Source organism: Xenopus tropicalis, chromosome 3 (assembly GCF_000004195.4).
Source record: "Xenopus tropicalis strain Nigerian chromosome 3, UCB_Xtro_10.0, whole genome shotgun sequence".
In the NCBI taxonomy this organism is placed as follows: Eukaryota; Metazoa; Chordata; class Amphibia; order Anura; family Pipidae; genus Xenopus; species Xenopus tropicalis.
The window spans coordinates 49,154,547-49,275,975 of record NC_030679.2 but is presented as its reverse complement, the minus strand read 5'-3'; the positions used below and the strand labels follow the sequence as shown (position 1 = coordinate 49,275,975).

The window sequence follows — 121,429 nt, the reverse complement described above, 5'->3', positions numbered from 1 at the left end:
GAGAGGATGTTGGGTGGGGGGCCGTGCGAGGGAGGTTAGGGGGGCCTCTGGGGGGGGCACGGCATGGGCACCTGCAGGAGCCCCGGTGGGCCCTTCACCCCCCAGTCCAAACCCTGGCCATAAGCCTCCTACCTGTGCCTGCACCCAAATGAATGGAATAAGCTCGGGTGCAGGCGTAGCCGAAATACGCATAAAAAGGCATTCAGCTTTAAAAATCACAATCCTGGGTTTGGTGTATGTCTTTTATATGTGCAAAACAAATCTGGTAGTTTATTCCCTGTGTTAACATAGAATGTGCTGTTACTTAAGGGCCACTAGATGTCAGTGTGGAACTTACAGATTTAACAAAGCCTCTCTATACATAATGAAAATGTAAATAAATACTCTTGGGTATATTTTCTGTTTCATTTCCAAATAAATAAATCATATACTCCTTAAAAAGGACCCTCTTATCAGCCTAGCATCTGTGCTGTAGAAAGATAAGGGGAAAAGAGCTTAACTGCCCCCTCCACATTACAAGTATACTAGAGAACTCTTCTCTATCTAGCATTCTTCTCTCTTCTCTATTTAGCATAAGTATATTTAGCATAACAACACCTAAACAAATATTTCCCATGTGGGGAGGATTTCTTTTGGTCTGGAAGTTCTTTTCTGCCTCATACAGCACTTTATCTGGGTTGTAAAAAAGCTTTTAATTCATGAATTAATTTATTTTAACTTGAGGAAGGATTTTATCAAACTGCCTAACCTTTATTTATGACTGTAAGGGGCATATTTATTATTCTGTGTAAAAGACGGCGAGAAAATTCGCCACACATCGCCAGTCTTTGCCGTGTAAAAATGGTGTAAAACCGGCGTAAAATCTGCGTAATTTTTTTACGCATTTTTTCTTCCACCGGAACTTATGGAAAATAACGGCGTAATATCCGGCGTAATATACAGCGTTCAGATGGCGATCTTTTCCATTTATTTTACACAGCTTTTTACTCATTTTTTTCGGCGAATTAGTTTTACACAGCATAATAAATACGCCCCTAAGTGTTGTGTTCTAAAATGAATGCAAGTTATAGCATGTGGTGACAGCCATTCATTACTGGTGCTTGCGCCCAAACATGCACCTTGGACATTATTATTATTATTAACATGTATTTATAAAGAGCCAACATATTCTGCAGCACTGTACAATAAGTGAGTTTCATACATTGGACATCCACATAGCTCCAACTCAGACTTTTCTTATAAGTAATGTGCAAGTGCACAAACTGATGCTCAGAGGCCTGGAATTACTACCATCCTGGCCATGGTGGTAATTCCAGAGTTCCCACAACTTGCTCTGTTTTGTTACTTTCTGTTTTATAGGAACCCTGAAGACTGATTGAGGGAACTCTATCTTTTGTGAGACAGGAGACCCTGCCATCACCAGTTTTTGGGTTGCCACCTTTGTGTGCCATCAGTACTGGTTTTCAGGATGGGGGCGGGCAGTGATGATACTTGGGGGTAAGATGATGATGTAACTGGGCAGGAAATGGATGGGCTAGGCAGGAAAATGGGCAGGATAGGCAGGTCAGAGGCGGGCTTCAAGTTAAAAGGGGGAAGGTTGTCACAGAGAGGGTCTGGAAAGAGGGTTCTATAGTAAGGGTTTCTACCTTCACAAATTTACTGGCAAATATATTGCTGGTAAATTTGTAAAATGAGCACCGGCCCTAGCTGCCGATTTGGTAGCTAGGCTTGTGAAATACTGGCAACCATAACTGGTCTTCATCAACAGATGAACTTTCTGCTGTGGGGTAACAAGGAATTTGAAAACTACACAAATAGATCTGGAAGTGCAGTACAGAGAAAAGATCAGACAGAATCATGGTCAAGGTCAGGACAGAGGTTAGGGTGGATGGCAAAATCAAGCACAAAGTCATGGAACTAGCAAAAAGAATACTATAGCAAGGCTTAGGCAAGAAACTGTAAACACAGAGCCAGTTTGGGCAATGTGCAAATGGCCATCAGGCTATATAAAGGAAAGAAAACCTTTATATATAGATCACCATTGATTTAGTACCCTAAATTTCCCAGATCGCTAGCTTTATTTTCCTAAATACTGCTTAAAAGGAGTAACTTTTGCTTTTCTGAAGTTTGTCTCATCTGCCATCTTAGAAGTGCCTATATCGTAAAGAGCGACCTGGCAGCATTTTAAATTTAAACCAATAAAATTCAATGATGAAATCTGATTGGCTGTTAGTGGCCCAACCCATTTTTCTTATTTTCGAACTGCAGTCCCCCAGTGACCAACTTTGCAAAGTTTGGGGACTCAGGCATAAAAATTGTGGGACTGAGAGCATTTTACATTTCACCATTGAAAGTAAATAGGTGAAATGTGATTGGCTGTTGGTGGCTCTGCCCAATTTTTCTACCTTTGAACTGCAAATACCAGTGACTAACTTTGGAAAGTTTAACAACCCTGGAATTAATACTTAAATAATGGCATAAGTTTAAATATAAATCATTTAAATTTAATGAATGGAAATGGATTGGCTGTTGGTGGTTCCACCCACTTTTTCTAACCAGCCAATGACTGACTGTGCAAAGTTTGGGAACCCTGACATAAATAGTGTGAGAAAGGCAGCATTTTAAATTTAAAGCAAAAAAATTAATAGGTGAAGTCTTATTTGCTGTTGGTGGCTCCACCCACTTTTTAATCCGTAAAAGTGCAGTCCCCTAGTGGCCCTGGTGTTAATACTGTGAGAATGGCAGCAGGCTGAATTTCCCCATTGAAAATCAATAGTTAAAATCTGATTGACTGTTGGTGGCTCCACCAACTTTTTCTAACTCTGAACCACAGTTACCTGGTGACTAGCTCTGCAAAGTTTGGGGACCTTAGTATTAATATTTAAAGAATGGCAGCAGTTTAAATTTAAATGTAGGAAGTCTATAGGTGAAATCTGATTGGCTGTTGGTAGCCCCGCCCGCTTTTCTAAACTTGGAATGTAGTCACCCAGTGACAAACTGTGCAAAGTCTGGGGACCCTGACATTAAACATGTGAGAATGGCAGCAGTTAAAATGTCTGCACTGAAAACAATGAAAGAAATGTGATTGGCTTTTGGCAGCCCCGCCCACTTTTTCTAACCTTGAGTATGAAGTCACCCAGTGACTGACTGTGCAAAGTTTGGGAACTCTGGCATCAAACCAATAAAATTCAATAGGTGAAATCTGATTGGCTGGTGGTGGCTCTGCCCACTTTTCAAAACTAAAACTGCAGTCCCCTAGTGACCAATTGTGAAAAGTTTGGGGACCCTGGTGTTAATACTGTGAGAATGGCAGCAGGTTGAATTTACCCATTGAAAGTCAATAGGTAAAATATGATTGGCTGTTAATGGCTCCGCCCACTTAAAAAAAACTTGAATATGTAGTCACCCAGTGACTGACTGCGCAAAGTTTGGGATCACTGGCATCAAACCAATAAAAGTCAATAGGTGATTGGCTGTTGGTGGCTCTGCCCACTTTTCAAGTGTAAAACTGCAGTCCCCTAGTGACCAACTGTGAAAAGTTTGGGGACCCTGGTGTTAATACTGTGAGAATGGCAGCAGGTTGAATTTCCCTATTGAAAGTCAGTAGGTAAAATCTGATTGGCTGTTGGTGGTTCCACCCACTTTTTCTAACCTTGAACTGCAGTTACCTGGTGCCTAACTCTGCAAAGTTTGGGGACTCTGGTGTTAAAGGAGAAGGAAAGGTAAAGTCACTTGGGGGTGCCAAAATGTTAGGCACCCCCAAGTGACTTTAATCGCTTACCTTCTACCCCGGGCAGGTGCCCCTGTTAGGAGAAAACAGCACCAGCCCGCGGTACCTGTAGCGAGCGCTTCCTCCTTCCGCCTTCGTTTTCCCCAAATGCCAGCGGTCGGCGCATGTGCAGTAGAGCGAAAAGCCGACTTTTCTGTTAAAGTTTGGCTTTTCACTCTACTGCGCTTGCTTGTGCGCAAGAAAGAGGAAGGAGGAAGCGCTCGCTGCTACCCCGGGCTGGTGCTGTTCTCTCCGAACAGGGGCACCAACCCAGGGTACAAGGTAGGTTATTTAAGTCACTTGTGACTTTGCCTTTCCTTCTCCTTTAATATTGTCAGAATGGCAGCAGGTTGGATTTCCAGTCAATAGGTAAAATCTGATTGGCGGTTCACAGCTCCGCCCACTTTTGGGCATCCAACAATCATCATATTTTCATTCAGGCTGACCCCATGACTATGTGATTCAAGTTTGGGGAGTGTGGCCTCAAAGCTGTAAGATTGGCAGCTGTTTGAAAATCTGATTGGCGGTTCACAGCTCCGCCCACTTTTGGGCATCCAACAATCATCATAATTTCATTCAGGCTGACCCCATGACTATGTGATTCAAGTTTGGGGAGTGTGGCCTCAAAGCTGTAAGATTGGCAGCTGTTTGAAAATCTTCCCTGCTAAAGTCAATGGGAAATTGGGGTGTTCGGAGCGGTACCACAAAAAGACGGGGGGCTGGATTGCTTAGAAAAGCACAAGCAACCTGCTCCGCTATAGGGCGAAGAAGTGTCGGGAGTTTGGGTTTTGTACCCCTAAAACTGTAGGAGGAGTAGCGTTTAGAAAATGGGGGGCTAAGAAGAAGAAGAAAAAGCGGAAGAATAAGCTGAAGTCGAAGAACAGTATTTTGGGTTTTTCAACCGAACATAACTATTCTGTTGCTGATTGGTGTCAGGATGGGGCATGGGTATCCATAACAACCACTATTAGCAGTTCTAATTGGTGTAAAAGTATAAAAGATGGGAGGCATAGCTGTGTTAATTCTGCATCTCCAGGAGAAAGCTTGCACCCACGGGGTATCATCTGTGCATGTGCCTAATCCAAAGACTACTTATTGTGCATGCTTTTCAGTCTTGGTCTTGCTGATGCAGTGTTGTATTATGGATATTCTTTTTTTCTAAACTAAGCACTTTTGGGAAAACTAAAGCCTTGGATCTACTAAACGGCTCAGAACTGGAGCAAAATGAAAGCCTTTCCCTTGTCAGATTATTGTATTCAGACTTTCTTTGTCTTTTAAATGGGAAAAGGTGCCCAAAAAGGGTTGGACACATAGAATGACACAAGGTTGTTAAAAGGTGTTGCAAGACCTCAAGCATGTCTCAGAATGTGCGCTATCCATAGCTGGCATCTTACATTACAGTATAAAGTATAAGAATGTCCTTTACAACAAGAATCAGGCATGGTACACAGCAATTCGATGAACCAGAGCGGAGTTTTATTGATCAGCTTTTTGCAGGGAGGTAGGTTACAGGCCAGGGCACTGGTTGCCGGACTCAAAGTCAATTAGTTATTCAGACATCAATACTTCTACTCCAAAGTACTCACTCCTCTTTAGGACAACAGGCTACATTACTGGCTAACCTATCTTTCTTTCACTCCTAGAGTGAGCTCACACCCAACTACTACTCACTTACTAGCCCTGAAGGATACAGTTTCCCACCTGGTCTGGCCACACAGTCTTCAGTCCTGCCTGTTGGATTTTCTTGGGCTATAGAGAAAAAGTGCCTGGCTGCTGCACATCCTAATATAGGCTCATCCTTATATATTCCCCTCCAGGACAACATTAGGGGTTGGTACCACCTGCTGGCTGAACCTATCCAATTATTTACATATATAATAATAAATATTTTACCTCTTTGTGTACTGACATTACAATCATAGCACCTAGTTGTGCGCTACTGGAAGCCTTCAGAGCATGTACACACACACACACACACACAACTGGGGACCAGTGAGAGGTGGGAACTGGTGGCACCCTCCCGATGTTTATAGCTGCTATAGACTTGTGCAAAGTGCAGTGCTATTGCCATTTTTCATGCCCCCACGAGCCTCACTCAAAATATGTTAACTGCAAATTGTACCCGAAAGTGCGAGTGCACTATGGAAGTGCAGTAGTGTTTGTTTAGCCACATTTTGTGAAACTGTGAAACTCAGGATACATGGCCACAATAGTGCTGGTTTTGTGGGGAAAAACACTGCATTGTAGAAATTAGGCTTCACTTAATATCACTCCTATACAACTCTTTCCAGCTGTGAAAATAAATTGTAAACTTAAAATTGTGAAAAGTTAAAAATTACCGATATTTGATAAATTAGCCCCAGTATGCACAGAAGGGTAGTTGGGTCCCAATATGTATGAAAGTACGTGTTTTTAAACTGGCTTCTGCATCATCGTATCTTCAGATAATTTAAAGTTAATTTATATGGCAATCATCTATGAATTAAGATGTTACTAAATTTTGTTTTAGCTTTATGTTGGACAAATCCATAAAAATCTCTGTGACTCGCTCTGGTTTGTTATTAATTAGTTAAACCCCTTTCCACTCCACACATTTTTCTGCTACTGACTCAAGACTGATTTAGTTGCTAAGGGTTTGATACACAAGGACTATAATTGTGCTAAGTTTTCTTTAGTTCGCTTTAGCACATTGTTCCTTTACATGAAAAATGAGTCTTTCTCATTTGATGTCTTTCTAACACATAACAAAGCAAGCCAGACAGATTAATATGTTGTGTTTGAATTGGAGAAAAACTTGAAATATAAGTAACAATACACATGAGTAATATACTATTTGAACTGCTGATTTAGGCATTAAATCATAGTATTTTGCAGAAATTCTTTTATTGTCTTGTTTTTTTTTGGACTTTGTGTGCTTTGTTTGACGCCAGTCGGAAACAATGGATACGTAAGAGCTCATTTACAAGTGTACTATGCAGTGTTTTCCCCCAAAAGTTCAGCTGTGAAGTGGCAATTGCATCTGAACAATTGTGACCAATGCTTTAAAATGCTTAAGTACCTGTAATGGATGCCATTTTTTTGCAAAACAAAATTGACAAGCTTTGTGTGACCACAACTGCATTGAATAAACAAGCCCTGTAATGTTCTAAAAAAGATTACAGTGACTTGGAGCCAGAAATGCAGAAATGCAAATCAATTTGATAAGAAAATCCACAAATGTCATGCAATAGCCATTCTGAGAGGCACTACTATAGTGAATAATGTGAATTTGATATTGTAAATTATAAGGATATTATAAGAGTCACATATAAAAGCAAGACTTCTAAAATCCTCATACAATCCTATTTCCAAAAAAGCTGGGAGTTGGGACATTGTATGAAATATAAAGAAAAACTAAATGGCACCCAGACTCTCTTACTACAGAGCCATATTGCTCAAAAACCTGTAAATATTGTTCAGCATTATCGGTGCCTTTGCAGATATGCATGCTGCCCTGCCATGTGCAATAATGCACCTCCATAGCATACAGATGCTGGCTTTTGAACTGTGCACTGATAGCAATCCGGATAGTCCTTCTTCCTTTTAGCCCTGAGGATGCAGTGTCCATGATTCCCAAACAATTTCAAATTTTGATTAGACAGACCACAGGACAGTTTTCCATTTCATCTCAGTCCATCTTAAAAGAGCTTGGGCCCAGAGAAGGTGCTTTTGGATTATGCTTATATATGGTTTTGTCTTTGCCTGGTAGAGTTTTAACTTGCATTTGTGGCTGCAGCAGCTAAATGTGTTCACAGACAGTGTTTTTTGGAAATGTTCCTTGCAGAACTGGAATATATATATCAGTAAATATTGCCCTTTTACAATTTTCCCTTGAGCCACCATTTATTGATGAGCTGTGTGCTCCCTCAGATATCACATGACCAAAAATAATGCAGCTTTAACTGTAACAGGAAGAAGTGTGGGAGCAAAAGGCAGAACTCTGTCCATTAATTGGCTGATGTGGCCTAGCATGTATGTATTTCCTTGGTTTGTTTGTGTGTACATGAATCGTATGACCCCAGGAGACAGCCATACTTCTTAAAATGGCAGATATAGGATTACCCAGTGGCACATACTACTAAAAAGTATATATTTATGAAAATAGTTTATTTTGATGAAGCAGGGTTTTACATATAAGCTGGTCTATGCCAATGTTCGGGGGTATAGTTTTCCACCCCACTAACAGGATTGTGATGAGAGCTTTATAAGTGTGTTTTATAAGGGGCTTTCCTACTTCCATCTATTCTGTTGTACTAGTAGATTTTTTCTGAAGCGACAGTTAGGGACATAGGGGCATATTTACTAGAAAGTGAGGCCCGGAGACGGGCGCAGCGTAGGGGGAGGGCCTGCATGACAGGGCAGGCTGCGTAAGCGGAGATTGGGGCAGAGCAAGTTAGGGGTCAAAGGGGGGTATAAAAGGAGTGGGCAAGGGGAGGAAGGGCCATTCAGCGCGGGAAGCGGGCGCAAGAGGTCAGGCGGCAGACACAAGAGGACAAGAGGCGGAGGGCCCGACCAGCCACAAGAGGACAGCTCTTACCCAGCATGGAGGCGCTGCTACAGGAAGCAAGCAAGAAGGGAGAAGGATGGCTCCGGCGGATGCTCCAGCAGTCCGAACAGGCAGCGGCAGAGGAACCACCTGCACGGCAGAGGCGCTCCAGACCCCCCAGCCGGCTCAGCCCATCACCGGTCCGGACTAAAGGAAGACGCCGACGCAGCCACAGCCCACCGACAGCAGGCACATCCGGGACGAGCGGACCCGAGCACGGGACGTCGGCTCGCAGAGGGACCCCACCAACCACAGCAGCGGCGACGTCAGGTACCCCAGGGGAGGCGGGGGGCGGGGCCAGGAAGCGGCGCATGGCCGGGCCGCCGCCGGGCAAAAGGCGCACCGGCAGACAGCGGGCCCAAACAGCTATACCACCAACGAAAGGGGGAACTGGGGCGGCCACAAGCAGCAGAGGGGGCGGCAGGCATACAACTCAGTACCTCACAGAAGGTTAATGATCAAATTGAGGAATATTGGCCTAGAACATAATATTTGTAATTGGATAGAAAACTGGCTGAAGGATAGAGTACAAAGAGTGGTGGTAAATGGAACATTTTCTAATTGGGCCAGTGTGGTTAGTGGAGTACCGCAGGGGTCAGTCCTTGGTCCTTTGCTTTTTAACTTGTTTATTAATGACCTGGAGGTGGGCATAGAGAGTACTGTTTCTATTTTTGCTGATGACACTAAATTGTGCAAAACTATAAGTTCCATGCAGGATGCTGCCGCTTTGCAGAGCGATTTGACAAAATTGGAAAACTGGGCAGCAAACTGGAAAATGAGGTTCAATGTTGACAAGGTGGTTTTTCACAGTGAGGGCAGTGAGGCTGTGGAATGCCCTTCCTAGTGATGTGGTAATGGCAGACTCTGTTAATGCCTTTAAGAGGGGCCTGGATGAGTTTTTGAACAAGCAGAATATCCAAGGCTATTGTGATACTAATATCTACAGTTAGTATTACTGGTTGTATATATATAGTTTATGTATGTGAGTGTATAGATTGGTTAGTATAGGTTGTGTGCTGGGTTTACTCGGATGGGTTGAACTTGATGGACAATGGTCTTTTTTCAACCCTATGTAACTATGTAACTATGTAACTATGTAACTCAGGCCCCAACGCCACCGGAGGCAGGAGTCTGGGGGCGGGCACCTGCGGCAGCACCTGCGGCAGCAGCAGCGCAGCGGGGGGGCCAGCAGCCCACGGAACCCTCTAGCAGGCAGACAGGGCATAAGGGGCAGCGGCGCTCCTCCAGGAGCAGCGCAACAGCATCCAGCCAGGCACAGTCTCCCCCCAGGTACCCCTCTGAGGTCAGTGAGCACTCCTCCCTGGAGGAGGAGGAGACAAGCGAGGCACCCACGCCTCAGAGGGTAGGAGGAAGGCAGACTAGTCACCCAGCTAGGGCACAATCCACAGCGGCAACTGACCCACAGGCCAGTGCTGGGAATACACCCCACATACCCCTGGTTTCCCAGGCACCGCGGGACCCAACAGAAGGGAGTGGGCAGCAACCGGAAACAGGAGCAGACGGCACAGGCTACACCCAGACTTCTGGGTACACAGGTATACCATTTTCCTTTGACCCCAGCCAGACACTGTCTACATTACACACACAGTCAGCATCCATACAGCAGGTTCACCCAACACCAGGGCCAGAAGGGTCAGTTGGGCAATTCTTAGCAGGGCTGAGGCAGCTATTGGCACAGTGCGCTGAAAAGCAATTACCAACAACGTCAACTGTGCCGGCAACAGGGACAGGTGGTGCTGGGGTGCAGCAGGGAACAGCACAAGCCCCGCAAGCAGGCACCGCAACGATGGGCGGGGCAACTCAGCCCGGCCAGTCTGAGGGAGGGGGGGGCACAAGGGCAGCCGAGGCGGCGCCGAAGAAAGGGGACAAGCCCGTCCCCGTCTCAGATAGCGCAAAGGGCCATGCCTACATTTGCTTTGAAGGTCCATTGGGGGCTCACTTAAAACCGGAGGTGAGGGAGAAGATATGGAAGCGGGAATACATTGATATCTTTACATTGTTGCCCCTAGAACGCTTTAACATTGAGAGGTGGGAAAAAGGGAAGGAACACAGAAAAGAGGAGGATGAGGACCGCCGGCGTTATCGCCTCATACCTAGAACCTTTGGAAACTGGCTCCAAGCCTTTTCCACGCTGGCAAGCGTGATAGGTGAAAAGTCCCCAGAACACTGCTCAGCGCTGTTCTGTTATCTAGATTCCATTTGGGAGGCACACAAAGTTTATGGGGGTATGGCCTGGCTCAGATACGATGAGCAGTTCAGGCAGCGCATGGCGTTTAAACCAGAGTTACAGTGGGACCACAGGGATATAGGCCTGTGGATGTGGCTCATGAACGGTAAGGGCTACCAAGGGTACGTGGGCACACAACCAGTACAGCCCTTTCCAGGAGGCTCCGGCGGGCAAGCCACTGGCCCAGCCGGAGCACAAAAAAGGGCAGGCGTGTGCTGGCTGTACAACGACAGCCAGTGCAAATGGGGCAACTCATGCCGTTTCCGACACGAGTGCTCCCTATGTGCAGGCTCCCACTCCTACGCTAGGTGTTTCAAGAGACCCAAGGACGGGACCGGAAAGCAAGGAGATGGTACTAAAAAAAGGGGAGACACCGGTGAAACTCGCAGCGATGCTTCCCTGGTTAGATAGATACCCCAACATAGAAAAAGCAGAGCTGCTCAGGGAGGGTTTCAGACATGGTTTTAGGATTCCGGGAAAAATGCTGCCGGGGTGTCAGAGGGTCAATAACTAAAAGTCGGTGAAGGGGAACATCCCTTTGGTCCAGGAAAAGCTCGACAAAGAGATTTGCCTGGGACGAATGGCTGGTCCCTTCAAAGAACCCCCCATGAAGAACATCAGGATTTCCCCATTGGGACTGGTGCCCAAAAAGGAACCTGGAAAATACCGGCTCATCCACCACTTATCATACCCAAGGGGTGAGTCGGTCAATGACGGTATAGATAAGGAATTAGCCAGAGTGTCATACACGTCATTTGACGAGGCAATCCGCCTCGCAATCTCGGCAGGGCCCGGGGCCTTGATGGCCAAGACTGACATAGAGGCCGCATTCAGGCTCCTGCCTGTGCACCCTGATTCGCTACACCTACTGGGCTGTCAGTTTGGGGGCTACTTCTACGTAGATAGGAGTTTACCCATGGGGTGTTCTATATCGTGCTCCTACTTTGAGGCCTTTAGTTCTTTTCTAGAATGGGTGGTGAGAAAGATGGCAGGCGTGGACTCCCTTATACACTACCTTGATGATTTCCTATGTGTAGGCCCCCAAAATTCACCGATCTGCGCACTCCTACTGCAGAGGGTACACGATGTAACAGCCGAATTCGGGGTACCACTAGCTCCAGACAAAACGGAGGGCCCGACCACCTGTATCAAATTTCTAGGGATAGAAATAGATACTATACAGCAAGAATGCAGGTTACCGGCTGATAAGGTTGACAGTCTAAGGGAGGATATACTACGGGCAACGAGATAAAAAAAGGTAACACTGCGACAGCTCCAATCCTTACTCGGCAAACTGACGTTTGCCTGTAGAATCATAAAAATGGGGCGGGTGTTTTCTAGGAGGCTGGCGATGGCAACGGCTGGTCTAAAAAAGCCGCACCATTTTGTCAGGCTTTGGGCAGAACTCAAAGCAGACCTGGAAATTTGGGGCAAGTTCCTAGAATCATACAATGGCAGATCATATTGGCAAAGACAGACCAACACCAACAAGGACCTCCAGCTGTTTACTGACGCTGCAGGATCCTTGGGCTTTGGGGCATTTTTCGGCGGCCGTTGGTGTGCCGAGGGATGGCCCGAGGAATGGGTACAGGGGGGATTGACGCGCAATTTAACCCTCCTTGAGTTATTCCCTATTATAGTGGCCATAGAGCTTTGGGGCCGCCGGTTCACCGACAGAAAAGTGGTTTTCAATACAGACAATATGTCAGTGGTAATGGCCATCAATAACCAGACGTCCTCATCGGGTCCAGTTTTAGCCCTTCTGCGTCACTTAGTTCTCAGGTGTCTGCAATTTAACATATGCTTTCAAGCTCAACACCTACCAGGCATAACCAATGACATTGCTGACTCTTTATCCCGATGATGGCCTGGGTGCGGAGGTCAGTTGCAGCCTCCACGTGGTTGGGTTATAGCTGTACCTGGAACGAGTGGATACAGTTAATGCAGTGGAGTGGCGCAGGGGTTAACGAAGCAGAGAGATTTGACCTTTTGCTGTGGCAGCTGGGCATTTATTTCGAGAATTCCTTATCACCTAGCTCCCTGGGTAAGAAGCTAGCGGCTTTAGCCTTCTTATTTAAGTTAATGGGGTGGAAGGACCATACGAAGGAGTTCATAGTGAAGCAAGCAGTCAAGGGTTTTAAAAAGGGGAAAAGGCCTGAAGACCGCAGGCGGCCGGTTACGTTGGCCATACTGCAAGGCCTTTTCCAACAGCTGGACAGTCTCACCAGCACCGAATTTGAGGGGATACTGTTCAGGCTGGCCTTCTCTTGGGCCTTTTTCGGGGCCTTTCGGATTTCCGAGTTAGTAAGTGGCAACAGGCATTCTCCCGGGCGGGTCCTGTGGGATGACATACAGTTCCATGACGATATGCTCCACATACTGGTCAAGGAGTCTAAAACAGATAAAAAGGGTAAGGGATTCTGGGTTACTCTAGCAGGGGTGGAAGGCTGCCACACTTGCCCTATCCAGTGTTTTCAGGCCTATCGGGCGATCAGACCACAGGTAAAAGGTCCTTGCATGGTTCACGCGGATGTGACTTATTTGTCAAAATTTCAATTTATCGATATTTTCAAAAAGGCCCTCAAGGGCCTAAATTTGTCATACACAGAGTACGGCAGCCACTCGTTTCGGATCGGAGCCGCCACAGAGGCGGCACGATGGGGCTTGGGCGTAGAGGCTGTAAAGCGCATAGGCCGGTGGGAATCACAGCGATTCAGGTCATATGTTCGACCACACAGAACGGAATAAAAAAAAAAAAAAAATATATGCATATATATATCTCTTTTTGTTTACAGGTAGGCCATGTTCAGTTTGGTTAGTCGGCCACTCATATATTCGGTGGGCGGAGCAAAGAGCACAAGTCCGCAGGAACGACTCGCAGCTTGGCTTCAACAAGCGGGAGGTAGTGATTTCATGGATAGGAAAAAGTGGGTTGGTATGGGAGGAGCTAGTTCCACTCATTATAAATCGAGCAAAAGAAACAGGGCCACCAGACATCGTCCTGCTGCATGCAGGAGGCAACAATTTGGGTAAGTCCCCCATGAAGCAGCTCATAAAAAACATACGTACAGACTGCCTTAGATTATGGTCCCTCTTCCCTTGGTTGATCATAGTATGGTCGGACATAGTAAGACGGCAGGTATGGTGGGGGGCCAGATCAATCACAGCAATTAATAAAGCCATGCAGAAAGTAAACAAGGCAGTAGCAAAGTTCGTAAAAAGTAATGGGGGCTTAGCTGTGAGGCACACATTGCTAGAGCCAGCTGAGCAATTCCTGAGAAGGGATGGGGTGCACTTAAACGACCTAGGGCTGGACATATTCAACTCAGCCATACAGGACGCCATTGAGGTGGCTTATAGAGTGTGGAGGCGTATGCGCACTTGAAGGTGTCCAAGGGCGCATAGCATGGCGGGTCCTTTGCCAGTCTGCCGGGCATGGTGTTGGACAGTACTGGACCGTTGGGGCAACCCCTAAGGTGGGTACCCACGGTGAGGTTGGATATGGTCAATTACCCAGGGGCGTGGTCCCTTGTGGATGGTTGGTGTGGATATTACGCTATGCGTACCCACTGAGCTAGGTACAAGCGGCTAGTGGGTATTGCTGGCATCTGGAAGGGCAGACTGGCAGAGGGCCTTAAAAGTTATAAAAAAGTTATAAATTGTTATAAATTGTTATAATGTTACTATACTAATAGTGGTACTAACATACAAGGTATAATGGTAAAATGTTTAATTATGACTGATTGTCAAGTAATAAAGCTGTGGCCATATCATCCAATCAAGGTGTTGTCACGCGTTTTATTTAAGGAAAGGGGGTGGTTGAGAGGGAGCGAGAGATAGGCCGTGCACCTGGTCAAGTGAGGCCCGGAGACGGGCGCAGCATAGGGGGAGGGCCTGCATGACAGGGCAGGCTGCGTAAGCGGAGATTGGGGCAGAGCAAGTTAGGGGTCAAAGGGGGGTATAAAAGGAGTGGGCAAGGGGAGGAAGGGCCACTCAGCGCGGGAAGCGGGCGCAAGAGGTCAGGCGGCAGACACAAGAGGCCCACCCACCCTACCTATGTTAAAATAAGGAGAAGCAAGTATATAGTATAGGACTGGGGGAAAATAAGGGGATCTTATAGGGTAAGCAGTAAGCAAACATCAATTAGCAGTCACAGCGTTGGCGGGTCATTTGCCAGTCTGCCGGGCATGGTGTTGGACAGTACTGGACCGTTGGGGCAACCCCTAAGGTGGGTACCCACGGTGAGGTTGGATATGGTCAATTACCCAGGGGCGTGGTCCCTTGTGGATGGTTGGTGTGGATATTACGCTATGCGTACCCACTGAGCTAGGTACAAGCGGCTAGTGGGTATTGCTGGCATCTGGAAGGGCAGACTGGCAGAGGGCCTTAAAAGTTATAAAAAAGTTATAAATTGTTATAAATTGTTATAATGTTACTATACTAATAGTGGTACTAACATACAAGGTATAATGGTAAAATGTTTAATTATGACTGATTGTCAAGTAATAAAGCTGTGGCCATATCATCCAATCAAGGTGTTGTCACGCGTTTTATTTAAGGAAAGGGGGTGGTTGAGAGGGAGCGAGAGATAGGCCGTGCACCTGGTCAAGCAAATTTTCTGCTCTACTATTTGTGTCATTAAGTGTAAGCATATTAAGCGTAATAAGCATATTTTCATGATTTGTACTTAAAATCACAGTATTATGGACTTAATGTGCTGCCATAATTACTTTGTGTAAATATGCCAGCATTATTTCACCATATAAATATAGCATATCCCTTTACATAAAGGTATGTGGGACATTAGCATGGGGGATATGACATAGCTAATAATAATAATAAGATGGCGGCTGTATATATATATAAAATGGTAGTTGACCAATTTGGCCCTGGTGAAATCACTTTTAGTGAAAAAATGCACTGGCAATCTTCATAAACCATAGTGTTTTTTAAGCTTAGCAGTGTCATAATTGTTTCTGGCACACAACAGAAAGCGAGGTTGGGACCTGTAGTAGGACATGGGCAGAATCACTATTGTAACACGCTCCTCTGCTGTAATGCTTCTCTTGCTGGATCTTGTGAGGTGAATTTGGAGTGACAGAGAAGTGTGGAAGTGAAGTTTATTTGTATGGGGAACATCTGTGGCAGTTAACCATGGACATAAAACAGTACTGCAATAAAGAATATAGTTAAATTGATTGTAAATAACCTCCAGCTTATTCTATACAATGTAAAAACCTACTTTAACAACACAATTCATGTGATGGGAACCCACTGGCCATGGGTGCCCCAGTTACAAGTTTGCTCCCTGAGTTACATGGCAGATCTCTAAGGCCCAGGTGCTTTGCTGTGACATTTGCAGGAAAGTTAGTTTGCATACAATATTCCTATGACTGAAACCTTAGATTAGGTCTAGCATACAGGTATGGGACCTGTTATCCAGAATGCTCAGGACCTAGAGTTTTATAGATTAGGGGTCTTTCCTGCATACTTTAAGTCTACCAAACATTCATTTAAATTTAAATAAACCCAATAGGATTGTTTTACCTCCAGTAAGGATACATTTTTTCTTAGTTATGATTTGGTACAATGTACTGTTTTAATATTAAAGAAAAAAGGAAATATTTTTTAATGTGAAATATTTAAAAAATGGAGTCTATGGGAGATGGCGTTCTCCTAATTTGGAGCTCTCTGGATAACAGTTTTACAGATCATATTGCTACTGCGTTATTGCATACCGTAGGTATTAACCTCTGTCAGGGCTTTACATGCCTTTTAAATTTAAGCTTTCTGCACATGTTCATTTGCTATTGCAAATAAATGGCACAACTAAATTGGTGTTTCTTTTCCATTTTAAACAATTTGCGTAAAATGCATTTACTTTCAAATGTACGCTCATGGTGATAGCAATTTGCCAAAGTCTGGCCGTTTTGGATGTGGTTAAATTGCCCATAGATCTGATGATAGTGATGAGGTCTTATGAGGTTAAATGATCTAGTCATGTTTCTACCAGAGTATTCAAACTGTAATTCATCTTAAACCATCTATAAACAGGGTAACTGGAGAACTAACAACAGAGCTAAAGTTATAAGATAATATAATTGAGAGGCTGAGGTCCTGTTAGGTCACACAGATACTTTCTGCATATTGACTTTGTTTACCAGGAAGAACTATATTTACCTCCCACTGACAAAACTTAATTATTGAATAAGAAGCACTATGCTGTTGAACTAATGTACTGTGCATTTCCTCTAAATGTCATTCTGCAGAGAATATAACATTTAGTATATGCTGCATCACTAAATGTCAACTTAGTAGGGGGAAACAAAGCAAACTATAATTTAAAAATGCTGTATTATATTTGTCACAGTGTGCTAGAATTGCCTGTATGGGGTAGAGGTCAGAAGATTAATATCCAATACAGACTTTTGGAGGTGGCTACTAGTGATGAGCGAAAAATTTGCGAAATAGCAAAAAAATCTGTTGTGCGCGTCTTTTATTTGTACTTTTTTTTTACGCTACCGCAATTTTTTTTTTACGCACAACTAATTTTTTCCGTGGTGGATTTTCACAGAAAAAAATTCAGCAATGGAGAAATGCAGAAATTTGCTGCAAATCCATGCCTGGCGAAAAAATTCGCTCATCACTAGTGGCTAACTTTTTATTCTGACACTTTCAGACTTTTTTTCTCCATAACTCAATACTGTATCTTTTTAACAGAGGTGTTGCTGGGTACCTGTGATAAATTCCCTGTGTGGGTGAGACTCTGCCTTTCCTCACACTGCCCTGACAATCTATTAAGCAGCACTATACTCCTTGTATTCCTGTAGAATTAAAGTGTAGTTATTTTCACATAGTAAGTGAAAATAGCTATGCAGGCACATTTTATGGTTTCTCAAGGTACAGGCTATGAGAAATCCTAGGAAGGCTTTTCTGCTATGGAGAGATCCATTTACAGACTAGCTTGTAACGTGGTGTCCCATGCTCTCTCTGGAATACTTGGTTGAGTACACACACCACAGTCACAGCTTAGTGCACTTGCAGAGCTCAATCTAGATATGAATAAATTGGTGGATTACACAGTACTGTTGAACTCTAGAATGGTTCATTGACAATCACCAGCACAGTTCCAAATTAATACTTGGACAGTTAAGGTTCCCCAGGCTTTAGGCCTTAGACTGATGCCAACTTCCCTGCTTCCCTGCCTTTTTACGGACTTTCATCATCAGGACACTGGTCCTGGACCATCAGGACCCTCTCTCTCCTCATTGGAGCCTCAACTGCTCATCTCTCACTGACCCTTGCCACCTGCACTGATCTACCCTACAGCTGCCTAACATAACTAACCCTACACAGCACTAGATTTCTTTTTCAGGCTTCCAGAGGCCACCCCAATTCTCCGCCCCCCTCAGGATCACATGCATGCGCATCCTTGTAGCTTGTATATGCAACACTGGGGACAGGACATGCTAAAGTTTTCTGCGCATCCCATCCCCAGTGCTCTGTATGTGAGGAAATTCTATGTGCGGCTGGGTGACATGCTGCCCCAAAATTTATCCCACCCTAGGCCTTTATGGCCTCGCCACAAATCTGGGCCTGACCCTACAGGATACCTCTCTGAGGTTGCCTACCACTGGCTCCCCGGCATCATCCCTTTTCATTGACCAAAGTGGAAGTGGTACCCTACCTTCCTGCTTATATAGCCTCTGCTGTTAAACAGAGCCACTTAGTGGCTGAACTAGAAAATAAAATAACTATTTTACTCATTACAAGTTGACCATAAACCCTAATGACATCTGACCAAGATTCTGGGATTCAGGTTCATAGCTTTTCAAGACACTGTTTGGGAGAGATGGCCTTATAGTCTGATAGACAATGGCTGCTTAGATAAAGCTAAAACAGGAAAATGATGCAGTAACATATAGTATTTCCAACAGACAAATGCAAAGGGACAATTAAAAGAAGGGCACATCATACTATATGCAAGTACAATAAATGCAAAATAATAAATAATGTGTTGAAACCAGATGGAAACCAGAACAGGGGCAAAATGTGAAAGAGCAGATGCGAAGAAGAGAACAAGGACATATTTTAGACAGGAACACAAACAAATAATTTGACCTTGTAGAACCTCTGCTGTATTTTAGTGTGCTGATATTTGGCCCCAGACCCTAAGTGAGTTTTGTTAATGATTATTTTATTATGATGATTTCTGTATATTTGAAAATAGCTTTTCACAACTTTATTATGACTTGCACATTATGTGTAATTACATTTATTTTCATTTTTGTGGTTATTTGTACTCACAATATATATTTATAATGCGTCTTTGGCTTTGCTTAATTAAGGTATATTTTATGTTAACTAGTCTGCTAGCCTTGCTATACTTCAGCCTTCCTTACATGTTTTCTCTCTTTCATTTAGGCATTACTATTGGGCAGATTTATTGAAAACTGCAAAACATTCTCAGTTTTTCTCACTTGATCTCACCAGTGGGATTGCCCTATTCTGTTTCTCACATTTTTTTCTCTAGTGTTAATTTCTCACAATCGTTATTCCTCAAGTGTGAAGATGCCCAATACCCCTTGAGAATTCCCAAGTAAAGTAATAGAAATATTTTATTTAAAAACTCATGCTAATACACCCATTAGTTTTAAGGGATCTTGGGACCAATGAGTTCCCTTTTTTTTTTTTTTTTTTGGTTGATTCCAAATTCTCGCCTGTTGATAAATCTGCCCTTATATGTTTATTGTAAGAGAAACCATTTTCCTTTACCCAGACAAGCTCCTAACCCTCATTATCTTATATGGTGAGGATAGCATTGTTATTTAAAGTGTATTCCATCCCCAATTAGGAGTGAGGTGAACTGATGAACCTCCACAATATGAGTGCTTGAAAATATTTGTCTATATTGTGGCCCTCAGAGGGAGAATAAATTTATATATTTTTTAAACATGAATCATTCATAATACAGAAATAAATTTCAATATGGAGGTGGCCAACCAGACCATATTGCAATTCAGTTATCTTGAATTGCTTGCCCCTGTCATGACTATAAACAAAAAAGGAGAAAATAAGTAGAATGAGAAAACCATCTGAAAGACAGCAGACATCAAGTCCAGGTCTGCTTCTTCTAAAGTAGCATTACAGAAATTTCTTATCTTGACAATCACAGACATATAGCTTGTCGAATGATGGGACATTCATTGTTAATCACAGCCAGACACTTGGAGAATAAAATGAAAAATAAGATTTATTTAGTACAGGATATTCTACTGTTTGCATGACCCTTTCACCAACACTGCAAACTTCTCATGCCTGACAAGAGGCCGCAACATTAACACATAAAATACTTACATAACAATATCATGTTCTCCCTGGCTTCTTCTCTTTCAGCAATAAAACAATATGAAAAGCTAAAATAGAACAAATATACTTTTACAATTTCTGTTTTCTTCTACAATGCAAATTATTTCTTCTGGCTGAGCGGAAAAACATTTCTGGCTTTCTGCAGTGACATTCTGCCAGTCTATCGGTACTTTATAAAGAAAACGTCAGGCTTGGCTACAGTAGTGTTGATGCCGATAAATCCATTGTATACACTGGTATGAGTCTACAAAATACATCTCTTTCATTAGGTTATGGTCTTTCTCCTGTTTAGTATTATTTTATCAGCCAACCAACCTTGCCCATCTCCAATATATATATATGTCCCTGATACTTTAATATAAGACACAGAGTCTGTGATGGCAAACACCAAGGCCCTGTAACAGTCACATTAGATGCAATTGTTATTTAGATGCCAGTTTTCACCAATTAATTCACTGTAGCCTTTCTAGCTTGTTGGAAAGGAAGAGTAATCAACTCCAGCTATATTATCGTTACACAAACATTGAGAAAGAGAGATGACCATCCTTACCCATTTTGCACGCACAGTAGAAATGTACCAGATTATATTTTGTGGCAAATTTTGAATGGTATGCAGAAAAATCTTGATATGTGAACCCCTTTCAGGGTGCAGCTGTGTGGACCACATATACTGTGCAAATTTAAATGGATGTTCTGTTATTTAAATGTCAGTCTTCTTGCTTTTTTAACACATTCAGTCCAAGGATCTTCCAGGCCTCAATTGTATCCATGTGTATACAAGTGATAGTAAAAGCCCCTTTTTTTAAATTGTTTATATTGAATTGGTTAAAATTGGGCCTGGTACATAGGTTATGTGCAAGAAAGGTCAATAAGATTAAGGGGAAAAAGCCATTCAAGACCCATTAGTGATTTTTTACATTACATTAACATTTATTTATAAAGCGCCAACATATTCCGCAGCGCTGTACAATAAGTGGGTTACATACATTGGACATACAGAGTAACATATAAAGCAATCAATAACCGATACAAGAGGTGAAGAGGGCCCTGCCCAAAAGAGCTTACAATCTACAAGTGATGAGCGAACATTTTTGCCAGGCATTGATTCGCAGTGAAATTCTGCATTTCGCCATCAGCTAATTTTTTCGCGAAGCGGGCGCAAAATGCCAATGCGGAAAAATCGCAGTCATGTCAAAAGTTGCGGTCGCTTCAGTAAAGTCATGTTCCGAGAATTTTTAACTGTTTGAGAATTTGTCCGAAGTTTTGCAAATTTTCCGGTGAAATGAAAAGAGTTAAAGCATTCTTAAACATTTTATGAATAGGGCCCAAAATTCTCTGCTTTATTCTGGGGAATGTAGTACCTATTTTAGATTTAGTTATATTGTATATAATAATCAGTTTGTACCCGCTGATACTTTTTACATTCAGCTTACTTTTGTTTGGCCATGTCCCAATAAAAACAGCTGCTGGCCCTGCCTTCTGCTGGCTTTGAGTAAGAAGATTATTACACTAAAGCTGGCCATACACAAACCAATATAATTGTACAAAACATAATTTTGTACAATTTTCGGACCGTGTGTGGGCCCAAATTATTGTCCCGATAATTTTCATACCATTGAAATCAGCTGACAATATCCTTTGGGGACCTACAATGTATTCCCAAGAAGTCACTTTCATACGACTAGTACTAACTATTCTGTTTTCAGAACATCCTTCGATTTGTTATTTCTAGGACTTTATCCTACAATTTTAGTTTGAATGTTAAGGTGGCCATACACCTTACAATTACAATCTTTCCTGTTACCATTGATTGCAGGAAAGATCGTTTGTTCCCTCCACTGACGTCCATAGCCGAAATGTCAGATATGAAGGTAGGGGAATAGGGATTCTACCTCCTGACAATTCAGTCCTAAACACAGATTTTGCTCGGCGCCTTTAGTTGATACACCATACGCGCACCAAATATTGTACAAAACTAGGTACAATAATATCAGTGCGGCCACCTTTGGTTTTAGATTTTTGCATTTAAATGTATGATCAATATCTGAATGTTCGTTGGAAGAAGACTAAAATCTGAACGTGTATGGCCAGCTTAATAGATAGCTTCTGATGGAGATAAGAAAAGTTAAGGTTAGAAGCAAAATAACAATGGACATCTTGTAAATGGCACAACTAGAAAATACCTGTACCAATATGATGGCAACATTTTAAAAGAAGGCTTAGTGGATTTTATATTAAAGAACACAGGCACTAGTTTTGGAAGTCCAGATGGATCTAGTTATCCAACCATTTGTCACAGGTTGCTAACTCATGTAGTTATGTCAGCTTTTTCCAAGAACCACTTGTAACCACTTTCTCGGAATATGCTTTAGAAGAAGTTCTGGATACATCTGTAAATGCCTTAATTTCTTTATCAGAGAAGAAAAGCTTTATTGCAATGCTTAATGTAAAAAACATGAATGTTACTATTGTTAGTGTTTTTGTACTGCCTATGATCAGTGGACAATCACATCGAGCTCAGAAATTCAGATTTTGTCTGACAGGACTGATTACCTTCTGATTATCCCATTGGCTTGTATTAAAGATGAGGGAAACTTCCAAAGATTTGGTTTGCTGGACAACTAAAGATTTTGGTTGCTGCAAAATCTTTACTTTGAAACATCCGATTCCAATGTCACTTCTTGTTGATGCAAAATCTTTTTCAGTTTTGGCCAATTTTGGCCATTTATACAGAGAGCAGGAAATTGCATGCAGTATTAATCAGAGGATTAAAAACTAACCAATTGCCTGTATATTCAGTTACTGGCCAAACTAAACAACATTTGCCATTTGGTAATCCACTGCTGAGTAGCACACCTGCATTACTGCCCAAATGGACCCACAAAGTGGCCCAATTTGACAAGGTTGAATCATTGTTGGCCCAATATAAATATATATGGGAATGGATAGAAAACTGTGCACTTCCATTTTCACTGGTTCAGTATTATACATTATCACTATGTATCCTTTTTTCAGCGACCCTGTTTGTTTTATGTTACCAGATATTATAAGTATTAGATACCTCAGGTTTTTTTTAAGTATTTAGGCAGTTCTGTTAGTTCATATGTACAACATGTTCTGTACAGAGCAGCACTCTTAGGAGTCTAGAATCTCTTTCACAAGTCATAAATTCAAAGTAAACCTTTTCTTCTGACAAAATATATGTTAATAACACAGTATAGAGATGTCAAAGAAAAAATACTGGCAAGGAAGGAAACCCTGGCAACTATACAGATGTGCTGAACATATGGAGAAGAACTCGCCTTTCTCATAAAATGTTCCTGACTCATTCTCAAGGGGAATTAGTATGTTGCAGATTTTACACATGTGCAATATCAATTGCTAATTAATAAATGAATGGCACTAAAAAGGCCAAGAACATACACTGGATATCTAATGTTGACCAGATTTCAAGACAAATATTTTTCTAGCCAGATTTACTGAATATGAATAAAATACTATGGTTATTCAGCCTGTCAGAGAATTTCCTGTAGTAATCAATTAGGGAAATTCACCTGTAGCCAGTAACAATATTTCTATTAAAAATAAATACATCTTTGTATTAGAATATGAATTCTCTGTTAATTATGAATGAGCCAACCTTGGGAAATATTTATTCTCTATTTATGAATGAGCCAACCTTGGTAATAGCTATGATATATAAAACTCGAAAACAAAAAGTTAATTGTGACTGTTCCTGTCTCTTTTACAGTTACAGTTACTTCTATAAAGTTTTATAGAAACATGAGTTAAGTTTACCCCACAACTAGGTAGAATAGTATCCAATTAGAAAATAACTTATACTGGTTTATTGCACTGAGGATAATGAAAGTATACATCTCACTGGGTATCTATCAAGGAACACCAGGGTGGTCTACTCTATGGGGCTCTTTTGTCAAAGTACGATAGCTTCTGAAAACAGAAAAATCGTATTTTTTCATTAATTTGCGTGACTTTTTCGTACTTTGCGACAAAAAAGCGCGACAATTTGTAAGACAAAATCGTATTTGTCACACCGACTACGAAAGTTTTGGATTCATTCAAGCTTCGCTATCGTGACTTTCCTTGGGCCAGGTTGGAGCTGCAAAAAAGGCTGCTGAAAGGTTTTTTCGCAGTTTACGATTGTTCGGATACAAAAATTTTGGCTTTTGGATCGCCAATACGATATAATCATGACTAATACTATTTTTTCTAAGCATTTTCATGATATTTGCGATCATCAGAAATTATTGTATCTAATCCAAATTTTACCCATTTAGGGATTCGAATTCTTACTTTGATGAATCAGCCCCCATGACTCCTACAGGATTTGAGGCACACACATAGCAGTGTTACATGCCATTCTGAGCTTTTCAAATAAACTCCAGATTGTCTTTGACAGGTACAGAACCTGATTTTTTTGTGATAAAACCCGCCAATTTGTAAGTGGCAAGCTTTTTTTTTTTTTTTAAATAACACACTTCTGAAAAAAAAATCAATCCATGCTAAATTAAAGTTGTGTTTTTATTTTATATCAAGGTGGCTTGTATGACCTTTCCTTCAGTTCCCAAGAAGATCTTGTTCAGGACTGGAAGAGGACAACCCAGGGCCGCCATCAGGGGGGCACAGCGGGTACAGCTGTCCCGGGCCCAGGCAATTTTTACTTTTAAAGGGGACCCGGCGGTGCTACAGTTTTCTTTGTAGCTCGGGCCCCCTTTAATAAAATCCGGGCCCTGTCATTGGTCAGCTAGATGGTTGCGCCCTGTGTTTACCGGTGACGTCTACGCACGGGGCGCAACCTTATAAAAGGGCCTGTGTGCATTCGCGTTTAGACAGAAGTGTAGAAGCGTCGCGCGTGAAGGATACAAAGCCACCGGAGAAGCCGCCGAAGAGCAGAAGTAAAACTGCTGCTGGGCACCAATGTATTAGGGGGGGCCGCGGGGCACACTGACTTATGAGGGCACTGCTGCTGGGCACCAATGTACTAGGGGGGCACTGCTGCTGGGCACCAATGTACCAGGGGGGCACTGCTGCTGGGCACCAATGTACCAGGGGGGCACTGCTGCTGGGCACCAATGTACTAGGGGGGCACTGCTGCTGGGCACCAATGTACTACGGGGGCACTGCTGCTTGGCACCAATGTACTAGGGGGCACTGCTCTTGGCACCAATGTACTAGGGGGGCACTGCTGCTGGGCACCAACAAATTAGGGGGGCTGCGGGGCACACTGACTTATGGGGGCACTGCTGCTGGGCACCAATGTACTAGGGGGGCACTGCTGCTGGGCACCAATGTACTAGGGGGGCACTGCTCTTGGCACCAATGTACTAGGGAGGCACTGCTACTGGGCACCAATGTACTAGGGGGGCACTGCTGCTGGGCATCAATGTACTAGGGGGGCACTGCTCTTGGCACCAATGTACTAGGGGGGCACTTCTGCTGGGCACCAATGTATTAGGGGGCACTGCTCTTGGCACCAATGTATTAGGGAGGCACTGTTGCTGGGCACCAATGTATTAGGGGGGCCCTGGATACCAATGTTTTAGGGGCACTGGCTACCAATGTTTGTGTGTCCTTTGTACTGATGGGAGGGGCCACTGGGGGAGGGGCCATTAGGGGGCAGAGCGTGGGAGGAAGAGGAGGGCCCTAAAAATTTTGTTGTGAGGGGCCCCGTGATTTCTGATGGCGGCTCTGGGACAACCCAAGGCATGGCCTTGGACTAGTGTTCCCATTGCTTAGCAGTTTTTCTTTGCTGATCAGTCTGCTGGACATATAAAGTTAGCAAATATGTAGTTCATTACTTGTTTTTTCCAACTAAAGTAATTGATTCAACAATGATATCACATCAAGGGCCTTTACAGAACTGCAGCATGGAACAGGATCCATGATTTCCATGCATTCCTTGTCTGACGGGATTTGCTGAATACCTGAACAATCTGAACATAGCTTACAAAAATTCCTTAAAACTGGTTTAACTCCAGGGAGCAGTTTTAATAAAATCTGAGAAACTTTCTGCCTTTTCACTTGATGATGCAAATAAGAAACCTGTAGTGCCCTTTTTAAGTATATTATACCTTTTCCTCAATTTTCTTCTGCGCAAAGACAGCTAAGAAATATTTCTATAGATTTCTGAGTTCTGCTCATTTCTACAAAGGAAAACATTTTGAGCCAATTTTTTCTGCAGTAAAACTTGTTTCTTTGTTTCTAGTAAAATAGTTTGGACTGAAGTCTCAAATCTAAGAGAGTTGTCTGTGGGTAATACTCTATAATTGTGTTCTGCTGGTTACATACCAAAATCTGCTGGTAGATCATGATATACGTTCCCTTTTGGGAGACTGAAGTAACTTAAGGTGGCCATACACGGGCCGACTATAGCTGCCGATATCGGTCCCTTGGACCGATTCGGCAGCTAATCGGCCCGTGTATGGGGAGAGCAGAGTGGCCTGGCCGACCGATATCTGGCCTGAAATTGGCCAGATCTCGATCGGCCAGGTTAGAAAATCTGGTCGGATCGGGGACCGCATCGGCTCGTTGATGCGGTCCCCGATCCGACTGCCCCATTGCCGCCCACATAATCCGATCGTCTGGCCCCAGGGCCAAACGATCGGATTATTATTTTTTTTACCTAAATGGTCCCCGATATCGCCCACCCGTAGGTAGGGATATCGGGGGAAGATCCGCTCGCTTGGCGACATCGCCAAGCGAGCGGATCTGCTCGTGTATGGCCACCTTTAGGTCTTTTTGTTTGTTAGGCACTACAATGAGAAAGATTTAAAACAATGCAAGAATCTCAAATGTATTTGCTCAAAAACTCAAGAAGCTCAGTAGCCAGAAAAATGTAACAGATGGGTTTTTTAACAGGTGTTACGATGTAGATGGTCTTTCTGTGGCATCTGCTCCAGTATTGCTTTTGTCTATCATAAGGCAGGTTACATTTGTATTTTGACGACTGAATAAAAACTGCTTGATGGAAAGGCAGCCAATAAATCCCAATTATGGAATAAGAGTTGGATTTCACACATCTGAGCAGATGTTAACAAGCTGAGGCCAAAAATGCATTGTTAAATGATTAAAAACCTGGTTGTCAGCTAAGACCAGTCAGGACTTTAAACATTTGGAAAGTTTTATTTTGTTTTGTTTTTCACTAGCTGGAGTATTTTCACTTGTGACAAACATATCCAACTGGGTATTCCTAATGTTCTCTCCCATTAGCTTCATGTAGAATTTATCTAGGATTTGAAGACTTGTACCTCGTTTTTTTAAAAAGCAACCGCACTACATCAAAATAAAGGGTGTGTGGCTTGGTAACTGTATGGTTTGGCCACACACATGGCAGATCAAATTGCACTGATATGACTATTAGCCAAACTCACTAAAATGCATCACACACATGTAGGACCAGACCAGCTTTAATATCTGTGTGTGTGTCTGTCTATCTATCTTGCTGTCTATCTATCTGTCTCTATCTATCTATCTATCTATCTAACTAACTCGGTTAGCTTGTCTGTCACTGGTATCTTTTTATTTTCCCTCTGTCTGTCCGTCTGTCTTGTTAGCTTGCCTGAGCAGCATTGACATAATTTTATTGTGTGTGACCCTTTACACTTGTTCCCAGCATTTCTATTGTCTCACCCTTTACCAGTGTTCTGCCCCCAGTGCCCCTCACTACAGTCTTTATGTTAGGGTGGCTGCACCCCTCCTTTCCAGAAGAGCTCATGTGTGACAGTTCCAGCTTACCTGCACAAGTTCTCATACCTGCCTGTGACCTGGTTAGCACATGCCAGTCCTTTAGACATTGTGCTTGACCTTTCACCGGGTTTTCCTGTGCCTGCTCTGTCTGACCTACTTGCTTTTTCTGCTTACTGATTTTTTTAGATTTGATGCTTCAAACTTTTAAAGCACTCCTGCTACTGCTCCTTAAAGTGCTATCCTGGGATCACTTTCAGTGGTTGTGTCTTCCATGCAGGTGTACGAGAGGCTGTACTCTCCAACAACGCTTCAGTCAAGCATATGACAGTAATGTTACCACAGACTACCCTTGTGCTTGGGATATTAAAGTGCATACAGTGTGACTGTAGGGTTTTAGCTTGTCTGTGCTAATGGTGGCGACACACGTGGCGATTTGCGATCTTTCGTGCGACCGATGGTTAAATCTGCCACTAACCTTCAGGGCTGAAATGGCAGATAAGGAGGTAGAAACAATAGCTTTTCTACCTCCTTCTGCTGATTCAGCCCTGACGGCAGATTTTGCTCAGGTGCCTTCTATGGCGCCCGATCACAATCTTTTAACCTGCCCGATCGGTGAGTCAACCGATATCAGCAGCCTCCTGCGATATCGGTCAACTCGCCGGCTTGCCATACACGCACCGAATATCATACGAAACGAGGTTTCATACGATATTATCGGTGTTTGTATGGCCAGCTTAACTCTCTATACACTGTACTGTGCATTAACTCATCCTGCACCATAAAATTATAACCAGCAGTTGAGCCAAGTCACAGATTTGAAACTGATGCCATTTTTCTTTCTTTAATGCAAATTTGAAGTCTGCAAGATTAACCAGGCAGCCCATCTAGATTTGGTTTTCCTGTACTTGAAACCTCAGAGTAGGTTCATGGTTTCCCTTCATGCATTTCATGTGATGTGTGGTGCAAAATCTCCTATAGCAACAAAAAAGCACTGGCACTCAAAGCTGCAAAAATGGGACAAGCCCTTTAAAAATCTTTATTGCGGAGGTGCAACGTTTCGGGGCAAAATAACCCCTTTATCAAGCTTGATAAAGGGGTTATTTTGCCCCGAAACGTTGCACCTCCGCAATAAAGATTTTTAAAGGGCTTGTCCCATTTTTGCAGCTTTAAGTGCCAGTGCTTTTTTGTTGCTATTGGAATTTGGGAGGGTGCCGATCCCTCCGAGCAGTGTGCACCGAGCGCTAATTTCTTGGAGAGCTAAGGGTGTGTGGGTAGGATCTCCTGTTCTTTTCCATAAATCTCCTATGGCATTGTGGGTGACGGTGCCCTGACTGATTTCAGATTGTTGGATACAAATGAATTAGGAGAAAAGAAGGACCCAGAATTCTCTGACAATAATCATGCACACACTAACATACTAATATGCACTAAGTACGTTTTATAAAAGTATAGCTTTAAGGGCTGGTGCCTGGCAGAGCAAACAGACACACATTTAACCTCCAGAGGAGAGAATAATAAATAGACATTTGTACCTGAGAACTGTCTATAAAGATCATTTTTTAACAGATCAGTGGAACACAATTGTGAAATATTTGATAAGAAAAATTTAGAAACAGTTGTAAATAAATGACTAATTCTATTCTTTCAACATTACCAGGAAATGAAAAAAAATCATTAAAGGCATTTAAGGTATATTTTTTTTCTAAAAAGGTATAGGAAAAGTGCAAAAGGAGCAAAAAGGCTCCAATTGGATTGGAAGCAAGAAAAAGGCCAGAATACCTAGCACCAAGATCAGCTTAGGAGAATGCATTACGTGTTATATAATAGCAATTCTCCTTCTAAAAAACAGACTTTTTTTTAAATGGAAAGGGTAAACCTCTCTTTAAGCCAGTTTCACTTACAAGTCTCTGGTTCCAAGTCCCAAAGGTTAAGCTGCAAGAAACATCAAATCCACCTTTTTTAATGACTTTGACCTCAATCATTTTCATTTCACCAAACATTATTTACAAAGCTAATAGTATTCTTACAGCTCTAGAAATAGTGATCAAAATCTAGATAAATGTATGTCACACACAAGTAATAAAATATGAAATCCATTTCTGCATTTCCAGGAGTTAATTCCCTTAACAATGAGGCTACTTTCTCTTCAGTCAAGTAGGGCTGTGCTTTGTCTATTTGTCAATGTCTTAAACTTGGCTTATTCTGAAAGAAAAATATTCTACTCATTGATGGTAGAAATGAAAACGAGCACACATTAGTCACCCTTTGTCAAGTATTTGACATTAAATGCCAGTGAGAAGTATTTCTCTTTCCTCTCAATGGTTGTGGTGCCACCAAGAATTCACCTGAATTCACCAAAACCCCCCAAAGAAATAAAAAGTTTGACAATCCAGTGATTACGAATTAACCTATATGTCTTAGTTGTCACTTGCCTGGACAGATCATAAGGTTGTTAAGATTCCCCTGCATGTAAGGTACATTCTGGACTGGATTTCAGTTGTTGGAAATAATTTAATTTCTCCAGTAATAATTAGCAAATGTGTCCTATTTCCCTTCACCGAAAAGCAAAATGCATTAAAGTCAATAGGCAACTTTTTTCATGCGTGCAATTTTTTTTCTTGCTTCAAATGCATTAAAATCAATGCTTGGTTTTTTTTTACTGCAACTTTTTTGTCTCAGCAATATTTTTGTCTTGGCAACTTTTTTTGTCTCAGCAATTTTTTTCTGCAGCAAATGTTTGCCGCAGTTTCACTAAAACATTAGCCAATGTCGAAATGCACAATTTTGCAGCGAAAAAGATTTGCTCATCACTATTCTTCAGCACACAAACACTGCTTTCAATGCCATTGTTAACGAAGAAGGAAAGTTTAAATGACTGCCGGGTGCCAAATAATATAATAAGCACTTGTTAGCAGAAAACTAAAGCGGCCTAGGGTATTGTATTTCTATTTGTTGGCCCGGCATGCACAGTAGAGTAAAAAGGTGGCTTTTCGCGTTTTTGCTTCCGTGCTAGAAGGAAGAAGCAGGAAAAAGGGGGTGGTGCAATTTTCTGCTAACAGGAGCATTGGCCCAAAGTATCACGTAACTCATTGTAATCCCTGGAGGTGGCTAATGTTTAGCACCCCCTGTAATTTAACCTTTCTTTCTCCTTTAAGGCAGCTGGAGGATATGGCTGAGCTGTGCCTCCTGACACCGCTCTCTGCACTGAGCGCCGGTACTTTTATCCAGTGCTCAGTGCAGACACCAGCAAACCTGGTGGAGCAAGTACTCTGTAAGTAAGCACAAAGGAGCATGCTCTTGTGCCCCTTAGTGCTCCTGCACTTGTGGCCTTGGGGAAGGTAAATAAAATGTGATTCTTAAATGTTATTTCTTTCTATAATATTGATTATTCTGTAAGTAAATTAGATATTTTTATTTTTTGTAATAAAGTAATTCTTTCTTGGAATGGATTCAGTGGCTTACCCATTCACTATATCCTCTCTTACAAATGACTGAAATCTTACAGTTAGAGGACCTTATTATAAACCTATGGGGACATAGGGTTATGCCTATTTTCAATGCTTTTTCATGCATCACTAGCAGGAAGTGCACAGTCTGCCAGCAAAATATAAATGCCAGAAATTAGACAATAACAGGTCTCATTAACATTGGAGCACAACGGCAACCAATCTTTAATTTTTTAACTTCAGAAAAAAAGTAATCGCTAACTGCTTGCTATGGGTTACTGTAACATGCAGTCCAGTCCCAAAGCTAATACCAAAGTTACCAAAGTTAATAAATAAGGCCCATTATATTGAAACATAAGAATCCTGTATTTATTGATGTGGGTTATAATCCTGTTACATTAACATGTTTCATAAATTGTAGAGTATAGTCATATTAGGGCTGCCACCTGTTCAGTTTTGACCCGGACAGCCCAGTTTTCAGAATGGCTGTCCAGGTCAAAGCTGCCTGCCCAGTTGGCCAGATTAGGACTGGACAGGACTCTAATATTGACCACCCACTGTGATTTAACCACCTGCTCCCTGCACAGTAAGGAGCCAGGAAAGGTGGCAACCCTAGGTCACATTATACTTTTGTTTCTTAAGACCACAAAGTCTGCCAGATGTGTGGAGACGTGAGTAGCTTTATATATCACTCACAATGCATTTGACACTATTCAGCGCCCCTTCTAATTGAGTTCTGTTAAACATGAAGTCCTATAAGAAACACTCTCTGGAAAATCAGTCTTTGGTTACTGTGTTATATTAGCACAACCTTAACATTTATCTATCTACGATTAAATTTGCAGCTTCAGTTTCAACCCTGACGTGTATTTCCTATTGAAGTTTTGCATTACTAAAGATCAGCAGGAAACAGACACACACAAACTGCAAGTTATGATTAATCATATTTAGCCCATTTGCTGCCTAAATTTGCAATTATATTTGCCTGGGTTCCGCCATGAGCATTGCATATTAGATTTCTGTAGTTCAAAGTTATGTTCTAGCTATTTGGGAATGAATTCAGAATGAATGGTCCAAGTCAAATAACGCATTTGAGCTTACTCGGGACGTAAAAAAAATACATGGTCTGCAAATGTTGCTTGAAGTTAAAACACATGAGGGGGATTTTGTGCTAAGTGTTAAAATAAGAGATTAAGCAGATGGTTTTAAGGAAAAGTACATGTAAAGACAAGCTGATAATCTGTCTTTAATATTCACCTATAAAAGTTAAAGTTTTTCCCTATGCTGAAACTCCAGATGACTGTGTTTTGTCCCAAAAGAATGTACTAATCTGCTATACATGTCTTTCTGGGCTTTAGTCCATATTTAAAATCCATGATTGTCCCTAAATGTTACATCCATCATCTACAGTATATTACAGCTCCATCTATAGTATGTGCTACTGTAATGGGGAATTGGTATTTGGTAAACCCAAAAAAGGTCGAATTTGATAGGGTGTCATCTACTGTGTAATGATATCTTTCACTATATGTCTATATGTCCTAGACTGTACCCATGAAATGTGTGATTATATAATTCATACAAAATATCTTTTGGCCTTGTGAAAAGTGACCAGTTTCTGAAATATATATGGATAATGCATTGCACTCCTCCAGCAGTTGGGCGTTGGATATGGACTATCATTCATGCTTTTGTCATGTTCATTAAAGCCCATGTATATGATCCTTTTAGTGCAATAAGGTTTAAAGGAACAGTAACACTAAAAAATGAAAGAGCTTTAAAGTAATAAAAATATAATGCACTGTTGCCCTGCACTGGTAAAACTGGTGTGTTTGCTACAGTAACACTACTATAATTAATATAATAAGCTGCTGTGTAGCCACGGGGGCAGCCATTCAAGCTGGATAAAAGGAGAAAAGGCACAGGTTACATAGCAGATAACAGATAAGCTCTGTAGAATACAATAGTGTTTTATCTGTTATCTGCTAAGTGCCTGTGCCTTTTCTCCTTTGAATGGCTGCCTCCATGGCTACATAGCAGCTTATTTATATAAATTATAGTAGACTTTCTGAAGTAATCACACAACTTTTACCAGTGCAGGGCAGCAGCACATTATATTTTAGTTACTTTTATACACTTTCATTTTTTGGTGTTACTGTTCCTTTAAGCAATATGCCATTGACATTAAGCTATTTACATACAGATATGATTGGCAATGACCTAGGCATTATTAAATATGCATTTCATAAGAAACAGCAAAAGCAGTTCAGACTGCATGTGCTTGGGTAAGATTTCTTTCTGTATTCCAAATCCTACTTTTAGTTGTCAGATTTGTGTTCTCCTTTCCCGCTACATTTTATTACCCGTGTAGGGAGACTACACCAGAACTCTTGCATGCCTTGCTCTAATGATCTCTTCTGCTAAGGTTGTTAAGTTCCCCTAAACTCTAGCCAAGTGATGCTTGCCTCTGAGACTGGCTTGAAACCAGACACAAACCTATAAGCCCTTAGAGCTCTGGGGCCACTGAGAATGATCCAAGAAGAGGAAGTAACAGGATTTGCAACAGGAAATGAAAAGAGTGTAGACTTCAATAAAGAGTACTATAGAGTTCAACAACGAGTACTGGCACTATATTTATAGACATTATATGTAGTAGAGGCCAGGAGGTGGAGCCCTAGGTGGCTTAACCAGATTCAAGTGTTAGAAAGTTTTTGAAATAATTTATTAATTGGTTCTATCCTCCAAATCAGATTCCCAGAATGTATCCTGCTATTAATTTGTAATAAAGTTTGGTCAGTAACTTATAATTAGTGATGAGCGATTATTTTGTCTCCAGCGGCTATTATTTTGTCGCTCGCGGCAATTATTTTATCGCCCGCAGCTATTATTTTGTCGCCCGCGGCTTTTATTTTGTCGCACGGCTATTATTTTACAATTTTTGGACGTGCAGGCAAATTTTTCCGCGGCAAATTTTTTCATCCATTTCGCTAAACAATCCGCCAATGGCGAAATGCGGAAATTCACCGCGAATCCATGCCTGGCGAAACATTTCGCCCATCACTACTTATAATAGCTTTTTGGAGCACTTCCAGCACTTCGAAGCAATGGCTATGTTCTTATGGTGATATGAGCCCCCGATATATGTGCACCTTAATATATAATAATAATAATAATACTGTATATGCTAGTTAATACAGAATACGGGGACCGAGCATACACTAGAATACTACATGATAGTGTTTAATTGTGCCATGCCAATGATAACAACATTTTTTGGGTATTCACACCTTCCAGAAGAAGGGATTTGAAGACCCCCCAAATTTACCATTGTAATTGCTAAATAAAACACTGTCACAACAGAATTTTGAGGTATGTTGTGCCTCTTATTCTGTATTAACTAGTAACTTGTGTAGGGACCCATAGGGTTAAGCTCCCTATGGTGTTATCCCTTATCTAATCTTATCTGTACTGTTAAAGGGCAGAGCCCTCTATACTCAGGTTACAGTTGTTTAGCTATTCCCAATAGGTTTAGCCCAGGTTGACCACTCCCTCTGCAGACTATATAGTGTCTTGCAAGGAGGAGTGTCTTCCTCTTTTGGCTGCATGCTGTGTTCTGGACAGAGCTCCAATTGAGCCTGGACCGGACATAGGCCCAGAAGCCATTTTGTGCCCTAGGGGACCTCATACCCTAGTGATAAGTCGGGGACAGGGCCCCGTGAACGAGTTAAAGCCAGCACAGTCAGATTTATATAATAGCACCCTCTAGAAGTGGTGAGTACAGTTAGTCTATTTAGAAAGGGCAGTTAATAGCCCCAACCAGGAGTTGTAAAAGGGTTTAGCCTACCCCGGCTCTGTTGTCGTTCTTTAGGGACCGGTTTTATTAGACGCCAGGTACCAGGTTAGGAGCTCTCCCCTGGACCACAGTCGGCCGGAACACTCCCTTCTGAAAGGTCTATATCTCGAGTATCAGCTAATCCTCTGTGCATCCTCCAAGTGGGATATTCTGTTCCTAAGTGTCATATCTGCTACTATCCATTGTGACCTATTCCTATACTGCTGTGTCTGTGAGTATAATCCCTGCTGCACTATTTAAGTTGTGCCTTGTCCAATAAATCTGTACTATAGTTCATCAGCAAGAACCTTTCTGGCATCCATTATTCTATTTGCACCACACAAGCTCTATCTAGTTGTAGTTCAACTACACCCTCAGCTCCATTAATACCTCCCACTTAGCGGAGGCCCACTCCTGTGTATTAAGGTCGCATGTAACACATGCTCTATAACCATTATTAGCCTGGGTTTGCCATATATTATAGCCAAACAAGTGTTACACTTGTAATGACTGAATCTGGAGTTATTACCAGCATTAATGTTAGTAAGGTCCACAACATAGAGGATAGCTCTTGTTATCTATAGCAGCTATATGCTCGCCATGTGCAAGGTCAGACAGGAAAGTGTTCTGAACTTCAAATTCCTTTCAGTTGACTATTGGAAATATGCCAGAACTGGACAGGTAGAAAAGACTTATAGGAACACCAAAAATGAAATTGTTTTAAAGGGGTTGTTCACCTTAACAGTTAACTTATGTATGATGTAGAGAGTCATATTCTGAGATAATTTGCAATTGGTCTTTTTATTACTTGTAGTTTTTAATTATTTCACTTTTTGTTCAGCAGCTCTCCTTCTTGGAGTTTCAACAGCTATCTGGTTGATAGGGTCCAAATTACCTTAGCAACCATGGAGTGGTTTGAAAGAGAGAGAGGGATATAAATAGAGAAGGGTCTAAATAAAACGATAAGTAATAAAAAGTAACAATAACAATAAAACTGGAGCCTCACAGGGCAATAGTTTTTTGGCTTCCGGGGCAGTGACCACCCATTTGGAAGCTGCGAAGGGTTTGAAGAGGAAGACAAATAATTAAAAACTATAACAAATAAATAATGAAAATCAACTGAAAAGTTGCTTAGAAAAGGCCATTCTATAACATACTAAAAGTTAACTTAAAGGTGAACCACCCCTTTAAGTAATTAAAATATAATGCAATGTTGCTCAGCACGGGAACAAATTGTGTGTTTGCTTCAGAAACCCTACTACAGGTAATATAAACAAAACTGCTGTGTAGCCATGGGGGAAGCTATTCATTGCCATTGCCCTGAATGGTCCAGATTATATAGCAGATTAGTTCTGTAAAACACCATTGTATTCTAAAGAGTTGATTTGTTAGCTGCTATGTAACCTGTGCCTTTTCACATTTTTTAGTTTTGAATAGCTGCCCCTGTTTCTACACAACAGTTTATTTATATATCCTATAGTAGTGTTTCAGAAGCAAACACACCAGTTCTACCAGTGCAGGACTTTAAAACACTTTTTGGTGTTACTGTTCCCTTAACTTATAGAAGAAAGGAAGCATGTATAAAGCGTGCTTAAAAAATGGCCACCACTGGACTGCTATTTAAATTCTGAGCAGAGCCCCTCTTTTCCCCTCTGCGGCAAATTAGACAGGCTTCATATGGGTTTTTTGCCTTCCTCTGGATCAACTAGAAGTTAGGCAGGCATATATAGGCATTAAGGTTGAACGTGATGGACGTATGTCTTTTTTCAACCCAACTTACAATGTTACTATGTTACTTTATGCAGGTCTTCTGTACTTCCGGCAGTGAGTTTCTGTGCGTTCTGGGATCTCTTACTAGTGTATTACTTAGCTATTTTACAATATATAGATAGAACAGCTCTCTAATAGGATTTCCTTATTCAAGTTTTGTAGAGTGGCAGCAGGTGGATGTTAGGTGTTGCAATGGGTGAGGAGATGATGATAGTGCCTATGTTAATGCTGTTATATACAGCATGCCCTGATGTTAGAACATACTGCTTATAAAGATATCATTTAAAATATGAACCACTGAATAAAGTCCCAGCTTGTGGTGGTGGTTAGCTAGTCTTATTTTTAATTCAGGCATTTTATGTATGGCCAATAGGAAAATGCCACTGCTTAAAAGGAACAATAACACCAAAAAATGAAAGTGTTATAGTAAGTAAACTATAATGTAATGTTGCTCTGTGTAGTAAAAGTTCTGTGTTCAGAAACACTAATATAGTTTATATAAATAAAATGCTGTGTAGCCACAGAGACTGCAGAGATGGAAGAAAGAAGAAAAGACACACGTTACAAAGAAACAGATAAGCTCTGTAGAATACAATGATATTTTACAGAGTTTATCCAATAGCTACTATGTTATCTGTGCCATTTAGCTCTACTTTAGTACAAACAGCTGCCCCTGTGACTAAACAGCAGTGTATTTATATAAACCAGTGCAAGGCAACAGTACATAATATTGACATGTTCATTTTTTGGTGTTACTGTTCCTTTAAATGGAAGTCAGAAAGGTGACATCGACATTGCTTATGCTCTGTAACTTTTTTCTCCTGCAAATTAGATTCTGCATCATTAGCTAACAAAGGGTTAATGCCTGGTTAGGCTATTGGCTTTTTTTCTGAATTATTTATCTTGCTTTTCTTTCCCTATCAAGTCTGGCGTCCAAAACTATCTGATTGCTAAGGTCAATAACCCTAGCAAATAAGAGTTTAAAAGCCAAGTTGGAGAAGGGCTCAGAGGAAAGGTAAATAATTCAAAAAGCGTTAACAAAATCATTAAAAAGGACCCACTGCATTGATTACTTCTGTCTCCACTTTTCCTTTAAATGCTATACAGACAGAAGCTCGGTTCATATACAAGCAATTTAGTCACAGCATTGACATCATGGCTTGTCAGCATACTGTCTATCAGCAGCAAAAGAAATGAGACAGATTTCAAGAGGAGAAAAAAAATAAATTCAGCATCTCAGACGCTTATTACTTTTCAAGGAATGCGCACATTTTAGATAAACATGGCGGTGCAGTGCGTCTGCATGAATAAAAGAAGCAGATCATAACATGCCTGTGCCACTTAAAAAAGCCCTTAATTTCACTAAAATATATATATATATTATGCTAAAGTAATCATTTCCTTCATCACAATTTTCTCCTGTGATTTGACACAATTTTTCTTTTTCTTTTTTTTTTTTACAGTGGGTTATGTGGAACAGATTGCATTAATTATCATCAAAGTATTTACGTCATGCGAGCCCCGTAAAGCAAAGCTGTGCCCAGACCAAATTGCAGCTGAAAAGGAAAGCAGCAGGAATTTCAACAGTTTCTTTTTTTTTTTTTTCACTAAAGCCATCAGTAATGTGCATTCTTTTAAGAAAAAATAAATGTGCTTCTGTGTTTCAGTCTCGAAATGCAAAGGTATGATGTTATTTGTTATCCTGCCCAAAAAAGTCCGTATTCAAAAACTTTGCCAGAAGAGGGAGAGAGAGAGAAGGGAACTATTCTCCCAGCTGTTTCCTGTCTACAGTGTCTGTGTAAATGTAGATAAATGTGAGGCTTTTCTGTAAATCCCTCTTCTGTTTGCAAAATCTGACTGTCACTGCTAAAATCAGAGCAGATAGTCTACGCAATGGAACAAAGTCCTCTATATTGAAATGTGACATTGCTCTGAACATCTCCACTGGATTCCTCTTATTATCACAGCTGACAATTCCATTCCCAGTCTCTGCTCCTAAGAAGCCATGGAAAAAAACAACAGTCTTTCAACACAATTATTTAAGTGCTACTTTTGTGATTTCTTAAAGGTAACTCATTTCTTTGATATCTTTTCATTAAGAATTTTAGAATTTAAAAGCTATGATTTTTAATAGTGAAAGTGGATGCTTTTTCTTTAGAGCTGTCAGAGCTTTGCCTTTAAAGACCTAAATTGCTGAATGTGCATTTTTGTTACATTTCTGTGTTTGCATGTGGCATGTGTTTAAAAAAAATGTTAATTTGCAAGAATATTTTTGGATTTAAAGTATGATAAACACATTCAGGCTGTAACTTCTTTAAGTAACATGTGCATTGAGCTTCAGAGATTACATAGGTGAAGAATCATTTCTGCAATTAGATTTCATGCACTAAGGTAATAGGACATGTGTGTAAAGCATTATACCCGTAACCTGGGGTATGTGACATTGTGATATAATGTACAGGACACAAGGACACAAATATATATATATATATATATATATATATATTTGTAATAGGTCCAAAGAAAATGCTCAAATTTGTAAAAAAAAAAAATTGCCTTTATTGCACCTGATATGATTAGTGTGCAGGTTTGGATATACTGTAGGAACCACGTTTAGCATCAGCAAGCATAAACTTTTTTTTTACATGTGATTTTTAACCCTTTGGATCAATCTGATAACTCTAATGCATTGTACTTTCTCATGCACTTTAATAAAATGCCATGTTAGGGTATGATATTTTCTAGATGCCAAAACATTTCTAATACAGGTATGGGATCCCTTATCCGGAAACCCATTATCCAGAAAATTCCCGAATTACGGGAAGACCATCTCCCATAGACTTCATTATAAGCAAATAATTCTAATTTTTAAAAAGGTTTCCTTTTTCTCTGTAATAATAAAACACTACTTTGTACTTGATCCCAACTAAGATATAATTAATCCTTATTGGAGGCAAAACAAGCCTATTGGGTTTATTCAATATTTAAATGATTTTAGCAAACTTAAGTTATGGAGATGCAAATTATGGAAAGATCCTTTATCCAGAAAACCACAGGTCCCGAGCATTCTGGATAATAGGTCCCATAACTGTACCCTGAATGTTAAAAGTCTGTTCTGCATGGAAACCTAGAATGCTCTACCTAATTACAGCCAATTCTCTCAGTCTCACATACAGACTTACAAAAAACACAATATCTGTCATGAGTGGCAGCAATTTACACCATGACTTTAATATTCAAAACTCATTGTGCCATAGAGACATACACCTTCTTGCTAATGTGCACTATTGTGTCACTCTCATCTGATGTCTTTAAGACCGCTGTTACACAGTGTTAGTTAAACTGGTTGGATTGACCTTTCTTGCAGCTTCTGGACAGGTTTCAAGTTTTACTTTCTCAGAAAAGAAAAAAAAATAGATTTTTGAAAAAGAAGCCTTTTTTTTTTTTAAAAAAAATAGTTTGTGTTTTGGATAAGCCTTGGAATGAAAGTATATGCTGTAGGCCATGTTTATTAGTAATAAATTCAGTTTAATCGCAAGGGAAGTTATAAACAGTGTGATGTTTATTATGAAAGAAACGTGTTTTCTGTAGCCTTTGGATGCCAGTTCTTCATATTCTTGTGCTAATCAGAATCACATGGTTGAAAAATCATTTTTAATAGTGTCTGTGCTTTACAGTAGCCTCTCTATGAGCGTACCAACATTGTAAGTGGAAGAGTCCACAGTATAATGCATTATTAATTAGCTCTCAGACAAAGCTTCCATCAGAATATTTCATTGATGTGAAGACCAGAAGTAAATTTGGTGACTTCATGGGCAATTTTAGTGTCAGTAAGTAACAACCATGGGCTGAAGCTACAAAGGATGATCAAGAGGAAGAGGAAGTAAGTGTGGATTACTAAGGAAATGTTACACTTCATTAAGAGCTTTAATTGCTTTACAAGGGGTATATCAGATTATCAAAATAATGACATAAATATACAAAATCTCTGAGGCTTCTGTGCTTCAGTGGACTATGACTGCCAGCCAACAGCTAAAATGCTAATGTGTCTCTCTTGTAGTTCATACATTAGAAATAAATATTAATCTATTGTGTGTGTTTTCATTGGCAGCTGAAGATGCACAAAATGTCCTACATTCATCTGCTCTACCTGGCTTTGTGTTTCCTGACTTTAACCCATTCAGCAGCTGCTGGACCAGAGACCCTCTGTGGAGCCGAACTGGTAGACACTCTTCAGTTTGTATGTGGAGACAGAGGCTTCTATTTTAGTAAGTTCTTTTTTTAAAAAACTTTTTTGCCTCATAATTTACAAGCCTGATGACTAATGTAATGACTGGCATGTGGGATAACTGAATAATGGATTGGGAACTGTTAGCTTGCATTTGTGGTAAAAGTTTTGGATTTCCACTCTCAAAAGCGGTGTTGGCACATCAAGCTCTCAGAGCTCACACAGAGTATGCAGTGCCATAACCTTTAGCAGATAATGGCTAATGGCACTGACTAAGATCTTACATAATTCAAGAAGATGCCTAGAGACTGCTTCAGTTGTAATGAAACTGCTACACAGGAAGATTAGTACTTGCTACCGGCTAAAATAATATGTTACGGTGCTCTCTATGGAACATGTAAGCTATCATGCACTCGTAGGGGACAATGAAACTCAAGAATTAGGCAATGGTGGATACTTTTACCTGATAAGTCTACAGTTTAGAATGGGAATATATGAAAAACTAAGGACAGATTTTTGGCAGATTTGGGTCTTTGTTGATAGGACATGGCTGAAGTTTTTTCTCAGCTACATAGCTACCACAGTTCAATGCCACAATGGCAATTTGGTGCTCTTCAAGATTTGCAAGCATCTGTTTTCTTATAATGCTAAGGATTTAGGCTTTGATATTTTCCACAAATAAACACATGGTCAGTTTTCGCTCATGTCTGAAGAGACTGAAAATTTGGACACTATCACTGCCTGCATCACTTCTGGATACAATACAAAATAACAATTTCTACTCCTGTTCCTCTTCCCTTTGTCCATTTTATAAAATCATCATCTCTAAGGACAATGTAGTATTAGGTAGGAAGGTTGTTTCATTTCATGTAAGCCATAGAAACCAATCAGCAGGTAGCTTTTTCTGGTCTGCTGTTTGAAAGCATACTGTACATTGGATTTGTTTGTGAAGGTTACTACTTTCAGGGCAAACATCCCTCATGGTATTACAATACCCCCATTCATAAACCCTAATTATTTAGAATGTTGTAGACCTAAAATCAGTGTATTAAAAGATGAGCTCTCTAATCTTAGTTTGAATTGTTCAATTACAGTGAAAAATCCTCCTGCACCAAAACTGAATTATATGGCTCTGCTGGTAATAAGATTGGCACAAAGAAACCACAACCGGCTGCAACTTGACTTGATATTTGTTTAGCGTCTTCCCCTCAAAATTTTGTTTTAATTTTTTCCTAATTGCATAAAGATATTATGAGTGCATGGAAGTAAAACTGAGGGCGGTAAGACCTCCTACAGAAACTCCTCTGCTGTGTGTTCTTTCTAATTTAGACTGAATGTTATTTTCACTGTTCTATTCTTCAAGCATGACTACTACAATTTGTCACATACAGTTTGCATGGGTTTCTGAATGTTCTGGGAACAGCTGGTGTTCCACTTCTTCTGTAGGTGACATCATGATCTAAATATCTTGCTACAAAATCCACAGGACATTTCAGATTCTAATGCATTAGTGTCCAGGCTGCTTTTAGTGTTCTACAATAGTCCTGAAATGTTTGCAGAGTCACATTTTAAACAACAAGATATTATGAGATGATTCTGGGACCTTGACATGTTTGTACTGATGGATCTTGGGATTCTGGTAGTACTGATTCTGGTAAAAATGTAGTTTTGACTCATGAGCATCCACAAATAGGGGCAAAGGGGAGCACCCAGAGTTTCTGACATGAAACTAACTGAAGCCTGCAGCTACTGCTCTTTTGGATCTCAGAGTTTAATCCCAGTAAAGCTGAACACCAATTGGACAGGCTAGAGGGATTCAATCTTCAGTCTATATAATCCCTGTGCAGCTGTACTGGGACTTAAACTGAAGGGAAGGTGGGCACAGGCACAGGCCACAGGCTTGGAACAAGGTAACAGTGCTTCAGTTCATGTTAATTTTAATTCAAAAAGCTACCTGTCAATTCAGTGTTTCAGTGACTGACATATTAGCACATTAATGAATGGAACTATTTAAATGAGCAATTTATTATAGAGTAACACCAACCAATTGTTTATATATGAGCTTTCTCAGCAGTGAACTTTGGGAACAAGCATTTGTAGAGTCAATTCACTGTATAGTTCCCTCTATAGTTTGCTGGTGTGCATTATAGTAGCACCTCCACATCCATCGAGTTCATCCCTTTGTCTCAGAAAAACCTATCTAGGCTTTTGGCCTACCTAGGCATGGCCTAAAATGTTTGTATTACATACTTATGTTCATGAGGGGCCCAAGACAAATAACTTAAAAACACTGCATTGTGGATAAAAAAAGCATGGCAATTGTAGTTGAAATTGCACTAAGCCCATTGCATAAATGACCCCCTATTGCCTAGCCCTAGACAAAGGGAGACTATACCAGTGTGTTTGACCTAACTGTCAATCAAACTCTGACACCAACTCCTGCATTGAGAAAGAGAGAGAGAGACTATTTTAGAGTTTTAATTGATAATATTTAAAAAGGTTTCACAAAATGAAGCTCATATAATATGTTTATTTCCCCTTTAAGTTACAGAATATACATGCAACCTGCAGTCATCTAGATGTGGCTGAACTATAATGCTTACCACCACTCCCCCTGAAAGCAAATTCCCTTTGCCTAAGGGTGGGAGGCTGAGAGTGCTAAATGTTAAGGATAGACATGCCCATTAGCGCCTTCAAGTCACAACTGCTGTTGAGGTGTAAATCCCACCTCTGTAGGAAATGATGGTTAGACTTTCAGCCTGATTCTGTCCTTCCTTTTTTTGCTGTGTTGTGGGATCTTGTTATGATTCAGCAGCTTTGCTAAAGAGGATATGATTATGCAGGATTTATCCTACTGCTGCCCTCCCTTTATACAGTAGTTAGGTAAAAAACCACCCAAGGCACTTCCCCCCCAAAAAAACAGAACCAGATGTCCAGTTTTGCTTATTCAAAATTTAGAAGAGTTAAACAGCAAAACACTTTTGTATGTGTATGTATGTTTGCATGTGAATATTGGTGTGTATATATGTGTGTGTGTGTGTGTGTGTGTGTGTGTGTGTGTGTGTGTGTGTGTGTGTGTGTGTGAAAGTGTACGCTTGCAAGTGTGCAGGGGTGTGTGTGCATTTGGATCTGTGTGCATGCAAGTGTGTGCATACTCATATATGGGTATGTCTTGATAGTTATATAATAAAACTGATTTATGCTTAAACAAGTTTTATATATACTACCCATGTACACACATCACATGACATATATAAAATGTACAGTATCTTAATATGTTTATTCATTTTATGAAGAGCCATTAGAATACTGTTTATATGCCAGTCAGCTCAAATCTTATCCTATGTGCTGCATTAGTGCCTCATTGAAAGTCTTCTGTGAGCTAAGCCAGTAAAAACACTTTAGTACAATACATTTTTGGAGAATGGTCATATCGTCAAAACCCTATAGCCCCAAGCTGAAATAATTACATAGCGCAGACCAGTAACAACTTATGTTGCTAATATTGCATTTATAACTTATTTATTCTTTGATATCCCTTACCATATGTATTTGATAAAATCACATGTATTAATAACCAAGCATCTAAACCAGCAATGTGTAACCTAGGGAATGGGACCCAAATACGGAACACCCTGCTCATTAGGGTTGGCTCTCCATGATTCAATTTAATGCAGTAAAATCTCTTCCTAGAACAGCCAATTCAAAGGCCTATAACCAATTCTGAACCAACTTGTGAGTTGCAAAAATCATTGGCCATGAGTTGCTGGGTAGGTTCCATGTTTTGTTTGAGAACTGTATTATAAATCAGTTGCATAGTGCATGACAGAGCAAGCACTGATTTTTTAGAAAGGAACCATAAATCATTTGTGCTGAACACTAATTAGAGAAGGAAGTCAGTAATAATGGCTAGACTGTTTCATATTGAGAGGAAACTGATACAAGTCACATGATTTTTGAGAATTAATCTCCAGAGAAAAGGGCTGTATTTTATTTTTTAGAACAATTTTCTTCATAATATTTAAAGGGAAAATAAAACCCATTATCACATACCAGTAGAGCTGCTAGTGAGTGACAGGCTTTTTAGAGGTGGGACAGCACGTTGAAGGTACACTAATAATCTAATTAATCTAATTATTGCAAGTCAAATCTAATTTCCATGTTTAGTTTAAGAAATAACAAAACCATATTTTTTTGGTGGGCCAAACATATGTTTAGCACAAGCCCTGTTTATGGAACTCATGATGAAAAAGGGCGTATACTGCTCCTTTAATGTGAATTCTGGGCATGTGCAGACATGGTGATGTTATCCTTATTCTTTAACTAGCTGATGCAGGGTACTGGAGAGTAAAATCTGTCAGTCATACAGGACAGGGGGCAACAGATCCTACTGTAGACTGGTGTACAAATGTAAATCAGGTCCAGCCTTCTATCTGACCCCAGCCTAGTGTGATCTACAGATCTGACTTTCACTGCCCTGTTCAAGGTAGTTGGAAAGTTGGAACTTGGGGGTAATGCTGAGCTTGGTGAGGTTGGAGTGTGATTTGTGCAGAAAGAAGCACAGCACTTATTTGCTAGTGATACTGCCATGTTTCCTGTCTCAAACACACCTCCATCAAGGACAGGATTTGGTCAACAAAGATGCTATGTAAATACTTACAAATATTTTATGTATACATTTTTGTAAGTTAACTATTTCTACTGGTAATTATACAGTTGACCAATATATTCTAAGACAAGTGGATCAGGTACATATATTTCTCACCGCTCTGGCTTCAGTATCTTGCCATATAGTCTTAATCCTTAGATTCTTCTGAAATCCATCACAACTTGGACCATTTGAGGAAGCAATTACATAGCCTTAAATCTATTTTTTTTTTTTAATTGCTTCTGATTTTCAAGGAGAAACAAATGTCCAGGATTTATAAAGTGTATGCGGATGTATGGGGCACAGACATTTGGCAGAATCCCTTATTTTGCTGTCATTTTCTGACATGATAAGGCTACGAATGCAAGCACAAATGCAAAATTCTGTGCAAGTTGTGGTGCATGCTATATTGCAGTGCCCACTAATTATATTGTAAGCTCTGTGTGGCAGGGGCCTATTTGCTTGTCACTTTAAAACATACCCCTTATCTTTAATGTAACTGTAACTGATTATTGTATTAACCCCTGTTTGTTGACTGCAAGGGACCCAAGGAAAGAGGGGCACTATTTTGGTATGGTGCTTATATAGATTTAACCTTGGGCAGGTGCAATTTTTCTATGAAGTGGAGGAATTCTCTAGGGAGTGCCCAACAAACTAACAAACTAGCACCCACAGAGTAATAAGCTGTTCTTGGGCTTTAATGAGCAAATAAGAAGTGTAATCAAGACAAAAAAAACTTGGAAAACTAAATAAATAAATTACAATTCCAGGACCAGCAGTGGTTTTTATTCTTCACACATTTGTACAGAAAGACCAACATTTCAGTCACGATTTATACCATTATCAAGGATTGACAATGCAAACTTTACTACTTAAAGGAGAAGGGAAGGTAGAAACTAAGTAAGCTTTATCAGAAAGGTCTATGTAAATACAGCCATAAGCACTTATAGAAACACTGCACTGAGTTCTCTGTCAAAAGATTTGTTGTGTCTGTTTTCCTCTGCCAGAGACACACAGCTCTCTCTACTCTCTGCTCTCTCCTGCTCCCCCCTCCCTCAAGAATGCTAAGAACTCACTCCCCCCCTTAGGAATGTGGATCTGAGCCAATCAGCAGGAAGCTGACTCTGAGGGGCACATTTACAAAAGCACGAACGCTCGAGCGTTCATGCGAACGTTTCGAGCGTATTTTCACCGATTTTTTCGGGCGTCCGCACAACTTTTTTGTACGGCGCACAACTTTTTCGTACGGCGCACAACTTTTTCGGACGTTTGCACGAAAAAATCGGAAAGGTTTTACCGCTGTTTACAATTGTTTGGTACGAAAATTTTGTGACTTTCGGATCGCCAATACGATATTATCGTGGCTAATATGATTTTTTCGTAAGCATTTTCGTGATATTTGTGATCTTCCGAAATTTTCGTTTCCAATACGATTTTTTTACATTCGTGATTCGGATTCGTGGATTAGTAAATGTGCCCCATAGTCTTACTAACTGAGCATGGACACTGGTCTTGCTTTTGGTGCAGGAGTGAGGCATTATGGGAACTTTCTTTACACAACTCAGCGTTTTTTCTTCCTGTTTGGCTTCTGATCATCTGAACGGGAGAAATATGGGGAGACTTAAGGGCACTATTGAATCCAAATCCCGAATGGGAAAAAAACTGATTGGAAACGAAAATTTTGCGATTTTTTTCGTCGCAGCTGCGATTGTTTCGTATTTGTCGCGACTTTTTCGGCGCCATCGCGACTTTATCGTATTTTGCGTGATTTTTTCGTCGGTGCCGCAATTTTTTTGTATTGCGCTGTAGTAAACGGCAGAAAAACCAATCGAGACGGCGACGAAAAAGTCGCAAAAATTCGCGAATAAGTCCTGACGACGGCGAAAAAGTCGCGACAATTCGCGAAGAAGTCGCGACGGCAATGAAAAAATCGCAAAAATACCGATCATTGCGAAAAAACTAATTCGGATGCTTTCGGACGTTTGTGGATTTGTAAATGTGCCCCTATGTGTGCAGCTGTGTGCTCTGTTAGTTGCATCATGCAACATTTTCTGGTGCAGGTATGGGATCTGTTATCTAGAATACTGGGGACCTGGATAAGGGATCTGCCCTTAATTTGATTATCTACACCTTGTCTACTCAAAACATTTGAAGCATTTAGTAGACCCAATAGGATTGACTCTGCCACCAATATGGGTTCAAACAGCTTAGTTGGGATCAAGTACAAGTTACTGTTTTATTACAGAGAAAAAGGAAATCATTTTTAAAAATGTGAATTATTTAATTATGGGGGATGGCCTTCCTGTAATTTGGAACTTGCCAGATAACAGATTTCTTAATAATAGATCCCATATCAGTTCAAGCTGTGTGAGAGGCCAGAGCAATGCAATAGATACACACAGACAAGTCTACAGAGATAGCACAGTCAGAAAGTGTGCACTATCAGGCTGAACCTCTCTATCCCTGTACTGCTTACAGCACATATGATATGGCTGTGTAGGGCTGATGTCCTGCCTAATGCATTAGCCTAGGATAGAGTTTTCCTGAGAAACCCCCATCACAGGCTTCTAAACTAACTCTTTCTATCTTCTATGATTTGCCTACCCCAAGGTACTTTGTAACAAAGATTTATTTTTGAAGAAACACAGTGTGAAACCTACAGAGGCTTCAGCACTCCCTGAGAATTTCACTTTTTCATTTTGGAAATGAACTAGAAATACTGGTGGGAATAAAGGAAACAAACAGAGCCTTGAACTGCCTCAGCAATGTGGTTGTATTTTATCAGTAACCAACTAGTGTTGAGCCTAGCATTTGCTCTGACTGCTCTCTGCTGTCTGCCCAAAGAAATCTAGAGATTCTGGGAACGGAGCAGACGGAGCAAATAATAACAGGGCAGCAGACTGAAATGTAGTTGAGTAAACAATGGAAATGGTATGTCACCTCATTTCCCTGAGTGATTCCTATTAGCCTGCAGTTTTTCTGTTCTGAGAACCAGACAAGCATTCTCTCTGGCTTCCCGATGCCTATGCCATGAAGCAACTGTCAGTTAGAAAGCTTGGGACTCCTGATACTGAGCTGGAGATTAAAACCTGCATTTCAAGGGGAACAGCTGTATCCATTCACTTGACAGGGTTTTAATAAAATTACTACTATTTACCGGCTCTGGTAGACAGGAAGCAGAGGCATGAATTCCTGGCACCATAAATCTACCATTGCAGGTATCTGAAATCATAAAAGATGAAACAGAAACATTATATGGTCTATTTATTTATATATATATAGCATACTGTAAAGGCTACTGTAAATTAGCAGTCTCCGTGGACTTGTGTGACCATATAAAGATACACTGCCAAAGGTCTCAGTCTTTTCATTCTGTTTGCATTCTTTTAGTAGCTTTTTTATCTATATTAAATTTATTTATTTGCATCTTTTAGTTATTACACACTGTCCGAATAAAGACAAATTAAACCTGGATTTTCTAAAGAAAAAGATATAGACAGCAATATACTCTTCTGGATTTGCTGAGAAATTCTGCATTTTGCCATTAGTGAATTTTTTCTAGAAATTGAAGAGAAAAATTGCCACCAAAAAATTCACCAAGTGAGGAAAAAGTCATGGTCACGTCAAAAAACTTGCAGTCATGTCAAATACATTTTAGTTGCGTCAAAAAGTCATGGTTGTGTCAAAAAAGGCGCGCACGTCAAAAAGTCGTGAAGTAGCCGTAGTAGTAGTAATATTTATTTGAAACAAGATGATTTCCAATAGGGTTATGACTGGAAATGTAATCCAGCTGATTTCAACAGGACAAGGTCCAGATAAGGGCTAAATTCCACAGGAGATTTTGTAGGATGGTGTCCGATCGACAAAACGCATCCTGCAAGTCAGATGTAATCTTATGAGTCAAAATATAATGGGACTGAAAAATCTAACGTGTAAACTACATGCAAGGATTGCCATCTGGCACAAAACGCCTATCAGAAGGGAATGGTGCATGCTGCATCTTTATCTCAATGAGATAAAATCTGATGGTGTCTGGCAGACTTTTTTTCTCATTGAAATACATTTACTGTCAGATGTAGCTGCATGAACAAAACACACCATCTGACTTTATCCAATCCTACATTACAACACAACTGATAGAGATGAGATTTTGTAGGATCTTTGTGTTTCATGATGATGTATGCTGTTGCATGAAAAGATCAAATAAAATCTGACCCACATCAAAATCTCCCAAAATTCTCCTCAAATTGAATGTGTCCCAAGGCATTTGATAAAGATGCTTACACACCTACCTTCATGTTATTTTGCTCTGCCAGACCTGAGGTTATCCATATACAGTAGTGTAGGAAAGGCTGGGTCCTGTATTGTAAACTTGCATCCTAGTGCCTCTATTAGGTGTTTGCTTCCACACACAGGCCATCTATTATTTTGCCTGGTCTGAGATTTAAAAAAAAAAAAAAGTGTGGAAATCATTTTCTATCAAATTATATAAATTATTATAGAAACAGTCAGCCAGTTTAATTCCTAGCTAAAAAGTTCCAATCCTTCAAGAAACGTGAGAGGTTAGTCCTTTGGGGGGGATATAATAAAAGTAGTTAATGGAAATATATTCTCTATGCAAAAAGATTTTCCTTTGTGTGAACAATTTTTTCTTTGCTATTATGATCCGGAAACTATTTAGTGACCCCATCCGCCAGTGGAAGAAAGACTGGAAATTTTATAGTTTGCACCTGTGCACAGTGTATGTAATAAAACCGGTTAGTGAAACAGTCATTATGTTTGCACCAAAAGAGCATGTCACCTTTAAGCAGGCCTTAAACGTGCGCTATACACAATTAAGATTTGCAATGAAATAACCTAGGATTAGGTTTAGGATCTTTAAGGAGCCATTATGTCTTGTGCTATTGCTCTAAATATGAAAGCTTCTAAGCATAGCCCTATGAAGCTGAAGCCACACATCTTGGTGCAAATGTACAGAATTAAGGGGCCAGGATTAATATTCTACTTTTTTTAAATTAGAGATGAACCATAATCCAAAAATGGGAATAAACACCCATAAATTTGGCTTTTTCTTACCTTTGTGTTCGTCAAATGGATCTATCTTCTAAATTCACCAATAAGAAACTGACAGGGGTCTGACCAGTACTGTAACTTCAAGTTAAATGCCCCATAACAAAATCATTTTAGTGCCCCCACCCCCACCCAAACTTTGGGAGTAAGACATTTTAAGATATGTATACTAAAACTGCTTTTTAGCCTGTGCCCCTCTGGGGTTCCCTGGCGTGGAAAAGACTTGGCCCAGCCCTGGATGAGGGCTAGTGGTTCATGGTGTATAATTTATCTTTATTGGCATTGGTCAGCCAGAATATGGAATACCTCTAACAAGCCAGAAGCAGGAACAGGCCTATTAGACTGCTGATAACCTTTACTGGAATACACAATAAAACAATGCTGTCATAGTTATTCCCCTGTACTAAGCCCAGTTTAGCCAGACATTTGTAAGGTATGTTGGCATTCAAATATATATTTTTACTATAATTGGCAGAATGTTTAGTGCCACACTTACATTAATTATTAGCATTTTACATGTTAAATTAAGTATAAAAATATGACAAAGAATAATTACTGGATGTGATTATTTAAACTGCTCTGATTTTTATTCAGATTTAACGCATTGTTTAATCTCACATTGGCAAAAGTAATAGTAAGAAGCACTTGGCAAGCTTTGAAATGATTCTTGGCATAGCTAGTCCTTTTTCTACTTTGCTCTAAACCTAGAATACCAAGAAAAACCCTTGAATTACTTGACTTCTGGCAAATTACTTTTAGCAACTGGATTCAACCTCATTTGGTATTCTACCCTGTTCTGACATAATTAATTGCCCTGAATTTTTGAATAGCCTTTAAAGTTGCCCTGCCAACTCATACAGTTCAAAAAGACCACACACTCTTTTAATTAAAATAATTTAGTTTGTTTCGTAAAAAGTATATAACTACCTGTAGAATAGGCAGCACAGTGGCGCAGTGGTTATCACTGCTGCCTTTTAGCGCTGGGGTCCAAGGTTAAATTCCAGCAGGTAACAATCTATAAGGAGTTTGTTTGTTATTCATGTGTCTGCTTGAGTTTCCTCTGGGTACCTCAGTTTTCTCCTAATCTCGGAAAAAAGCATAGATGGCTCCTGATGAAATAATTTGAGCCTTAGACTACAAGCTCCGCTGGGGCAATGAATGATGTGTATCTCTGCAAAAGCACTCTGTAATGTACTTAAATATTTCAGCTTTATATAGAATGTACTGTATATAGTATGTGCTACTGTTCCTGTCGGGAAGCAACATACTGCAAGACCCTAAAGCAAGGAAAATTAAGTATCTCTTACTCATGTTTCAGTGAAAACCTGAATCCATTTTTCACAGTATTATTATTTCCTACTCAAAATATGAAATCTTTGCCCTCCCAGACCCTGTTAAATTCTGAAGTGAAGCAATAGGAACAAGCAAGCTGTTGTAAAAAGATGATATCAAAACCAGTTGACTACTGGCATAGGAAAAAACTACTACATAAATGATCTTCCTTTTCCTCCCAAAGAAATACATTCCTATAAATTAAATGCTGTGCCTTCCATGACTAAAACCATATGCTGTTAAATGTATAATATAAATATACACATTTCAAAAACGGACAGCACACACGTTTAAAGTGCAAAAATATATTGCATGAAAAAGTCACATCATATGCTTACTGTACACGTAAAAGTGACGTTTCGAGCCCGGCCGGGCTCTTCCTCAATGCATGTAAGCAGCAAGTACATATACATTTTTCAAGCAGCAATTACATATACATGTTCCAAGCAACAAGTACATATACATTTTTCAAGCAGTAAGTACATATACATGTTGCCCTTCACTTTCAACCATCCCTCTGAACCCCTTTGTTACATACCTTAATGAAACACCAGGAGCCAGAAATTGGTAAAAAGAGGCGACATCATTTATTCACATTTTATCAAATAAATAGGGCCTTGCCAGCCTCGCCCCAAGTCTCACAACTTATGATCAGCTCTATGTCATTATATCCATCACTGAGTATTAGGCTGCCTCTACCTAGAGAGGATGGCCCCAAACTCTGCAACCAGTAGGAGCTGCATCTCCCACCATGAGAGAAGTTCAGGAGCCCTGCTGCTGGTCCTGAATCTGCAGTGCCTCGATAATAGGAAATCCAAGCAGGCTGTCACCTAGCACAAGCAGTAGTAGTGTCTGTATCAATCAACCCACCGTGCAGTCAAAGGAGAGAACCTCCTTTCTCCCTCTTCTAAAATTTCCTGTACAGTACAGGGCAAGGTCCTACCGCTGCTGTGACAGATACAACTTAAATACATTACCATATAGCCACTGTTTTGATCCAGAAAAAAAATTCTTCCTTACCCCCATGGTGATCAGAAAATTCCCTGGATCAAGGATTTGACTTTCATTTAACATAAATGATACCATGCAGACTCTCAAATTTATACTCTATAACAGTGCTGTCCAACTTCTGTTGTACCGAGGGCCGGAATTTTTCCAACCTACGTGGTGGAGGGCCGATAATGGAAGCCAGTTTTGACCACTCCCCTTTTTAAAACTGCACCCACTTGAAACCACACCCATGTTATCACATGACCATGCCCATATTAATAGTTGTAGTACAGCAAAAACCTGCCATACTCTGCCTGCCCTACCCTGCCTGTGTGTGCCATACTCTGCTTCCCTACCCTGCCTGTGTGTGCCATACTCTGCCTTCCCTACCCTGCCTGTGTGTGCCATACTCTGCCTTCCCTACCCTGCCTGTGTGCCATACTCTGCTTGCCCTACCCTGCCTGTGTGTGTATGGCACACACAGGCAGCCTACAGTGACACAATGCTGGCACTGCTCCTACAGTCTGCACAATAACTATATATTAAAAAACTTTTTAATTGTAGTACCACCTCAGTATATGTTCTTTTTGTAGAGTGCAGGGATTATTTGTGGGTTTCTACTGCTCCTGAGGTGTGAACAGGGGAACAATATGGGTGATTACAGCCTGAGCCTGAGGTGTGAACACTGCAGGGGGTGAACAATGCAGAGATTAAAAGGCGTGAACAACACAGAGGATTACATATTTAAACAATACAGCCTGATTACAGCCTGAATCTGAGGTGAGAACTATGCAGGGGGGGCAGTTAATCTCAGTACTAATACCATTCAAAGCTTACACAAAGGTAAGCCATCAAAGCAGCCAGGCAGGTGGGGGTCCACACAGAGGGGGTCGCGGGCCGCCAGTTGGACAGCACTGCTCTATAACATTACTGAAACCACAATATAACAGTGCATATAGGAAAACATTCACATTCTGTTATTAATAGATAATATGAGAGCATAAAGAAGAGAATATTCTGGCATTTTATAAAATATGCAGAGGGGAGGGAGGGTGGGATGTTTCTACCTGTTCAGACATCACGTCCCTATCCTTCTCCACCCCCAGCCCAGCTTTCCCCCTTCTTAACTTATTGCTTCTCACCCAATCACAGCTGCATCTGATTCTGCCAATCTTTAAACATCAACCAGTGTAATCTGGCTGCTGGTCATTCGGAACCCTTGTCATGCAGCCCCTGCGTTTATAGCTTCAGAGCTTCCTTTATAATCAAAAGAGAGGAAGTGACAACAACATTTATCATTTAAGCCTATTCCAGGGTTCCAACCCTGTGGATCATATACAGGTAAACATAGCACATTGCAAAACACCATTAACATTGTTGTACTTTCTCAACTTGGTATAATGAAAACAAATATAGATTGTAATCTTTATTTAGTCCACTAGGATGTAGGGAATTCAATCTTTTTATCCACCATACTTATCTGTTTAAGTCTCAGCTCTCGGTCACCTCCCCTTCTCAGCGGGGGCACTGCTTCCAACACAGTGTACCTCAATTGATCAGGGGTGTGTCCCTCTTCTTTAAAATGTTTTGATAGTGAAAGTATAGTATTCCCTACATTAATCGTGGACTTATGCTGTGAGATCCGAGACTTGACTTTCTGTATTGTCTAAATAGATATGGTGTTTTCCATTACCCGGAAACCTGTTATCCAGAAACCTCCAAAATACAGGAAGGCCATCTCCCATACACTGAAATAATTTAAATAATTTATATTTTTAAAAACAATTTCCTTTTTCTCTGTAATAATAGAACAGTACCTTGTACTTGATCCAAACTAAGATATATGTAACCTTTCTTAAAGGAGAAGGAAAGGCTAGTAAAGAGTTAATCTGAAGCTGCAGGCATACCTTCAGTTGTCTCAGTAGTGCGATTAAGTCTCCCCATATTTCACCTGTTCAGATGATCAGAAGCCAAACATGAAGAAAAAATGCTGAGCTGTGTAAAGAAAGTTCCCATAATGCATCGCTCCTGCACAGACACCCAGACCAAGTGTACATGCTCAGTTAGTAAGACTATGAGTCAGCTTCCTGCTGATTGGCTCAGATCCACATTCCTAAGGGGGGGAGTGAGTTCTTAGCATTCTTGAGGGAGGGGGGAGCAGGAAAGAGCAGAGAACAGAAAGCTGCGTGTCTCTGGTACAGGAATTACAGACACAAGAAAACTTTTCACAGAAAAGTCAGTGCAGCGTTTCTGTGAGTGCTTATGGCTGTATTTACATAGACCTTTTTGATAAAGCTTACTTAGTTTTTACCTTTCTTTCTCCTTTAAAAGCAAAACAATCCTGTTGAGTTTATTTAATGTTTATTTTTTTTTAGTAGACTTAATATATGGTGATCTAAATTACAGAAAGACCCTTTATATGGAAAACCCCAGGTCTGAATAACATCTAATCTATATATATATATATATGATATAGCAAAAAGTACAAAAATTTATTCAGTCAGGTAATGTATTTGGATTAGTAACTGTCAACATCTTTGAGAACACCAAGGCAATAGCTGTTTATTTAAAGGGAAACAGTAGCATTGTGCATAACAGTGTGTTTCAACCCATATAAACTAATCAGATGTTTCTTTTTTTTCTTTTTTTATTCTACCTGCACTTGGCAAACAAAGGAAATAGCTTATTGGTTGGTATGAGCTAACCTCTTTCCATAGCATGCTCTTCTGTTAATTACTCTGGTCTCCCTTGTCTCATGCCCTGAGGTCATCATGGTACCATGGTAGAACTTTAAAGATGCTACTGAAGTATGATGTACAGTGTGTATGTTCTATTAAAATGTTACAGCAATCATGGATGTTGCTGGTTCAAATTGGGGATTAATATAGGGAGATTAAGGGGTAACTGTCAGTACTATGAACATACCACCCATAATTTCCATAAATGCAATGAGGGACAAAATTAAATGCTGTGTGTAGCGTGGTGATTTTTTGACCACACCCATTTTGTGACCACACCCCTTAAATACCACTCAACACATTTCTGTGGGTTTTGGGTCATTTTATGTGTTATTACAGTTTTACTAATGAAGGTGAAATTGCTCTTTAAGCTTAAGTCTTAATTCCCCCAAGAGACCGGTTTATTTTATTAGTTACAATCTCAGTGCAGGTGTTGTGTATTCTGGGCTCTGTGCCAAAAGCCCACTTATCCAATTGAGTTTGAGAAACATTTTTAGTGTTCAGTGCAGGAGATCAAAGGGAAATGAGGGACTTCTCAATAAAAATCGGGGACATCGTCTTGAGCTGTTAAAAATGGGACTATCCTGCGAAAATCGGGACAGTTGGGAGGTATGGTATGAGAAATTGCCTTTCGGGTAGCCATGCCCTGTGGGAGGTGAAAAATCTCTCAGGTGGTGTTCCCTGGGGTATAAAATGGTGAGAATATCAGGTTTACACCTTTCTGATGTCTACTCAGCGGAGAAGGGTGGATAATTCTAGGAACTGTAAGGTAACAGGAAGAGGATATATATATATATTTATCTGTAACAGCTGGAAATGGACAAAATACTGTATCTATGATTAGCACATACTGACCAGTGGCCTATTTTGCATCTTTTATGTTCCAACAACATTTTAAGGGATTACTTAGAAACTTAATATAGTAATTATAAAACTACTAGCAATGGGTTTGGAAAACCAACTGGCAGTGAATAAATGCTTCTTATTAAAACAAAAAATTGACGTAGTTTAGGTATAAATTAATTTTTCTTGGCCTGGTACTGATACTTTTTCCCTTCAGAGTTTTACTGTACCTCCATGCCAAGATAAAGTGAAAATTACACATCATGATTGGTGGAATAATATAAAAAGTCCAATTTCTGATACTCAGTGCTGAATGCTATTTCACATGCTAAATTTTCTAACCTTGATAAGAGGTTTTAAATATATTTTTAACTGTCACACAAGTATTAAGACTACAGCAGGCACTAAAAATCCTATCATGTACAAGCTGGATCACTCTGTGCTTTTTACAGTATATGTATATGAACTTCATGTCAGTAGTAACCTGGATGAACCCTCCCCAAATCTTTAAAAGACCAACCCTACCCACCTACTGCATTCTTTTTGGTCTTTCTGCTTTTGCTCCCATTGGAAGCAAAAGTTTCTTTTTAACCTTGGGAAATGATTAGGCCTGCCCATAATACAGAGTTTTTGGTCCATGAGACCTTTTGTTCTGCTCTTTGATCAACTAAGGCACTGGTGTACAATGTTTGGTAGCCATACCTACCTGTGTTTCAGTTGCCTTCCTGTATTGCTCTTAGAGCATTTGGTGGCAAGTGCTTGTCCCCCCATCCAAAAGGCGTATGGTGGCAGTTTACCCCCTAATATTTTTTTTTTTTTAACCATTGAGTTTTATTAAGAAACAGATTACAGACATATTTTCCAATCAGGACATCAAAGGAGAGATCTTATGGTACAAAGCATGTATCAAACTTTTGTGACATAACATGTGGTATGATGGATCTCATTGTGACAGTACATACCCTGTAATTCTGTATTCCACCGTTTTTGTGTTTAATAAATCTACATTTAACTACTACCTTAACTCGACTATAAACTGTGCATTGCCAACGTTTATTCCTATAACTTCTAGGCCAAAGTGATGGGATGGAAGGACCATTTTGTGGTAGAGATGGAGGGGGGGGGGAGGAGGGGTTCAACCCTCTTTTTTTTTTATTTCTGGTACTAGGCTGTGCTGTTATTGAGGTGGTATCAGCTTTCCATATTGTGTTTGTCTAGCCATGGGGACCAAATTTTCTCGAATTTATTTGGGCATCCTCTTCTGACATATAGCAGTCTATATGTGGGCATTGCTTGGTTGACTTGGCTTACCCAGAATTGTATGGATGGAGCTGAGTGGGCTTTCCATTTCATTGTGATAGACTTACGGGCATATGCTAACAGGATAGAGATGAGGGCTCTTTCCGCAGTTGTTGGGGCTAGATCAGTAATTTGGTTTAGTAGCATTCCGGGTGGTGTTGCTGTGATGGGGGCGCTGGTTAGATCAGATATATAGTCTGCCACTTCTGTCCAGAAATTCGGTATTCTGTTGCAGGTCCAGACCATGTGGATGAAGTCTGCTGGGGATTGGTGGCAGCGGGGGCATTCGTCTACCTGGGATGGAAATATCTTTGCTAGTACTTTGGGTGTGATATATGCCCTGTGCAAGAATTTGTACTGTATTAGCCTGTCTCTTGAGGCCACTATATAATCAAAGATTGAGTCAAGGGTTTCTTTCCATTGCTCTTTATTCATGTCTGGTATGTCTATTAGCCATTTGTTGTAGAGTTTATTTAGTAAGGTGTCGTTGGCCAGTGCCAAAAGGGCATAGGAGCGGGAAAGGGCCTTGGCATGTGTGCTTGTTCTTCTATTCGAGAGGGGGTAGTTTGTAGGGCTGTTCCTTGGAACTGTGAGTGTACTGCATGTCTCAACTGGAAATATCGGAAGAGCATCCTATTTGGTAGGTTAAAGTTGTTTTTTAAGGTCTGGAAGTCCAGAAGTTTCCCTTCCTTGACTATATCTTGTATATACTTGATTTGGAAACTGGCCCATAGTTGGGGGTCTGGTATGGTTTGGAGGTGTTGTAATTTGGGGTTGCACCAGAGCGGGGTGAGGTCAGAGCAGTGGTTTTGTGGTTTGGGAAAGAGGCTGAGAGCGGTATTCCAAGCCCATACTACTTCTTTCATGAGTGGGGTTGCTTTTGGAGTGTAAGAGCAACCCCTATATAGGAGATTCTTTAGCTCTTCGTATGAGCCCACTGTCTGGGCTTCAAGGCGTGTGGCCGGGTTGTCCAGGGTTGGTGTTGCCCACCAGTTTGCTGTGGTTAATTTAGCAGCTATATACCCCCTAATATTTTTACGGACATGAAAGGGGGTTGGTGGTTAGTTTAGGGTCAGTCAGAAATCAGCAACAGCAAAAAGTGTGCACTCCATTTAATAAGGCTAGATGCCTGGATGCAGGAGTCCTTTCTCTAGTGAAAAGCAAGGAATACATTTATTGAACCAACGTTTCTGTTTTAACAGAAACCTTTATCAAGGTTTCCTGGATATATATATATATACAGACAACACAGAGGTGCACACCAAACAAACAATGTAGAAAACAGCTGCCCAGGTGCAAGAAAAATCAAACTTTCTGCACTCACAGGTCTCAAGCAAATAGATCAAAAATATTTATTTAATCATAAGTGCTGTGCAATGTTTCGGTCACTGCAGTATGACCTTTCTCAAAGGCCTATGTTTCCACAAACAAACAGTGAGAAACCATGTGGGACTCTTGCCTGACAAGCTCCCAACATGAGGTTCAAAGGTTTTTTGTCTGTTCGTCCAAAGCTAACAGATTGTCCCCTATACTGTTTTTTTTGTCCCTCTTACCCTAGCTGAGTATGCCGCTCTTCTCTCCACCCACCCCCCCCCCCCACCCCCCCCACCCCCCGGCAGCAGCACAAGCAGAGAGACACAGAAGGAGGAAACTGTGAGGGGTTTTCCCTGCTACTGTTGAGCAAAGCCTGTCAGTCAGTGCTGTGACCACTTCCTGTGGGAGACTGAAGCGACACTCCCATCTTCATTTTGCTCTGGCTTCTGATTAGAGAGGTTGTCTATGTAGCCCTCATATAATGACAGTTTTAGGAGGCAAAATGCTTCCAAAACATCTTTTTTTCTGCATCATTTCACATTTTGTGGGAGGATGAATATTATCACTGAATATGAACTTTATATAAAATGTCTCCTTTAAGGATACACTATGGTACACTTTAGCCATCTGACCCAATAAAGCTCCAGTCTGATGGATAAGCAGCCCCTCTGGCATTTACTGGAATATCCATATGGCCGGTCCAGTCCTAGGATCAGTTTGGTTGATCAAATTTTCTCTACAAGTAAATGTGTCCTTTTATGCAGGCTTAAGACAGACTGCTTTCTTGTGTGTGATTCTGAGCATCTGCCCAGATGCTATGGCCTGCCTCCATGGCTCATATGATTACCTTTTGAGCATCACTTGGGTTGTTTTCATTTTGGCCCACAAAACCTTATGGGTAACCATGTATTATTTTCTTACAAGGAATGCAATGTTCTTCCATCCAACAATAGATCCGTTTCCCTAAGTAGTTGCTCTGGTTTGCCCTGGGCTTATCTTTTCTGAATAGGAAGTTGTACTAGTGTTTTCCATTGTTACTTGGGTTCTCCACACACAGGATCCTACACTGTGTAAGAGCTTCCTATCCCAGGGGCTTTCTATGCCTCATGCTTTTTGCAATATTTTAAAGGGGTTATACCTACAAAGGGCCTGTTTTGGGGTTCCCACTCCTACTAAGCATTTCATAAAGTAGCATTGCAATCTGCACTGGAAACTAGGGGGCACATTTACTAAGACACGAATCTGAACCGAATTGGAAAAATTCAGATTTGAAAACAAACATTTTGCGACTTTTTCGTATTTTTTGTGATTTTTTCGGCGTCTTTACGACTTTTCGGAAATTGTCGCGACTTTTTCGTTACCAATACAATTTGCGCGAAAAAACGCGAGTTTTTCGTAGCCATTCCGAAAGTTGCGCAAAATTTGGCGATTTTTTCGTAGCGTTAAAACTTGCGTGAAAAGTTGCGCCTTCTTCGTAGCGTTAAAACTTAAAAGGTGCGACGTTTCATGCAAGTTTTAACGCTACGAAAAATCGCCAGATTTTGCGCAACTTTCGGAATGGCTACGAAAAACTCACGTTTTTTCGCACAAATCGTATTAGTAACGAAAAAGTCGCGATAATTTTCCGAAAAAAATCGCAAAATACCGATCATTACGAAAAAAACGCAATCGGACACATTCAGCCCGTTCGTGGGTTAGTAAATGTTCCCCTAGGCATCCATGTGATGGATGCTTCCTGGTGAGTAGGAGAGGAAGTATTTTACACTTTGTTTAATGGTGCCATGTGCGGGGTTGTCTGGATATCTCTAGCTTCTGGGAGTGTCAACATTTATGTTTATTGGACTCACTTTCTAGGGTATTGCTTTGGACAATATATACTCCCATGTTTCCTGATTTTATTTCTGGGGTACCCCCCTGGAGGCTTTTGAATGTTTACTGATGCACAATTGAGGGTTCTCTTTTCAATGGTATGGAATTCCTTATTACAGGTTTATGATATAGCTTATTATCCTCCCATTGGGAAAGTGTAACTTGCTGCATTCGGGTTAGTACTTGGAGTTTGAATAGTGAAAGGAAGGATTGTTTCATACTTACTGTGATCTTCCTTTCCTAGATGAACACCATGTCAGTATGGCCCACCCCAGTAGTTTTAGAAGCTTTCTGGCAGGTGGGTGGGGTTGGTCTTTTAATAATTTAGAGAGGGTCCTTCTGAATGGAGCATGGGGAGGGATCATCCTGGTTAGCACTGACATGAAATTTGTCTAGGAAAAGAAGATCACGGTAAGTATGAAACAAACGTTCCTTTCTGCTGCATCTCCCAAAGACTGCTGTGCTTTCTTAGTGGCGGATTTATCAAAATGTGAAATTAGAACTCACCACTGTGCTTATGGCACAGAGGGTCATAAGCAGAAATTGCATTCCCTTTAATTTTAAATTAATGATTTATTAGATAATTCAATGAAATCTGGTTAACAGAGTTAATTATTTAGCATAGTATCCATATGGAGAAGGTGGTTGAGATACATTGGTAAAATCTGTTTAACAGGGTTAGCTGTTCAGCTAAAACCACAAATGCTACCAGAATACAAAAGACAATGGGGGTTCATGTCATAAAGTTTAGGCAAAGTTTAGTCATTTTTTTTAATCCATACCAGCCAATCAGGGTGAAGCATATACTGGTCTGCTGTTTAAAAAAAACTCTGATTGGTTGCTAGAACTGCAGCAAACTTTGCACCTGTTTTTATATCCCTTACATCATTTTCCGAGAAAAGCATTTATGCTACTCGCTTGTAGCACTTCTTTCTGAGAAGCCACAGTTAAAATTGCTGGGCTTACTTATAAACTGAATAGAAGTTAATAGAGTTAACTCTTTCCTGGGTCTTGGGCTTTAATGGAGGAAGGGTTTTAAGAACTTACACTGAAGTCGTAAGAATCGTTAGTGGAATTAAGAGAATTGCTGTAACTTAAAGATGTATCTTTAAAAAAACTCGAACTTAGAATCTTCTAGATTTGCATCTGAATCTTCTACAAATTGCATGAGCTTCATGTTGTTTTTATTTCTTCAATTAGGCAGATTGTATAAGCATTACATCTAAACACTTCACTCCATCAATGTTTACTAGTTGTCTTCTAGCCCAGCAAAAACATATATCGTGAGTGTGGCTGAACCTTTGTCTAAAATATTAAGTATATGTCACTCCTTTGTGCAGTTGTCTCAGAATAAGCCATGCCATGATCACTATTCCCCAGTCAATACTGATTTATGAGTTTAATTCAGCATTAGTAATGATCACAAGATACTAATAGCACCTTTTTTCAAGTTTGCTGAGGTAAATTTGCCATATAGATCTTTTACATGCCTGTGTTATTTTTCTGACTTGGTTATTCCCATTACTCCGTTAAATGTGGTTTTAATTCTGGTTTTGCTAAAAGAAAAACAATTCCATCTTTTTATTATCTCTGAACCTCCTAGAAAAGTTATACTGTTTCCATCTAAATCGGTAGTTCAATCATGTGTTGCATCCCATCAGGTAATTCTGTATGAATTTTGGCACTGTTGGTAGATGATGCCTGACAAATCAGTCTATTGCTCAGGAATGTAAATTAAGCATTCTAACACTAGCTAGACCAAAGTAAATTGGGACCTTGCTCTACCAGATATGTCCCTCTGCTTTGTTTTGCGTTGAGTGAACTTTCGCGTGTAAGGTTTATGTTCTGACAAATACAGGACCAATCAATGTGTAACCTATTAGGCTAATGTCCCACAGAGAGATTAGTCGCTACAAATTTTAAAAAGCGAGTTTCAGCGACTAGTCACTCGTTTTGTCTCTACATAGAGAAGAATATAAATCGCATGTACGAAAACCGATGATACTACTTCAAATTGCTATAAGACCATTTTTCAAGCCATTTTACAAAGAAAGCATTGTCATTCAAAACTATTGAAATTGCTGAAAGTAACACCTACTAAGTGAGAAGTCACTGCAATTTTCCCATTGCACTGAATGTAATTTCTAATTGTGGGCGGGGAATATGACACCTGGATTTGTGGTTTGTGGACAGGTTATGTAGCATTTTTTGGTGTTACTGTTCTTTTAAAGGGGGGCATAAACCTTCTATAGCTATAGTCCAGAAGCCATAGAGACTGATTCATTGATAAAACTCCAGGGCCAGTGGCCCAATTAATGCAAGATTGTACTATAATGAGAAACCTTTCTGCTGTGTTCATTGTTGCTCTCTTTTTTTTATTTCATATGATCATATTCTACTGCATTTAATATTTTCCTCACCCTGAACACTTAAACAGAAAAATAAATGCCCTTCTGCAGTTTAATTACAGTGTCATTTTGGCAGGCAAAAATTGCATGGTTATCCTAATATGTTGGGTAAAATGACACAATTGATATAGAGAAGGATTGATTCTTATTGGATAATTATCTTGCATATTTAACTCGGGATACTTACTTAAATGCAATCTCCCAACTATAATGGTTTCATGGGAATCAATAAGGTAAGATAAAATTGTCTCTTTCAGAGGGAATGATAAGATCTGTTTAGTATGTATACTAAATCTGTTTAACCATGCTCTGGTTATGAATTCAAAAAACCATTTTATTCCATCTGTTGAATTCCCAATCAACATCTACTTCACAGGCAAGTTATTTGCAGCTTATTTTTATATCCACGCTTTTTTTTCCAAGAGATATATTTTGCTTGGCATAGGGGAATTAGTGACTCATAGCATGAAGAGCTTCAGCGGAAAGCTACTGAAAATGTATTTCGTTCCCTTGAGGGAATGCAGTGAAATTTGATATTGGCTTTCTAATTTCTTCTTCTAAGTGAAATGTTGCTTGTTATTGGCTGCTGTCCATATTGTATAGCCTCTGTAAGTTGGGAAAATATTTAGACATCTGATAGGACAATACAGGTTGGCTTATTAGAGCGCAGGTCACTCCAGCGACTTTTAATCCAGCTACCATTTTTTCGCATCATTCCTGTCAGTTCTATGTTTCCTGATTCACTGAGACAGGAAATCCCCATTGTGTCATTTTTCCATAGTTTCCATCAGTAATGCTGAGGATGGAATGCAGTATTAACACTGTGAACGATTATGCCACTGTTTTTCCACCATACTTTCTGCATTTCTTAAAAAGTGGTTTCTACTCAGGATAAAGTGTTTTTAAATAATTTAAGGTCTCCGCCACATGTTTCATAGGTAAATCTGATCTTTAAAAAAATCAGAGAAAGCCATTCCTGGAGAAAAACAAAAGCATTTAATACATTGTGGGAACTGGAGCCTTGGCTAGAGGAGGGCTGGCTACATTGTTTCAACAGTCAAAACCAGCAGTGAGTGCAGGGAATAGCATGGGACAAACACTGCTTTTAATAGCAAAAACATTAACAAATAATTGAAAATCTGTAATGAATATATTTTGGAAAGTTGCATAAAATAAGATGTTTTGAGGTTTACCATAGCCGGAACTATAGGTGTGAATGATACAATAACAATCAGCAACCAGGAGGTGTAGAGGTGTTATTTAATTGCTTTAAACCCAGTGGGTGAGTTTAGCCTATAGGATAAACCCATGTAAATGGGACAAGCCCATGTAAATGGGACTTTTCTAGGAGCCTTAAGGAATTTCTTCCCAGAATCCTGTTATGACTTATTTGCATACGTATGAGGCGGTCTCCTCAATGCTTTTAGCTTGTTCGTGAATCCCCACTCCTGGCTCTACCTAAGCTGATCAGAAAACCCTGCACTACACTGATGAGCCCCAAGAAGGGTGAAACCGGTCTGTAGTTGGGAATCTGATCAGCTATTATCCTGGCTTCTGCGTTAAACCCAGTGGGTGAGTTTTAGCCTATAGGATAAACCCATGTAAATGGGACAAAGCCCATGTAAATGGACTTTTCTAGGAGCCTTAAGGAATTTCTTCCCAGAATCCTGTTATGACTTAATTGCATAAACCTACACCTCTTGTTTAACTGCATATACCCACACCTCTCGTTTAACTGCATATACCCACACCTCTTGTTTAACTGCATATACCCACACCTCTCGTTTAACTGCATATACCCACACCTCTCATTTAACTGCATATACCCACACCTCTCATTTAATTGCATATACCTACAGGGCACATTGCAACAGGGGTGCACATACACATGCAGCCAACTTCTGTCTAGTGAATTATACAAATTATATAAAATACCCAAGCCATTACTTGAAAAAGAAATGTATTTTTAAAAATCTGAATTACTTGATTAAAATGGAGTCTATCTTTCTATAATTCTGAACTTCTTGGATAACATAGATAATGGATCCTATACCTGTATTATACCCTACCTGGTTGTACTCATGAGCGTTCAGAATGTTTTATTCCACTTGTGTTTAATCACATTTATTTAGAAGCAACAAGCTATATTTTCTTGCCCTTAATTTACGTTTAGAAGCCAATAGAGTAAAGGGTCACTTTTAGAACTGAAACAGATCTAAATACACCCCTGGTGGTCACAATGCATTTGTAAATGTAAGAGGCCTTACGCTGCTAATCTTGGAATCATACGTCAATGAGACTTACCAATACAGTGGTTCTGCAGCTTTCTGCACAATCGCTTAGTTGAGTCAGAGTAATTTATAGACTGATTCAATTTACTTGGCTCTTCCTTTACTGATTGCTATTCCTTGCCTTTTTAAATAATAGCTTACATATAACTTTATATATTGTATAACATCAAAATGCCTGGAGGCTTACACTGAAAGAGAACTGGACATGAACCCCACATGCAGTGTGGCACTTTGAATTACTTAGCACTGAACTTAACCAGACTAGAAATGTGGCGTTGCCTAGAATAAATCATGAGCACCTATTGCTTTACAGGTGTTTTAATACTGAAAGGAATATGCATCTCCCATCTTGTAAACATTTGCAGTTTGTAGTGTGCTGACTAAAATGAAAATTGAAGCAACATTTGAATCATGTAGAAAATGTCAATTCCTGCCCTCTATTTGCCAGACATTTTCCATTGCGTGATTTTCCCTTTCATTTCAAGGAATTTGATTCTTAGATTGCCTATGTAGTCTACAGGGATGCTGTTTCCTCTTGGCATGCATTAACTGCTTGTCTGCCGCAGAATGTAGCATTTATGGGGAAGCCTTACAGGGGCCTGACTTTCACACACGCTGAATCTGCATTTTCACATTTCACTCTTCATTATATCCCTGCTATACCTACCTAAGGTGGATGATATTGGAGTAGTCCAATCGTTTAGCCCTAGAGGAAACAGAGAAATACGAGCTGTCGGAGCAAGGACTGCATCAATGGGCCGATGTGGTCCTGAATCCAACAGGAAAATCACACCTGCCTGACATTTGCACAATTTTCAGCCAGATATTGGTCATGTAGGCCTGTTGCCCCATACATGGGCAGATAAGCTGCTGAATGGGCACCTAAAATCTGCCCACCTTTAGATTTTCTGCCAGTTGCTCATTTTAGTTTAGAGCGGGGATGCTTCTGTTCTTTAAAATAAATCTATTATGTTCTAATTGTAAATATTTATATTTACATTATATGTATGTAATATTTGTATAATATACATGTATATTTACATTATATATATTTACACATCTATAAATTCAAATGAAGCCCACACTTAAACCATTTAGAATCTGTGTGCATGGTCAGTAAGTCTTGAGTATTTACAAGGTACAAGGACTAGCACTCCATAATTATAAAAGATGATTCACGTGTTATAATTCACATATTTCACATGTGCTTTAAAACATCCATATGTGCTTTAAAACATCCATACCTGTTATAAAGGTAATTAAAAATCTTGTTAATCATATATTGCCTTTCCCACCTCTATGCCTCAGGCATATGCATTTGATTAGATTTAAATGTGGATATGGTAAAAAAAAACTTTGCACGCTAATAGTACACAATGGATCCCTTTTAATAGGCACTGGCAGTTAGATTGACTGTTCACTTTTTGGATTTCTCTGTAAAGTTTTGTTTATACCCAAGAATGTTCTATTCTTTCCCACTGATGCTTGTAGTTTAAACAGGACGATCATTAAGTATTGCATGCATAATAACTTCTGTTTGTATTTATTTGGGCAGGGATAACTTATAATCGCTATTATAAAAAAAAATTCACTAAGCTACAGTCGATGTTTGCAAAATCTGTTCTAGATTAAGGGGGAGATTTATAAAAGGTTGGGAAAATGTCCCTTCTTTTCACATTCTATCCCTGGTTAAAATAAAGCAGACTTTTTCAGGTAATAGGATTCAATGGTTTTCCCTGGTCAAAATTGTGATTTTTTGGTAAAATAAAAAACAATTGATTGAAAAGATATGACTGGTGAAAAGTCATAAAAAGTCTTCAGAAATGTGAGAAAAGTGGTACATTTTTACAGGAGAATTAATTTGAGCTTTGATAGTTCTGCAATTCTTCTCTAATTGTTTATATATTTAGCAATTTATTTGTCAACATTTATTTTTTCTGGCAGCAAACACCACAGTCATGCTGTGAGGTAATGACAGATTTCATGTGCTCTTACTGACTGATTTCAGCATGAGTCATGATCAATGCAACTGGCTAATAGCATGGTAGAGCTGCTTGCAATAGGAAAATGTTTGGCTAAAGGAAGCCACTTGCATTTATATGAAAATTTCAAGAAAAAAAAAATCCTGTGCATTTTGAGTGCTTGTTCATATCAATGGCAGTTCCTCTTCAAAGTAAAACAAAACCCAACAGTTTATGTTGTAAATCTGCACTTTGGTCACAAAATGCAGCTTCAGTCCAAACATTTACTGTTTGTCAAGGGACAAAAACTGTATATTTGACCAGATGTTACACGTCATACGGGTACATACTCAAAATAGGCTTTTATATTCTTTCCATTGTAGGATATTCTTCTTTGTCCAAAAGAAATCAGTGACATATTGTAACTACAAGGTGCTGGGTCACTTAGCAAGATTATGTCATATGACCTATAACCTTAAAATATGTCAGTTCTTTGGCCCTCACCCCTTTTAGCAACATTAGCTAATAAAGGCAATAAAGTGGTAAGGGAGAAACATGTCTCATGGAAAAAAACAAGTGATAAAGGTGGGAAAAAGAGTGGATAATGAAGGGGGAAACTAGAGATAAAGATTGTAAAGGTTTACATGTGGGTCATTGGGACTTGCAGGTTATTGACAGAAAGAGCAGGGAATGGGGAGCTTAGTGAAAGTAGTAAGGTGAAGGCACACTCATGATAATAGGAATGATCCCCAACCTGTGGGTCCCCACCCCCTTTAATGTTGATCTCCATGGCCTCAAAGTAGGCGCTCATTTTAAAATTCCAGGTTTGGCGAAAAGGAGGCATAAAGACACTAGTTTACTCTAAACAGAGCTTTCTGCAGGCTAACAGTCTACATGGGGCTACCAAACATCCAATAACAGCACTTATTTGGCAACACCCAGGAACGTTTCTCATGCTTGGGTTGTTCCCCAACACTTTTAACATCTGTGTGTGGCTCATGGGAAAAAAAGGTTGGGGAGACCTGATAATAGGGTATGGTAACTTAGAAGGGCCAAAAAGAGACATTTTATACCACAGTAAGACGCTCATTGCAATAGTATGGAAGGCCATCAACAAAATCAGCCCCAAGTATGCAGGTATTGTTATTAACCTGAACAGTAGGGTCAAATCCTGACATCACTCTGTGGGTAGTGTGGGCAAAGCTAGAAAATCAGGCCTGGGTAATTCATGAGTTGCTTGAAAATACAAGGGATGTAAATCAAAAGGTCAGTGTTGACATTCCTTACCTGATTTTTTTTAGACGAAGGCTGTACAACTAGATGCCCATGGGCTGGATGTGTCCCTCCAAAGGATTTTTATGACCCCCCCAATTGGTTCAGAGGCTCCATACACTAACATCATCATTTTAATTTAACCTGGACCAACAAGTTGTATGAGATATAATTGACCCACGACATGTAACAAGTTGGGCAGCACTGTTGAAGTGTAGATAAAATACTATGGGGCACGTTTACTTATCCACAAACGCTCCGAGCGTTCGTTCGGTCCAATCGTATTTTCCGTGACTTTTTCATACCTTGCTCGACTTTTTCAACGCTTGTGTGACTTTTTCTGCATTTTCGCGACTTTTTCGACGCTTGCGCAACTTTTTCCTATTTTTAGCCGCTGTTTACAATCGTTCGGTACAAAAATGTTGTGACTTTCAGATCGCCAATACGATATTATCGTGACTAATACGATTTTTTCATAAGCATTTTCGTGATATTTGCAATCTTCAGAAATTTTCATTTCCAATCTGAATTTTTCCCATTCAGGATTCAAACTCGTGTTTTGATAAAGCTGCCCCATGTGTACTATGTGTAATGCACAGTTTGGCCACACACCTAGATGGTCACATTTTGCTTTCAAGGAAAGTTTAAGTGAGGCATAACCATTGTCACTTATTGGTCAAATAATGACTTCCTATATGCCAATAAACATTAGAAATTTTCTGTCAGGCCCAAGGGACTACAATCCAATGGTATTGCAGGATTGTCTTTTGAATTTGCTTCCTTTGGGGCCCCATATTAGCAACGCTGCCTGTCCACATCCTCCTTGTATTGTGTATATTGATCAACCAGCATGGCTTACATTAAGTAACCAACTGAATTCAGACAAGCCTTTCAAATAATACCATACACCTAAAATATTTATATTCTTTTTAAACCAAAAGAGGGAATGAACACAAAAATATTTCAGCTGTTGGCATCATTACATTTATTGTACTTTCAGCTGTTGGCACGTTTACTGTCCTCAGTTTGTAATCTTTCCTCACACATCTTTATCCTGGTTACAGCTTTTAAGCATTAAAAATATTATTAGTCTTGTCAGCTTTATGGCCATAAATTCATATAACATTATAAAGTGCAGCTCATGGTTGGAAAACAAATCATAAAGTAAGCCAAACATGGAGTATGATGAACATGCATTTTCTGCAAAACTACAGAGGTCAACTAAGCTACAGTGACTTGGTTATTTCTTAGGGGGATTGCGTAATATTTCCTTGCACATAAAATGTAATCTGGGGCATTGCAATTGCAAACCAAATGCTGATTTCTTCCAGCTTTCTAAAGCAGTTTGAATTAAGTCATCAATAATGAAATGCTTGGCAAAAAAATGCACACACGTGTTTGGGTCTCTGTAGGTATATCACAAGTCACATAAAGGATTGGTATCCTGTGACAGGTTCAAAATGTTAGAGAGATGATAAACTGAGTGGTAGATGCAAGTACTACACTGAAAAGGGTGGCAAAATGGCAGTTAGCATACACTAAACTCTGGAAAAGCTGGATGCATACACCTTGCACTGGCCAAAACTGTGCTCATCAATTTGCACTGGATAGGAAATCTGAACCTTGTCTTGAACAGCTGGCAAGTACAGGGCCCAAACTTTGCCTTCTTGTCAATCTTGTGCCAGATGAATGATAGGCATGGGTGAATGCTGTCATGGTGTGTGCAACAGCGTGTCATTCATAATGTTTCCTCTACGTTGTGTGCTGTTTGTGCATATGAGACTTGCTCACACAACAGATTGTGCTGCACACAAAACATTCTGAGCCAGATCCAAATCTATGAGAAGAACCTTATATCATGGAAACTCAATAGGAGTGTAGGGGGGGGGGGTTTGGAACTGAATTAGGAGATAAGTTTTTTTTACATCAAATTGAAACTAGTCATCTGTGTGAGAAGTCATGTTCAGTTTTTATCCATAGAAAGTGCCACTACTGTTAGCTAGTCCCAGTTATTGTGAGGACCTGCACAAAGGTTTAATTAAATAGTAAGATAGTAAGTTAGGTTAAAAAAAGACACATATCCATCAAGTTCAACCTTTTATGCCTATATATTACCTGCCTAACTGCTAGTTGATCCATATGGCAACTAGGCCAGTCCCTGGATCAATTTGTACTATGAACTATCTTCCGCTCCTCATTTTTTGTCTTTGCCTTCCAGATTGCTATTTTACAACACTTGTTATAGTGTTTATATTCATTAAATCCAGCTTTTATCCCCTCTGACTTGTATTTCTTAAATGCTTTCCTTTTTTTCTTTACTGACTTCTTTACTTCCGAATGAAGCCACATAGGGTGATTTTTGATGAACACCTATACATTTACTTCTTAAGGGAATTAATTGAGAACAGTAATGATTTAATATAATTTTAAATAACAAAATTTTTTATTCTGTGTTTTTAGCAAAAAAACATAACGGCCAAATCTATAGAGCTATAGACCTAAGGAGTTAAAAGTTGTTTTTCTGAACAACCTGTCATGCAGCAGGTTTATAAACTTGTTCCCATTTACTTTCCTGCCAGTATTATTACTCCAGTCAATACCTGGGTAATTAAAATCCCTCAATATTAATACTTTACCCAAACTAGCAGCCTTTTCTGTTTGCAACAGGAGCTGAGCTTCTTTCTCTGCACTTACATTTTGGGGTCTATAGCATACCCCTACCATTAATTTGTACCATCATCGCTTGCTCCTTTATATTTGCTTTAAAATACTGCATGCCCCTTCTCCTTTTCTATTGCCTATGTCCCTCCAAAATAAAGTATAGCCTTCTATATTAATTGTTCGGTCAGGTGACTCATTCAGTCACATTTCAGTAACACCAATCACATCATGTATCCTCTCTAGCACCTGCACCTCCAGCTTTCCCATTTTACAGTCAGACTGCTTGCATTTGTAAACATACATTTAATACTATTACCCAATATCCAGAATGCTCGGGACCAAGGGTATCCGGATAAGGGGTCTTTCCTTAATTTGGATCTCCATACCTTAAGTCTACTAAAAAATCAATAAAACATTAATTAAACCCAATATAATTGTTCTGCATACAATACGGATGAATTATATCTTAGTTGGGATCAATTACAAGGTAATGTTTTATTACTACAGAGAAAAAGGGAATCAATTTAAAAATTATGAATCATTTGATTAAAATGGAGTCTATGGGAGACAGGCTTTCTGTAATTCGGAGCTTTCTGGATAATGTGTTTCTGGATAATGGATCCCATACCTGTACTTGTGGTCCTCCCTATCATTATCAGTACCCCCAAGTGAGTCTTCTCCTTACTATGCCCACTACCTCATCTAACCTGTCTTCCAGAGAATCAGTCACTGCTCCCTCCCCCTATGCCTAGTTTAAATCCTCCAGCCCCCTAGCCATTCTCTTCCCCAAAGCAGCTGCACCATTATCATTGAGGTGCAGCTCATCCCTAGCGAAGAGCCTGTAGCTGATTTAAAAATCAGCCCAGTTTTCCAGAAACCCAAAGCCTTCCTCCCTACACCATTCTCTCAGCCAGCCACACATTAATCTCCCTAAGTTCCTGCTGCCTTCTTAACATTGCTCATAGCACAGGTAATACCTTTGAAAAAATTACCTTTGAAGTCCCTGCCCTCAACTTTTCACCTAGTTCTTCTCTTCTCTAGCTCTTTGTCATTGGTACCTTGTGTACCAAGAGGACTGGGTCCTACCCAGTCTTTCCCAATAATCTGTCTACTCTTTCCACCACATGCCGAACTCTAGCACCAGACAAGCAACATACAGTTCAGCATATAGGGTCCTTTCAACAGATTACCCTATCCATCATTGTTATAATTGAATCCCCTATATCTATAATCTATCTTTCCTTCCTAGCACTACACCCCCAACTGTATTATAGGCACTGCCCCAGTGTGCTCTGAGAGTCAGCCTGCTCCATACATGCCAGTTTCTGTCCCCTACTACCCCTCTTGACTGTCACAAACTTAGCCTCCACTGTCCCTTCTCCACCCCCCACTAAACCAGCCCCTGCCAGTGGTTGCTCAGTGAGCCTCCTGTCCTCTGCCATTTTTGCAGCTGTCCTGTGTCAAAGATCACTTGGTATCACTTTGTAGTCTTTACATAAAATGAAACTGATTCCTCTTGCCAACAAAAATGAATGCTTAAGTCCCCATACACGGGCCGATAGTAGCTGCCGATTAGTAGATTGATATGGTCCTCTCCTGACAGGCCTACCAGCAATAAAATCATGCCAGGTTGGCCCGGGGTATTGTTTGCCAAATCAGGTAAACATCCACTCGTCTAGTGACAGTGTATTGCCAGCTTGATATCATAAATGATATAACAATCTCCCAGTGTAGGATAAGAGTAAGATAACTGACAAAGTGCAGGTAAGCAGCAGTCTCATCTATTACTTCTCTTCTGTCTGTAATTAAGTTTTTGGTCATCTCTATTTAGAATTACTTTATATGGAATACTGCACAAGTACTATCTACATTGTAGTGACTGGTATAATACTTATGGTAAGATCTGTTTTTAGAAAGTACAGTATACAATACGCAATGTGCAATGAAATTCCCATCATTCTGGCATGCATTAGCCTAAGGTGATATAAACTATATTAAATGACCCTAATATGATTAATGTTAGGAAAGCCCATAATATATAGGATATATAGGATCTCAAACTGAAATGACAGCTAAGGAATGAATGTGTGTAGTTTGGTTTCTCCATCACATTTGCACCATTTATAGTTAGAGAAATTGAGTGAGAGAAGAAGAAAGGCAAATCTATCTAAATTTAGCCAAAACCACTCCTGCCTTGGATTATATAATTTAAACTGTCTACTGTTACACTGAATTTTAGTGTGTGCGAGACATTTCAAATTTTGGATTATTTACAAAGCAGTATGGTTTCCATGGTGCAAATGTTTCAGCAAATATTATCACAAATTGGTTCCAGGCTTTCATATTTAGGCTTGTCATGTATGTATAAAATGAATAAGCCCATAAAACAATATATAGCTGAGCAATATCAAAAGTCAGCTTTGATTTAAAGGACACGTAAACCTTCCAGAGCAGTGGCCAAAGTTTGATTACAATATCCAGTGTAATCTAGAGTAATTAAACCGTACACAATTACATGGGTTCTTAAAGTTACACTGTTCAATAAATCTTTCCCCCCTGCTCTCAACCCTGCTTTTTCTTTATACACATAACCCCATAGAGTGTGTGTAGCACAATTTTATAAGGACCCTTGCTGGTTTCTGTATGCTTTGAGATGTTTATGTTTTTCAAATAACTAAAGTTATTTTCATTAAAAGAGCCATACAAATTTTTGTTTAATTGTTCTTAGTACAGAGAAAGGGTAGTCATAGTTGCTTGGTTTCTCACTATATATTATCAGGGGTTACTTCTGTTGTTGATTTGCCTGGTTTTTTCCATGTATAGTTATTTTCAGTTGATCACTTTTCCAATAAAGCCAGGTCACATCTTAGAGCATATCTTATTCTGAATTTTTGTAGGATAGTAGTAAAGGTGGGCATACACTGGAAGATTTAAGCTGCTGATTTGGCCCCTTCACACTGATTCAGCAGCTTATCTGCCCATGTATGGGGCCTCTAACAGGCCCCTGCCCTGACCGATATCTGGCTAAAAATCACCCAGATGTCGATTAGGCAGGTTTCTACTAAACACCTGCAGGATGAATTAGAACACTAGCTGCAAGCCACTTATGATCCCCAACATCAGTGCCCAACTGCAACATTTAGAAGAATGTCTTCCCAGCAGTCAACAAGCTGTTATAGCAGCAAAAGTAGTATTAATTTCTCAATAATAAATGTAGTTTTTGAACATGGTGGTGGGCAGGCAGATGCCTGGATACTTTTGGTGATGTAGTGTATTTGCATATAGGGAGTATTCTTATAAAATATACAGAATTTGAGTGGGGCTGCAAACGTGAGGGAGGATAGGTGGCTCACAGAACAACCACTGGAAAGGACCAGTGAAGTGGGGCATGAAAAAGGGCATGTGGAGGTTAATGAGGGAGATAGGTTTGTCCCAGTCAAGAGGGGAAGTAGGGTTGGTCGAAAGCTTATTCAAAGCAGCAGATTTGTTATTTTGGGTGAAAATGCTGGGAAAGACTTCTCTGTGGGGGAGGAGTGCTAGGAAGGAAAGAGAGGTTACAGTCAAGGACGTTCAGTTATTAGAAAGTTGGATAGGGCAATCTGTCGCAAGAAACCTACATGCCAAACTGTCTGTTACTTGCCTGGTTCATCACGTGGTGGAACGACTAGATGGATTATTGGAATGGGCTGGGAAAGACCCACTGGTACACATTGGTACCAATGACAGGTAATTATCTCGGAGAGATTACCTGTGCCACAATCAACGTTAGGAAGGCAGCAGAAACATTGGGAGATGAATGTGTCTCGTCATGACTGGTGTAGGTAGGAGGGCTTTGGGTTTCTGGAGAACTGGGCTGATTTTACAATGGGCTCCATGCTTATTGCCAGGGATGGGATGCACCTCAATGATGACGGAGTAGGAGATTTTAAACTAGGCATGGGGGGTGCAGTGATTCATTCTGTGGAATGATGAGGTAGTGGATGTAGTAAGGAAAAATGGGGATGGATATTGGTTGGGGATATCAATAATGGCAGGGTGGGGTATAAGTTTATTTACAGTGTTTATAAGCTGTACCACTATTAAATATATGTTTACAAAAAATTAAAATGGGAGAGCTGGAGGTACTGGTGCTGGAGGAGAAATATAATGTAATTAGTGCTGCTAAAACATGGCTGTAACCAAGTCATATGACATGGAGTCAACCAGAAATCATGCTATACTGGATCTAGGGATCTCTAAGGACCTAGAACATATAGCAAATGTGCAAGTAGTTGAAGTTGAAGTAGTGTTTGGTGCGAAAAAAATATTTACTGGGGCAAGGGCAACAAAGACTGAATTTTAGAAAAGCAAATTTCAAGGGCTGTCATTCAGAGGATAGATTGGGGCATTATATTTGATGTTAGTAACACAGAAGAGAAATTATTGTAATTTAAAATAATATGAAATCATTACTGTTTTTTTAAAGACCACCCTAGAGGTAAAGAAGTGAAAGAAGAGGAAAGTATTTAAAAACTACATGCCAGAGAAGCTGCATTTAATGGATATAAACAGTTTTAAAATATGTGTCAAAACAGCAATCAGGAAGGCAAAGATAGAAAATAAGGAATGGATTGTGGCAGGCATTAAGATTAACCCCAAAATATGTTTTAAGTATATCAACAGTAAAAACATGTGTGTAGAGAGTGTGGCTCCATTAAATAATGAGAATAATGTAGTTATAAAGAATACATAAAAGGCAAATGTCTTTAATAAGTTATTTTCTTCAGTGTGTACAATTCAGGAGTCAGAGTTTCAAGACCCACCTGATGGGGGCACAGATGGCTCAGCTCAGTCTAGTAAGTGGTTGACACATGATATGGTACATAAAGGTTTACTCAAAATTAATGTGAACAAAGCATCAGTGCCAGATGCAATACACCCTTAGGTACTTATAGAGCATAGTTCAGATGTAGCCAGGCTTCTGTTTCTGATTTCAGAATCACTAACATCTGGCATGGTTTCTATAGATTGGAGGAAAGCTGATGAAATTCATATATTTAAAAAGGGATTACGATTTCAGCTGGGAAATTACTGGCCAGTAAGTTTGACATCTGTAGTAGGCAAGTTATCTGAAGGCTTATTAAGGGATCACATTCAAATGTATGTTCTGGAAAATGGCATTATGAGCAGTAATCAGCATTACTTACCACTTTGCTGCCCAGCAATCAGGGCAGCTAAGTGGTAGGTAAGATTCAGTTTTGATAAATGCAAGGCAATGCATCTAGAATGTAAAAAGCAACTTAATGGGACTGCACTAGGCAAATCCATAATGGAGAAGGACCTTGAAGTCCTTGTAGATAATAAACATGGCTGTAGCAAGCAATGCCAGTCAGCAGCTGCAAGGGCAAACAAGGTTTTGTTATCTATTAAAAGGGGCATAGATTAACAGAAAGAGGAGGTCATTCTTTAACTTTACAGAGCGCTAGTAAGGCCCCACCTAAATTATGTTGTTCAGTTTTGGTCTCCAGTGCTCAAAAGGGCTATTGATGAATTTGAGTCAAAAGAAGGACAAGTCTCAGTTATAAAGAAAGACTGGCCAAGTCGGGGTTGTTTACGCTAGAGAAGGGAAGCTTAATGGGATATATGATAAGTATGAAATAGATAATGCTTATTTACTGAAAGGTAACTAACAGTAGACATGAAGGCATCCATTCTGATTAGAAACAAAGAAGGTTCTATCTTTGTGGAATTGTGGAATTCTATCCCTGAATCAGTTGTACTGGCTGATACATTAAGTCAGGAGAAGAAGAAGAAAATTTTTCCCCATATGAGGCAAATTGAAGATACTTCAGAAGGGTTTTTTTTCCTTCCTCTAGTCTAGATCTAGTAGTTAGGCAGGTTTTATATAGACATAAGGCTAATGCCATACATAACGTATTTAGTGGACGTGTCTTTTTTTCATCCTAACTTTCTATGTATTGTAGTGCTGTAAAAAGATACCTGTTTTAATGATTCTCTTAGAAAGTAGGCATTTCTGACATAAGTGATGATTGTATCTCAGTGATGATGATAAAAGCAGTATATATTATAGCAGAGTAACCCACTCTCTGAAGAGAACTGAATAAAGCTTTTTATTTTCTGTCAATTTAAAGGGGAGACTTTTTGGTATCAATGTCTGCTTTTGTTCTCTGTGAGGGAGAGGGAATTTTTCATTCCACCACGATATTTGCCTCTTATTAATAAGCTGTATTGTAAAAATGATGAGAATTATGAACAATGCTTGACCATTCTTTTAAGGTTCCTCTGGGCTTTATCTGAATGATTTAGTCAATTACCCTTGTTAAGAAGAATGAATTCTTAACACATGATGGATCTGAAGCTTCAAAAATGCCTTTCCTATTAGAAGCAGATGACGTCAGTGTTAAGTAATTTATAGCTAAAAGCTACATGGCAATTGTAATATGTGTTAAAATGTAAACATGGATAAATCTGTTAGTTTTGCTCTCACACCACATCTAAAATTCTTATTCACGCTCTTATACTGTTCCAGCTGGATTATTATAACAGTCAATTAATTGGTTCTCCTGCCTCTCATATTTTCACTCTGTAATCTATCCTTAAATTCACTTTCTGAATTACTTTCGCCAGAAGGTTAGTTGATTTAAAGTTCATAGTAAATATATGCAGGTCAAAGAATTAAAATCCAGTGAGCACTGACACAGTTTATTATTTCCAAATATCAGACTAAAGCAGTGCAGTAATGTAAAGAGGGTAATTTATCAATCAAGAACATCTGTACGTATGTCCATGTTTTTTCCAGTAGGTCCACAGTTTTTCCTGTCATGGCTCACATTTGTGCTCTCCACAAACCACTCTTTCCTACTAAAATGTCTAAACCCTAGAGATGCACAAGAGGCCCCAAAGGTATAGCTGTGAATGGATAAGGAGATTTTGATACCCTCTAGGTTTTTACTTTCTGCTCCAGATGCCAACCACATGCAAAATAAGAGCAGAGAGTCCAAAGGTCTAAGAGTATTTTAATCACATGAAGAAAATTATTTGTGAGCCATTGTACTTATTTTACCCAGTCAGCATACTGGTATGGAAGCATGCAATTACCTCCCAAAAACATAAGGAGATAAATGCTGTCATCTGTGTGATGTTGTGTCTTTATATACTGCACCCTAAAATGTTACCTCTCCTATATAAGAGAAGTTTTCCTTGTATTTTACAGAAAGGAAAGATTCACTGAAGCAAAGGGATAAAATAAGGAGCTGTTCAGACCTAGATGAAAAGCAACTAAAAAAATGAAATGACACATACTTTACATTACAAGAAATCAGGACTCATAATGCCAAGAGCTAACATAATTATTTTCATCATGTGTTGGTTAGCCAGTCACTATGAAATAACTATGGGTTGCATAATCTCAAGCCAGATGGTAAAATGATATTTGGGCAACAACACAAGTCAGTGAGAAGTGATTTGTAATATGTCAGAATATGTGAAGGCTAGCTGCTGTCAGTTGCACACAACACTCAGAAGGCTCTTCTAAACAAACAGCACAGTGTTAAAGTTACCTAAGGCAGCACTAAATATTTACACTGGCATAGCTACATTACTCTTCCCAGAGGACTAGTGGATGGGGTTTTTACTTGACTTTGGGTCATTGTGTAGATCAGCAGGAATGCAGCATTTAATATAAACTGGGTGTTTTGTGCAAGAACAAATCTCATTTCAATGGTTTGGCTAGCACATACATTATTGTCTAATTCTTAGAGACACTACCCTTTATTAATACATATTTGAATGGCTGTTGCATAAAATTAAAAGTTGCCTCTGCCAGTTAATGCCATTGATGTGTGTAAAGGGGTTATAAACTATCACTAATACCTTTTCATTTGTACCCCCTAGCTCTCCAAAATGATCCTGGCAAACTTGATTACAGAAGCAAGAGAAAGCTTTAGTGGGAATCATTTCTATCAGTGTTGTTTCAGTCATCTTGTTGTTTCCTAACATAGTGAGATTATGAGCAGTTCTTTGCTTGCTGATGTTAACTTTGAGAGAGCTAATCAAAAATTTTATTTAACAATGTTGCTTTATTCAATCATTCCTATAATTGCCAGATAACAGCTTCTAGAATGCTTTCTCTTGACCATATGTTGGAATAACCTGTGAGATGTAGTCCATTAATATATATGTGGAGCAACATGGGTGTTGACAGTTTAGAGCAATAGAGATTATAAAATACAGCACTGAATGCAAATCATTGGCTTTGGTCCTCCATGCCTCTAAACTATGTAGACTCCATTAGACAGCAATGTACCTCTCACTTAATTTACATTTAAGCCAGATAAAGATAGGTAGAACTGTATTATTGTGTAACTACATACCCATTCTGAAAAAATGCATTTACTGAAAAATGCAGGATTAGAAATGGCTGATCAGACAAATGTCACAGTGTACACTGGCATTCAAGAGAAGAAATGGGAGAAAATAATAGGGCTTATATACAAAGATGGGGAAATTTGGCCTATATTCATAAATCAGCCCTCTAATCTTTCTCCTATTTCCCGTGATGCCACATCCCCATAGAATCACAAATTTGTGAGCATGTTTCCTTTATCTAAATCAAGAAATGTAAAATGTGATTGGTTGTAGTGTTACATTTTTAAGTCAACAACAAAGACCTTCCTCGCACACCCTTAACTCTCCAAAATAAATTGAACGCCCGGTGCTCACTGCCAGAGGGATCGGCACCCTCCCAAAGTCCAGAATTGTCGAAAAATGCAATGGCACTCAGGGCTACAAACGGGACAAGCCCTTAAATTTAAGCTTTATTGCGGTAGTGCTTGTCCCGTTTGTAGCCCTGAGTGCCATTGCATTTTTCGACATTTTTAAGTCAATCCTTTAGTAATTAGTAATTTTAAGACTGTTAATACAGTCTTAAAGAATACAGAATACAGGAAAACCAGCTTGCTCTGACTGTGTTTTGCATTTCAGCAATCCATTGGTAAGATCATGGAGATTTACAGATGAAGTGCTTTTTTGTCAAGTGCAACTTTGCATATAGAACCCAAAGGGTTGCACCTGACTGTGAAGCATTGCATGGGTGCCCAAGTTGCATCATAGAAGTGGTGCCAAAAGTGCACATTGCCATTACCTGTGCCACAGTTACAATGTGAACATAAGGCACTCCTGAGATCTGCACTTGAAGAACAAAAGCCTAAAAAAGAATTATTACTTGAAGTGCTGCATGTTAAATAATTAACTTACTGCACAAACCCAGAAGCCTTTAAAATCATGGCTCATTACTGTTTTCAATTATGAAAAGCTGTCTATATTAATACAGCTTTGTGTCAGAGTCTGTTATGGTGAAAGACAGTTAACTCTAATGCTTAGCCTAGGCAAAGGGAGCACACTGCATTGTATTTTACTGTGTCAAAATCTGACTCCAACTCCTGCATGAAGACAGATGGCTGAGAGGGAAATATTGATTATTTGAAAAACAGAATTTTAAATTGATTATATTCAGAATGTTTCTTATTTATTTGAAATTAAGCTCATATGAAATGTTCATTTTCACAATAGTTCCCCTCTAACTAATGTGTTCTTATTGGTTCTTGCACTGGTGCATCTTCCCAAACTTCCCAAATAGGTAGACAAGGCTTCAAAGCACACCAATCATTTATGTAAAACATGTTTTGGCCTTCCAATATGGAAATCTGACCAGTGTTTCCTATATTTAGAGCATTTGTATTTATGGTGACTCTTGTGGCTCCTCAGCTGTAATATTGTGCTTCTTAGATTCCTTTTACTATGTTTTAAATGGCACTCAATGCTAACCAGATATTTTTTTAACAGTAAAATGCTTCACTTACAGAGGGCATTTCAGATGTCATATTTTCTCTCGGTTATTATTTCGGCTGAATCCTCTGTATAAACGTGAAATTACATTTCTTTACAAATAATGTGCATTTTACAAAAATCTAGGAAAAAACACAATGAGTCACCATTGCCAGGAGTCCAAGACTCTACCCTTTGATTTTCAGCAGCTGTAATGGACAAATGCCAGTGATTTATCTGTTGTGGAAAAGCTATACAATTTAATCGTCATCAAGGATTATCCCAGCAATTTCTATTTCATTCTCAATATAAAATCACAGTGAAGTTTTATGCTCTTGCCTGCATTGTGCCATTTCTTAAAAAACAACATATTTAGTTTGCTCCCCAGCAAATTATTACATTGGGGGAAGACATATATAATGCACAATGTGCTTCAAAGCCTGCCCCAACCTGACCCACCGTAAGTGGTGAAAACTATTTACAGAAGTTGGTAGGACAGTTCTACCACATAAAGGAAAGAGTGTTCTATTAAGGTTGGAAAGGTTGGGGAAGGCTTTGAAGCACACTGTATTTAACAGAGTTCAGGTGGCCATACATTGAGCAATAAAACCTGCCAAGGGACCACATTGGCAGCTTATTGGCCCATGTATGGGGCCCTGCAATGGACCTACTCAACGACATCTGAGCAAGATGTCAACCTAGCAGGTTAAAAAAAATCCTATTGCGGCAAGAAGTGCACCAACTCATTGATGCAATCCTCATCCAAACAGCCTACATCCCATCAATGTCATCTGATCATTTGGACCTCATTTGGTCACTCGTATAGTATATGGCCAGGCTTAGGCACCTTCAAAAAAATGACAGATGGAGCTCCCAGCTAAAGCAATAGAGGAGAACACTAAAAATATTAACGTAAAAGGCCAATCTTCTTGTTATTTAACATGAAAGGAATTCTAGTAGGTATCTAAAGAATTTACAGCTGTATAATTTAGTCACTGGCCCACAAGCATGTGCAGCCAAATGCAGCTCTAAATTGGTGTAGGTTTTATTTGGTGTTTTAATTCATTGGATACCTGACTAGCCATCACTATCTGCCCTATATATTTCAAAGAGAGGACCTGCTGTGTACAAAAATCACCTTACCTCTATAAGTTCACTGAAATGGTTCCATGTCTCCAATTAATGGGACATTTCATATTTTTTTTTGGTATAATTTAGACAGTAATGCTGAGAATTTGTACTTTTTGTTCTAGATCGTCTAGATTCCCACTAGTTGCCAGGTTACCATTTTGTCATGGTAAAATCACGAATAAAATAAAAAGACAAATTGCAACTTATCCTATACCAGCACTAATATAGTGTGTAACACAATAAAAGATAATTTCAAGTTAAACTGCTCCTTTATGCTTTAAAGAACTTTCTCAAAAGCCAGAGGTTTTTCTTTTAGTGTGGTTTAACTTTATTACTGACGCACACCAATTATATATACATTTTTTAATGCATTTTTCTTAAACCATCAAAAGCCCGTATTATTTTTCATTAGAACAAAGCTCATGGGAGTGTAACCATTCCTAGAATATATATATTTTGACTTAAGATCATTTTCAAGGGATATTTTCCATCCATTTTCCTACATGAAAGGTGCCAGTACCCAACACCACTTGTTTATCCAGGCATGAAATTCATTATCATGGGTATGCTGACAGCATGCAAATGTATCTGTTTTGTTATTGATCTCCATGGCAATCATTTTGGCATACTGACATAATATATTTTCCCACTTGCCTAAAGAAATATCATACTAAACTATAATTTACCAAGATTTGCCTCTTATAACTGTTTTAAAAATGTGACAGTCAACTCCATATTTTATTTAAAGCTATTAGTGCTAAGAAAGATTTTTAGACGCCTTAGTTATTTTTTCTAAAAAAGTATAGCTTATAGCAAAAATAATTCAGCTTGTCAGAATGAAATCTATGGGTATTGCCGATTTGGTAAAAAAGAATGTATTCTGGTTCCGGCATTGAGCCATCTCCCATAACCCCCATAAATTCAAATCATTAGCTGTGCCCTACAGAAAAGCTCACACCCACACTCTGATTATCACAATGTTCTGTTGAAAACTAACCAGACTGAATGAAATATGTCTGAGGTGATTTGTACTCATTTTGTACTGTATTTGGAATTTCTACTTGGGCTTGGCCATTGGCATGGTGCAAATTCAGTTCAGTGCACTAACACAAGGTAACACATAAGAAATCAGCATTGGCTTTAATTGAGTCTCATTAATGAAAAAAATGTCAGATTAGTTGCTAAGCAAACTAACAAGAATTAATAAAAGCACACAAATCTCATTCCCCTTGTTATTAGGCAAGGGGTCCCCTTTTCAAATGTTGGACAGGTGGGGACTTGAAGCACAAAAGTTACATGCCTCTTGGAAGAAGGGTCACATTTTTCTTAAACAAGACACAGCTATTTATTGATGCAGTTAACAAGTCCTGTACTCTACTGTACAATCAGATCTGCCCAATCTGCCCACATTAGGTGATTTGAACCCTCCATTGATCTTCCCCACAGTCCCCTAGCTCTATAAATTAAGTGGCACAAGAAGAATGGCAATACTGTTCCAGCAGTATATTAATAACCTTGTTCTTCTATAACATATGGAGTTTATTTTGTAATTTTAAATTACCAGCATTACACTTTGCTGAAATCAGTACAAGCTACTGTTATTTAGTTGATTGGTGTTAGAAAATCTGTGTTCAATGCTTCAGGCTCCAATTTCAAGACCAAAGAGCTTGATTAACACAGATCAAGTGAAATTTAAGGCATATTTTAACCCTTGTTCATTTTTATTTCAGAAATTACAATACAGGTATAGGACCCATTATCCAGAATGCTCGGGACCAAGGGTATTCCGGATAAGGGGTCTTTCCGTAATTTGGATCTCCATACCTTAAGTCTACTAAAAAATCAGTAAAACATTAATTAAACCGAATAGGATTGTTTTGCATCCAATAAGGATTATTTATATCTTAGTTGGGATCAATTACAAGGTACTGATTTTTTTCTACATAGAAAAAGGAAATCAGTTTTAAAATTCTGAATTATTTGATTAAAATGGAGTCTATGGGAGACGGGCTTTCCGTAATTCGGAGCTTTCTGGATAATGGGTTTCCGGATAAGGGGTCCGATACCTGTATAATCAAATATCAGAAAGGGTCTTGCTTAGATGTATGTGTTTGCAGCTAGTAGAAATATGTTTCAAGGGCTCATAAACTTTATAGCTTCACCAAAATGTCAGCATAATGGTACATATTACCAAGGGTTTAGCATGCAGGGAGCAAGCAACTTCAGTGCTAGTTTCGACTACCTGAGGCAGCAGACACAAAACAACCCCCTGCACTTACCCTGAATGTCAAACAGGGACAAGAGGGAAGTATCCCTAGTTTCGAAAGCAAAACTGCACTGCCTATGCTAGCCTCCTTGAAAATGTGACTTCCACATTGTCACCCTTCTTTATGGTTAAGACACACGGAGCTACTAGTAGCAGCTACTTGTCACTGCTACAAAAATAGACTGCTATGCTGATAAATTAATGATAATTGTCTTTACTTGTGTAAAGGTGCATTTACACTGCATAAAAACTTACCAGTTGTTGTGTGAATGAGACTTGATGGTGTGCATTCCCCAAATCCTTCTAAACTTACCTGGCACTGTATGTGTCTTGAAAGCTTGCAGTTCTTGTCTAATAATCGATTGTACATTTTATTTCTAAATTACTCTTTTTACAGCATATTGTCTTTGCCACATGTGTTTGCAAAACCTTTCCCCTAGTTCAGACCCTTTATGATTGCTACAGCAGTTAAAATATGCATTGAATAGACTCCAGCGAAGGTATATATTAAAAGCAATAATAGTATCTGAAATCCAGAATTCTGTCATGTATGTATGTCAGGTCAGGGAACAGTTTCCACAGACAATCCTGCAATCCAGTTGGATCAGAAATGCTCCTCTTATTTTTATGCAGTTCAATCATTTTATCAAGCAGTGTTTCTTTACAGGTCCACCATTATGGTAGCTGGACTCCAAACCTAACATTAATATTGATAATATGTTGGGGAATGCTGGAAATGATAGTTCAGAAGATATATGTCCCTTTAGATGATTTTTGTTCAATGTTTAGAACAGCTAAGTGGAATATCTGTCTTCTAATGATTCAATATTGCCCCGTTATCGCTCTATGTTAGATAACAGCAAACTTTGTGTGGATTTTGTAGCAAGTAAACAGGATTATAACACCGGTGCACAAGCATACATTAAATATTGTTGCTTGGCTATAATTTCTAGCCTAGTCTGGAGGTTTGTTAATAGTTAAGGCACAGTGGGAGCTGTAATCCAACAACTGCAACTCAATATGAAATTTAGCTGTGATGCCAGTGGCCTAATTGGTGCAAGATGAATTTCTGTTGAGAATCCTGCCTTCTATGTGTACAATTTTATGTCTCTCTATTCTCTCTTTATAAAGTATCTTCAAAAAGTTTTATATCTATATTTAATTGATGGTAAAACTGAACACAATGCTCCTATGTTAGTTACATATGTAATTAGATTTGAAATAGTTTATGAAGGGTTTAGATCTCTTTAGGTCCCATTTAGGCTTGTAAGGGCCACTTTAAAGTTCCTATGGCGAGTATAATGGAAGTTTATGTCCCCTTTAAAAACAATGATCTTTCTTGGCATAATACTACAAGGGTAAGCACCCTCCCGTAAAAGTTTTATATCTATATTTAATTGATGGTAAAACTGGACACAATGCTCCTATGTTAGCATTGTTTATGAGGATAAACAGATAAACCAAGTCTAGGGTCTCATTGATAAGTTGGAGTGCTGTTTGTACCTCGATCTGTCAAGGCATCTTACTGAACCCTATGGAGACTGGTCTACAAGAATGGATAATATTAAACATTATTGTAGGACTGTGGGATCAGGGAATGGGATGGGTTTCTGACTTATAAACACAATTCTTCACTTTGATAAGAAGATGACCCAGGCATCACCTAGCACCTGAGAAATAAAATGTGTGACAAATGCAAAAAATATCAAATAACAATTCAATATATATATGCATAATAATATGCATACCTGTCACATTCTTTACACACTTTTAGTACCATACAAAATGCAATTAACAATGTAAATGTATAACACTGATATATTAATAGCTCCCCTGTCTGTAAGCAACTCCATATATCGAAGCAATAATCTCTAGCTCAGAGGATACGTCCATGATCTTGCAATAACCCCTAGCTCAGAGGATTCGTCTTCTGAGCTAGGGGTTATTGCAAGATCATGGACGTATCCTCTGAGCTAGGGGTTATTGCAAGATCATAGATGTATCTTCTGAGCTGGGGGTTTTTGCAAGATCATGGACGTATCCTCTGAGCTAGGAGTTATTGCTAGATCATGGACGTATCCTCTGAGCTGGAGGTTATTGCAAGATCATGGACGTATCCTCTGAGCTAGGGGATATTGGTAGATCATGGACGTATCCTCTGAGCTAGGGGATATTGGTAGATCATGGACGTATCCTCTGAGCTAGGGGTTATTGCTAGATCATGGACGTATCCTCTGAGCTAGGGGATATTGGTAGATCATGGACGTATCCTCTGAGCTAGGGGTTATTGCTAGATCATGGACGTATCCTCTGAGCTAGGGGTTATTGCTAGATCATGGACATATCCTCTGAGCTAGGGGATATTGGTAGATCATGGACGTATCCTCTGAGCTAGGGGTTATTGCAAGATCATGGACGAATCCTCTGAGCTAGGGGTTATTGCAAGATCATGGACGTATCCTCTGAGCTAGGGGTTATTGCAAGATCATAGATGTATCTTCTGAGTCAGAAGATACATCTATGATCTTGCAATAACCCCTAGCTCAGAGGATACGTCCATGATCTTGCAATAACCCCTAGCTCAGAGGATTCGTCCATGATCTTGCAATAACCCCTAGCTCAGAGGATTCGTCCATGATCTTGCAATAACCCCTAGCTCAGAGGATACGTCCATGATCTACCAATATCCCCTAGCTCAGAGGATATGTCCATGATCTAGCAATAACCCCTAGCTCAGAGGATACGTCCATGATCTAGCAATAACCCCTAGCTCAGAGGATACGTCCATGATCTACCAATATCCCCTAGCTCAGAGGATACGTCCTTGCAAGATCATAGATGTATCTTCTGAGTCAGAAGATACATCTATGATCTTGCAATAACCCCTAGCTCAGAGGATACGTCCATGATCTTGCAATAACCCCTAGCTCAGAGGATTCGTCCATGATCTTGCAATAACCCCTAGCTCAGAGGATTCGTCCATGATCTTGCAATAACCCCTAGCTCAGAGGATACGTCCATGATCTACCAATATCCCCTAGCTCAGAGGATATGTCCATGATCTAGCAATAACCCCTAGCTCAGAGGATACGTCCATGATCTAGCAATAACCCCTAGCTCAGAGGATACGTCCATGATCTACCAATATCCCCTAGCTCAGAGGATACGTCCATGATCTAGCAATAACCCCTAGCTCAGAGGATACGTCCATGATCTACCAATATCCCCTAGCTCAGAGGATACGTCCATGATCTACCAATATCCCCTAGCTCAGAGGATACGTCCATGATCTTGCAATAACCTCCAGCTCAGAGGATACGTCCATGATCTAGCAATAACTCCTAGCTCAGAGGATACGTCCATGATCTTGCAAAAACCCCCAGCTCAGAAGATACATCTATGATCTTGCAATAACCCCTAGCTCAGAGGATACGTCCATGATCTTGCAATAACCCCTAGCTCAGAAGACGAATCCTCTGAGCTAGGGGTTATTGCAAGATCATGGACGTATCCTCTGAGCTAGGGGTTATTGCAAGATCAGGGACGTATCCTCTGAGCTAGAGATTATTGCTTCGATATATGGAGTTGCTTACAGACAGGGGAGCTATTAATATATCAGTGTTATACATTTACATTGTTAATTGCATTTTGTATGGTACTAAAAGTGTGTAAAGAATGTGACAGGTATGCATATTATTATGCATATATATATTGAATTGTTATGTGATATTTTTTGCATTTGTCACACATTTTATTTGTCAGGTGCTAGGTGATGCCTGGGTCATCTTCTTATCAAAGTGAAGACCTCACCTAGAAGAACTAATTCACCTGGCAGACTGACAAAAGAATACCTAACAGCTGTGACCATTACCATAACTACCACATAAGTAACATAAACAAGATTAAAAAAAACTAAAACAATATAAAACACCCCAAACTAATTAGGGAAGTGGAGAACATGGTGGGAAGCTAAGCCTCTCCTTACACTAAAATGAATACCCAACTTCCACCCCTCTGAATTATAACTCTCTCCCTCCTCCAAAACTTGGCTGCCATACATGGCTCTTATGACAGAAGCACATTGACTAGTGCATATAATACATCTGCTATACAAGATAATTAAACCTATTAGTTAATTAGTTATGTGCAGTGTATATGGCAGATGCTTCAATAAGTACTGCTCCATCTAAATAACTTTATAACAGAAGCCAATCACCCCTTAGAAACAACTCTTGCTTGCTAAATCAACTTTTTGGTCAAAGGAACGGTGTATTATTATAAAATGCTGAATTTTTCAAAGTGTACCTTTGCTAAAATATCTGACTTGTCATCTTATCTTTGTTAGACTAAACAATATTCTGCATTTTCCATTAGTTTCATTCTGGATGTAGTTAATGATTTTAACAATAGGGTTACAAACAATGCCAACAAGCAGAGAAAAAGGAAGTCTGTTTTTTATCCACTAATAAGCCTGTTAAATTATATAACATTGTATTCTCATTAAGCAAATGTTGTTTGGGAATAAAATATTAGGTATATAATTTTGCAGGAAAAGGCAGACTTGTGTGAAATATTGTCTATGGACAAAGGACTTTGAAAGGAGCACAAACCAAGCTATAAAATTACTTAATGTTGCTTAAGTGTTTAACTGTAAGGGCCACTGTAAAAATTAAATTGCATTAAGAGGAATGAGAACCCTCCATTAAAAGCTCCCATTGCACTTACAAATCTCTAAAGTAGGAAGCCCAGAATCAATTACAGATTCCATAAAATGCTCCAATGAGCATCCACTCTACTAGCACCATTATCATCTTTCTGTATCAAACGTGGAGATTACTGTATGTGCAGTTTTTGGTTGCCAAAATGACATGATAATTACATTTCACAGGGGCGGACATAGTTTGCATTTTTGGTGCTAGAAAACTCAGATCCCATAAACAAAGAATAGGAAGTCAGATGTGCAGGATTCTCACTGAAGGATTCTTTTGCATCAGTTGAGGCTCTAGTTCTTAGAGGCCGGATGTTTTCCCAGGAGGACTTTCTGAATTCAGTAGGCTGCTTGTCCTGGAGGAAAGTTTTATTTATGTTGCTTTAACTATGATATACCTGGGCTACAGCTCTCAGCATGCTGTACAGCAAACTTTGTACCTTTTATTGCATAATCAAGTGCAAGTAGTAGAGAATCCTGCATCCACAAATGTGCATTTAATAGGCAGGAGTTTTTCTTTAATTTAAAGCTTCAGGCTCCACATACTTCCTTCCACTGATTGAAGGGACTTCCCCTCCATTGAATGGAAAGAGGCCATGCAGTGATTTTTCACAGATTTTTATACTATGGAGCAAACATTTTTCTGTAGGAGCCTTCTACTAAGTATCTGAGGTCCCTGCACCCATAAAGTGCCTTTGTTAGGTGGGACTGAAACTCAGTGCACCACATACCATCCCTCCACTGAGTGGAATTAAAAACAGGGATTTCCCTCACCCTTTATACTACAGAGCAAGCCCCTTTCTATAGGAGCCTTGTGCCTTTCCCTAGATGGGGTTCCACCTTCTCCCCCCCCCCCCCCCATACCTAACTAACCTAACCTATAAGGTCAGGCCTTCCCTAAGCGGACCTCTGTGCAGAGGATAGGAGTAACAGGCAGTACAGAGTCTGTACACTTTTCCTTCCTCTCTGCTCATTTGCGACCTCACCAAACAAGCAAATCTTACAGTGTATGGTCACCTTAGCTGGTATTTTGCACCAGCAAGGCATATTGCTAATCAGTGTACAGTACTGAAAACTTTCCAGATTGTTCCAGACATAGCAAATGTTGTCTAACCAGAGGTCATACTCTTTGCCCTAATTCTATTTAAAACACTCCAGTGTACTTCATCCCCTAACAAACAATCCTAGACAGTTGATAAATAGATAAGATATAGTTATCTTTGTGCTAAAGCACACTTTTTATTATAAAAAAGCTTGAGTCCCTGTAATACCGAAATGACAACAGGGAACTTAAGCATATGAATTTCATTACATTGGCTTCAAAATACTCATTAATGCTATATATGTACAGTAGGTAGGGTTAAAGCTATTTGTATATCTCATATGAAGGCTATTAAACCAGCCACCATGTTTCACTTTCCTGGCTGTTGCAAATACTAATATTTGACAAATCTGGTTGCTTTCCTTTGCTTTAACACATCATATAATCTTGCTGAATGAATTCAGACAAGTGAGTGGTTCTGTAAAGCAAACAGTTCTGCCAGCACAACATAGCATGGAGCAATGAGCCCTCTTGTTTTACACTTCAGACTTCATAGTCTCTCTGCATTTTAGAATTTATGAGAAAGTGGAAAAGGTAGACATTTGTTGTAACCTTTTACTGGAAAATAATACTGTAAGCATCACGCTCACAAGTGACATTTGTACTAATCTATAAAGCAGGTTTCTTGTCCCAGTAGAATTGCTCTACCATTGGAAGTAATGGGTAGAGACATTGCTTTCATGCTCTATTATGTGCAGTGAGAGCTGTCACAAAAATATACGTCACCGCATCATGAGCTTCCTGTTTACTAAGTGCATCATTTCCTGTTTAATATATAGTGCAGCTCAGTGGCAAATAGATTTTTATAGGCATTAGCCATTGCAACTTCAACATGCTCCTTAACTAAGACTTTTATAGGTATCAGCCATTGCAACTACAACATTCTCTGTAACTCAAAGATACAGAAAATACTTAGGGAAATAACACGTGTGGCTATCTCAGTTGGTTTGTATGACATTGTTTTCCTCTCTAAAAATGCATTAAGGCGAATTACATCACCCTCCATTGTACCTCATGAGGATTGTATAAAAGCGCCAGTACAGGCACTTTTACAAAAATTGTCAGGCATTTGGACAGTACTGTGAGAGAAAAAAATATGGCAGGCAAACCCCTGAAGTAAATAAAGAATGAAAATGATGATGAGATCACCTCATGTTCCATTGGCTTAAATCTGCCCTCTATGGGTAGGTAGTCAAGCACTAATAAAAAGAGTCTGCTATATAAAATGTTTTAACCACATTTTTCTAATTTCCTTTCCTTTAGCGATAACTGGTTAAAAAAACGTTTAGTGAGGATTCTCATTGCACCTGGGCAGTGATACAAGGCAACCAATCAAATACTTGTTTTCATTGTATTACTTGCAACTGGTTGAAAATGTCAGTCATTCCTTGACTTCAGGTGCTAATTTACCCAGGGATGTAAATAACAACTTTTACTGACTATTGGATAACAAGCGATCCAGCTCAGAAACCAAAGCTGCAGTAGAGTCCAGATTTTATTGGCGAATATTATTTAAGAAACTGTCGGCGGTTAGAAAGTAGTCATTACAATCTATTTTTTGTGTGTGTGGTTTTTTGCCGTTCCATTCTGCCTCTCTCTAAGATGAAATTTAAACTGCCATCTCATTTCTGGGGGCAGTGACATCTGGCAACCAAAAAGCTGATTCATTCTGAGCTTCTAATAAAGAGAAAAGGGATGCAACCAATAACGTACCACTCTGGGCATTCATATTCAATGAACAATAATGGCAACTGATCCTGCTCATCTCAGTATATATTTGCCACAGACCCTCGTGAGTTTTGCTCTTTTTTCACATAAACCTAAACATGGGCCACCACAGTCAATAACAGTTTTCATACAAATATTTAATCTAACACTTTTGTGGAAATGTGGTCTTGCCTACATTTTAATATGTATAAGTAAGTCCTGCAGGCCAAATTCTTTTCGGAGCGTCCAAATTTCTAATAAACGTTGAATCTTTGGTATCTTAGTCTTAAGCATATTACAATATGTGTCTTTTTATGTTTGAATTCATGAGTTAATGGGGAGAACAATTGGTTTAACATATTCCAAATCATAACAACTTCAATATTTATGCCAGATGCTAAAAAAAAAAAGAGATGGAAATGTATTCAACTAGAACTGCCTCTTGGCTCAACCCATTGTAAATTAATTCTCAAGACTAGAAATTTCACATTGCATATTTAGTGCTTTTGCCATTAATCTTTCAAATGACTTGTATCATATGGCTCAAACATACTCATGTATATATGTAGATATAGTCATTAAAAAACTGCACTATCATTTGTCATGTAAAATCCCACAATATTATGACTGTAATATACATTAGCATTAAGAATTTATAACTACCTAATAGCGCTACTTGCTGGCATCTGATTATAGAGCATAAGTTGAATGGCAGAAGGTGCTCTTATTTCATTTGGATATAAACAGCATTTTTGTGGTAAACATATCTGAAAATATATTTCTGCGTAGCTGATTAGAACAAATACCTGTGCCTTCCATTAGTTCTCTGAAAAAAAACATGGACCTCTTTCCACTGATACAGAGAGTAAGAATATCAATTTATAGAGTGTGAATATTGTTTCAGAATTTAAGCAGGCTGGGATTGGAAGCTGTCTACAAACTACAAGATGTATGTCCTTTATGCAGCACTGGATTTCCTTATGGAATTAACGTTGCCACTCCCCTCGCTCACATCCTCTCTGTTCCAATTGGTGCTTGCATAGACTATTTCACATGTGCCAATTGGATGAAAAAGGGCTACATCCTTTTCACTCAGCTGCCACCCTAGTCACAGGTCCTTGGGTGCTTATGTAGGAAATACAGCTCTGCCTTAATGCAGTCACAATACGACAAAACACACATACAACAAAACACACTTCATATTACAGGTACAGGATCTGTTATCCGCAAACCCATTATCCAGACAGCCCTCAGATTATGGGAAGGCCATCTACCTTAGACTCCATTTTAAGCAAATAATTCTAATTTTTTAAAGTGATTTTCTTTTTCTCTGTAGTATTAAAACATAAATATGGAAACATAATCATGAGTGGGTGAGTGGAGGTGTGCCATTATTAAAAGCCACCACAGGGGGCAGAGGGGTAAGGATCACCCCTGGTTCTACCTAACTCTACTATTCTTTTCTTACCACACTGTAGAGCACATGTGGAGCCTTTAAGCTTTTTTGACATTGGACTGTTGGTCTTTACAAGGGTTTGTCTGTCTGGCATGTAAAGTTATGCTTCTGTCTGCTGATACTGTATATTGGTTAATTGTGAACCCAGCCAAAAGGTCCTGTATACGTGTTGGGAATCACCCCACTATACCTAATTTTACAGAAAAATAGGAAGGAATTCTAGAAAACTAGGTTTACTTATGGAGGAAAGCAAAACAAAGTACAGTTACACTGTTGTATACTTATTAACAGTCCAAAAATAAAATGTTTATCAGTTATCTAATAATCTGTTTAATCTCAGACCTTGAAAAACCAAGCCATTTTCCTAGAAATGTGATTTAGTGATGCAAAGCACTTTTGTTGCCAGTGAAAATATTCCTGGCTGTTGATCTCATTTTGTAGCCCTGGAATCTGACCTGGGCCAGAAAGCAGTTGTATGGCAGCACGGCTCTCGCCCTCTGAAGCGTTCTGGTGCTCTAGTACACCTTAGTGCTCTCTACTTTGTGTTTGCCTTAGTTAACATCATTCCCTTATTTCCTTCTAGTCTATGCGTTTTCCCATCCATGTGACCTATTTCCGCACACTGTGAGGGATATTGTCAAATTTCCAAGCAAATATCACTGCACTTTAGGAATTACCCAATGTGTAAAGTAACACAAACTTATTGCCAAGGCTGGTGATAAAACTTTGAAAGTTATATTTGCTTGTGAAACAAAACAGTAAAGGTAAACATTGCTGAAAGTGAATTTTAGTATGCAAGAGAACTGTGGGAATACATAGATTTTAAATGGGTTTAGCATAGATAACAGTAAAGGAGTCTACCAAGCCTTTGCCTTCCTAGGCAGCACTAAATTACAAACCATAAAAATTAATAGACTGTACATATGATCATAAAGTATTAATAAAGGTGGTTAAGTATTCACTAAAACTCTCCCATTTGTGCTCCCTAGTTCTACTTAATAGGCAGGCCAATTTTGGTTCAGTGCAGCATTCGCTTGCTTTAAGGAAGGTGCTAAAACAATAACTTGTAGCATGTTGACATTTTATTAACGGCTGAAGTGTTCCGGGAGCTTTAGTCCAGCAATACTAGGCATAGATTCTTAAATTATTATAGCTTAGTAAAACAGTTCATATGTATAATATGGTAGCTGCAGTACAGCACCCGTGGAAATGTGTTTTTAAAGCGAAATCCCATACCAGCAGGTACGGCTGCACTCATCACCAAAGTCACAGGAACATTGCACAGCAATCTTCTTTTGTAATGAAGCAAGATGGCTGACATAGTGCTGGTACACAGGCTTTTCATTGACTACATCTTTTGCATCTGTATTCTGTATCTTGGGAAGCCTTTGGAAAGCTAGAGGGGTGCAGAAGAGTTGGTTAAAGTATGCGTAAAAAAAAAACTGTGTAAACCCTTCACAAGTTTATCTCCAGGGTCAGTTCATCCTTTCCTAAAACTGGTCCCTTTGTGCACCATAGATCTTTAAAGAAAGCATTTTAAACACAGGGGCCGTAGCACAGGGATGTTTTGTCTTTATTAATATTCTTCTTTGCTGTAGTTCAGTTTACTGACCCATGACCCTGATATACTGAATAAAATTCCTGTGATTCCATTTTTTGCTGTCAGTGACAGCAAATCTAATGGGCCTTTCAGAGAGAGAAAAAAAACGCAATCCATAGCGAAAACCAAATAATTGCTCTTTAGTGACAGATCCAAAAAACTTGGCATGAATCAGCAGTTAAAGATTCCTGGGAAAGTGTCCCCTGCTGATCCATTTTCAGTATGCTAAAGGTTCAGCAAATATGTGGAATGCAGCATGATAAAGATTACGGCTAGTTAAAAAGTAGGAAAAAGAATTCAGGTAACTCCACTCAACTCCACTCAATATCTCCACTAGTCACAGTGCAGGGACCATCTGCTACGGCAGATTTAAATAGTCAGTCATAGGGCTTGCCATTGTCAAGAGTGCAGGTGAAAGAGAACTCTCCAGTAATCATCTCATCATTAGAATACTGAGATTATAGTGCATATTGACTTGTCAATATTACAGTGTAATCCAACTTCAAAAGAATGGGAAAATGCTGTTTAGGTGCCCAGAGCTGTAATGAAACATATTTAAAGTCTTTGCTCAAGATTGTATGAAACTAAGAATCAAGAGTAAGTGTAAACAAAGCCAACAGGATTCTCATTGAAGGAAACAGGCTCTGGATATCTTGGCAAAAGGTTTTATCCTGCAGTTTTGCTGGACTATAACTGCCATTATCCTCCAGGAGGGGCTTGAACCAGTAAAGTCTAACATCTGCTACAAAACAACCTTCACCTATTGCAGTAACTAGATTTACACTATACACATGAGTATGTTGACTTATTCCTTGGTTTTATGTATTGAACTATTGCTTCCAAGACATTTAAGTATTGTTTAGTGCATGCTCCTTTTTTGTGAAAGTCTTCCTATTTACAGTAAATAAGCTCACCCAGATCAAGCTGAAATCAGTTTGGTATTGTACAGTATAGGTGACACTCACTGTTCATGAATCCATTTTTTGTAATGAAATTGCAACCAAACTGTTCTTTGCTCTTCACAATTGATTGGTTTTATAGCAAAATATTGAACTATTGCTGGAATTGGGGCGAGCCTAGTTGACAGAATTTCATGGGGAAAGTAAGCTCTGTGTGATGGTTTCGTATTCACTGAAGCATCTACTGTTCCCCAAATGGGCAAGTGTCACTAGAGACAAAGACCCTAACCTGAGGGTTTGACTGTCTAACCATGCTTAACAGTGCAAGAAGTTACTATAACCTTCCTATAATGCCAGCACTGCCAATCCATTGACCCACTATGCATGCCCCCCAGTACAGTACAAAACTAGCTAGCTACATTGCCTGTATGTCCATGAACTTTGACAAGAGGAGACCGTGGGCAAAGCAGAAAGGAATGTGTCCCGTTGGAGGAGTTAAAACATTACAGAATCTCCAGGCTGCAGTCCCCTTAGTTGTTGTTGGTATACAGCTCCCAGCATTCATGAGCTGCTGTGCAACAGCTGCTAGAGCTCTTCAGATTAGATATCTCCGAAATTAAACTTGTTGCACAATATAATTTGCCCTATAATATTTAATTTTAGCAGCATTTCTTCCTAAAAGTCACAACTCCCAAAATATAAAATTAGCAAGGTTGAACTGATTACATTTTATTTCAGTGCAAACAATATAGCATCATTACAGCTGAGGAAACTTTATATAGTATGTTAACGTGTCCTTTATAATTCTGCAGATCTTGCCCCATTGTCACACAGACTCCCCTTGGTTTTCAGGGTTAGTGGGGGGAGCAAACACACTCTCTGCCCTACATTAAAACCAGACCTGACTTGAAAAGTCTTTTGCTGGGAATAGTTTTTTTTTCAAGTAAAATCTAGACCACAGCAGCTCCAAATTTTTAGAGAGATCAGTAGTTTTACTGAAAAAAGCTGGCAATTATAATATTAAGTGTTTAATCTTTACAATATGTTTTTTTGGCAGGCAAGCCAACAGGGTACGGATCCAGCAATCGAAGATCGCATCACAGAGGAATAGTAGATGAGTGCTGTTTCCAAAGTTGTGATTTCAGAAGGCTGGAGATGTACTGCGCTCCTGCCAAGCCAGCCAAATCAGCACGTTCTGTACGTGCTCAACGTCACACTGACATGCCAAAAGCCCAGAAGGTAACGTCCCACTCAGACAAATAATAGCACATTTTCTTAAGTAAATCCTTACTGCCAATTTGAAATCTGTCCATTTATCATTACCTCTGCAAAGACATATATTTGAGGCCTATCTCTTTTTGATTAGCTCTTTTTATAGAGTATTAGTATTTATGCAGAACAGCTTTATTCAATAAGATCCCTTCTAGAAAATGTAAAAGAACCATATGGGTGAGGAATTGAAAAGCTGAGCATGACACAGAGCTCATTCTATTGCAGAGTTATGACTAGGTAGTAGTCAGCACTGACATGGGCAGAAAAAGACCATAGAGCAGAGGTTCTCGACCTGTGGGTCGGGACCCCTTTGGGGGTTGAACAACCCTTTCACAGGGGTTGTCTAAGACCATCGGAAAACACATATTTCCGATGGTCTTAGGAATAATTGTATGGTTGGGGATCACCACAACATGATTAATTGTATTAAAGGGTCACGGCATTAGGTAGGTTGAGAACCACTGCCATAGAGGGACTCTATGCAAGTCTGTAGTCTGAGCCCCTCTTCCTTCTCAGTCTATCAGTCTATCTAATTCCATCCACTAATAATAGATCATTATACACAAAGGTCCAACTATTCCAAAACCTTAACATCCACTGGGAAATCTTATTAAGAGTGGAATAAGCAGCAGCTCAAGGATTTCATATCAAATGTGACCAAATGCAATGACAGCATTCTAAATATACAGTATTAGTTGAAAATGAAAATCCTTTGTTCATTCACCAACTCAAATGCATGTCAGCTTTGTTGTCTGCATTTTAAATGGCCTGTTTGCCACATTTGCATTTATTTTGGTGCTGATCCCTTCCCAAGTAAAACATCTAAATATGCACAGATTAGTTGATGGTTGGTGTTAGGGAGATCCTCCAGAAGATGAAAGTTATATAGCAATATAAAGTACAGTTGGTGTAGTGGTTTGCTTCACGTATTTATAGTTTATTTTTCTGACCACTGGGCAACTGCCATTGTGACATATCGGCCATATGTTATAAAGAAAATAAATGCCTCCTCTTTAGAATGTGTTTTTCAGATCAATTAGTTAAACTCTTCTTACATGTAGGAACAACTTTTCTGATGTAAAAGTTTCTTCATACACTTTCTATTTACCGAAGGTGTTTTTTTCAGTAAAATCCTAGTCTACAACATCTTATCATTTTTTTTTCAGCATGTCATCTTTGGTTTATAATGCCTACAAATTATCACGTCAAACTGTTCTCAGTTCTCTGCAGAAAGTAACTATATTAATAAATATATTGGCTTATTTTTAAAGGTTCAGGGAGAGTTGACAATTGCTTTTTATCAAGTTTTATCATTTTGTGCCACTACAGAGGCGTTTCTTTAAAATGCTTCATTATCTAGACTTTCTAGGTTCAAGTACGCCTTTGAGTATTTAACATTATAACGAGCATGTAAATATATCAAATATATGCTATAGTTCCAATAATATCTGGGTCAGCAAATAATAGTCAAGCCAAATGTTACTCTATTTAGCCTCTAGTTTGTGCCCAGACCATATTTGTGGGAAAGCCACAAAGGCCTGAGCCAAGGGTGGCACAAATAGGGGACTAATCTGTATTTGTTTCCAGAGCACTTGGGACTGCGTACGCAGGAGATTTGATAGTTAATTAAATTTACCAGTACTTTGGGAGCCAAGCAGCAAAAGGGAAGGGTCATAGGTGCAGATTAGCCTTGAGCTGCCTGCAGTACAAATCTATGGTTGTCTGTGCCCCAGAGAACTACATTTTAAGTACCTATAGTATGCAGGTTTCATAAATGATGCAGAAAAAAAAATATCTGTACTTCTATGAAGATTTTCATTCATCCAGGTCATGATATATCTAGTATAAATAAATTTAAAGCAACTGGACTTGTAAAGTAATCATTGAAGACGTTTTACTAGTCATCCGAGCAGCTTCTTCAGTTCAACTGACTGGTATGGGAAGTCCTCAGCATATATACTCTTCCACTAATCCAATCACAATGGCACTTTGTAACTCTTCAGAAAGGTGACATCTGAAACTCACAGAGGTGTGAATGCTGTGGAGTTACTTTGAAAGGATTACCAAAGTATCATGCAACTCTTCAAAGCAGGTGTTACTTGTTAGAGTTGCATGAATGGATGAGTTCTGAAACTGCCGGGGCACAGATGTTAGAACAGCATTGTATGTAGCAGACAGATGGTGTCGAAGTCCCCCTCCACTGTTTTGGGATGGTTTCTCCACTTTGACACGAATGGCCTCTTTTACACCTCTTTCAAACCAGCGGTCTTCTTTGTCCAAAATTTGGACATTGCTATTTTCAAAGGAGTGTCCCTTGTCTTTTAGGTGTAGAAATACAGCAGAGTCCTGGCCTGTAGTGTTCGCCCTCAAATTAAGGAGTTATGAAACCAAAGATTTGGCCTAATCATAGTACTTTTTGTAAGAACTGGAATCATTAGCAGCCAGCCAAGCAGAATCCAAACCAGCCTTATAGTCATGTGTCAAGTACAAGTGAAGACTCTAGGGGTCATTTTCTTACCCACCACAGTTGCAGGGCTTCATATTTCCAAAATTGCACTAATTTACATGATGGTTTTGTGGGAAAAATATTTTGAATATGTATTAACTAATATTGGAATCGCCACTAATTCTATAGGTTTACCTTTCTGTGCAGAAGAAGGGTTCCTAGACAGGTAAATATTAGACAACTGCAGTGTAGGTGAGGCTGTTAGTTGCCACCGTGCTTTGCTATATCATATGCCCATACATAAATGTAGAGGATTCAATTTGTTACCTCTCCACATTGTGAGGTACAACATTAGAAGGCTGTTAAAGTTCTATAAGGTGATTCATGGATGAGGCATTATTTGTATAAGGCCAGAAAGCTTAGATCACAGCAAGAAGCAATTATTGACTACCTCATTCAGAGACAATAGCCACAGTGACTATTGCTCTATTGTCACATAAAGTTGCTGTAGGGTGACAAAGTGTGTTTGTGCTCCTCAGATGCCCAATATTTCCTGCATGATAACTGCAGACTCAGGGTGCACACACACACCCTGCCTCTAACATATGTCCGGGCTTAAGTATGGTGTGGGCTATGTTGCCTAAACAAGACCTTGGATCTTAACTGATTATTTGTCAACCCTCTTGATATGCCACCTGCCAAGGTTCTCATCTTATTTCATGGTAGAAATGGCACTAATTGCCCTGTGTAAAGAACATCTTTGTAGGTATGAAATGCCCTTAATACTCAATATTAAAGTTCCTGTACCAAGCAGAAGAGTTTCACAAATCAATCGACGCATTGAACGTGTGTGTGTGAGTTAAGTCTTTTCCATACCTTCACACGTTTTTGAAGAAATACTAAGACTCTTTTTTGAGACTAAATTTCCCCTTCTCTTTCTCCCTCAATAGGAAGTACACCTAAAGAATGCAAGTCGAGGAAACACAGGGAGTCGAGGATTCCGAATGTAAATGCTGCCACTAAAAGTCTCAGAGTATGAATGTACCATCTGCAGGATACTTTTACTGTATGGAAAAGAAACAAAAAAAACAGTGGAAGATATCAAACATTGTCTGACTATGAACAAGCTTGACAACATCTCAACCAATGGGCATTCTCCCTCTAAACGAATCAAATACACATTCCAATGTTAAAAAACATTCTTGCCAGCTATTATGACTGCTCTAATATTGTGTAATCTTTCACTTGTTTTGCATATCCTGCTCAAACATTTCTTTTCATAACCTGTGTCCAAAAGAGGTCCAAAAATAATGAGCCTTTGTGTGGCTCTAATTGCACTAAAGCCTATGAACGTTCCGTGTATACTGGAACGGTTACCCAGCCTTGTCTAAGAAATCTTATATTTGCACTTCTACCATGCAACAGGCTGTTTGTTTTTCAGTGTGTGATAACACTGTTTGCCTGCCCTTTTGTATTTGCACAAATTTGCTACTCAGCAGCAGTTAAGCTTTTTTTATGATTTTGCAGCCTTTTTGGAATCAGAAGCAGACATCCCAAGTATGGTCAGATTTAAAGGAACAGTAACATCAAAAAATTAAAGCGTTTTAAAGTAATTAAAATATTATGTGCTGTTGCTCTGCAGAAAACTGGTGTTTTTGCTATAGAACAGCTACTATATAAATAAGCTGATGTGTAGCCATGGGGGCAGCCATTCAAGCTGGAAAAAACGAGAAAAGGCACAGGGTACATAGCAGATAACTAGTAGATAAGCCCCATATAATGGGGGTTTGTCTATTATCTGCTAAGTGCCTGTGCCTTTTCTCCTTTGAATGGCTGCCCCCATGGCTACACAGCAGCTTACTTATATAAACTATAGAAGTCTTTCTGAGGCAAACACACCAGTTGTACCAGTGCAGGGCAACAGTACATTATATTGTAATTACTTTTATACACTTTCATTTTTTGGTGTTACTGTTCCTTTAAAGGACCAGCAACACCATACAAAACCCCCACCCAAAATCTCCTACAAAATGTTATACAATTGATTGAATGCTGTACCGGTTTACTATTTTGGTTTCCATTCCAATAACAATCACTACACTGTTTTTCTTTTTTTGATGAAAACTTTTTGGTGCTTTATAAATAGTCAACTCAGTGCTGTGTAGAAATAATGCTGCATTCTTTAAAAACGCAAACTAAATGAAAATGTGTGTATGCATATAGGGAATGTTTTATTTCCTGGTGTTACTGGCCCTTTAAAAAGAAGGACTGCTTAATCAAGCTTTGCTGCATATGTTACAATGCAAATCATGTTAGGAAACAGTTGAACATTTGTTTGGAGTCATAAACGTCACTGATTCTTTGAAGCTACAAGTAATGTCATCCATATGCATTTGTTTTCAATTGAAGACGCATGTAAAATCATCATATCACTAATTCACATATATCCTTTGTTATGTAGAACTGTAATTGTACAATGGTGCTACTGTACATTGTGGTAAGTGTTGTGTAATGACCTGGTCACAAATAATTCTAACAGGTAAAAGCAAACATATTTCCTATATGGCATAGCTTACAGGCATTTGTGCTTTTCATATTGTCGAAGAAATGTGAAAAAAAGGGACAAATGTTATAAAAGTCATAAACTGAAAAAAGCTGCATACAAGAATGTAGCATTTTGCAGTTATTGTATTACCTTGTAATTACATTACATTTTAATTGCACATAACTCATTAAGACCTGCTTGAAAGTGTTGCCTTTTTGGGCACAACATTTTTTTAAAAACATTTTTGAGCATATGCTGTGTAAGGCACAAACTGTAAAGGGAATAATCTCTTTTTTTACTGGGTCACTAAATACACTTGTAGATTTGTGAGACAAAAATATGCCAAAGAATATTTGTTTTGCAAAATTGATGAAATTGCATATATATACATTTTTAAATTAAGGACTTTTATTGCATTTCTCCTTTAAAATATAATATGGAAGTCCTGATTCTAGGATTTCATGAGGAGTTACTGAACTAAACCCAGAGCAGAGATTTACACAATAATTTGAAACAGTTGAAAGACCAAGGGGCACATTTACTAATCCACGAACGTCTGAAAAGTGTCTGAATTTTTTCGTAATGATCGGTATTTTGCGTTTTTTTCATAAATTGTCGCGACTTTTTCGTAGCCGTTACGACTTTTTCGTAAATTGTCGCGACTTTTTCGTAGCGTTACGACTTGTGCGAATTGTCGCGACTTTTACGTAGCCTTCGCGCCGAGTACGAAAGTTTCGGATTCATTCAAGCTTCAGTATCAAGACTTTTCTTGGGCCAGGTTGGAGCTGCAGAGTGCCATTGAGTCCTATGGGAGGCTTCCAAAATCATCCAAAGTCTGAAAGTTTTGCCCACCGTTTACGAGCGCTCAATACGAAAATGTCGCAACAATATACGAGCAAGTCGTAACAGCTACGAAAAAGTCGTGACAATTTACGAAAAAGTCGTAACGACGACAAAAAAATCGCAAAAAATACTAAAAAGTCGCAAAATGTTCGTTTCCAATCTGAATTTTTCCCATTCGGATTCATGGATTAGTAAATCAGCCCCCAAGTGTATTTACAGGCACACTATTCCTTTTCATTATTATCCCTTTGTACTAGACTAACGAAAATAATCTATAAAAGTAGCTCTAACTTTGCTAACAGATTGTGCCTTGTCTACTGAAAGCTTTTTTTCTTTTTTCCCATTTAAAAAAAATCCTTATCTGATCTTAAATACTGGATATCAACCTAAGACATGCATGAAACACCATACATGCATTGGCTAGAAATTGCATTTTCATAAAAATGAATGTCTAAAAACTACCATGGTTTACGTTAATATGCCATTGCTGTTCTTATGCAAGCCATATTGCAAATTATGTTTCTTAAGACCTCAGAAGTCTGCTGTGAAGTAGCATAGACAAGGTTTGCTCTGGGCAACAAAGCACGTACTTGTGCAGTTAAAATAATGAAAGCAAAAATCTAATTAGGTGTTGTGGTTTATTGAAATGGACCAACTTGACTGAGGTCAGAGTGATTAGAATAGATGAAACATTTAGTAAGCAAAAATGGTCAAATTTGCCCATCAATCTGATGATAACATCATTATAAGAATTAGAAATTATCAAAAATAAAACACTTTGGGGTGCCAATATATTGAGTACCTCTCAGTAAGTCAACCTTGTACCATTGGTTGGTGTGCACCATCCATAAAAATTGCACTGCTCCAGGGTACTTTGTGAGCACACAGCACACATGCAGTTACCCAAGTATCTCCTGCATCCCAGTGGGCTCATGGGATATGTAAGGACTTACATCTACTGTGTCTGCCTGGTGCTCTTCACAATAGTACCCCAAGTCATAGCAATTTTTTATGGAACACATGGAACAGCCTGGGCCACAGGGTTAGTAATTTAATTCAACATATTGATATAAGTTGACCACATTCTAAAACCACCAGTAAGCAGTTAGCTTCTTAGGTTGTCCTAATAAGAAATGCAAACATCTTATTGGTTGTTTTAAGTTGCTGCACTATAGTAAACTTTAGCTGTGTCACTACCTTAACCACCATATTGTTAGAGTTAGTCTTTCCCCAGGGATTTTTACCTTTAAGAACAGCACCACATAGTTACTAAAATTAATTGTAAGCTTGCATGGTGAATGGAATCTGAACCATGATAACTTTTTTTGTGAAAGGAATATGTTTTAGCAAATGTCACTAAATGTCAGTGTTTATGACCCTACATTCCTAATTTGTAAAATAAAACTGCAGAAAGGCTAATGAACTATGCCACGTTTACTAATCACCATAATCAACTGAGGAATGCATCCGATAATACATGTAGCAAACTTGCTTTTACCAGTTACATATTTGGCCAGATGTGGTTAAGTGGTGCTATTGTTTTCTTAAAAGAAGTACTTGACTAAAATATGAAAATAAAGCATATATAAAATATATATTTTTAAAGTAAGGAACTGAAAGACCTTGTGTAAATAGATTGCTCATTAAATCGTTTTTATGTCAATATATTTTGAAGTTGTGCTATCTGCATTTTACACACTGTCCTCTTTATATTGTTTTGCTTGGAACCCAAGTTGTGCAAGGATCCATATTTTGCAGAAATTTGGACTGCAAGGTTGGACCGCTAGACACAAAGCTGTACAATAGACAATTTCGCCTTTGTTAATGATATTTTATTTTTATATAGTGCTAAACAAGCTTCCTGCACTTTATTATATTTGGAAACTTATGTCATTTTGTGGCAAACTGATGGAGAGAAAAATATAAAACAAGCTTTAACCTTTCTGCCAGATTTCTGTACAACCCTTCTAAGTGCCTGTAAAAACTGGGAGAGCATTTTATGTTCCATATTTCACAGTGTCATGATATTACCAATCCATAAGGGAATACTATATATACTGTTAATAGGGAAGACTTATCGTCAACTCATTTTTTCCTTAAACCAGTGGTTCTCAAACTGAGGGGCTGGTTCCCCAAGTAAGCCTAGGGCAGTGGCAGGCAGACTGCTCTGATGTCCAGGGGAGGTCTAGGAGGATGCTTACTTGCTCTCCATGGTACACCTGAGAGCCTAACTTGGCTTTAGGTAATGGTGAGATTTCAGGTGAAAATCTATTTGCTCTCTTATATATTTTCGATAAAATGATTTGATGACTGATGCATCATTAATTGCCTATATCTTTAAGCTTATGGGGGATCCTGACCAAAGGAAGACCTCCAAGGATGACTTGAACTAAAAAAGTCCAACAGTCATTGCCTTAAACCCACTGTAAATGTAGGTATTAGAGTTATCTTTTACACATTATGTCATATTTAATTCAATGAGAAAATGTGAATTTATAGTTTATCACGTGAAAAACTTGGATGCGATTCAATCTGAAGAGAAAGAAATATTTCCCCATAGACTTTTTATGAGATAAACAGCAAGATAATTATTTTCTCATTGAATTGCATCTGGCTCTGTGGGCAAATCTGGAATGACATTTTAAATATATATTTATATGCTTTGTCATTTCCTGAACTGTGCAAGGACACTTCCATACATAAAGTGGGGGAACATTACCTCAGCAATTTAAATCTGAGTACTATATGCTTTGTGAATCTGCTGGAAAGATAACTTTTGGGGGCACATTTACTAATCCACAAACGTCCGAATGCGTTTTTTTCATAATGATCGGTATTTTTGCTATTTTTTTCGTCACTGTCGCGATTGTTTCGTATTTTGTGCGACTTTTTCGTTGCCGTTACGACTTTATCATAGATTTTTCTCGATTTTTTCGTTGCCGTCGCGAAACATTCGGATTGGTTTTTCCGCCGTTTACTATAGCGAAATACGAAAAAATTGTGCAAAATATGATCAAGTCGCGACAGCGCTGGAAAAGTTGCGACAAATACGAAACAATTGTGGCGGCGACGAAAAAATCCCCAAATTTTCATTTCCAATCCTTTTTTTTCCCATTCAGGATTCGGGGATTGGTTAATGTGCCCCTTGGTGTACATTGACCTGGGAGCACACTGGCGATGAAGCCAAAACAGTTGTTACATATTTAGAAGACTCGGTTGCTATGAGTAAAATTGGTTCAATTTTGTTTCACAACACTTCTGCAACATTGAAATTGTGCCAAAGGGTAACAATCTGTGCGCAGTGCAGCATAGCTCCTCGCAGCACAGGCCATTGACTAAGCTTTACCTTGTCTGCTGTCCTTATCTACACTCTACCAGAAAGGCTGGATGACTTCTTCATTCTCCAGATATACTTATGGGCCAGAAATTTTATTAGTCACACACAAACATACTGTAAATACAGGGAAAAGAGCATAGCAGGAAACAAAGCAATGCATGTCTGAATTAACTTTTTATCTACTCATACACACTCAGAGAGGTCATGGTCATTTATGAACACTGGGCAAATTTAGTCCTTTGCCATAACTTATAGCAACAAACCAGCAATTAGTTTTGATCTGTGTAGTGCAGGTAGAGTAATAAACTCAAATCTCTGATTTGTTGCTATGGGTTACTGCACTTTGGACTAATTTTCCCAAATTAGCAGAGCAAGGGACAGCAAAGGTCAGTTTTGGCTATTCCTTTGTTGGGCAGCTATGACCTTACTTCAATATAGGTATTCATACCCTAGACCTTGATGATTAGTAAATTGCATACTAGTATATTATTGGTCTTTCTATAATATTCAATCCTACAACAGTTGCAGAGTCTTCTGTGTCTGTGACATTTAATGACAAAGTGTTATTCACTGGGGGTGGGGTGCCAGTTAGCGGGGTACTCCCAGTTAATATTATCACTAATATAGAAATTCCTGAGGCCAGTGAGTTTTTCAGAGAGCAGGAGCACTGGCTTGGGGGTCTAAGGTTATCAAATTTAGTGGGGACGTATTTGACTTTTTTTTCTACCACTTAAACAACACTATGCCCATCTTCCAAAAGTTTTATAATACTGTAATAATAAAAAGATTTAGCAGGACATGTTCCTTTAAATAAGCAGTAAGGATGAATGACATTCGCTGGGTAATCGGTGAATTCACCTGTGTGGCTTTCATTTCTTCTGCTCTGCACAAGCCTGCCCTCAAAAGAAATGGCCAGGAGAAGCAGGAGATGTGATTGAATTGTATCTCCTGCTTGCCCTTGCTGTCAAAGGAAATGGCAAAAAAAATTGCCACATATTCTCCCTGAGTTTACAAATCTCCTGGATTTCACTGACCAGACCAGGGACATAAAATAATGTCAGAATCCCTGACCAGGGAAATAAAATAAATCCTAAATAAAATAAAATCCCAAAAGGATACTCCAGAAAATCTGGCCAATGGCAATTCAGGAAACTAAAGTCCTTAGTCTGTTAATGATATGCAACCTTTTAACCTTTTAACCTAAAAGTAAATTGAAAAGCAGAATCAGACCAAATTTAAATCACAATATACAACTGCAAGTCCTACTATAGAAAAGGCTTTATTTTTAGGTATTTATAACTGTCAGACATATCAGTTGTTCCCGGATGAACAAGACAGTATGTGCCAGACATGGATAATGACAGTTAATGTTCCTGTCACAGATCACTTTGGATTGGTGCTTTGTTCCCTGAAGTTTTCTTCTAATGTATTCATTGTAAATTGTGACTTAAGCTTGTGCTAAATAACCATCCACAACTGCACACTGCAAAGCCAAGGACTGTAGAATTGCATTCAGTACTTACGTTTACAAAGTATTTTTTAGAGTTGGAGAATTAAATGAAAGTAAGGTTGTGCAATTTTAACATAGTTTCCCTCATTCATGGAGTTTAAAGTATTCAGATTTGGAACACAAAATACTCAATATCAGTGCTGTTCAATTTCTGTGGTACTATGTGGTGGATGGACGATAATAAAATCCACATTTTGACAACTCCCAGGTTTTAAACCACACCCATGTTATCACAAGAAATTTTAAGACCATACCCATATTAAGGGTGGTAGCACACACTAAAACGAAATAGCTGGTGCTCACTGTAGGGATATAACCCATCATTCACGTGTAAAAAAGTCATATTAAGACATATCCTTAAATGCATATGGCTTCTCCTCCCCTGTTGGTAGCACAATAGACCCCAGCACATCATTAAACATCTTAGGGACCCCCTAACAACTATTTTCAAGTATTAACAAACCCCTACCAGGCTCACCTCCCACAGACAGTATAGGACAGGCAGAGTATGGCACACACAGGCAGCATAGGGCAAACAGAGTATAGCACACAGAGGCAGCATAGGGCAGGTAGAGTATAGCACACACAGGCAGGGTAGGGAAGGCAGAGTATGGAAGACACAGGCAGCATAGGGCAGGCAGAGTATGGCACACACAGGCAGCATAGGGCAGGCAGAGTATGGCACACACAGGCAGCATAGGGCAGGCAGAGTATGGCACATACAGGCAGCTGAGGACAGGCAGAGTATAGCACACACAGGCAACATAGAGCAGGAAGAGTATGGCACACACAGATAGCATAGGGCAAGCAGAGTATGGCACACACAGGCAGCATAGGGCAGGCAGAGTATGGCACACACAGGCAGCATAGGGCAAGCAGAGTATGGCACATACAGGCTGCATAGGGCAGGCAGAGTATGACACACACAGGCAGAGTTTGGCACACAGGCAGGGTAAAGCAGGGCAGGTAGAGTAGGGAGGAAGACAAGGAAACCTATCATGACTACGCAAGTAACTGATCATGACCACTTCAAGATGAACAGTTTGTACTGTGCTACGTACAGTTACACATTGCTACAGGCTGTCTGAGTGAACATTACAGTCTGAGGTGTGCAGCCTGAATCTGAGGTGTGAACAATGCAAGGGCCAGTTAATCTCATAACTATCATCCTTTAAAGCTTACACAAGGTAAGCAATCACAGCAGCCAGACTGTAAGGAGGGAGCACAGGATGGATGTGGCCTTCCCACAATCTAGATCAGGGGTTCCCAAACTGTTTCACCTGTGGCCCACAGACTCAGACCAATATCAGTGTACGGATGGATATTGGTTGTTTTGGAGATTGGACAGGTTTATCTGCCAATACACTTCTGCCGAGTGGTAAGCTGGCAAGGAAGTAAAGAGGAGCGAGTGAACAACCAGATATAAACCTTCAATAGCAGCACATGCATTAACCTAGGTATGGTGTGGAAGTTCAAATCAAACAATATTTGGAAGGAGCGGTACTACTTTAATGGAAGGTGTATATTCTTCCAGATTTCTGTGTCTTATTTTTATTTTTTTCTGTGTCTAATCTTTTGATTAGAGTTAGTTGAGTAAGAAAAAGTTAAATATTTCAAAAAATTATAGTCAACACATAGTTAAAGCAGATGTGAAGTGCAGCATGTGGGAATCTGAGTGGAATGCGACAAACCAACTTCTGGTCTACCAAATGCCAAAAGCAAGTATTGCTCAGAGTCTGTATCAGTATAAACAGAAATGATTAATCTAAGGATTACACAGATAAATTCAGGCCCTAGCCACTTTATGAAATCCCGAACTTCAGGGTGAGGTATTTTTACATTTAAAAATCCCATCTAATGTTAGTTTGGTTTAATAATTATTGTGCACGTTGCAATTAGTAACTGAAGGATGTTAGTGGAATAGCTTCCACAAGTGCCTTTCTGTGTAAAGTGTCAACTTGAGTTCTTGTGAGATTTCTGTAATGGCACAACATGCCTGGCATACATAGAAAACCTTTATGGGGCAGTAGATAATACAGAACTTTGGTCAAAAATAGACATAAATCTCAACCCCCTAAACATTGTTATTTTACTCTACTTTAAAAATGTTAAAGGACAAGAACAGTCTAAGTGAATGGGGGAGTGCCGAAATGTTAGGCACACTTTAGTGAATTAAATTGCTACATTTCCCAGTTTTACACTACAGTGCAAGCCTAACTCCTTTTTCTTTTAGAGATAAAATTACATCTATTTTTCCATTTGCTTTAATTGCTTTGGCAACCCCTTTTTTGTTCTGCCATTAAAGGCACAATGATCCATGTAAAGAGGGGTCTTACCGGCTGGTGATCAGTTAATCCTCAATGGTAGTAGTGGGCAAATCTATGAAACATGGTTTGTATATGTGCTATGCCCCCACCTATTGCTTCCAAGGGATAATAAAAATATGAATATTCCTGTTTATCAGTAGTGATAGCATTGATAAGGAAAAAATACATTATAATTATAGCCAACAGTGTATTTGGGTAGCTTGATTGGTACTCAGTTTGACCCTCCATGTGGGGTTGGAGCTCTAGGCCTCTTGTTCTGGTCCTCCCACATACCTGCAGAAGATGATGGTTGCTGGTCCTTTAAAGGCTCTGTACTGGAAGCCAAAACCAAGCCCCTCCCAGTTGTTCTGCCAATACCAGCAATCCCACAGCATCTGTCTGGTATTTAGTCTCACTTAAGCAGCCATCATCTATCTCTCTTAGGCTAGCCACAGGTTTCCTTATCATATTCCTTAACTCCTTGTGTGTTATAATCACATTTGTAATACCAAAAAAATAAGGATTTTTTATGTGTTTTGATTGCTATGTTCAGCACAAAATGAGTAAAGTTGTGCTTATTCTGGAAAACACAGAGTAAATCTACTTTGATTTTGCAAGACTGGTGTGGGGTGATTTCAGTGAAGTGCATCCCATAACCAGAATCCATTTTGTCCACTCTATAAACTAAATGGCTCATTGCACCTGGGATGCACAGGCAGGATTGGGACACATTTAATTATGTTTGAGAACCTGTATCTTTTTTAGCGTTCAGTGCAGGAGATCAAAGGGAAATGAGGGACTGCGAGCTGAGCTGTTAAAATCGGGACTGTCCCGTGAAAATTGGGACTCTTGGGAAGTGTACATTTTTTGGTTGCTAGATTACAGTTCCCATAAAGTCTTTCCCCTTCATAATATGCAAAAGAATGCTAGGAGACATATGTCCCCTTTAACTCCAGATTTAGATTCGACTTCCCCAGGTAATACACAGCCAAAGGCAGTTGTGGCTTTCTCCCACATAGGCTATTATTATTTTTGACCATATTACTAAAATTATTTCCCTGCCCTTCCCAGTCAAAACAAACAATCCTGGAGGTATAACAGGCTACCAACCAATACAAAAAGGACTGTCCATAGAAAGTGGACATGTTATATGCAGAAATGTGTTGCTTGTCTTTAATATGCACAGTTTTTACTAATGCAGTCCCTCTGAAAGCTGCCAGTTAAGCAGACTACATAATCTGTTACTTAACTCTCAAACTAATATAACCCTTATGACAATAAACAAATGAAAAACATGTATTTGCGGTATGACATTTAGCACACGCTTAATGATGTGTTGGGCCCAGTTATGGTTTTAAGCATATGCATGTAGTCAGCTAAAAGCATTTGGTTTAATAAACACTGCCAGACTCCTGGCTTGGCCTTCTGTGCTAACAGTTGGGTTTGGCCATAACAAAAGGCTGTTGAGTCCACAAAAGGAGATGTAAAAAAAAGCCTGTGCAACATTGTTGTTATTGTTTTAATTGTGATTGCGCATATCTCTTTTTCTCTGCTTAATATTGGATTATAAGATGAATTAACAAATTCTGATTATCATGTTATTAATAAAGTTAGTAATAGGAAGGTAAATTTAAAGGAATACTGCCATGTGAGTAAAATGATTTTATATGTGACTGGAAACAACATGCAACATTGGCTAAAGTTGGCCATACATGGGAAAATCTTCTCCGGATATGGGCAATACCTGGGATCAAATTACAAACATTCTCATAGGTGCTGTCAGACTGAAGCCCACATCAACAAGCCTATCACTAGTCCCCTCATACTCATCCTTGATTCCCCTTTTGCCCACCATATGCACACTTTTTATCCTATTTTACATTTGCCTGACACCATACTTTCTCAGCCCTCCATGTTGTGCTTTGAAAGAGTGCATGTAAGCTAAAACTGACTATTTGCTCCCCTAGTTCTCCAAAGTAGGCCTTAATTATGAGTTTAATCTTATTTGAGAATAAGATTAATCATGGATAAAAAAATAATTCTCCTATGAGATTACTCCTACTAGCACTTTGTTAACAATCTAATGGTTATTAAATACATTGCAGTTACCAAGCATCTTTTGCTTGGCAGTACTACACTGTAATTAAACTGCCTATATTGCACTGTAATCAAACTTTAGAAAAGTGTTCTCTTTTTGTTTATAATGAACATGCAGATGGAGTGTAACATTCTGGTAAACAGCAAACCCAAGAGGAGACCTGGCTTTCTGCCACAGCATTTCCAGAGATCCATCTTTAGTAGGGGTAGTGGAGGACAAAAGCATGCACCAAAGTTGAAGCTAGGGATCAGGGCAGGCATCCAACTAGCCTATTTAAGATTCAGGTAATGGTCAGGACTATCAGCAAACTAGAATAGTCAAGATCGAGACAAAAGGACAGGTGGCAGACAGACAAAAGACAAATATCAGTTAGAGGTCAATACCTTTGAAAGACAGGGAAAAAAAAACGCTTAGCTAGGTTCTGCTGGAACAGACTGACACAACAGAGCAGAAAACATATAATTTTAAAGGTGTTTTGGCACCAATGTAGCAACAGCAGCATAAAGCCAGAAGATACACTGTGTGTACATCCTGATGTCAAGGCATGTATCTGACATATTGATATACCTAAAAGTCAGGGCAGGCAAAGGTGAAAGCAAACCAAAGCATGAACTGACATGTAGAAGCCATAAATCAGACATTTAGCACAGGTACACATTGCACATTTTACACATATAAGGGGCCATTTACATCTGGGAAGGGAATATGCAAAGTGAAAAAACAGGTGCAATCTATCATTTTTCTTATGCTTTGCACACTGCCTTTCTGCTTTAAAGAATTGGCATTGGTCTCTGCACAGAGCACAGAGGCCTACGACTGTCCCCATGAATACAATCCTGCCTGTGTTCAGCTCTGCTGTATTCATAAGGTGCAGGAGGGAGGTGGCACATATGTGTCAACTCTTCTGCCCCTAACTGTTCCCTAACTTGTGTGCAAGTTAGAGACCATCAGTGGACCCTGTACTTCCCACCTGCCCTGTGGTGGACAGTAAGGACAGGACTGCCCATTACCCACCAAAGCTGCAGCTTACACCCCTTATTGCTCTTGCACTTTTGCCTGACTCCTAGAATCTTTTATATACTTAATAAAAATGTGCCCTAAATGCCAATTACAGCTTAAACATCTGCCCCCATGATTACACAGATATTCAGTAATACTAACTTTATTAGTGATTCAGAAGCAATTATATATATAATATGAATTATATCTAAAGCAGTTATATTGTGGAAGTGAATTATATTTAAATGCACTCAAAACCATTTCATTTTTCATGGTACTGGCCCTTTAACCCAATGTACTTCACAATGATTGGCTTTTGGAATCAGGTGGAATCGTTGCATGCTACCTTAGTGAGAGCCATTGCTTAGATGGCATAGGGAAGGGGTTGCTCATAGGAATATTACTCCTGCTAGGAACTTTAATTTAACACATTACAGCTATGGAACAGTTTCAACATTGCCAGGAAAAATAGAAACAATGAAAACACCTGAAACCACTAACATCTGCTTCACATTATGGTGAATGGCCTGCATGCTGCCTAAGGCACACCAAAATAAACATTACGAGAAACCATGATTGGCATGTTTTGGTGGCTGTGGTTTGCCCTTGGCAGATTACTGCCGCCAAATCTTGCAAGCCATTGGAAGAAAATACAGTAGCACACCATTCAGACTGAAGCAGAGTAGAAACAGAAGCTTATTTTTAAAATAAAAGGTAAAAAACGGGATTGGTTTAAAATATAATGTAAAAGCTGCCCAATCATATGCTATCCAGATGTTGCTGAACTACAACATACTCACTAGCTGAAAGCATTTCAGTACAAGTTTGAAAAAAATATTCCAGTTAATTCCACATTGCATCTAGTGCATTTCATGCTTACCCAGTGCTTAATCATGGGCCTATGAGTAAAGTCCTTGGCATGGCAGGAATGGAAAATCACAGGCAGCATCTTATCATGTGAAATCTGATGACAGTGTTGTTAGTTTCATTTAAATCACTGTGCAACTTTTCTTTCTAAGAACTGACAATTGGCAGTGTAACATGGGGTCATTTTAGAGATATGTAATGTTGTGTAAGAGTTCAAACATTGGGCCAATCAGGAAATCACTTGGAAACCGCTTTTATATTCTCTCTCTCTTGTGATTTTGAGTGCATTATAAAGGTAAACAGCAAATCATATTAGAATCTGGTTGAACAGGCAACAAGATTGCTAATTTATTACTACTGGCAGTTACTGGTGTCAATTATTTTGCTGCAATATGGAGTTTTAATTGTATTTTTTCAGTATCCAGATGCTGCAGATATTGAAAGGTTTGATTCATATTACTATTCATTTAAAGTAGCTCTTCATCTGAGACAAACATGCAATAAACCAATAAACTCCAAATTTTAGGGAGCTGACTGGCAAAAGATTGGTGCTATCAAACATTGCACCGTTTATTACATTGCCTTCATTAAAGAGTGCAAAACATTCCCAAAAACAGATAAATAAATGCAGCAATATGAACAGGAAAATGAATGCACCGCAATCTTAGATTATTGCTTTCCACTACCATGCACCCATGACCATTGATATAACTTCAGATCCATTGTATTGGGTTAGGCAGAGTGACAGAGGTTGTCCTCTGTGTCCACTGTGGTCCTTGCCCTGCCTCCTCCATGCCAAGTATGTGGCTTGAAAGACCTGTCTGCCACATTTATGCTTTTCTGTACAGGTATAGAATCGGTTATCCAGAAACCCGTTATCCAGAAAGTTCCAGGAAGCCCATCTCACATAGACTCCATAATATGCAAATAATTCTAATTTTTTTTTTTTTTTTCCTTTTTACCTGTAATTATAAAACAGGGTCTTCTACTAAACTAACTAAGATATAATTAATCTTTAGTAAAGGAACAATCTTATTGGGTTTAATTATTGTTTAAATTGTTTTTAAGTAGACTTAAGGTGTGAGGAGCCAAATTACAGAAAGACCCCTTATCCAGCAAACCCCAGGTCCCAAGCTTCCTGGATAACAGGTCCTATACCTGTATTTATGTATGTTATGGGTACAACACATTTTAGTTCTCCCCTGTGGTGGCTCTTTCAGGCGTTCCACCACAGCTGAACACAAGAAGAGAATAACATTCATAACATAACAACATAACATTCTTTTCACTGAGGCACAGGCAAGCACCAAATACAGGTGGAATGTTACTTGATGCCATAAAAGTAGCCACATTTGTGCAGATTAAGCTGCTGATTTTGTTCCTTCAGACCAAGGGGCAGTTATCTGCCCATGTCCACCACTGAGGCATGTCCAATTCATATCTGGCTAAAATTATGCAGATATTGATCAGCTGAAAAAAGAAACTTAGGCGTGAGGGCCACATTAGCTCATTGCTGTAGTCCTTGCCACAACAGCCTGCATACCCGTGGTTGTGATGACCAAACAATCGGATGAACCTGATATTGGACAACAAGGTGCCAACTTTGCCAAACAAGGGGATAACTCAGTGTATGGCCAGCTTAACATACTGTTTTGGAGCAGCATAGCAAGCATTACATTGCACTGACCACTCAGTTGCACAAGAAGTTAACTAAAAAAACTTTTCTATGAAAAAAAGGCAAAAGTGTCTCGCCAAGCAAGCAGATCTTCTCTCAATATGCCCACCTTTGGGTGGCATAGCACAGGCACCATCAGCTCAACAATGGAAAAATCAAACCTGCCCAATCAATTTGGGCAATTTCAGGCGAGATGTTGGTCGGGGAGACCCGTTGGTGGTGTTCATACACGGGCAGGTAAGCTGCCAAATCGTTCTAAAGGACCAATAACGGCAGCTGAAATCGACCCGTGTATGGGCACCTTAAGAATGTTAACCACAAAACAAAAGGCAAAGTATTGTTAACAAATACTTTCTAATTATCTCAAAAAGACTCTGTTGGAAAAGACCTTCAACTATTATATCCTATCCTAGGGATAAACTGTACTATTGAAGCTGCATCCATCTGGAAACATTGTTGTTCATCAGTAGTAAGACAAGAGACTATACTTCTGATTGGGCCCAGTGCATGTGCATCTCATGGCCATATTATAGGTCATTCCCATATCTTAGTGGGTGGGTGAACTGTAACATGGGTGAGCATGTATCCAGAACAGCCCAGGGTTCAAATGGCTTTTACCCCCATTTGTAATAAAAGGTACTAAGGGGCATAAGGGGCATATTTATTATGCTGTGTAAAAAACGGCGAGAAAATTCGCCAGGCTTCACAGTGTAAAAAACGGAATAAAATCGTAATTGTTTTAAGCATTTTTTGTTCTGCCAAAACTTACGTAAAATAACGGCGTAAAATCTGGTGTTCGGACGGCGACCTTCCCCGTTTATTTAACACAGCTTTTTACGCTGTTTTTTCACAAATTAGTTTTACACAGCATAATAAATATGCCCCTAAGTTTACCCAGAAGCAGAAACCCATAGCAGCCAATAAGATGTTTGCTTCTAAACAGGTGACCAGTAAATCCTACCTGCTGATTGGTTGCAATGAGTTACTACTCCTGGGCAAACTTTGCACCTTTTATTGTACAACCTGTTTAATGTTCAACCTGATGTGCTACCTGGCAGCAGTTATCTCTTACTAATCCTTGGCTTAGCCATACAAATCAGCATCTACTAATACCACAAAGTAATGTCTGTACTGGAAATTTTTATGAGGTTAGTCACTGTATACAGCCTGTGAAATATTAAAGGAATATGCAGACATATAGAAACAAAACCACCCAGTGACGTACAAATGTTATGGCTGTAAAGATCTGCTGTATGGTAAGGGTGACTAATCTGCCCATAATGCCATCCTGCCGGCTAGAATATAAATCGCCGGTGGGATGGCATATGCTGTGCCGCGATTTGCCAAAGTTGCCCATAGTTTCCTCTCAAGGAAACTTCGGTGACCTCAATAAATAGCGGCACTGCGCATGCCCACGACAATGAAGATTTGACATGCGGCGACTAATCTCCTGGTGTGTCACTGTCCTAAGACTTAGGGGCAGATTCATTAAAACACTGTATTCAGATTGGATACAATAATTTCTGAAGATCGCAAATATCACGAATATGCTTACGAAAAAATCGGATTAGTCACGATAATATCATATTGGCGATCAGAAAGTCACAAAATTTTCGTATCCGAATGATCGTAAAATGCAGGAAAACCTTTCTGACTTTGATCCTTCAGTGCATGATTTTGGAAGCCTCCCATAGAAATCAATGGCACTCTGCAGCTCCAACCTGGCCCAAGGAAAGCCTCCCATAGGGCTCAATGGCACTCTGCAGCTCCAACCTGGCCCAAGGAAAGTGTCCCATAGGGCTCAATGGCACTCTGCAGCTCCAACCCGGCCCAAGGAAAGTCTCCCATAGGGCTCAATGGCACTCTGCAGCTCCAACCTGGCCCAAGGAAAGCCTCCCATAGGGCTCAATGGCACTCTGCAGCTCCAACCTGGCCCAAGGAAAGTGTCCCATAGGGCTCAATGGCACTCTGCAGCTCCAACCCAGCCCAAGGAAAGTCTCGCATAGGGCTCAATGGCACTCTGCAGCTCCAACCTGGCCCAAGGAAAGTCTCCCATAGGGCTCAATGGCACTCTGCAGCTCCAACCTGGCCCAAGGAAAGTCTCCCATAGGGCTCAATGGCACTCTGCAGCTCCAACCCGGCCCAAGGAAAGTCTCCCATAGAACTCAATGGCACTCTGCAGCTCCAACCTGGCCCAAGGAAAGTCACGATACCGAAGCTTGAATGTATCCGAAACTTTTGTACTCGTTACGACAATACAGTTTTGTTGCGTTATTTTTAACGCACAGTATGAAAAAGTTGCGTAAAATAACAAAAAAACTGCGAAAATACGCAAGGTACGAAAAAGTCACAGAAAACACGAACGCTCCGATCAAACGAACGCTCGGAGCGTTTGTGTCTTAATAAATCTCCCCCTTAGTATTTAAAGGAGAATGAAGGAATTAATAAAAATACTGGTTATAGGGAAATCTCCCTCCTCCTGCCAAATCATTTGACTGCACCCATTCCCCCCCCCCCCTCAATAATGGCGAAATTTGGTAGAAGGTTTGGCCAGAAATACAAATAGATGGCCAATTTGCCATCTGCCAAAGCCAGTTGTTAACATATGAGCATATGTGAGTATAGGTCAAAAATATGAAACACGACAAACACTTTTGATGCTTGAATATGTCCTACAGGTATGTGGGTTATTCAGCCATGTGTGTTTATCAGCATGTTTGTATTGACTATTGGCATTGTGAATAGCTTTTTATACCAAGAGTAAGAATAACACAAATATATAGCTGGGGACCCATATGAGATGCAGTTGATACAAACTCATAGATACAGATTTGACAATATTGTCAGCTCTGGGTTACATGGGCAATTTAAATGATGAATAGTATGAGTGAGAGACTTCCCAAAGGAATCTTCTTTTTTGGAAACTGGGGACTGTAACATTAATATAGTTAGAATTGTCCTTGCTTTGGACAGAATATAGTTTAGGGCTATCTTAGAATTCTTCAATAGATTACTTATGTACAAGATTAATTTGTAACCCTCATATGAGTCAGCAAATTGTTTCAAAGGAAAAGGGAATATCACATAATGAATGCCAAAGAACTCTCAGCTCGCCAATGTGTTTTTCCTAAAAATGATGCTATTTATGTTTTCCAAGCCAGCATCATCTAGGCAACTGTAATACACACAAGTGCCAATTGCCCCTTTATATCAAGATGCTTTAAAGCTCATCTATTATGTCTTCTTTAAAATCCAGTAACTATACAATTAATTGTACACAGCTGTGAAATAATTCTGTATATGACCTAAAATGGGCTTTGCTCTTAAGTACTACCAATAAAGAAAAAAGATACAATAATCAGGGTGATGTAGTAAAAAGTCTTAAGTCTGACCACATCTAGTAATCAATAGCAACCAGTCAGATGTGTGTTTCCAAACAGCTGACCTGTAAATGCTGTTACTAGAAAAATAGGAAGACCATGTATTACATTACTCACAATGAATCAAATTATACAAATAACATTTCAAAAAATTTGGTTCAAACAAGTGACCCAGCAGCATCTCCCATGAGTGAAAAAATCACCTTTTTATGTTCTGTTGTAGAACAACTTCTGTATCTCTGTTAATAAAATAATTATTGTGCTGAACAGCCATTATTCTATTAGACCTCTTGAGTTTAAATACTTTTCAACATATGTACTGTATGTTGGGTATACCATTAGCAAAATCATTAGCCCCAAGGCAAGGAGAATCCATTGCTAACTAAGTGGGCACTGTTGTCTGGGGTTTTTTTGTGTAGGCTGTATACTGATCTGAATATAATCTCTAATTTGTATCATCAGCAAAAATTGTCACTTTCAGACTACATATTACATGTCTTTATTGTCCGCTGCTGCTCTCAGCATCTTTGATGTCGGAAAACTGCTCCTGCATATTGACTTAGGTTTAATATACAGTGTATGTAGGGATACATTATTTGCAGTGGCATATATATATATATATATATATATTACAGGGGGCAAACATCTTCCATAGTTTTATATAAATAAAAAATATGCAATCTTACATATCTGTCTGAATCCCACTATGTTAGATAATACCCATACCTCTGTTTTAGTGTTGGTAGGGATGATGCTCAGTAGAGAAGAGTAGAGTAGCTTTACAAAGCTAGGGGGCACAAATAAGAATGTTTTGGGGAAGGTTTATGTCCTTTATAAGGAAAGCTCATTATGAAAAGACTGTTCATCCTATAAACAAACACTGGAATAATTCCAGTATCTTTGTTCTAAGACACGTTACTGTGCTTGGTTAATGGCTAAAGCAATAAGTGCTGCTTTCCTGCATAAAAGAAGTTTTCCCACAGTCCAGCAGTCCAAACATTAACCTGTGATGTGAAATGCTTTGCACACTGCTTTAGCCATTGTGGTCTCAGGTCTACCTTATTAAAAATACTGTTACAGTAAACTGTTAAAAATGATTGATGTTTCAGCTCCATCTAGTGCAAAAGTGATCTAAGTACAATTAGGTTTTACAATAGGTTTGTGTGTGGGTTTACAGAAACAAATGATCAAATGAGAAACAAACCTAATCCTAATGAAAATGATCCTTTGCAGCTAAGGACAAGTTTAAACCAGAAAGCAAAATTAGATAAAGATTCAAAACGAAAGCATCGCCAAGTAACATTAACATAATGCCAATTTTTTTTTATCACAAGTGAATATGTCCCACAGGTCTGATCCTAAAGTGAGCCATACACAAGATCTAGCCAGTTTTATCAAGATTTAGATCACAATAGACCTATGCTGACCTATCATAAGAGGATTGCATCAACATCTCAATGCAGTTCTCATCCACCTTGGCTTTTAAACCTGCCTGACCAATAGGTGGCACATCCATATTAACATATTAAAGGAACAGTAACACCAAAAAATGAAAGAGCTTTAAAGTAATAAAAATATAATGCACTGTTGCCCTGCACTGGTAAAACTGGTGTGTTTGCTACAGAAACACTACTATAATTTATATAATAAGCTGCTGTGTAGCCACGGAGGCAGCCATTCAAGCTGGAAAAAAAGTAGAAAAGGCACAGGTTACATAGCAGATAACAGAAAGTTCTGTAGAATACAATGGTGTTTTATCTGTTATCTGCTATGTGCCTGTGCCTTTTCTCTTTTGAATGGCTGCCTC

General features: G+C 39.4%; 1 protein-coding gene across 1 annotated transcript; it reads left to right on the top strand.

The window, feature by feature from the left end:
• The first annotated feature begins 38,141 nt into the window (after window positions 1–38,141).
• On the top strand, window positions 38,142–101,696 carry igf1 (insulin like growth factor 1). The gene is made up of 4 exons (XM_002936829.5): window positions 38,142–38,794; window positions 40,838–40,994; window positions 97,402–97,583; window positions 101,013–101,696. The coding sequence occupies exons 1-4, from the start codon at window positions 38,732–38,734 to the stop codon at window positions 101,070–101,072; spliced, it is 462 nt and encodes a 153-aa protein (XP_002936875.1). The 5' UTR covers window positions 38,142–38,731; the 3' UTR covers window positions 101,073–101,696.
• The last annotated feature ends 19,733 nt before the right edge of the window (window positions 101,697–121,429 follow it).

Coding starts and splice junctions, on each gene's coding strand:
- igf1 (XM_002936829.5), top strand. CDS start 38,732: ATGGAAAAAAACAACAGTCTTTCAACACAATTATTTAAGTGCTACTTT. Junction 38,795..40,837: donor ACTTTTGTGATTTCTTAAAG/GTAACTCATTTC, acceptor TTTCATTGGCAG/CTGAAGATGCACAAAATGTC. Junction 40,995..97,401: donor AGACAGAGGCTTCTATTTTA/GTAAGTTCTTTT, acceptor TTTTTTTGGCAG/GCAAGCCAACAGGGTACGGA.